The sequence below is a fragment of the Pleurodeles waltl genome, chromosome 8, assembly GCF_031143425.1.
Source record: "Pleurodeles waltl isolate 20211129_DDA chromosome 8, aPleWal1.hap1.20221129, whole genome shotgun sequence".
Taxonomy (NCBI): Eukaryota; Metazoa; Chordata; class Amphibia; order Caudata; family Salamandridae; genus Pleurodeles; species Pleurodeles waltl.
The window spans coordinates 49,426,979-49,571,157 of record NC_090447.1 but is presented as its reverse complement, the minus strand read 5'-3'; the positions used below and the strand labels follow the sequence as shown (position 1 = coordinate 49,571,157).

Here is a 144,179-nt window from a genome sequence, read left to right as displayed (position 1 = left end):
CATTTGATGTGCCTGCTTGGGACTCATCATTCACAATGAGCATGTTAAATAGAAACTCTTTTGTAGGGTTCTTCCCTATCACTAAACCTCTATCTAAGCAGAGACTCCTTAGGCTCTTGTAATTCAAATTGTCATAAGTAGTAGTGACCATTTTAAGAGTAGAATCTTCTACAGACATGATAGTAAAAGGTTTAGCAATAGTGAGAAGGAAGAATAAGTTTCAGAACTTTTTAAAGAACAGAGAAAAAAAACTTTTTCTAACTTTTTAGAACTTTTTAGAAGTTTTAGAATACTTTTCAGAACTTAGTAGAAAGTTTAAGAGGAGAAAAGCAAAACTTTTTGGTTAGGTGTACATACACTGAACTTGTTTTGTATATTATTCTCTTATGAAAAGTACACAATGACAATGTGGTAAGTAGTTACAAGTACTTATCCCACCGCTGCACAACCAATGTAGGAGGCTGGCCTGGCTTGTAGTGGGTACCAGAGGTACTTACACCTTGTGCCAGGTCCAGTTATCCCTTATTAGTGTAGAAGAAGTGTTTCTAGCAGCTTAGGCTGATAGAAGGTAGCTATGGCAAAGCAGCTTAGGCTGAACTAGGAGACATGTAAAGCTCCTACTATACCACTGGTGGCATATGCACAATATCATAAGAAAACACAATACACAGAAGTACTAAAAATAAAGGTACTTTATTTTTATGACAATATGCCAAAAGTATCTCAGTGAGTACCCTCAGTATGAGGATAAGATATATACACATCCTCGCACATTACAACACACACACCAATGCATGTCAAAACATCACAGTAACAACCCACAACCCCCCCGGAAGAATGCAAAGACCAAAGGAAATCAGTTCAAAAATTGTAATGTATCAAAATACAGTTACCAAATATATACAGATATATATACACATTCAAAAGTATATACATTACGAGAAGCAGTGCAGGTATGCACATATCAATGTCCGTGCACCACTGGTCCAAAAATGCATGGGCGAGGCCCACAATAGATACCTGTCCACTAACGGAGAGAACACTGCTGGGGCATCAGATCGAAATACAACAGGCACCTCAGGGGGAATGGAAGGGGGGGGGGGCACCTCAGCCGGATTACAGCACCACGCCAGATCCAAGACGGGGCTCCATGCCCCTTGATGTATCCTGGGGAGTGCAAAGCCACAGTCTCTCAAGTCTCTCCAGTGGGTGGGTTGCCCACTGTTCAATCCTGGGGAGTGCAAATCCAAAGTCTCTCAAGTCTCTACAGTGGGTGGGTTGCCCACTGTTCAATCCTGGGGAGTGCAAAGCCACAGTCTCTCAAGTCTCTACAGTGGGTGGGTTGCCCACTGTTCAATCCTGGGGAGTGCAAAGCCACAGTCTCTCAAGTCTCACAAGTGGGTGGGTTGCCCACTGAACAATCCTGGGGAGTACAAAGTCACAGTCTCTCAAGTGGATAACTGTCTCCACTGGTTCTGGAAGGGGAATGGTGCCCACACTGCATTAGGCTCCCCGTGACGGTTCCTGTTCCGTCACAGTCCCAGCTGTACATGTGATAACGATGCTTGATGTGGCGGTGTTCCCTTGTTCAGCGGTGCTTTGCCATGGCGGTCTCTGATCTGTTCAGTGGTTCTCTGCCCTGTGCAGCGGTGCTTTGCCCTGTTCAGCGGTCTTCACCATGGCGGTGATTCCCTTGTTCAGCGGTGCTTTGCCATGGCGGTCTCTGATCTGTTCAGAGGTTCTCTGCCCTGTGCACCTGTGCTTTGCCCTGTTCAGCGGTCTTCACCATGGCGGTGATTCCCTTGTTCAGCGGTGCTTTGCCCTGGCGGTCTCTGACCTGTGCATTGGTGTGTGGCAATACGGTCCCTCATTGCCCAGCGGGGCTGTGGCAGCCGGGGCCCTCCTGGGCACTGACTCCGGCGGTGGTCTCCTGACCAGTGACGATACTCCTGCCTTCCTGGGCAATGACTCCAGCGGTGGTCTCCTGACCAGTGACGATACTCCTGCCCTCCTGGGCAATGACTCCGGCGGTGGTCTCCTGACCAGTGACGATGGTGCTGGCGGTGGCGTCCCGGCCGCCGGGGAGGATGGCGCCCTTCTCCGCCGTGCTGCTCTCACCAGACTGTGCAGACTTCTTCTGGCCCTTCACCACCTTTGGAGGAGTCACAGCTGACTCTGCAATCCCCCTGGGACCCTTGTGAGCAGTTTTGCCGCTAGGAGTCTTCACCCTGTCCCGTCGGCCACTTTCCAACTTGAGATGCTTTACAGGGGGTGGACTGGCAGTGCTTTGGCTCCGTGTCACACTGCCTGCCCCGGTGGCCGGTGCACTCCACACACCTTGAACACGCACCACTGGTACTGGAGTCATTTTGGCTGAGGCGCTACTACGGGACTAATGAATTGGAGGGGTGGGGATGGGGGCAAAGAGGTCAACGTTGCTGAGGGAGAGTTTATGACGAGCACTGGGATGGGTAGCTGGAGGGGGTCTGGGAGTGGAGGAAGAGGAGGTGGTTGTAGGAGGTGTCACTTTAGGTGTTTTGGGTGCAGGTGCAGGTACTAGAGGCTGTCGTGAGGTGGATGGATGTTGGGTGTGTGGGTGCCCGCGTTTGTGTACTTTGGGAGGGGGCGTCACAGACACACTGGGAGAGGACACAGGGGACGTGTAAATGGAAGTGGGGGTGGTGACTGCAGGTGAGTGGGGTGTGGTGCTGGGTGTTTTGGTGCGAGTCCTAGTAGCTGTAGATGTAGTGCATGCAGGTGAGAGTGTAGACAACACTGGGAGGGAGGAGGGAGACGATGAGGAGGGGGACACAGTGGAGGCAGTGGATGTTGCTGTGTCTGTATGTGGGTGATGCTTGTGTGAGTGCCTGTGGGATGTGTGGTGCCTATGTTTGCCTGAGCTACTTTTGTGTGTTGAGGTGTGTGCATGCTTGTCTGATGGTGTGCTTGGGATGGGCTGGGGTACAGGGGATTGGGTCTGGGTGGAGGAAGTTGGAGGGGGAGGCTAGATACAGGGACAATGGCTGCCATCAGTGCTGAGGCCAGAGATTGCAGGGTTCGATGAAGGGCAGCCTGACCAGAATGAATGCCCTCCAGGAATGCATTACCGTGTTGCAACTCCCTTTCTATACCCTGGATGGCATTCACAATGGTAGACTGCCCAACAGTGAGTGACCTGAGGAGGTCAATGGCCTCCTCACTGAGGGCAGCAGGGGTAGGGGCTGAGGTGCCTGGGGCGAAGGTGATGCCCACCCTCCTGGGTGAGCGGGCACGGGGCAAAGGCTGAGGGGCTGCTGGGAGGGCGCTGCTGGTAGGGGAGGTGGCGGCTGTACCTGTAGAAGTGGGGGGCACAGATGGTGCCGCCACCACAAGGGAGCTCCCATCGGCGGATGAGTCAGTGTCACTGGTTGGTGATCCGCTGACCGACGTGAAGCTCCCCTCGCCCTCCGTCCCACTGGTGCATTCTGAGTCCGTGGTGTGGCCCTCCATGGCCATGTGGGATGCAGCTCCCTCGTGATCCGGTGCCACTGTACCTCCCCCTGATGATGCTGATGCACAAAAGAACAGGGAGAGCAGAGAAAGGGGGGGGACGACAGAAGAAAGACAGGTTGAGTGCATGGCTTACCGCTACCGTTGGCGGACAATACAGACACAGCAGCCCCCTGCACTACGCCGTGCTCCTGGCCTCTACAGATCCAATTCCTGGGATATGGCCTACATCGCTATGGTGGACATCTGCACACATGGATGCCACAGGGGCATGTATACCTGTACTTGTCACTCTACTGCGGTGGGGTGGAGTGCCACATGGCCTGCATTACGGAGGGGCCTAGCCTATGGAAGTCGCCCTGACCTAGGGAAACCCACAGCCCTCCTCCCACACCCAGACCCCTCAACTGCGCGCAAAGTCCCCAGAATGAGGGTGTACTCACCCCCTTGTGTCTGCTGTGATGCCCTCAAGCGCCCATCCAACTCAGGGTAGGCCACCGCCAGGATCCGGAACATCAGGGGGGTCATGGGGCAACGGGCACCCCTCCCACGTTGGGAGGCCATCCCCAGCTGAGCCTCCGCCGTCTTCTTGCTCCAGCGGCGAATGTCCTCCCATCTTTTCCGGCAGTGGGTGCCCCGTCTCTGGTGGACCCCCAGGGTCCGGATGTCCTTGGCGATGGCACGCCAAATGTCCTTCTTCTGGTGGGCGCTGACCTACATGACATGCACAGGGGAAGAAGAGAAGTCATTAGCAAGAGCACCGTCGAAGTGAGTGGCCCACATCCCTGCCCTTGCCATGTGGCACATGCATTCACAGTCCTTCATGTTCACTGCACTCGGCCCCCTTCCCTCTTACAACCAGCCCTCATCACCCAGGCATAGCCCATACAACGTGCTCCCTGTGTACTTACCTGTTGGTCTGGAGGACAGTAGAGTAGCGTGTACTGGGGGAGGACCCTGTCCACGAGCTTCTCCAACTCCTGAGCAGTGAAGGCAGGGGCCCTTTCCCCAGACGCAGCAGCCATTGTCTCTTCCAGACCGAGGTCACAGCAGCACTTGCAGTGTAGGTCCTCTCCTGTCGAAGATCAGGTATCAAGTGATTGAACAGAGAGAAACTGGCAGTCACGTCCGCGGCGGAGACGTCCGCGGCGGCGCGTATCATCACCGCCGGCGCACTTCGTCATTGGCTCCTGGGACCCATAGGGTCCAATGTTAACCAATGCAGCATTGCGCCGCGGTCTTCGACCGCCTACCGCGACGGTGTACAGCGCCAGCGCAGTTACCTAACATCCCATTGTCCCACTTTACAGGTCAGGCAGCCGCCATTTCAGGGGCCCACATGGCTTCATTTGCAACTGCGTCACACATACCTAGGCCTACACTCGACACACATACAGGAAGATTTTTGTCTTTGCTGTCGTGTTCTGTGTATCTGTGGGTACATACCTGGGATTTTGTTGACTCTGTGGTCGCTGTTGTCCTTCCTAGGCACCCTCAGCTTGGACATTTAAGAAGATGGCGGAATCCTCCGGTGTACCGACCGCTGGTGGACCTGTTGACAATGGAGGAGCGACATTTACTCATCACCTACAGGTTTGACCGTGCCACTATCCAGGAACTATGTACCCAGTTGGAGCCAGACCTGATGTCACCAATCCGCCATCCCACAGGAATCCCCCCTCAAGTGCAGGTGCTGTCAGTGCTCCATTTCCTTGCAAGTGGATCGTTTCAGACAACAGTGGCCATGGCATCAGGGATGTCCCAGCCTATGTTTTCCAACGTGTTGTCCAGAGTGTTGTCTGCCCTGCTGAAACACGTAAGGAGCTACATCGTTTTCCCTCAGGTGGAGGATTTGGCTACAGTTGAAAGTGACTTCTATGCCCTTGGACATATCTCCAACCTCATAGGTGGTATTGATGGAACCCATGTAGCTCTGGTCCCCCCCTACAGGAGTGAACAGGTGTATAGGAACCGGAAGAGTTATCATTCCATGAATGTACAGATGGTATGTTTGGCAGACCAGTACATCTTGCAGGTAAATGCTATGTTCCCTGGCTCTGTGCATGGCGCCTACATCCTGCGCAATAGCAGCATCCCTTATATGATGGGTAAACTCCAGAGGCACCGGGTGTGGCTACTGGGGGACTCTGGTTACCCCAACCTGTCATGGCTACTGACCCCAGTGAGGAATCCCAGGACCAGGTCAGAGGAACGCTACAATGAGGCCCATGGGCGGACTAGGAGGGTGATTGAACCCACCTTCGGCCTCCTGAAGGCCAGGTTCAGGTGTCTGCATATGACAGGTGGTTCCCTATTGTACTCACCGAAGAAGGTGTGCCAGATCATCATCGCCTACTCGATGCTTCACAATCTTGCTTTGCGACGCCAGGTGCCTTTTCTGCAGGAGGACGGTCCAGATGGCGGTGTTGTGGCAGCTCTGGAGCCTGTGGAGCCTGTGGACAGTGATGAGGATGACGCTGAGGAAAAAGACATAGACAACAGGGAGTCAGTCATACAGCAATATTTCCAGTGACACACAGGTGAGAACAGTTTTCTTTTTACCATTACGTTCACTTTCACACTTCTACCTCTATCCTGTCTGTCAGTTCATAGCAGTATTTGGTCACTGAGTTGTACCTTTCCATTACGGTTTCACAGGTGTGGTTAGCAACGCGTGTCATCTGCTTGCATCCTTCAAGGACTTGTGATGTGTGACATAGGTATGTTGGCTTTACAATTGGAAACGCATGTTGACACTGTCATTGATTATACATATTTACCAAATCACAGACTGACTCCAGATTGTTTTGTGGTTCCAGGGTGTTTATTTCAGTGCTCAAAAATGGAGGGGGGTAGTTATATCGTGATGGGGGACGGTGGAGGAATGTCCATGGCAGAGTCCAGTCCATCAGTCACACAGGTGCACTGCCCATATGGGCATAGGAAGTGGAGCTGGGGCAGTTCAAATCTGGACAGGGTAACAAAGTGAGACAGTGGGAGGACAATCAGGGTGGTCTCTTTTCCTGGCGGGGGTCTTGCCATCATGCTCTGTCCTGTTCCTGGATCTCAGGGACCACTTGCGGGGTGGTTTTCCGTCTGCAGGGGGTGGGGTGCTGGTGTGGTGGTCCTGTGGCGGGCGTCCTGTCCACTAGCGCCGGCGGAGGTGGTGGGCAGTTCATCGTCCATGCTAGTGTCAGGGGCCCCTTGGAGTGCCACGGTGTCCCTCATGGTTTTTTGTATGTCCTTCAGCACCCCTACGATGGTGCCCAGGGCGGAGCTGATGGTTCTGAGCTCCTCCCTGAACCTCAAATACTGCTCCTCCTGCAGGCGCTGGGTCTCCTGAAACTTGGCCAGGACCGTCGCCATCGTCTCCTGGGAGTGGTGGTATGCTCCCATGATGGAGGAGAGGGCCTCGTGGAGAGTGGGTTCCCTTGGCCTGTCCGCCCCCTGTCGCACAGCAGCCCTCCCAGTTCCCCTGTGTTCATGTGCCTCCGTCCCCTGGACCGTGTGCCCACCACCACTGCCCCCAGGTCCCTGTTGTTGTTGGGGTGGTGGGTTATCCTGGGTTCCCTGTAGTGGTGGACACACCGCTGATTGACGTGTCCTGGGTACGGAGGTATGGGCCTGCTGGGTGGGTGCTGTGCTGGTGTTACCAGAGGGTGGAAGGTCAGTGTTGGGCTGTGCCTGTGCAAGGGGAACCGACTGTCCCGAGGCCCACGATGGTCCGGGCTGGTCATCAGGATCCAGTAGGGCAGAGCTGCTGTCGTCACTGTGGGCCTCTTCTGTGGGTGAAGTGGAGTTGTCTGGACCCTCCGGTGTGGTGACGTTCCGTAGTGGTCCTGCAGGGGTATAAGAGCATGATTATTGCATGTGTGTGTGTGTAATGGTGTGCAATGGGTGGGTGTTTGTGTACCCCAGTGCAAGCATTCCTGTGTGTGGGTTTGTGTGATGATGGTTAGGGGGTTGTTATGGGTATGTGCAGTGAGCATGCTTTGGTGAGGTGTGACAATGCTTAGTTGTGTCATGCAGGGCTTGGTGTTGGGATGTGTGGTTTGTGTTATGAGTACATTAGTGAGGAGTTGGAGTGATAGGGGAGGGGGTGAGGGTGGGGGGGTGTGATGGCATGCAGGTAGGGTGGGGGATATGATAGTTGAGATTTAACTTACCAGTGTCCATTCCTCCACCGACTCCTCCGAGGCCCTCTGGATGCATGATGGTCAAGACTTGCTCCTCCCATGTTGTTAGCTGTACCGCGATGTTGTGTCTGGAGACCACAGATCGCTCCTTCCCCCGTAGGTCGTTCCACCTCTTCCTGATGTCCTCCCGATTTCTTGGATGCTGTCCCACAGAGTTGACCCGGTCCACGATTCTTTGCCATAGCTCCATCTTCCTGGCTATGGGTGTGTGCTGCCAAATAGCTGTGGCTTTACCCGCAGGATTTCCTCCACCATGACCCTGAGCTCCTCCTTGGAAAACCGGGGGTGTCTTTGGCGTGACATGAGGTGGTGTGGGTGATGTGTGGGGTGGTGTAAGTGTTGATGTGTGGGGTGATGTGTAGTGGTGTGTGGTGTTTTGTGCGTGTAATGTTGTATGGGTGATGGTGTTGTGTGCCTCTGTGTGGTGAGGTTCTCAGTTGCTGTGCTCTCTGTCTATCTGGCCTTCGTTCGTGAATTATGGTCATAGGGGTTTGTGGGTGATGTGGGTGAGTGTTTTATATTGTGTTTGGTGTGTGGGAGTGGTGTTTGTATGTGTATCAGGTGTGTGTATTTGGAATTGTCCAATGTGGCGGTGTTTTGGAGATGTGTTTGTATTTTGAGCGCGGCGGTGTGTACCGCCAATGGAATACCGCGGTTGAAAGACCGCCGCGTGGATTCGTGGGTCGTGAGAGCATGGGCGTGTTTCTGTTGGCGTGACGGTGGAGGTTTTGTTATCGCCAGTTTATCAATGACCTTTGGTGTGGCGATCTTGTGTGGGTGTCTGAATTTCGGCGGATTCCAAGATGTGGGTCATAATAGCTGTGGTGGGATTCCGCGGCCGCGGCGGTGTTTTGGCGGTCTTCTGCACAGCGGTAAGCGGCTTTTACCGCCAATGTTGTAATGAGGGCCTAAGTCCTGAATCCCTTGTCGTAAGTCTAATAATTCACGATCTGCGGACAGTGTTACAGTTCGACGATCAAAAACTCGCTCAAACTCGCGAACAAAATTTCTCCAGTTGTACAGCAGGGGACTATCTTTACGCACAAGAGGAATAGCCTAGGTAGCTGCATCTCCAGACAGATATGACAACAAGAAAGCTATTTTGGACTGGTCATCAGGAAAGTATGTGGTCTGCAGGTGAAGTGTAATTCCACTTGAACCAGGAAGGATTGCGCTTTCAAGGGGTTGCCTGAGAAGCGTTCTGGGGGAGCTAAAGGAATGGCTAAAGGAACATTGAGGGAAATGTTTGTCGGATTACCTCCAGAAGTCTGAGAAGAAGGACCTGGCAAAGACACACCTGTGGGATTTTGTTCCTTCTTCTCTACCTTATCCTGTAACTGACTCACTCTCTCAGCTAGGCTAGTTGCCAAATCTTTTGATGATACCACCTCTTCTTGGAGCTGAGTGATAGCCTTGACTAGCTCGTCCAGTGTGGCCATGTTGAGAACATACACAAACCAGGAGGATAATAATTAGTGGGCTCACTATTCTGTCAGAGTCACCAGATCCTCGGGGTCTGTGCACGTTCCCAACACTTCCACCACAAGACAGGTCCAATACTCTGATTAGAATTGTCACAGAGTCTAAGAGAGTCCAAGTGGGGAAAAGGGGATTAGGAAGGGAACAGCTGGGAAGGAGACCTGTAGGAAGCAAAAGGTTAAAACACACAATATCAAGATTATACCATATTAATCATTACTAGGTTATGACTCTAAGCATTGTCATATTGGAAACATGGATAACTTAAGCATGAACTTAAATAACTAGGCCTCAAGATGTCTGGATACCTGTGAGGGAATCAAGAAAGATTAGTACCATTTTCTAATGAACCACTCAATGAAATGTTACACATGGATTAGAAACATCAGAACCTTCTAGCATTACACTTTCAAATTCAAGAATAGTCTTTGCATGAGGACTAGGAAATAATCTGAAAGGTTTCTATAACATTATATGAATTGTACTAGAGGGACTTATTATGCACATACAATATAACATCTAGAATTCTAACAATTTTGTTTTCTTAAAATGAAGGAACATGAATTGCGCACATTGCAGATTTCCACAAAGGTTTATAAATGCCATGAAATGATTGTGCACAATGAATAACATGAGTTAGGCACGAGAAATGAATTGCGCATCTTGCGGATTCGAAGGTCACCAAGTAAATGCCATTAAGTGGTAACACACAATGAATATCATCAATTAGACACAAGAACAGGAATCGTGCGACTTGCCGATTCGAATGTCACCAGATGAATGTCAGGATATGGTAACGTACAATGAATAACATGAATTACACACGAGAAATGAATTGCGCGTCTTGCCGATTCAAATGCCACCATGTAACTGCCAAGAAATGGTAGCGCACAATGAACATCAAGGGTTAAATCACGAGAAACGAATTACGCGTCTTGCAGATTCGAATGCCACCATGAAACTGCCAAGAAATGGTAGCGCACAATGAATATCAAGGGTTAAATCACGAGAAACGAATTGTGCGTCTTGCCGATTCGAATGCCACCATGAAACTGCCAAGAAATGGTAGCGCACAATGAATATCAAGGGTTAAATCACGAGAAACGAATTGCGCGTCTTGCCGATTCAAATGCCACCATGAAACTGCCAAGAAATGGTAGCGCACAATGAATATCAAGGGTTAAATCCCGATAAACGAATTGCGCGTCTTGCCGATTCGAATGTTAACGTGTAAATGCCAGAAAAACCCAGAGCACATTCACACAAGGTAAAATCTTTCAATATGAAAATTAGGCCCAAGAACTCGGATGTCGTCGAAAACGGGATCGGGGGCCCAACCCGACCTCCGTCTTACCGCTCTTATCAAGGATCACCAATGTATATGAAGGGCAGAGGCCTGGAAGATCAAAGTAGGCCACCGGAACAGGAGCTCAGGAAGTTGCTGCTGCTCTGCACCGGGACCTCTGAATAGTGAGCACGTCGAGCTGGGCTGGCTCCCTTTCATAGATTCTTATCCCAGCCCACCAACCACACCCAGGCATGCTGCAGGGAAAGCTTCTAGAAGCCCCTGGAAAGGGACCACACCCTGACACAGTCTGAAAGCCTGCAGCAATACATTACATGTGAACAGTATTTATATGCATGCTGAACATAAGTCTTCAAGATGAAACTCTGCAATGGAAAAGGTTAAACAATATCATATCAGTACAATGCATAAATTATGTTAACTTGAAATTGTTAGGTTTTTGCATTCTAGTTGCCGGTAGAGCACGCACTGCCCTGATGTTGACAGGGTGGCATAATGCATGCTGCAGTCCTTAGGGACCCTCTTTAGTACCCATGCCCTATGTACCAGGGGTACCACTTACTAGGAACTTACAGGGGTTCTAAAACCCTGCCAATTGTATCACAATTGAGTAGGTTGCTTTTAGGGGGAAGAACACTGGCACTGGAGCCTGTTTAGCAGGCTTCAGTGCACTGTCAGAGTCGAAAACCAGCATCTAGCAGTACAAGTGTGGGCAAAAAGTGGGGGGACACCTGCATAGAAGTCCAGTTTCCTACAATTAATTTTTCTTTTGCTGTCAAACCCTTTCGGATTTCATTTGACACCCCCTTGAATGATTTGCATATATACCTCTTATGCCAGGTCATTGTTGGTGCATGTGCATGCCTTCCTCTCCCTCGCCCACAACCCTTGCAGCTGATGCAGCAAGAGTGGAGGCAGCTCCTTCTCCTACCTTGCCGCTAACGGCTGGAACAGCGTCACCATCCTCCTAAGAACACCACCCTCTCTCCAGGCATTCAGAAAGGGGCTTAAGACCTACCTCTTCGACTGACATTCAAAGCAGATGGACCCAAAGCCTGTTTGCCCTCAGGGGTGATTAGCACACTATACAAACCCTTGATTGATTGATGAGAAGACCACAGGCAGCTATACGGGCGGGTCCCAATGTAAGGCTGACTTCCGTATCAAAATGAAAACCATTAATAATGCCAGTTACATCGTACTAAGGGATACGAATACTGCTAGTACATTCAAAACCTTTTCAAGAGGTTAGCACCTTTTAGTATAGTTACTTGGGCTGTGATTGGGCTGCTCCAAATAACTATGGCTGACTAGGTATGGGCTACTTCTCAATTTGTTGAAGAATCAATACAAACAGTAAATCACCACATGACAGCGGCAGGGCTTTCAAGATACTGATGGGGAATATCACTTTATTGAGAATGCACACTGACTGACTCATCCACCTGGACATCTCTCTGTGAGTTAGTCACCTGCTAATGGGATCTGCCTGTAACCTACATGTCTCACATGCCTTAACTGTGCATGTTCTGTGAGCGATTGGACTAGTCTGCTTTGCTGGATCTGTTCTGCAGGGAGTGGAAGATGGCACTTGCTGCCTTCTGCATGAGAGAAAAACTTACTTTGCCACTGCCATACTGTATGTGTTATGTGAGGAAGCAAAGCTTACTGTGCTGCTGACGGTTTCGTACTTGTCTTCTGAAGGAGTGAACCTTGCACTGTTTCTGCCCAAGCTGTACCTGTTCTATGAGGAAGGGGTGTTTCCACTGCTGGTGCAGTATCATATGAAAAAACAGGAGATGCTGAATGCACTCTCATAACATGGCCAGGAAGAGGTTTTCGTAAGACCTGGGGTACAAAGTAGTTGTGGGGCTTTGAGTCTGGGTTTCTTGGCTTGACAAAAATGTGTGACTGTGGACAATGACTTTTTCTGCTGTGTCTCTTTTCTGTGATCTTCACATTTGAGAGCGACTTAAAATAATTCACTTCTATTTGCACACAGGACAAACCCTCTCTCTCTCTTCTATATAGTTTAATAGACCATAATAATGGCCATCTATAACTACAAAAAAGGCCATGTATAGGAGGAAGACAACAACTGATTTGTAAGATCACAATTTTATACGAATATTAATCTGCAAAATTGTTTTTCCACCTGCTCAAAGTATTACCAAAGCCTCCACAATTATTGCATATTAACACAAATTAAATCACACAGCCATTTTGTACATTGCACATTTAGCCTGACTGTACAAGTAAGCGTTGCCCCCTTTTAAAGTTGGCACAGCCCAGAGAGAACTGCAGATTTACTGAAGTCATCTCTCTGTCGTACCCTACTGTACCGTCCTCCCAAGGCCCTCTCGCATTATTTAACGAGAACAGCACCTTCTTGATAGTGTCTATCTCAAATGTTGATGAAAGCACAAGTTATTTCCTCTGGTTACTGCACTGTATTCAATTTAGCATCATGTGCCCCAACGATCCAACAAAATGATGCATTACAATTTGCATTTAGAATATTTTTGCTGCTATCTATATTTTTGCATACAAAATGTGTTAGCTGTTGATGAGCTTACTGAGTGTTTGTTGTCTTTCACACTTTCCTCATAGATCACTAATAAAATTGTCATCAGGGCAGAAGGAGGGAAGAATGTGTTTCCAATCCAGGATCTGAATTGCACAATATCTAATCAGGAAACCTGGTTTCAGTCCCAGCTTAACCAAATTCTGTGACCATGTGCAATTGGTTTACTTCACTGTGCCTCCTTCCTCATGATTACCAGATATGAGAGCACCTTGAAATAATTCAATTTAAGATGTGCACTATACAAGAAGCTTTCTTGCATATAATTTAATATACCATAATGTTGCTCCATTTGTAACAATAAAGGCATACATAGGAGAAGCTGGGCAATTGACTTGTCTCCTGAGTCATTAATAAACCCATCAGGGCAGAAGGGGTGTGGTTTGCTTATGTATTTAGTTTGTAATTATATGAAATAATCCAAAATACGCTTTCTGTTAATTTAGAAGTTCATTCCCTACCTTTAAATAGATTGGCAGTCAGCATCACTTAGCAGCCGGGGTGGAGGTTCAGGCTGAGCTAAAACCTGTTGTCTTGATCCTCCTCAGAGCTCCTTTTTAAGTCAGGATGCAACTCACGCGGGCTGTGGAGAATTATGGAACCCAGTTGTCACCATCTCACTAGTTAGTTGCGATCATGGCTGGGTAGCATGGGCATGGACTGTTTAAATGCATAGACTATGATTACAGTGACCTGCCTGGCGAAACATGCTGCATTTGCCATCAATTTTGTCACTAGTGTGTCAGACGTCTTCTTTAAGTGGTCTTGGGAAATGTTGCCCTGTCTGTCCCCACTTCTGAAGCTAGTAAATATGCCCCATGAATAAAGGACTGTTTCACAATATTTGAAGCAAGATACCTATGGCCCTGAGGAAGATGCTGACCACCAATGGGGAACTATCCGAGCACCGAAACATGTTGATAGAAAAGAAGAGCATGGTCTGCAGCTCAACCTTCCTACTTGTAATGTTGTGATAGGGAGAACCAGTACAAAATCTTTTTTAGCCTCGACCACTATATAATTTCAATATAGGTGCGACAGTTTAAAAAATTTCACCCAAACTAGGAAACCCATAAGTAGGAGACTGTAGAGCCAGTGAAGACCAGTACTTTCAGATGTTTCCCAAAGGTAGACGTGGAACCCACTGATGAAACATTCAGCAGATCTCATCATCTTAAATGAGCACATGAATGAATGGTAATTTCATAACAAGTTTGGTTGTTTCTTCCAGGACTTTTGTACTTTTTTTATGTTTATGTCTGTTTACGAAAAGTGTAAACAGTCCTTTATGGCATCTCACTCCCTCGCTTCTGTCTTAGCTACCTTTGTTATACCTTTCCTCTATGTGTGAGTGACTCATGAGATGTTCCTTCTTCTACTGCCACCAGCCCTGTACTCATTCATTGTGTTAGGGAAGGCTGCACAGCTGTTGGACGTGATGTATTTTTATTGTGTTGTGAAGCTCGGTATAAAACTTTCTACTACCGAAAAAATAAACAATTAGGACCCGATTTAGAGTTTGGCAGATGGGTTACTCCATCACAAGCGTGACGGATATCTTGTCCATCGTACTGCGATTCCATTATGTCCTACTGAAGTCTTGATAGGGCGGACGGGTATCTGTCTTATTTGTAATGGAGTAACCCATCCGCTGAACTCTAAATTAGGACCCTGGTTTTCTCAATGCTTGTTTTAATGCATGATGTGAGTGAATCCTTACAAAATATGCAAGCACAATTTCCTTTGGGTTTTACATGTGAAACAATCAGTTTTTGAAATGGACTAGACAACTTTGTAAAATTTGAAAACGTAGCTGAAAATATTTTCTATGCCATGCATAACACCTTCAGCCATTTCAGGTGTTTTAGCCAATAGCACTTTGCATGATGGGATTTCCAGCCTGCAGTGAAAGTGTTTGTGAAAAGCAAAACTACAAGCCCCACAACATACTGTTGTCTGAAAATCCAGGAATGGCTGATGATATCATATGTCATAGTGCCACTTTGGAGACTTGTGAAATGCAAAATAAAATGAAGCTCCTAGCCTGCCTTTCTTGTGAGCTGGCATTCATGGGTGAAACAGCCAAGTACATGAGAGGGCAAAGAGAGCCTTTTGAATGCAGATGCAACAGCCTGCTGCTAATGGGCCAATAGTAACACTGCTTGGAAATTCAGCACGGCAAATAGTATGTAATTTAGCAGAACAGTGCAGGCAGCTGCAGCTAGACATATCACAAAGAAACTGAGAAGGGAAAAGCAATGTGCCGGCACCCTCTGCCTGGGGGAGTTTGCATTTAAGCAGAGGGTGTGCCTCACCACAGTGATACGCCCTGCCTTAAACGGGTGCAGGAGTGACCACAGAAGGGCCATCACTGATGCCTCTGTGCCTCACCCAGTGCAGAGTCACTGGCATCAGTAACCAGGGAGCTTTAGGCTTAAGCCCTGCAGACCCTAGGGCTATACATCAATCAGCCTATCACCCTACAGCACCCACGTCAGCCTCCCCAGCTCACTGGGTTCATCACTGACTTAGGACAGGGTGGGATGAGGATGCTGGAGGCTGAAAGCTGAAGTGGTGCAGTGCATCAGGACAGACCCTGGGACTATACGTCAATCAGCCTATCACCCTATAGCACCCACGTCAGCCTCCCCCAGCTCACTGGGTTCATCACTGACTTAGGACAGGGTGGGATGAGGATGCTGGAGGCTGAAAGCTGAAGTGGCGCAGTGCATCAGCACAGACCCTAGGACTATATGTCAATCAGCCTATCACCCTATAGCACCCACGTCAGCCTCCCCAGCTCACTGGGGTCATCACTGACTTAGGACAGGGTGGGATGAGGATGCTGGATGTTGAAAGCTGAAGTGGCGCAGTGCATCAGCACAGACCCTGGGACTATACGTCAATCAGCCTATCACCCTATAGCACCCACGTCAGCCTCCCCAGCTCACTGGGGTCATCACTGACTTAGGACAGGGTGGGATGAGGATGCTGGAGGCTGAAAGCTGAAGTGGCGCAGTGCATCAGGACAGACCCTGTGACTATACATCAATCAGCCTATCACCCTATAGCACCCACGTCAGCCTCCCCCAGCTCACTGGGTTCATCACTGGCTTAGGAAAGGGTGGGATGAGGATGCTGGAGGCTGAAAGCTGAAGTGGCGCAGTGCATCAGCACAGACCCTGTGATCACAGGGCTAGACTGACGCATTGCACAGCTTCAGCTTTCAGTTTCCTGCTTAAGGGCCTGACTTAGATTTCGGTGGACGATTTACTCCATCACAACGGTGACAAATATCCCATCCGCTGACATATAAATTCCATTATTTCCTATGGGATTTATATTTCAGAGGACGGGATATCCAACACCGGCGTGATGGAGTAACCTGTCTGCCAAAATCTAAATCAGGCCCTTAGTCCGGAATCCAGATGCCGTATCACCAGCTGAAGAACGGAGGTGGGACGGGCAGGGGCAGGTGAGGGCAGGTAAAAATGATGCACCTAAGTTAAATATGTGCTTGCATGGTGGTGAGAGAGAGTATGTGTGAGTGAATGAGTTCCAAAGTGAGTGAGAGCGAGACAGCGAGTATAAGTACATGTGAGTGACAGTGTGTGAGGGAGAGTGCGTGCGTTTTGAGTGAGGCAATGTGAGACAGTGAAAGCATATGTGTGAGACAATGAGAGTGAGTGACAGTGAATGAGACAGTGTAAGCATGAAAGTGGGACACGGGGCGATAGTGAGTGAGACACAGTGGGTCTGATTCACAAAGGGCCCCCACTCTTGTGGCAGAGACCCTACAGCAGTGGTCTTCAAACTTCTTAATGCTGCGCCCCCCATTTGAAAAATAAAAATCATTGGGCCCCCCTTCAGACTTTTTCACAATTATTTTATAAAGATGGCAATGTTTAAATATGTCTAGGCTTCTTTTAACATTGCAGTTAAGAAATGTTACCTTTTTAAAAATGCAAGAACATGCTTCTGCTTAAAAACAAAGCTCTGTTATCTGTATAATGCTTCTTTTGGGCAGAGTCTGGTGGCCCCCTTGGATCACTTGAGGCCCCCTCTAGGGGGGCCCGCCCCCCAGTTTGAAGACCCCTGCCCTGCAGTCATGAGAAAGTCTCCACACTCAGGGCGGATTCCCTGCAATGAGAGTTCTCATTGCAGAGGTTCTGCCGCGAGTGTGGAGAATGCGCCCCAACTGCGGGACCTCCGCCATGACTCACTACAGAGATTCCACCCCAAGTGTGGAGCTTTCCCCATGACTGCGGGGCCTTCGCCATGACTTACTAGAGATATTCCACCCCAAGTGTGGAGCCTTCCCTACAACTGCGGGCCTCCACCATGAGTACAAAGGCCCTTTATGAAGCCAGCCCTGGGTGAGTTAAACAGTTTCAGAAACAGTGTGAAATCGTGTGGAAGCTAGTGAGTGAGAGTTTAAGCATATGAGTGAGACAGTGAGTGAGCCATTCTAAGACAATGAGACAGTGTATGCATGTGAATGAGCCAGTTTGAGATGGTGCATGATACAGTGTGAGCCTGTGAGTGAGCCAGTGAGAGTGTTTGAGTATGTGATAGTGTGTGTACATTGCTATGCCTGATGTTGGCCCTTGCATACTATAATTCTTGGCTTACAGGTACTCCCACTGCCACAAGCTTGCTCCAGTTTGTTGGAGGCAATTCTTGGCATAGGGGAATGGAACCAAGGGTAAAATACAGGTCCTGGCATTCCGGATGTAAATATTGGTATGTAGAGCACTCATGGTAAAATGCTGTCACTGGCATATTGGATGTTGTAATTAGCATGGAAAGGACAGCCATGTCACATGCAGGTACTGAGAATCATGACAAAAGTCTGGCCCTGGCATATTGAAGGTTATTTTTGATATGGGTCACTTGTGATATATGGAAGGCATCAATAGCAAAATTCAGACACTAGCATATGTGGAGGATAAAGTGGGCCATGGCAAAAGGGGGACACTCATACAAATGCTGGCTCTGCAAACTTGGCAAACTATTGCGATTTAGGGGACACCCTTAACACATGTTTTTAAAAAAAATGGCTTCAGGCTTTCTAAAAGTACCTGAATATTTCATGCATGCCGTTTTACAGGCTGTGTTTTTTCAGCAAATGTGTTGGAAATCTGGTCTCCAAATGCACTTTTTGAGAAAATGTTTTCAATATTATCTCCGTGGCAGAGCTCTCCTTCCTCCCACCCTCCAACCAGCCTTAAAAAAATCAGGCTTGGTGGAGTTTGTAGTAAGTATTATGCCCCTTTCTTTCATAGCTCACCAGCCACCACCGGTAAGAGGTGAGGCAGGTGACCATGGCACTTGCCACTCCTGGTTCTGTAGTACCAGGGACACAATCATGTAGGCAAGCAGGCTGGATGGAAGTAACACACCCACACACACACACACAACCAGCTGAGTGGGCAAGCAATGGTTGAATCATAAGACCTACCCAGTCTTCAACAAACCTATTGATCTAACACACTTTACAATGTACCACTTATCACACATTTTCATGACAGTATACTATTCAGGAATTTTATCAAAGGAGTGTGTCGCTAAAAGTCTTGAAAGTTAATTTATGAAAGTGGGCCACTTTTCTCTGTAATGACCTGGCATGTTTTTGATCCAGTCTGACTGCGTGTGGTGTACCCATGGCACTAACGCACAAATAGTGTATGACCCAGTCTAAAGGTGTGTTGTGTGTCCACGACAGTAAAGCACAGGCAGTGTTTATGTCCATCTGATCATGTGTGGTAGGCCCATGGCAGCGAGGCACAGTGTTTGTCCTAGTCTGGCAATGTGTGTTGGACCCATGACCATGAGGCATAGTTAGTGTTTGTTCCAGCGTGCCCATGTGTGGTGCCTGGCCTGTTGCTTTCCCAGTATAATTGTGTGTGGTGGGCTCATCTCAGTGAGGCCGAACAGATAATGATTGCCCAGTCTGCCACTGTTTGATATGCCCACAGTAGTAAGGCAGATATAGGGGGTCATTCTGACCTCGGCGGTAAAAGGCGCTTACCGCCGGTCAGAAGACCGCCATAACACCGCCGCGGCCGCGGAAAGCCGCCACGGTCATTCTGACCCACAACGGCCAAACCTCCAAAAATCCGACCTCCACTGCAGGCCGCCACATCAGCGGGCAGCGATAAACTGGAGATGACCAAACCTCCACCGTCACGCCAACAGAAAAACGCCCATGCCATTACGACCCACGAATCAATGCGGCGGGCTTTCCAACGCGGTATTCCATTGGCGGGACACACCGCCGCGGTCAAAATACACACACAGCACCAAAACACAGGCACATTGGACAATTACAAATACACACACCTGATACACATACACAACCCACTCCCACACAATCAATCAACTATCAAAACACCCCCCCACATCACCCACAAACCCCTACGACCACAATTACTGAGAGAAGGAGAGAGAGACACAGCAGACAATCCATAGCAATACACACTGAGGCACACTACACCATCACACACACCACATAGTAGCACAAAGCACCACACACCAACATACTCATCATCACATACACCACCCCACACCTCACCCACACCACCCCATGGCACCCCAAAGGCACCCACGCTTTTCGGACCAAGAACTCCGGGTCATGGTGGAGGAAATCCTAAGAGTGGAACCCCAGCTCTTCGGCTCACAGGTGCAGCACACCAGTATAGCTAGGAAGGCGGAGCTATGGCAGCGGATCGTGGACAGGGTCAACGCGGTGGGACAGCATCCCAGGAATAGGGAGGACATCCGCAAACGATGGAACGACCTACGGGGGAAGGTCCGATCAATGGTCTCCAGGCACAACATCGCGGTCCCCCACCCACCCCTCCCGAATTTACATCATGGGAGCAAGAGGTCTTCAACATCCTGCATCCTCAGGGCCTCGCAGGAGTAGCCGGAGGAATGGACTCTGGTAAGTCCAATCTCAACTACTAGATCCCCCCCACCCCACCAGCATGCCAACCCACACCCCCACCCTCACCCCCAACCCCCCAGCACACATCCTCCCTGACAATGTCTCACCAGCACAACCCACCCATCCCAACACCAACTCCTGCATGCCAACACAATCCATGGACACCCATCACCCAAGCATGACCACCGCACTTACCCCCCCCCCCACTAACTACCCTCACAACACCTCCCTCAAGGGAATGCCTGCACTGGGGGACGAGGGCACCCATAACACGCACGCTATTGCACACACAGAAACAATAACCAAACTCTCTTACCCCATGCAGGACCCGAACGCCAAAACACCAGCCAGGAGGGTCCAGAAATGTCCATCCCACCCCCGGAACAGGCCCACAGTGAGGACAGCAGCTCTGTCGACACTGAACCTGATGACCAGCCCGGACCATCGGGGACCTCTGGGCAGTCGGTTCCCCTCACCCAGACACAGGCCACACCAGACCCGACCCCCTCTGCCAACACCAGCACAGCTCCCACCCAGCGGGCCCATGCCTCTGTCTCTAGGACACGTCAATCAGCGGTGTGTCTGCGACTACAGGGCACCCAGGCTAACCCAACACCCCAACAACAACAGGGACCTGGGGGCAGTGGGAGCGGGCACACCGTCCAGGAGACAGAGGCCGGGGGAAACCGGGCAGCTCGGAGGGCTGCTGTGCGACAGGGGGGGGAGGAGAGGCCCAGGGAACCCACTCTCCAAGAGGCCCTCACCACCATCATGGGGGCCTACCACCACTCCCAAGAGACGATGGCGACGGTACTGGCCAGGCTCACGGAGATCCAGGCACAGCAGGAGGAACGCTACATGGGGTTCAGGGAGGAGCTGAGAATCATCGGGACTGCAATGGGGACCATCGTCCTGGCCCTCAACAGGATAGAAGACGCGTTGCGGGACCATGTGGCACCACACAGGGCGCCTGTCACTAGCCCGGACCAGGAACAGCCTACCACCTCCGCCGGCGCTAGTGGACAGGAGGCCCCAACACCACGGCAGGCCACCAGAACCCCACCTCCTGCTGAAGAACAACCCCCCCGTAAGAGGAGCCTGAGATCCAAAAAAAAGACAGAGTAGGATGTCAAGACCCCCGCCAGCAGGACATACCCCCTGAACTCTTCCCACTGTCCCACATTGCCACCCTGTCCAACCATGAACTGCCTCTGCTCCATCCTTCCACAGGCAAAAGGACAATGCACCTGTGAGACTGAGAACTGGACTCTGCCATGGACATTACTCCACCCCCACCCATCACCCTTAGAATCACATGTACCAATATCTAGCCCTGTAAATAAATCACATATTGCACACAAATCAGTTTGGAGTCATGCTGTATTATTAGCAAATGTATTACATATTACTGTTCAATATCTGTTCTGTCAATTAGTGATGACAACATACCAATGTCAATACGCTGTAGTTCATGGGCAAACCAAGCAGAAGTCAGGCACTGCGTCATACAGCACTGAGAAGGGAAGGGAAAATCAAAAATTACCCAAAAATATCTGGTGGGAACTACAGAAAGTACAGATGCAGGAGGCTAGAAGCAATTGTGAAATGGCGTGGGTGATTCTTACCTGGGTGTTACTGGAAATACTGTTGTATCACTCTGTCCCTATTGTCTGTGTCGTCCTCTGAGTCTTCCTCCTCTTCACTCTCCACAGGCTCCACGGCTTCTACAACACCACCATCTGGACCATCCTCCTGCAGGAAAGGCACCTGGCGTCGCAAAGCCAGGTTGTGAAGCATACAGCACGCCACGATGATATTGCACACCTTCTTTGGTGAGTACATTAGGGATCCACCTGTCATATGCAGGCACCTAAACCTGGCCTTCAGGAGGCCAAAGGTTAGCTCAATCACCCTCCTAGTACGCCCATGGGCCTCATTGTAGCGTTCCTCTGCCCTTGTCCGGGGATTCCTCACTGGGGTCAGTAGCCACGGCAGGTTGGGGTAACCAGAGTCACCTATTAGCCACACACGTTGTCTCTGTAGCTGCTCCATCACATAGGGGATGCTGCTATTTCGCATCACATACGCATCATGCACTGACCCTGGGAACTTGGCATTTACATGGGAGATGTACTGGTCAGCCAAACAGACCACCTGGACATTCATCGAATGATAATTTTTTCTGTTTCGGTACACCTGCTCATCGTCTTTTGGGGGTACCAAAGCCACATGGGTCCCATCAATGGCACCAATGATGTTGGGGATATGTCCAAGGGCATAGAAATCACCCTTCACTGTAGGCAAGTCACCCTCCTCTGGGAAAATGATGTAGCTCCGCATGAGTTTCATCAGGGCAGACAACACTCTGCTCAAAATCTTAGAAAACATAGGCTGAGACATTCCAGATGACATGGCCACTGTGGTCTGGAATGACCCACTGGCCAAAAAATGGAGGACTGACAAAACCTGCACCAGAGGGGGAATCCCTGTGGGTTGGCGGATGGGGGACATCAGGGCTGGCTCCAGCTGGGCACACAGTTCATGGATAGTGGCACGGTCAAGTCTGTATCGAAGTATTATATGGCGTTCTTCCATTGTCGACAGGTCCACCAGCGGTCGGTACACGCGAGGATTCCTCCTTCTCATCGCAAGTCCCAGCGGACGGTGCCTAGGAAGGACAACATGGAGCACAGAGTCAGCCAAACCACAGGTACGTACAGACAGCTTGCACAGTTAAAGAATGGCAATGGGTTGAAAGGCGTGTATGTGTGGCAATGCAAGGCCTACGCCTGTGTGTCGCAGTCAAAATTAAGCCATGTAGGCCCTTGAAATGGCGGCTGCCTGACCTGTGAAGTAGGACAATGGGATGTGAGGTCAATGCGCTGGCGGGGCACACCGTGGCGGTAGGCGGTCGAAGACCGCGGCGCAAAGCCGCATTGGTTAACATTGAAGCCTATGGGTTTCAGGAGCCAATTACGAAGTGCGCCGGCGGTCGCGGTACGCACCGCCGCGGTACGCACCGCCGCGGGCGTGACCGCCATTTTCTATCTGCTTAATCACTCGAGACCTGATCATCCACAGGAGAGGACCTATACTGCAAGTGCTGCTGTGACCTCGGTCTGGAAGATACAATGGCTGCTGCGACTGGGGAAAGGGCCCCTGCCTTCACGTCTGAAGAGTTGGAGAAGCTCGTGGATGGGGTCCTCCCCCAGTATGCACTACTCTACGGTCCTCCAGACCAACAAGTGAGTACACCGGGTGCACATGGAATGGGCTATGCCTGTGTGGATTGGGGTGGATGTAAGTTGGTGGGGTGGGGGCCGAATGAGGAGTGCAACGCACGACAGATGAGAGCATGTGCCATATGGCAAAGTTGGTGGGGGGGGCCAATCACATCTAACATGCAGGTCATTCATGATTTCCTCCTTTCCACCCTGTACATGTCAAATAGGTCAGCGCCCATCAGAAGATCGAGATTTGGCGTGCCATCGCCAAGGAAGTCCGGAACTTGGGGGTCCACAACAGACGGGGCACCCACTGCCGCAAGAGGTGGGAGGACATCTGCCGCGGAACAAGGAAGACTGCAGAAACACTGCTGGGGATGGCCTCCCAACCTAGGAGGGGTGCCAGTCGCACCATGACGCCCCTGATGTCCCGGATCCTGGCGGTGGCCTACCCTGAATTGGATGGGCGCTTTAAGACATCACAGCAGACACAAGGGGGTGAGTATCAGCACATTCTCCTATCTTTCTGCGCAGTGGAGGCGTCTGGGTGGGGGAGGAGGGCTGTGGGTGACATTAGGCCAGGGCGCTTTCTGTAGTGTAGTCCTCTCCCTTAGGCATGGCACTGTGCCCCCGGCCCCCACCTCGGTAGGGTGACAAGTACAGCCATTGAAGGTCCAGCATCTCCCATGTGCGCGTTTGACGTCTCTTGGCCTGTTGTCTTAGTCAGTAGTACTGAGTAGTGTACCCCGAATGCGCGGCTTAGTGCATTAGGCACCTGTGTCTGTCCTCTCCGCCAACGGTGTTGACATTGCATGCACTCAACCTGGTCTTCTTTTTTCTCCCCCCACCCTTTCTCTTCATCTTCTTGTGCATGTGTGCATTAGCATCATCAGGCGGAGGAGATTTGGCATCGGAGCACGAGGGAGCTGCAGGACACAAGGCCCCGGTGGGCCCAGGAACAGACACCGAGGGCACCAGTGATCCGGAGGGCGAGGGGAGCACCACGACGGGGACCGCTGGTGAGAGCAGCGAAAGCGACACGTCCTCGGATGGGAGCTCCCTAGGGGTGGCGGCAACATCCGTGCCCCCGCCTCTACAGGTACAGCCGCCACCCAGCGCACCAGCCCCGCCCTCCCAGCAGCCCCTCAGTCTTCGCTCCGTGCCGGTTCGCCCAGGAAGGCGCGCGTCTCCTTCGCCCCAGGCACCTCAGCCCCTGCCCCTGTTGCCCCTGCTGCCCTCAGTGCGGAGCTCATTGACCTGGTAAGGACGCTCATTGTTGGGCAGACGACCCTTTTGAATGCCATCCAGGGTGTGCAAAGGGAGGTGCAACAGAGCAATGCGTACCTGGAGGGCATTCATTCGGGTCAGGCTGCCCATCAACGAGCGTTCACTGCTCTGGCCTCAGCACTGACGGCAGCCATTGTCCCTGTTTCCAGCCTCCCTCTTCTTACTGCCTCCAGCCTTTCTCTGTCTCCTGTTCCTCAGCCTATCCCATCCACACCATCAGACCAGCCTGCACACACCTCAACACCCAAGAGCAGCTCATCCAAACACAAGCACCACAGATCCCACAAACACTCACCCAAGCAACACCCAGATGCAGACATGCCAACAGCTACTGCCACCCCTGTGTCCCCCTCCTCCTCGCCTCCCTCCTCCCTCCCTGTGACGTCTACACTCACACCTGCATGCACCCCAACATCAGCCAGTGCTTCCATCACCACCTCACCCTCCAGGACAGTCCACACTTGTGCAGTCACCACCCCCACTGCCATTTACACGTCCCCTGTGTCCTCTCCCACTGTGTCTGTCACCCCCTCTTCCAAGACACACAAACGCAGGCAGACACCCACCCAACAGCCATCCACCTCACGACAGCCTACAGCACCAGCACCTTCACCCAATGACAGCACACCTGACTCTCCTACAACCACCTCCTCTACATCCACTTCCATCTCCACTTCTCCTACCCTTTACCTTGGCCCTAAAAAACTTTTCCTGGCTAACCTTAACCTCTTTCCCCCCGATGAGCTCCCCCATCCATCTTCAAAGAGTCCCAAGAGCACCGCAGCCACCACCAGCCCAGCTTCGGGTGTCACTGTTGTGCCTGGGTTCTGGAGCCCACCCTTTGCCAGCAGTGACACATCGATCAGCAGCAAGGACACGTCCAGCCCCCCCCCTGGCAAGAGGACCCGCAAAAACAAGGGCCGCCGTGCGAGGACCGACAGGGCTGCCCCCAAGGAGCAATGTGCGGCCACTTCACCACCCACACCATCTAGGGGAGGCAAGGGCCCGAGAGCCCCATCAATGGAGCGGAAGGGCAGCAGGAGCACGGAGAAGGTGGACCCCACATGCCACATCCCAGCTGGGAAGGAGGACACTAAGGAGGCCAGGAGTCCGTCCCCGAAGGGTCCAGAAACGTCACGGTCCGAGGGCGACTGAGCAGGGAGTCCAGGCCAGGTCTGGCTCCCTTGACCTGCTGGATGAGCACCGCTGAACAGGGCCCGCGGTGCAGAAGAGCACCGCTGAACAGGGCCCGCCGTGGAGTAGAGCACCGCTGAACAGGGCCCGCCGTGGAGTAGAGCACCGCTGAACAGGGCCCGCGGTGCAGAAGAGCACCGCTGAACAGGGCCCGCCGTGGAGTAGAGCACCGCTGAACAGGGCCCGCCGTGGAGTAGAGCACCGCTGAACAGGGCCCGCCGTGGAGATAGGCACCGCTGAACAGGGCCCGCCGTGGAGTAGAGCACCGCTGAACAGGGCCCGCGGTGCAGAAGAGCACCGCTGAACAGGGCCCGCCGTGGAGATAGGCACCGCTGAACAGGGCCCGCCGTGGAGTAGAGCACCGCTGAACAGGGCCCGCGGTGCAGAAGAGCACCGCTGAACAGGGCCCGCCGTGGAGATAGGCACCGCTGAACAGGGCCCGCGGTGCAGAAGAGCACCGCTGAACAGGGCCCGCCGTGGAGAAGAGCACCGCTGAACAGGGCCCCGCCGTGGAGAAGAGCACCGCTGAACAGGGCCCCGCCATCTCAAGCACCGCTCCGCTGGGCCCTTCCTCTCAAGCACCGCTCCGCTGGGCCCTTCATCTCAAGCACCGCTCCGCTGGGCACCGCCGTCTCAAGCACCGCTCCGCTGGGCCCTTCCTCTCAAGCACCGCTACGCTGGGCACCGCCGTCTCAAGCACCGCTCCGCTGGGCCCTTCCTCTCAAGCACCGCTCCGCTGGGCCCTTCTTCTCAAGCACCGCTCCGCTGGGCCCTTCCTCTCAAGCACCGCTCCGCTGGGCACCGCCGTCTCAAGCACCGCTCCGCTGGGCACCGCCGTCTCAAGCACCGCTCCGCTGGGCCCTTCCTCTCAAGCACCGCTACGCTGGGCACCGCCGTCTCAAGCACCGCTCCGCTGGGCCCTTCCTCTCAAGCACCGCTCCGCTGGGCCCTTCCTCTCAAGCACCGCTCCGCTGGGCCCTTCCTCTCAAGCACCGCTCCGCTGGGCACCGCCGTCTCAAGCACCGCTCCGCTGGGCCCTTCCTCTCAAGCACCGCTCCGCTGGGCCCTTCCTCTCAAGCACCGCTCCGCTGGGCACCGCCATCTCAAGCACCGCTCCGCTGGGCACCGCCGTCTCAAGCACCGTTTATGGTTCACTGTGCCCACCATGCCTCCTCCTTGACCAGTGGAGACTGTCATCCACCTGATGGACTGTGGCTTTGCACTCCCCAGGATGGTCCAGTGGGCAGCCCACCCACTGTAGAGACATTGAGAGACTGTGGCTTTGCACTCCCCAGGATGGTCCAGTGGGCAGCCCACCCACTGTAGAGACATTGAGAGACTGTGGCTTTGCACTCCCCAGGATGGTCCAGTGGGCATGGTGGCTCCTCGTGGATCTGGCGTCGTGGACTCATGTGGCTGTGGTGCCCCCCCCTTCCCTTCCCCCTGAGGTGCCTGTAGTTTTTACATCTGATGCCCCTGCAGTGTTCTCTCCAAAGGACTCAGGTCTCCTGTGTGGGCTTTGCCCTTATTTCTCAAGACTTTGGCCCACGGACATGCTGAATTCGTAGGATGTGCAGGACTTGGTACTTCAGTTATACACTGATGTGTATGTCATTAGTTTTGTTGTGAATATCTTTCATGGTTGTACGATAATTTTCTGGAGCTTTTTGGTACATAAATATTTATTCCAAATATGATTATGTCCTAGCATTTTTCAGGGGTGTTTGGGTGGTGTCACTGTGACTTGGTGCTCTGCATTGGTGAGTACATAGTTGGGGGGGGGGGTCGCATATGTGTGTGCCCGTAACCTTTCGTCCTCCCCCTCCCGTGTGTCGTAGGTGCAGTACTCACCGTTGTCGTCTGTGCCGGACTTCGTACTCGTGGTAGATGAGAAGGTAGACGAGAGCAGGTAGGATGTTTAATTCAGGTTCCATGCTGTCCTCCTTCCTCCTGGAGTGCGTAGTGGTGAGCGTTTTCCCGTCCGTAGTCTGTTTCCGCCGTGTTTTTATCGGCGGTGCTCCCGCCCCGGAAAAGGTGGCGTATTGGTGAGTTGGAATAGTGTGGGCGGTACATTGTCTGCCGCCTGTCTGTTGGCGGTGACCGCCGCGCTGTTTGTTTGTACCGCCGTGGCGGTCGGAGTGTTAAGGTGGCTGTCTGTGTTGGCGGTTCCCGCCAGGCTCAGAATCCCATTTTTTTTACCGCCAGCCTGTTGGCGGATTGGCCGCCGCTTTAACACCGACCGCCAGGGTTAGAATCACCCCCATAGTGTTTGTCCCAGTGTGACGGTGTGGTGTGCCCACAGAGGTGATGCAAAGATGGTGTTTGCCCCAGTGTGAGTTTTCGTTGTGCCTGGCCTGTTTTTGCACCAGTCTGACTGTATGTGGTGGCCCAATGATAGTGAGTCACAGACAGTGTTTGTCCCAGTCTGACTGTGCGAACTATGACCACAGAAGTGAGACACAGATTGTGTGGCTGTATGTGGTGTGCCCACAGCAGTGAAGCACAGATAGTGTTTGTCCCAGTTTAACTGTGTGTGGTGGGCCCTCTACATTAAGGCACAGAGATTGTTGGCCCAGGCTTAATTGTGTATGGTGAGCCCAAAGCAGTGAGACACAGACAGTATTTCTCTTAGTCTGATGGTGTGTGGTGGACCCACAGCAGACAAGAACAGATTGTGTTTTCCCCAATCTGACGGTGTGGTGTGCCCACAGCAGTGAGTTGCAGACAGAGTTTGTCTCAGTCTGACCTTGTTGAATCGGACCTTGTTGGTGATGCACAAATAGTGCATGCCCCAGTTTGCCAGTGGGTGGTGGGCCCATGGCAGTGAGGCACAGACAGAGTTGATCCCAGTCTGAATTGTGTGGTGGTGGTGATCTCATGGCAGTGAGACACACGTAGGGTTTGTCCAGTCTGACAGTTTGTGGTGTGCTCACTTCAGTGAGGCACAGATAGTGTTTGTCCCACTCTGATGATGTGCTTTGCCCACACCAGTGAGGTGCAGAGTATTTGCCTTTCGTAGTCTGACCACGTGTGGTGGACACATGGCAGTGATGAACAGATAGTGTTTTCCCCAGCCTGACTGTGTGTTGTGGCCCACAGGAGAGAAACACAGATACTGTATGTCCTAATCTGACCATGTGTGGTGCCTGGCCTGTTGTTGTCCCAGTCTGTCCTGTGTGGTGGCCCAATGATAGGGAGACACAGATAGTGTTTGCCCGAGTCTGACTGTGGTGGTGCCTGGCATGTTTTTGTCCTGGTCTGAAGGTGTGTGGTGGAACACATCAATGAGACACAGATAGCGTTTGTCCCACTCTGATCATGTGTGGTGCCTGGCCTGTTGTTGTCCCAGTCTAACTCTGTGTGGTGTGCCCATAGTAGGGAGCCACAGGCAATGTTTGTCCAAGTCTGATCATGTGTGGTGCCTTGCCTGTTTTTGTCTCAGTCTACCCGCGTACGGGGAGCCCACAGCAGTGAAGCATGTTTAGTGTTTGTCTTAAGTGACCGCGCATGGTGTGGCCCAGGCAGTGATTCACAGATAGTCGTTAACACAGTCTGATGCACACATCGTGTTTGACCCACTCTCACATATGTGGTGCGCCCCAGGCAATGATGTAGAGGCAGTGTTTTTCCCTGTATGACCATGTGTGATGTGCCTCCTGCGCTGATTTGACTGTGTGTGGTGTGCTTCAGGCAGTTATGCACAGCTAGTGTTTGTCCTAGACTCACCATGTGTGGTATGCCCCAGGCAGCAATGCACATGTAGTGTTTGTCCCAGACTGACCATGTGTGGTGGGCCCCAGGCAGGGATGCACAGGTAGTGTTTGTCCCAGACTGACCATGTGTGGTGTTTGTCTTAAGGGACCGCGTATGGTGTGTCCCAGGCAGTGATTCACAGATAGTCGTTGACACAGTCTGATGCACACATCGTGTTTGACCCACTCTCACATATGTGGTGTGCCCCAGGCAATGATGCAGAGGCAGTGTTTTTCCCTGTATGACCATGTGTGATGTGCCTCCTGCGCTGATTTGACTGTGTGTGGTGTGCTTCAGGCAGTTATGCACAGCTAGTGTTTGTCCTAGACTCACCATGTGTGGTATGCCCCAGGCAGCAATGCACATGTAGTGTTTGTCCCAGACTGACCATGTGTGGTGGGCCCCAGGCAGGGATGCACAGGTAGTGTTTGTCCCAGACTGACCATGTGTGGTGAGTCTCAGGCAGTCATGCACTGGTCGCGTTTGTCCCTGTCTCAGCTTTTGCGCTGTGCCTCAGACAGTGATGCACAGGCAGTGTTTGGTCCAGTCTGATTGTTTGTGGTGTGCCCAATGCAGAGATGCCCAGTGTTTGGCCCAGCCTGACCATGTGTGGTGTGCCCAGGCAGTGATGCATAGGTGGTGTTTGTCCCAGTCTGAAAGGGTGTAGTGTGCCCCAGGCAGCGAGGCACAGGTAGTGTTTGTCCCGGTCTTAAGGTGCATGTTGTGCCCCAGGCACTGATATCAGGTAGTGTTTGTCCTAGACCAATTGTGTGCGGTGTGCTCCATGCAGATAAGCACAGTGTTTGGCCCAGTCTGACCATGTGTGGTGCGCCCCAGGCAGTGATTCTCAGGTAGTGTTTGTCTCAGTCTGATTGTGAGTGGTTTGGCCCGGGAAGCGATGCAGTGTCTGTCCCAATCTGACTATGAGTATTTTGTTCCAGGCAGAGTTGCACTTGTAGCATTTGTTTCAGTCTGGAAGTGTTTGGTGGGCCTTGGGGATTGATGCACAGTGTTTGTCTCAGTATGACTGTGTGTGGTGTGTTCTTGCAGGTAGTGATTCTCGAGAAGTGTTTGACCTAGTTTGATTACTTTGTTTGCCCCAGGCTCTGATGCTCTGTTAGTGTTTGTCCCAGTCTGAAGGTGTGTGTGGTGCCCCAGGCCAATAATGCACTGGTAGGATTTTTGTCCCAGTCTGTTCTTGTAATGTGATCGAGGCAGTGATGCACAGCTGGTGTTTGTCCCAGTCTGAAGGTGTGTAGTGGGCACTGGAGAGAGATGCACAGTGTGTCTGTTAGACATGAGATCCTTAAGGTGGTCATCCCCCAACTTTTTGCATGCCTCCCTCCACTTTTCTGACACTATTTTTGCTGGTTTTAGGACTCTGCGCACTTTACCACTGCTAACCATTGCTAAAGTGCATATGCTCTCTCCCTTAAACCATGGTAACATTGGTTCATAGCCAATTGGCATATTTGATCTACTTGTATGTCCCTAGTAAAGTGCACTACATGTGTCCAGGGCCTTTAGACTGAATGCTACTAGTGGGCTTGCAGCACTGGTTGTGCCACCCACATAAGTAGCCCCTTAACCATGACTCCGGCCTGACACTGCAAGGCCTGTGAGTGCAGTTTCACTGCCACTTTGACTTGGCATTTAAAAGTACTTGCCAAGCCCTAAACTCCCCTTTATCTACATATAAGTCACCCCTGAGAGTGCCTTACAGCCTGTCTTCAATCCACATCTGGGCTGGGCTGCTTGACTGCTTTCTTGTGCATTTCATCCAGACAACCACAAACACAGGATGCTCAGTCACACCTGCACTCATCTGCATACTGAGTGGGTCTTCCTGTGCTGGAAGGGTGGAAGGACCTGACACTTACATTTCAAAGGCTAGTGGCCTGCCTTCACACAATGGACTGCCAAACCCCCTACTGGGACCATGGCAGATAGATTTGTACTGAAAGGGTACCATGTGCACTTCAAAACCACTCTTTGAAGTCCCCCCCACTTCAAAGGCACTTTTGGGTATATAAACTGGATCCCTGTCCCCCACCAACTCGGACACTTCCTGGGACAGACACTCTGAACCAGATCCTACAATCTGCCAAGAGGAGCTGCCTGGCTGCCCAAAGAACTCACCTGGACTGCTTTGCTGTGAAGGACTGCTGCCTTGCTGTTGCCCTGCTGCCTTGCTGGCCTCTGGCTCTGCTGAGAAGTGCTCTCCCAGGGCTTGGATTGAACTTGCCTCCTGTTCCTGAAGTCTCCGGGTCAAAAAGACTTCTCCTCCTCAAGGAAACTTGTTGTGCGGCGAAAACCGATGCACAGACTGATGGAATTGATGCACAGCCTGCCCCGCGGTGAAAGAATCACTGCATCGCCGAACCGGAACAACGCAGCCCGGCTCTCTGAGTGGAGATCGATGCAGCGCCTGCATTGCGACTGGAACTTTGATGCACAGCCATAGCAGATTGATGCATCGCCGAGTCCGAATGATGCAGCCCGACTTCCTGTGTGAGGAATCGACGCAGCGCCTGCTGTGTGACAGGAACTTAGACACATCGCCACACCGGATCGACGCAGCACCTGTGACTTCGTCCTGCATGCCCAGGATTTGCATGCATCGTCCCTGGGCGTCAAAAGACCCCTCATCACAGTGAGGATCCAAGACTGTGTGCCGGAAATTGATGCAAAGCCCTTGGTGCGTGGGAAGAATCAACGCATTGCCTGTGTATGTCAAGGTATCTGACCCACCCCTTCCTTTTTCCACTCATCTCCTCCTCTGCTGTCTTTGTGCGTGCAATTTTGACACATACCAGGTACTTTGTGCACACAAGAGACATTTGTTGATTTCTAAAGACTTAAGACTCTTATCTTTGCAAAAGTGATATTTCAACTTGTGCTTATCAAATCTTGATCATTTTGACCTTAATTTCCTCAGATAAATATCTTATATTTTTTTTAACCTGTGTGGTGTTTTCACTGTGTTATTGCACGATTTATTGCACAAATACTTTACACATTGTCTTCTAAGGTAAGCCTGACTGCTCAGTGCCAAGCTACTAGAGGGTGGGCACAGGATAATTGGATTGGATTGTGTGTGATTTACCCTGACTAGGATTGTGGTCCCTACTTGGACAAGGGTGTATACCTCTGCCAACTAGAGACCCCATTTTCTAACAGTGTCCCAGTCTGGTTGTGTGTGGTGTGCCCCAAGCAGTTATTCCCCAGTCTGAAGGTGTATGGTGTGCCCCAGGCAGTGATGCACAGCTACTGTTTGTCCTAGACTGAAAGTGTGTGGTGTGCCCCATGCAGTGATACACAAGTGGTGTTTGTCCCAGTCTGGCGGTATGTGGTGTGCCCCAGTACAGTGATGTACAGGTGGTGTTTTTCCCAGTCTGCTGGTGTGTCATGGGCCCCAGTACAGTGATGCACAGGTGGTGTCTGTCCCAGTCTGAAGGTGTTTGTTGTGCCCCAGTACAATGGTACACAGGTGGTGTTTGTCCCAGTATGAAGGTGTGTGGTGTGCCCCATGCAGTGATGCCCAGGTGGTGTTTGTCTCAGTCTGAAGTTGTGTGTTGTACCCCAGTGCAGTGATACACAGGTGGTGTTTGTACCAATCTGAAGGTGTGTGCTATGCTCCATGCAGTGATGCACAGGTGGTGTTTGTCTCAGTCTGGTGTGTGGTGCACCCAGACAGTGATGCACAGCTGGTGTTTGTCAACGTCTGATGGTGTATGGTGTGCCCAGGCAGTGATTCTAATGCAGTGTTTGTCCCAGTCTGACAGTGTGTGGTGTGCCACAGGCAGTGATGCACAGGTGGTGTTTCTCCAAGTCTGAAGGTGTGTGTTGTGCCTAGGGCAGTGATGCACAGGTGGTGTTTGTCCCAGTCTGAAGGTGTGTGGTGTGCCCCAGGCAGTGATGCACAGGTGGTGTTTGTCCCAGTCTGGAGGTGTGTGGTGTGCCCAGGCAGTGGTGCACAGGTGGTATTTGTCCCAGTCCGAAGGTGTGTCTTGTGCCTAGGGCGGTTGTGCACAGGTGGTATTTGTCCCAGTCTGAAGGTGTGTGGTGTGCCTAGGGCGGTGGTGCACAGGTGGTATTTGTCCCAGTCTGGCAGTGTGTGGTGCGCCCCAGGCATTGATGCACAGGTGGTATTTGTCCCAGTCCGAAGGTGTGTGTTGTGCCTAGGGCAGTGATGCACAGGTGGTATTTGTCCCAGTCTGAAGGTGTGCCTTGTGCCTAAGGCGGTGGTGCAGAGGTGGTATTTGTCCCAGTCTGAAGGTGTGTGGTGTGCCCCAGTACAGCAATGCACAGGTGGTGTTTGCCCCAGTCTGGAGTTGTGTTGTGTGCCCCAGGCAGTGATGCACAGGTGGTATTTGTCCCAGTCTGGCGGTGTGTGGTGTGCCTAGGGCGGTGATGCACAGGTGGTATTTGTCCCAGTCTGGAGGTGTGTGGTGCGCCCCAGGCAGTGATGCACAGGTGGTGTTTGTCCCAGCTCTGATGCTTAGGTGGTGTTTGTCCCAGTCTGATGGTGTGCCATGGGCCCCAGTACAGCCATATACAGGTGGTGTGTGTCCAGTCTGAAGGTGTCTCTTGTGCCTAGGGCAGTGATGCACAGGTGGTTTGTCCCCGTCTGGAGGTGTGTGGTGCACCCCAGTACAGTAATGCACAGGTGGTACTTGTCCCAGTCTGACGGTGTGTGGTGCGCCCCAGGCAGTGATGCACAGGTGGTGTTTGCCCCAGTCTGACGGTGTGCGGTGTGCCCCAGTACAGTAATGCACAGGTGGTACTTGTCCCAGTCTGGAGGTGTGTGGTGTGCCCCAGGTAGTGATGCACAGGTGGTGTTTGCCCCAGTCTGACGGTGTGCGGTGTGCCCCAGTACAGTAATGCACAGGTGGTACTTGTCCCAGTCTGAAGGTGTGTGTGTGCCCCAGGCAGTGATGCACAGGTGGAGTTTGCCCCAGTCTGACGGTGTGCGGTGTGCCCCAGTACAGTAATGCACAGGTGGTACTTGCCCCAGTCTGGAGGTGTGTGGTGTGCCTAGGGCAGTGATGCACAGGTGGTGTTTGCCCCAGTCTGACGGTGTGTGGTGCGCCCCAGGCAGTGATGCACAGGTGGTGTTTGCCCCAGTCTGACGGTGTGCGGTGTGCCCCAGTACAGTAATGCACAGGTGGTACTAGTCCCAGTCTGGAGGTGTGTGGTGTGCCTAGGGCAGTGATGCACAGGTGGTGTTTGCCCCAGTCTGAAGGTGTGTGGTGTGCCCCAGTACAGTAATGCACAGGTGGTACTTGTCCCAGTCTGGAGGTGTGTGGTGCGCCCCAGGCAGTGATGCACAGGTGGTGTTTGTCCCAGCTCTGATGCTTAGGTGGTGTTTGTCCCAGTCTGATGGTGTGCCATGGGCCCCAGTACAGCCATATACAGGTGGTGTGTGTCCAGTCTGGGGGTGCGTCTTGTGCCCCAGGCAGTGATGCACAGACAGTGTTCACCCTCCTCTTTCACTACTTGCTGACAGGCCTCTCCAGCCTGGGGGTCTCCGGGGATCGCCCACACCTGCCCGTTAATGAGGCCTGGAAGCGCCTCCACGCTGATTAGCTGCGCTTTAGGAGCTCTTAGTGCGTGGCTCAGGTGTGGAGAAGGCCCCGAGGGCCCCAGCCCAGCAGCCACCGTTGCTAGGGTTCACCTGCGGGGAGCAGGCGCTGCGGAGCCCTGCCTGGAGCTGGTCGTGGGGCGTCCGGTGCAGCACGAGCGTGAGGGCCCCCGCTGACGGGATGCAGACCCTCACCAACATAGTGTCCAAGCGGGGCGGGCGGCTGGCGGAAGAGGAGATCAAGTCATGGAGCAAACCCATGGAGGTGCAGGTGACGCAGAGGTGAGGAGAGGTGGGGGCGTCCTAGGTGAGAAGGGGGGCGGATGGGGAGCACAAGAGAAGGTCTAGTGAGGAAAAGGGCGGAGGTGAGAGAGGAGACATGGAGGGTGGGCGGGGTGGGCAGGGTGGGTGAGGCAAGGTGAGGGAAAGTAAGGAGAGATAGCGGGAAAAAAGTGAATGCGTGCGGGGTAAGCGGGGGGAGAAAATGATGAACAGGTGAGAGGGAGCGAGTGGGAGAAGGAAAAGAAATGAGGGGTGATATAGATGGGAAAGTGGGTGGTTGGGCGATTGAAAACAGTGGAAGGGAGGATGAGAGGGACGATGGAAGACTTCAGAGCCGCCAGGCACACGTCAGTATTGGAATGATTGCATGGAGGTAGGGCAGGGGCGTAGGTTCAAGGAGGGGGTGTGGGTGTTACACCAATCTTAATAAATGTGTTTCTGATACGTAGTTGAGTGCAGCTGCTTATGGTGAGGTCTCTGTCGGGTTTCACCAGGACGTTTTCCACGCACTGCACACACAGAGAAATACGCGCACACAATCCCTGTTTTGAAAGTCCTCAAAATCTGAGTTATTTTGCAAAATATTGTCCTCTCTCTTAGTACCCTTTCCACTGCCCCTCGGGCCTCCCACTCGTGTCCTCGCGCGCGCCCTGAGCTAGGCTTCTAGGCTCTACGGTGGGCAGTGTGGTGGTTGTATGAACGCCTGACATCTCCAGGGACGGGGTGCGGATTAGAGCGGCGCTCCACAGCCACATGTTCGTGCCCCCAAATATACTGAGGAAGAGGGGACCATGCGTTGGGCCCCGACCAAAGAGCGCCTAGTCGGGGCATCCATAGGCCAGCGCTTCGAAGTGTGACTCACCCATAGTGTGGCAAGGGATCCGAGGGCTCGGGAACATTGGCCACCACACCCCGGTTTGGCAGGAAACAAGCTATTGACGTCCCCATTGCTTGTTTGTAAAGCAATCTTTAAAAAGAAAAGAAAAAAATAGAAATCGTGTAGGAAACGCAAAAAACATATCTTAAGGTACCTCGAAACTGAAGCTTAAAGTCGATATTTTCAGTCTTTATAAACAGCATGGCCTATTTTAAAATTTTAAAATTCCAAGATTGAAACCCAGTTCAGAACGAAAAAAAGTCTATTGCCAGAGATCTCCCTTCAGAGTTACACAGGGCCATATTTATACTTTTTGACGCAAAACTGCGCTAACGCAGTTTTGCGTCAAAAAAATGAGCCCCGGCTAACGCCATTCTGAAGCTCCATGCGGGCGCCGTATTTATTCAATGACGTTAGCCGGTGTTAGCCGCCGGCGCTGCCTGGTGTGCGTGAAAAAAAACGACGTACACCAGGCAGCGCCGGCGTAGGGGGATATGGAGCTTGGGCGTCAAAAAATGGGGCAAGTCAGGCTGAGGCAAATTTTTCGCCTCAACCCGATTTGCGCAATTTTTTTCGACTCCCAATCCTCATAGAAATGACTCCTGTCTTAGCAAAGACAGGAGTCATGCCCCCTTGCCCAATGGCCATGCCCAGGGGATTTCTGTCCCCTGGGCATGGTCATTGGGCATAGTGGCATGTAGGGGGGCACAAATCAGGCCCCCCTATGCCACAAAAAAAAAAAAAAAAGTACTTACCTGAACTTACCTTAATGTCCCTGGGATGGGTCCCTCCAGCCTTGGGTGTCCTCCTGGGGTGGGCAAGGGTGACAGGGGGTGTCCCTGGGGGCATGGGATGGCACCTCTGGGCTCCTTCCGAGCCCACAGGTCCCTTAACGCCTGCCTTGTCCAGGCGCTAAAAAACGGCGCAAAAGCGGCCGTACGTCATTTTTTTGACCCACCCACTCCCGGGCGTGAATTTTGCCCGGGAGTGTAAATACGGCGCACATGCCTCGGAGTCAATTTTTTAGACGGGAACGCCTGCCTTGCATATCATTAACGCAAAGTAGGTGTCCACGCTAAAAAATGACGCAAACTCCATGGACTTTGGCGCAAGACGCGTCTAACGCCAAAGTATAAATATGGAGTTCGTTTTGCGTTGGAATTGCGTAAAAAAAAACGACGCAATTCCGGCGCAAACAGAGTATAAATATGCCCCACAGTGTTTACAAGAACACAACTGCTGTCTGGGAAAGGCCAGAACTGAGAGGAAAATGGTTGCCTGTTACTTTCCACAAGTCTGTGAGCTGGAGCGCATGCTCAGACCATTGGGCCCTGCAGCATCTCCGGGAGCAGATGTACCCCCTCTTGGAGAAGAGACACCACCCCTCGTCTGTCTTTCTTGTCTCAGTCCCTACCTTCTGAGCATCCCCTCCCGTGTACAGAGCATTCACAAAGCAGAATAAAACTGCCTCTCGCCCCTCCAATGTCTGCTTGTTTCTGCCACCACTTTTATCATCAGTGCTTAATTTGAGCAGGTGGCTGCAGGTGGGGTCCACTAGCAGTTATTTTTGGGGCCCTGCACTTACTTTTCCGCATCAGGCTTTGACCTGGAGCAAAAGACAGAAAAAGGAGTAAGAGAAAGGTGGAAAAACCGAGGTGAAAGGGAGAAAGCGGGGGATAAAAAAGAACCCTAAAAAGTGGGATAAAGGGCCATGGGGTGTCTGGTGGAGGATGAAAGAGGACTGTGGTAGAAACAAGCCTATGCAGCCTTGGTATTGGGCGGGCTCTCATTCGGTGGTGTCGGTTTTAGACTTTTGAGCAAAACTTCGGGCCCCGGACACTTAGGGCCTGATTTAGAACTCAGCGGACGTGTTACTCTGTCACAGTGGTGACGGGTATCCCATCCGCCTAAATACAAATCCCATTATATTCTATGGGAATTAGTCACCCTTGTGACGGAGTAACCCGTCCACCAAGTTCCAGATCCGTCCCTTAGTCTTGAACTGCCCATGATTCCCATAACGGGGAAGGAAACCATTTCCATTTCTTGTATTACCAAGTGCTAACACTTGTAGGAAGCCGATATCGAATCATACAGGGATGGGGCTGACCAGGACTCAGAGTGATGTGGTAACACCGCAACCAGGAAATACCATATCAAGGATATAGGGCCACATGTACGTAGCTTTTTTTTTTGTCGCAAACGGCCCTTTGCGACAAGAAAAAAGCACTTTGGTATCTTCAGACCCTATTTTGCGATTCGGTAATCTATTTACCGAATCGCAAAATAGGTTTGCGAGTCGCAATTAGGAAGGGGCGTTCCCTTCCTAATTGCGAGTCTCAGTGCGATGTAGGATTGTTTTGTGACTGTGAATGTGGTCACAAAACAATCACAGTTAACACCAATTTCAAATTGGTGTTAACCCATTCGCAAATGGGAAGTGGTCCCCAGGGGACCCCTTCCCCTTTGCAAATAGTAGCGAAAATAAGTTTTTCAGAGCAGGCATTGGTCCCACGGACCACTGCCTGCTCTGAAAAAATGAAAAGAAAACTTCTCATTTTTGTTTTTGAAATTCATCCTATTTCCTTTAAAGAAAACAGGAAGCATTTAAAAAAAAAACTGCTTTATTTAAAAGCAGTCACAGACATGGTGGTCTGCGGTCCCCAGCAGGCCACGATTCCTGTGAGTGCAGCCATTCCCAATGGGACTCGCAAACAGTGTGAAGTACACTGGTACATGTGGTTTTGCGATTTGCAATTTGCGACTCGCAAATAAGTCGCAAATTGTGAGTCACAAAACTCTGGGTCGTACATCTGGCCCATAGTTACTTACTGAGAGCAGTATTATCACATCAAATACCGGTGCACTAGAAGCAAGCCTTTAAGAGCCTTAAACTTTTAAATTGACCCTTTTCCTGGTTTGGTAAGCGATAAAGCTTCCAAAAAACGTTCCTAAAGATTTGGCTGAGGTGAATCTTGGAGCTAAAGTAAAGAGATTAGCAGCATTATTCCACATGACCTGGGGGCGGCTATGAGGAATATGATCCTGCCAAGGTGTGGAAACAGCTACCAGTCACACTTAAGGTCATATTTCCTCTATGCTAAGTTTTACTAAGGTCTCTAAAACGTGTCTTTCTTCTTTGACATCATAGTGCACGTGGCCACCAGCTTACAGTCTAATGCCAGAATACCTTCTGAGATAACAGCACGCTTAAGAAATCACAGATGGATTGCCATAATCAGACACACTTTCTTCCCACACAGTGAAGGACCTGGAGGGACTTAGAACTGGTTTGGTTTCAAATGGGTTAGCCTTTTGGAAGAAGCCAAAAGTCTGTTAAGGGGTTCCTAAAAAGGAATATGCTGCTTAGCAGCCACAAACCTGCAAAGACCAGCAGTGACCTTGACATTCAGCTGTCTGGGTCCTAATACTCAAAGATCTCCAAGAAACTTCATCACACTGAGATGGTGATGATCAAAGAATTTAAGGAGCCAAGACCCTGCCTGTTAGAAGAACAAACATTGTCTCAAGATGGAACGTTGTATTAGTATATTGCAGCTTTGTAGAGCACACAGCCACCCGGGAGGGTATCCTGGCACTGAGCAGGTGTGAGCATAGCCAAGCCTATGGCCTAGTAGGACTACTCGAGACACCAGGTCTTCACTCTCTTGTGAAATTCAAGAAGTGAGGAGGAAGCTCTTATAAGTAGTGGTAGGTCTTTCCACACTTTAGGAGCAATGTAGGAGAAAGCTTGACCAATGGATCTGGCTTTTCGTATGTGTGGGATGTGTGCAAGTAGGAGTCTGTACGAGCCGAGGTGTCTGCAAGATTTGTAAAAGCAGAGGCGATTGCCGAGTTATGTTGGGCCAGTGTTACATATTGCCTTGAAAGTGTGGGTGGGGAGTTTGAATTATGGTGTGAAAGGAATGCATAGTGGAAGGATGAGAGTGCTTCTGGCTGCTGAGTTCTGCAGTCTTCTGGTGACTCTTTTTTTGTCGATCCTGTTATAGAGGGTGTTACTGGTATCTAGCTTGCTTGTGACCAGGGAATGCATTATGGTTTTCCGAGAGCTGGTTGGGAGCCATTTGAAAATCTTCCTCAGCGTCTTCAGGGTATAGAAGCATGAGGCAAGGATGGTGCTGGCTTGGATGGTCACCTACAGTCTACTGTCAATGACGGTCCCAAGGTTCTTGGCATGAGTGGTCGGGGTGGGTGTCAGTCCTAGCTCTGGTGGCCACCAGGTGAAGTCCACGGCAAAGTACTTTTCCCAAAGGTCATGATTTTGGTCTTGTAGGTGTTCAGTTTTAGACAGTTGGTCTTCATCTAGTGGTCGATTTCAGTCATGCAGGCATTGAACCTGATCAGGGTACTGGGCGTCTTGTCCATGAGGAAGAGAATGAGGTGGGTGCCATCAGCGCAGGAGAGGGCATTGATGTTTTAAGAACAGATGATTAACTGGCTTGAGCGATTATGTATGCATTGAAGAGTGTCAAGTTAAGGGAAGATCCTTGCAGAACTCTGCAGATTAGGTTGTGGGCATCCAAGGTGTACAGTGTCAGGCTGACGGACTGGGTCCTTCCAATGAGGAAGGCGAAGATTCATCAAAGTGCATGTCCTTGGATTCCGATGTCACGTAGTTGTTGGATGAAGAGGGGGTGGGATACCAGGTTAAATACTTCAGAGAGTTCCAGGAGGATGAGGACCACAGTGTCTTTGTCCAGAGTCATGCGAATATCATCCATGGTGGCTGTGAAGGCAGTTTCCATGCTGTGGTTGGGTCTCAAACCAGACTGAGTGGTGTTGAGGAGTTGGTGGTTGTTGATGTAGTCAGTCAGGTATTTGTTGATGATTTTCTCTAAGACCCTGGGCAGGAATGGTATCAGGGAAATCAGTCTGTAGTTGGCAAGCGTTGAAGGGTCTATGGAGGGTTTAATCAGCAGTGGGAGCACAGTTGTGTGTTTCCAAGTGCATGGGAAGGATACAGAAGAGATGAAGGCATTCCGAATCGGTGTGAGCATGGTGCTGATAGGTTGCAGTCTTCTGGAGTAGGCGTGGTGGAGTCAGGAGCTTGAGGGGGCCCCTGAATGGATGAACTTCATGGGGATGTAGTTTTTTTCTCATGTGATAAGGGGCTATGTGTTCAGCGTTGGTTCTTTGGATAAGATCAGGAGGCATTTGGCTAGGACTGTCGGGTGCAGTTGCAGGTTGAAGTTGCTGTAATTTGCAGTGATTTTGTTGCTGAATAATTAAGAGAGATTGTTACAGTGGTCCTAGGAGGGGGTGAGTGAGTTGGGGGTGGCTGCGGGTGAGGTGAAATCCTGTACAATGACAAATATTTCTTTGCTCCTGTTGATGCTGACATCAATGCAGTCAACCAGAGTGGCGTGTTTGAGAGCATGTATTATTTAATGGTAGTGCCTAAGGGCGGATTTGAATGTTCTCCTGTCTGTATTGTCCTGGCTCATTCTTCATTTGCGATCCAGTTGTTTGCAGTGGCGTTTTATCAGTCTGAGTTCCTCCATGTACCAAATGGCCTGGGGTCTATATCTTGTGTGTTGCAGTGCTTGAGGGGGGACAGGGAGTCTGCACCAAGGTAATTCAATTGTTCTTGATGGCTTTAGGGAGGTGATGGCTTTAGGGAGGCTATTGCTGTGTTCAGGTCAGTGGGTGCTCAGAGCCTTATTCCAGTCCTTGTCAATATTGCTGTCCCAGTTTCTGCTGGTCTGGCAGTGTGGTGTGTGTTCGTTGGAGTGGGGCAGGGATGCTGAACTTGATGAGGACCTTATCTGTAAATGAGACAGGTGTGGGCTCCGCGACTCTGATGTTGTTGAAGGTGGTGAAAATAGGGTCCAGGAGGTGTCCGGCGAAGTGTCTAGGTCCCTTTACTCATTGGGCGAGGCCCATGCTTTCAAGGTCTTCAATGGGTGATTTTGTGTTGGGGTCAGCGTGGTCTTCCAGATGGGAGCTGAGGTCGCCAAGAGGGATGTAATTGCTAGCATCAAAGGTGAGTGGTGTGATGATGTGCGTGATGGAGTCAGTGAAGTCGGTGAGTGGCCTGTAGATGAGATTGCCGCTCAGGGTGAAGTTGGCTGTGATGTGGACCTTGAATGACAGGTGTCGCTTGATGTTCCATGATAGAGTATGACGTGTCCATATGGTGAGAGGTATCATGTAGTACTTGTAGTTATAGGTACAGAATAGACCCCCGAAATTATTGGCACTGTTTATGTCCATTTGTAGAAACCTGGTGTTGGCCTTCTGGTTAGAAGAATTGCATGAGCCTTTGTGTTAGGAGAACTGTGAAATAAACCATTGTTTTGGTTAAGTCTAAAATAGTATTTATTAAAAAAGGCCTGTGAATCACAGGATAAAGTAACAAGGAGATCCAATGTCAACTGTGCTGAAGTCTGCTAAGCCATCAAGTCTCCTGTTCCCCTGTGTAATCAGGAATGCTCCCATCACAGACCAGTGGGGTTTAAAGAGGGCCTGGGGCAGCAGAACCACAGCCCCGCAATCAACAGCTCTCATCGTTTTTGGAAATTCCAATCGCAGCTCACTTCCTTACACTCTGGAGCCCCTTACTGTCCAACATTTTCATTATAGCAATTTCTGCTCAGGAGGTTTCGTCCCCATATTTATAATAATCATGATAATAATAATTCAGGATTTCTAAAGCTAGGCAAATCACCCGTGAGGGTCTCAAGGCGCTGAATTGTGGGCACGGGAAGATAAAGTGATTTGCCCAGAATCACAGGATATTGAGATGATGCTGAGACTCGAACCTGGTTCCCCGGATCCAAAGTCGACAGCTGAGGCCATTACCCCACATCCTCTTCTCAAGGAAATGAAAAAGGACCTTATATTAATATAACAAAACAGTCTCTCATTCAAAATTGGAATTGTGAGAAAATAGCTGACCTGGTCAGTGAGCTGAGCACTGGGCTCTGATTTACCCAAGGTTCCCTATAGTGAGGACTCCAGCTTACCTTACAGTGCATTTGATTGTAGAATGAAGATCTGGCCCAGTCTCAGCTGCTGCTCCCGGGCCAAGTTGTGGCATCTCTCCGCCAACACACTAAGAATGTGGAAGAAAATTAATTTCATCTGACAATCCCTTCCTTTTGCTCTCTTCTACAGCACAACACAATACATCAAAGTACAATACAATGCTTGTCACATGAAAAACTTCCCATTTTCCATCATCTTCCCTGCCTTTTTAATTATCTTCATCAAACCATGCTTTTGTAGCATTTTTTTGGGGTGCGGGAAGCAAATCGGGACGTTCCTTTGACGCTTAGTTTTTTATTGAGGTGATGCAAAGTTAGATAAAAACATAAGAAGAAAGACAACAGCAATAATCAATGCAACTTTTAGAACATCTGTAACCCATTTTCCAAATGCGCTCTGTAATTCGGACCACCACTTATCATCATCAACAGTATGTACGTTTTTGGCACTATGGCATGTATTGCTAACTTGCACATCAATTACCATAGATGTATCAGGAACAAAATTCAACCCTACTATGGCACAAGGAGCCTACTGTCTGAACCCAACCTGGAAACCCCACACTGGATAACATTAGAAAAACAGCTTCAACATGGGGTGCAGTACCCCAACACCTTCTACTCACAGATGAGTAATGACAAGGGTGTTCCAAATGCAATAATGAAGGACATGCACAATGTATGGGAAACAACACATAAAAGAATGGGAGATGTTTGGACAAAATATAGAGTTAAATATATTTTACGTGAACAAAATATTAAAATATAGTGTTAAGAATATCAAGGACAAAAATATTGTGAAGCAAAGTTTTACTATACTCGGTTCCAAATATATGTACCTTGACTATATATATATATATATGTATGTGTGTGTGTACCTTGACTATATGTGTGTGTGTGTGCATATATATATATATATAAATATATATATATATTTATCTTCAAGGTAGGGAGATGTGGAGTTAAGAATAGTAAATCTATACTTACCTATTTGCACTTACATTCTCAATATTTTGGTCCTTGATGCCTCAACCATACATCTCTGCTTGGTGAAATGGGGTCTTTACAAAAAGCTACTCCAAACTCCTGAACACATTTTGAAAAAGATACATGGCGAGAGAAATCACACAAGGAATAGACAGAGGATGAATGGAAGCAATTATTAGTCACATAAGAGGCCTCAGTAAAACCTGTCTAAAATAAAATTTTTTAAGATAGAGAAGAAATGGCACTGGACTCCGTATAAATTATACAAAGCCAAAAATGACTGCCACACCCACCTGCTGCAGGTGCACTTAGTTGACTGCAGATATTACTCATTTGCTGTGGGTGGGCACAGCATTGCAGCCATATTGGGCTGCCATATGGTCTACTTTACAGGATAAGAGCATTCTTGAAATCTCACCATTCACAGAAAGAGCGCTCCTACATGACACAGCTGAGATACTGGGCATGAACAATCAAAGTAAAAGACGGTTGGATACTGCACTTCCAGCAGCCAAGCTTTGTATCCCATGCAAATGGAAATCGACTGTGACCCCTACACACGCAGACTGGATGACATCCCTTGTAGAAATGGTTGCATAAGAGAGGCAAATTTATAAACTCAGTGAACATTCACAGATGCATGAAGACATCTAGGGGTCTGTCCTCAGGACCAGAAGACCTTAGGGAACATGTAGCACTGACATTCATCCAATCCCAACAGCTTGAGCCTATCTGTTTCAATTTACCCTAGCTTTTCTGTCTTATGACTTTCTGCCTAACTTCTTTTCTGGTATATTTAGCAACATGTAACTAAACTTGATTTAATACAGTTAATTTTTGTTGGCCATTATGAATCTTGCTATACATACTTTACAGGTGACTTCGTAATGAACATTGACACTATGACCACATTGCGATTTTGTTTGTGAATTGACACAGCAATAGTAGCCAAATCATAATTTGAAAATTGAGATTGAATGCCTGACTTATCTAGAGACATTGGGGGTCATTCTGACCGCCGGGGCCAGGGTTGGCGGGAGCACCGCCAACAGGCTGGCGGTGCCCCGCAGGGCATTCTGACCGCGGTGGTTTTGCAGCGGTCAGAAGTGGAAAACCGGCGGTCTCCCGCGGGTTTTCCGCTGCACAAATGAATCCTCCATGGCGGCGCAGCTCGCTGCGCCGCCATGGGGATTCCGACACCCCATACCGCCATCCTGTGGTGGTATGGGGTGTCGTGGGGCCCCTGGGGGCCCCTGCAGTGCCCATGCCAATGGCATGGGCACTGCAGGGGCCCCCGTAAGAGGGCCCCACTTTGTATTTCACTGTCTGCATTGCAGACAGTGAAATTCGCGACGGGTGCAACTGCACCCGTCGCACCTTCCCACTCCGCCGGCTCCATTCAGAGCCGGCGTCCTCGTGGGAAGGTTGTTTTCCACTGGGCTGGCGGGCGGCCTTTTGGCGGTCGCCCGCCAGCCCAGTGGAAAACCCAGAATCACCGCAGCGGTCTTACGACGACGGTGCGGTATTCTGGAGGGGGGAACTCTGGCGGGCGGCCTCCGCCGCCCGCCAGAGTTAGAATCACCCCCATTGTTTGCAAACTGAAAATCTATTATTTTTCTGGTGATTGGCATGCTTCAATAAAAAGTATTACATAGAGAATCCGCAGCATGTGGGTAATAAAAAAAAGATGCAAATTTGGCCTGGATACCTTTTTGTGGAACAAAGGTATGAAGGCTTAAGAGCAAACTGTTCCAAACATCACAAAAGGGTCTCAGCATTGGCTCGAAAAGTTGCAGTGCTTAAGGGGCTAAAGATGACTTGTCCTTGAGTGAGTAAGTGCAAAAAATTAGAACATTGCTTAACTTGTGTTGAAGAGATTCGAAAAGAGAACAAACCCCTTGCACAGGTGTGAGCAGTGAATGTGAGAAGCAAAGAGTGTGTGTGAGTATACATGAATGGGGAATGCTTAAAGGTTCTTACTATTGATGTGGTAATGTAGGCCACACTGCCAATCGTAAAGAGTGTCCTGCATTCAAATCAATTTGCAAGGTCTGTGGTATGCCAAATGCTGGTGGGGAAATGATTATAATATAGAATCAAGGAAGAATGTAATGATGTCATGTTCCGTGGTGTCTGACTCCGAAGAAGTCATCAAAGTATACCAATCTCCTGGATGTTGTAAGGTTGAATATTGGGATGTCTGAATGCTGATGGCACGCCCCAGTCTTGTATTGGATGAACCACCAAACTAATTCAGGTGAATAGAGTAGAGGAAGATGATAGTGTGTTTATCAATACATTTCCCAATGTTTAGGAAGGCATTGGGGTGCTATAAAGGTTATATGCACCATGTAGTATTGAAGAAAGACAGTGGGCCTGTAGTACATAAGAAAGGTTAGAGGAATGCCTATCAATGTAGGAGTTGGAAAACAGAGAGAATGTGATTTCTTGTGTGAGTTCAAGATTATTGAACTGGTAGAAGCAGCCACATGGGTGGCTCCTGTAGTAGTAGCCCATAAACCAAATGGAGAAATCCTCTCTGCATTGACCTCCGTGAGTTGAAAAGTTCTGTAGTTGAGGAAAGATTTCCTTTATCAAACATCTTAGAGATTGTATGCACATTGTGTGGGGATCATTTGTCCCAATAAGACATTACCATCAGACTATAATACACAAGGACTCTAAATATTTCATGCTGCTTATTCCTCTTTTTGTTGTCTACCATTTTACAAGAATGCGGTTTGGCCTATGGTGAACTGCATCTGTGTTCCAAGTAGTGATGACTGAATTTTTTAGCAGCATCTATGGAGCCCTGTTTTACCAGTGTGTTATTTTGATGTTTGGTGACACCATGTGTGAACATGATGAAAGAAAGAATGAGGAAAGTGCTGACAGTGTTGGAAGGAAAGGCGTTGATCTTAAAATGCAGAGAGTGTAGGTTTGGTAGGAAGGAGATTAAATTTCTGTAATCAGATATGAACGAGTGTAACCTAAGATTAATTTAGTTCAGACTATTGATAGGATGCTAAGACCAGAGAAAAGAGAGGAGGAGTTGACTTTTTTTTTGTTGAGATGGCAGTGTTTTATGCCAGATGCATAAAAGATTTCTCATTGAAACAGCATCCATTTGGAAAATCCTAAAAAGGACTAGGGTTTGTCAGGACTGATTTTCATGAAAAAGAGTTTTTAACAGCCACAGATTATCTTACAAATGCACTTACTCAACAGACGTTTGTCCTAGGAGTGAAATGTGGCATTACAGATACTAATGATAAAGGTTTGGGAGCTATATGGAGGCAAAAAGTTGGTGTGTGTGAAAATACTGTTGCTTTTTAATCTTCCTTGTCGAATGGACCAGAAAAGAGCTATTTGAAATGGAACAAGAGGTGCTGACTGTGTTTTTTGCTGCAAATAAATTTCTGACTTTTGTGTGGGCTTCAAAGTTTGATCTTTTTACAGATCACAAACCTTTGAGAGAGAACCATTAAGAAAGGCCAAGGTTCTCTTTCATCTCAAATCTGCTGTTGGGGTGAGGGGGTTGATGCTGCAAGATTATGTTTTTTAGTGAAGTAGACACCCTGTACCAACAACAAGGTGGTCGTCTCTATAGATTGGTGGATGATAAGATGGTGGAAGCGCCAGAATATGTATGGTTCAGTGATCAAGTCAAAGTTGTTTGTGATGACCGATGGGTGTGCAATTTGTGATTGTGTTAAATGAGATCATATGAGGTGGAGTTTTGAGAATGAAAAAACTTTAGGCCTCATTTACGAGACCCTAGTAGCACACTGCGCCACCAGATCGTCATTTTCCTTACGCTCCAGTGGTGCAGTGTGCCAGCCCATATTTACAAGGCACAACACAGAGTGAAAGGGGCGTTCCATGGCTGTTGCTTGGGGTGTTCCCATGCAGTACCCATGGAATTGGAAGGAATCTGATGCATTCCCAGACTTACAAGTCTGGGAATGCATCAGATTCCTATGCCACCTCAGGGGTGGCGTAAGAATGATGCAACGGGGAGAAATATCTTTATTTGCCCCTGTTTTCTCATCTTTCTATGCGTGCCATATTCTGGAGCATGCATAGAAAGAGGAAAACACCTCTTGTGATAGTTTTTGTGCGGGAAGGTGTATTTTCCTGCACAAAAACAACCATTCCCCGCAACGCAGCCATCCTTGCACCAAGGTGCAAGGGTGCCTGATTTGGCGCTAGGCAGCAATTTGTGCGCTAGTGCGGGGGAGAGGACAGAAATGCGACGCATCTTATAAATAAGATGCATTTCTGCCCTTTCCCAGTTGTGCAGGGGGCTGCCTCAAGGCGCTGGCTCCGCTGCCCTGCTCCACGGGCCTCATAAATGAGACCCTTTGTGTTTTGGTTAGTCAGAGGATAATTATTCATGCAGAATGGTTTGCAGTATGGTGGTTTTATTTAGTTTTCCCAAAGTATGTTAGGAAACATTTAATTTGGCACATTCTGGTCATCTGTAAGAAGAGGGAAATGCTTCACCTTGATAATTGGGGGTCAGGCATAGGCATACAAATGGAGAGTGATAAGAGCGTGCATTGAATGTCTCCAGAGTGATATGGTGAGAAAGGTAAGAACCCTGTCTATAGAGCATAGGGAAATTCATTTGAGTAAAAAAAAAAAAGGGAGGACACTGCCTCACACTCCAGCAAAAAGTTGGCCCCAATGCATCTTGGTAAATGCAGTCAGATTCATTTCACATTATCAAAAGTAATCAAAGTCTTTCACCTTAGTAGGTGCAGCAAGTGCTGTGTATCTCTGGACACGTGTTTCTGGGTTTCCCCCGTCATCAGCAGAGAGCAGCATATTTTGTGGGGTTGCTTGAAATGCCACCAAACGTCTTCTCAGGTTTATGTACCACTCTGGTGCGCAGGTGCCTCACCAAGGCTTGTCAGCCCGTTAGCTCAAGGGAGCCGTCATTCGACACAGTGCAAAAAAAAAAAAGCGAGCACACTGCCTCACACTCCAGCAAAAAGTTGGCCCCAATGCATCCTGGTAAATGCAGTCAGATTCATTTCACATTATCAAAAGTAATCAAAGTCTTTCACCTTAGTAGGTGCAGCAAGTGCTGTGTATCTCTGGACACGTGTTTCTGGGTTTCGCCCGTCATCAGCAGAGAGCAGCATATTTTGTGGGGTTGCTTGAAATGCCACCAAACGTCTTCTCAGGTTTATGTACCACTCTGGTGCGCAGGTGCCTCACCAAGGCTCGTCAGCCCGTTAGCTCAAGGGAGCCGTCATTCGACACAGTGCAAAAAAAAAAAAGGGAGCACACTGCCTCACACTCCAGCAAAAAGTTGGTCCCAATGCATCTTGGTAAATGCAGTCAGATTCATTTCACATTATCAAAAGTAATCAAAGTCTTTCACCTTAGTAGGTGCAGCACTCGCCGCACCAACTTATGGTGAAAAACTTTCAAAACTCTATTCAAATTCATGCTAATGACTGCATTTACCATGATGCCTCGGGGTCACAAATGCTGGAATGGAAGACAGGGTGCTCCCCATTTTGACTGTTGTAATTAAGGCTCCTCTGAGCTGACGAGCTCGGGTGAAGCACCTGTGCGCCTTCTTGAGTGGTACTTAAACCTGTGAATACTTTCAAGGCGGCATTTCAAGCAACCCCGCCAGCTACACGTTGCTCTTGGCTGATGACGGCCAAATAGCCAGAAACACGTGTCCGAAGATACGGCACTCGCCGCACCAACTTATGGTGAAAAACTTTCAAAACTCTTTTCAAATTCGTGCTAATGACTGCATTTACCATGATGCCTCGGGGTCACAAATGCTGGAATGGAAGACAGGGTGCTCCCCATTTTGACTGTTGTAATTAAGGCTCCCGTGAGCCTCTGAGCTGACGAGCTCGGGTGAAGCACCTGTGCGCCTTCTTGAGTGGTACTTAAACCTGTGAATACTTTCAAGGCGGCATTTCAAGCAACCCCGCCAGCTACACGTTGCTCTTCGCTGATGACGGCCAAATAGCCAGAAACACGTGTCCGAAGATACGGCACTCGCCGCACCAACTTATGGTGAAAAACTTTCAAAACTCTATTCAAATTCGTGCTAATGACTGCATTTACCATGATGCCTCGGGGTCACAAATGCTGGAATGGAAGACAGGGTGCTCCCCATTTTGACTGTTGTAATTAAGGCTCCCGTGAGCCTCTGAGCTGACGAGCTCGGGTGAAGCACCTGTGCGCCTTCTTGAGTGGTACTTAAACCTGTGAATACTTTCAAGGCGGCATTTCAAGCAACCCCGCCAGCTACACGTTGCTCTTCGCTGATGACGGCCAAATAGCCAGAAACACGTGTCCGAAGATACAGCACTCGCCGCACCAACTTATGGTGAAAAACTTTCAAAACTCTATTCAAATTCGTGCTAATGACTGCATTTACCATGATGCCTCGGGGGTCACAAATGCTGGCATGGAAGACAGGGTGCTCCCCATTTTGACTGTTGTAATTAAGGCTCCCGTGAGCCTCTGAGCTGACGAGCTCGGGTGAAGCACCTGTGCGCCTTCTTGAGTGGTACTTAAACCTGTGAATACTTTCAAGGCGGCATTTCAAGCAACCCCGCCAGCTACACGTTGCTCTTCGCTGATGACGGCCAAATAGCCAGAAACACGTGTCCGAAGATACGGCACTCGCCGCACCAACTTATGGTGAAAAACTTTCAAAACTCTATTCAAATTTGTGCTAATGACTGCATTTACCATGATGCCTCGGGGTCACAAATGCTGGAATGGAAGACAGGGTGCTCCCCATTTTGACTGTTGTAATTAAGGCTACCGTGAGCCTCTGAGCTGACGAGCTCGGGTGAAGCACCTGTGCGCCTTCTTGAGTGGTACTTAAACCTGTGAATACTTTCAAGGCGGCATTTCAAGCAACCCCGCCAGCTACACGTTGCTCTTCGCTGATGATGGCCAAATAGCCAGAAACACGTGTCCGAAGATACGGCACTCGCCGCACCAACTTATGGTGAAAAACTTTCAAAACTCTATTCAAATTCGTGCTAATGACTGCATTTACCATGATGCCTCGGGTCACAAATGCTGGAATGGAAGACAGGGTGCTCCCCATTTTGACTGTTGTAACTAAGGCTCCCGTGAGCCTCTGAGCTGACGAGCTCGGGTGAAGCACCTGTGCGCCTTCTTGAGTGGTACTTAAACCTGTGAATACTTTCAAGGCGGCATTTCAAGCAACCCCGCCAGCTACACGTTGCTCTTCGCTGATGACGGCCAAATAGCCAGAAACACGTGTCCGAAGATACGGCACTCGCCGCACCAACTTATCGTGAAAAACTTTCAAAACTCTATTAAAATTCGTGCTAATGACTGCATTTACCATGATGCCTCGGGTCACAAATGCTGGAATGGAAGACAGGGTGCTCCCCATTTTGACTGTTGTAATTAAGGCTCCCGTGAGCCTCTGAGCTGACGCGCTCGGGTGAAGCACCTGTGCGCCTTCTTGAGTGGTACTTAAACCTGTGAATACTTTCAAGGCGGCATTTCAAGCAACCCCGCCAGCTACACGTTGCTCTTCGCTGATGACGGCCAAATAGCCAGAAACACGTGTCCGAAGATACGGCACTCGCCGCACCAACTTATGGTGAAAAACTTTCAAAACTCTATTCAAATTCGTGCTAATGACTGCATTTACCATGATGCCTCGGGGTCACAAATGCTGGAATGGAAGACAGGGTGCTCCCCATTTTGACTGTTGTAAATTCATTTGAGTACATGAATAGAAACTGCTTTTGATATTTTGGGTCCCATTCAGGGTGTGAGAGTGCCTCAGTTTTGTTTTAATGGACATGTTCTCATACTGGCCGGACTTTGCAGTAGTGACTAAGGTTAACCCATGGACGGCAATAAAATTCTTCAAACAGGTCTTTCAGAGCAGAAGTAGACATGGAGCTACATTAACGCATAGTGGTGTCCAAGCAACTTCCAAGAAAAGAAGAACTGATTTGGAAGGAAAGCGGTTGTGTATAAAATGTTTTTGCTATATCAACTGCAAACTGATGGTATGGCTGAGAAGTTCAACTGGACATTAAAGGAGAAAATGCAGTTTACCAAGAGTGTGGGGAGGAGTTGGGAGAAGAAATAAAAAATCAAGGGTGGAGGTGTAGAGGTTTTTGCCTCATGCTACCAGTGGCAAAACCAATCCTTTTTGGAATATTTAGAAGAAGAAAGGAGTGTACTCTGATGTGTGCATCACATATTAGAGAGAGGATAGGGAAGATAAATGTGAGTGAATGGAAGGCAGATAGCATGAAGAAGGAACTAATTGAGAAAGGTGAACTATGAGTCTGTAAATGTGAATGATGTGGTGATAGTCAAAGTACCTGAACCTTATTCCAAATTTAAGAAGCCTTTGAAGGTGAAAAAAAAATATTTGCAGGAGCAATAAAATTCAAAGATGGTCACATATGGGATCTTAATCATCTGATTATTATCCGGAGAAATTACTCCAAAAATTGCACTACTGATTTCACCCATAAAGCCAAGGAATAAGACGTGTTATAAGTCTACTGATGGAGAAATTCCTTAATGAAGACGAGTGGGAGTCTGAAATTCCGTAAGGACATTCTGCTAGGTTGATTTGCTCTGGTTTTTAGCTGCCATTTTGGTTGAACAGTAATGCACGAATAATAGGTTTCTTTATTCTGTTTTAATTATTCCTGTATGACAAGAATTCTATCAAAGTAATAATTATAGTGTTGCATAGAAGCAAAAAGCATAGATACGAAACACATTTCTCACAGTATTGAATGACCAGAGTCTCCCTGGGTGTTTGATAACAGTTTAGTTAGTTGATGAGGACAACCTTCCTTACCCAAGATGGCCTGTCTTCTGAGGTGGAGTGCAGTAGAACAGTCCCTGCCAGCAGTCTACTCATGATAGTAGGAGCAAAAATATGTCTGCTGTCAAGATAGTCCAGCATGAATTACAACTCCCCCAGGAAGACCAAGCGGGAGCCAATCAAGCAGCGATCTACCTCCACATGGACTATCAATGGCTCACCACAGTGTTACAGCATAGCAGCAAAGAAGTTGATTGGAAACTCCCTGCTAGTGAAGGATGGGTAGTAAGAGGCCAGTCAGATGACCACTTACCATCCACCTCAGCTGAGATGCAGATGAGTCACCCTGAGGAGCTGGCAGCGGTGGAGGTCAGTGGAGGACACCAATAGTCTGTTGAGGGGTGAAGGATGATCAGAACACTCCTGAAGGAAGGTGAACCAGGGCACACCTGAAGCACGGCCAGAGCTAGAAGAGCTGGGATCCGATGGTGGGAAGGTGGCGTCAGGCATTGTAGTGTCCTGATGAGCACAAAGAAGTGCTCCTCTCTTCTTTAATTTTACCTAGGGGGGGGGGGGAGTCTTTGCCTTAAACCTGCAACCACTTCCCTGGTTTATGGTTTTTGTGGGATTCCATTGGTGCTTGTAGTTTGCCTATGTGCATCTGCAAGTATGTGGAGCTCCTGGTAAAATGAATACAAATTATGACAGGCACTGCAGGCTTAGCCGTTCTCTTCATGCGCTCTTGTGAGGCGTTGCCTCTTCCATAGCTGCAAAGTTTTCGGAGAGCTTATGTGTGACACTTTCATGGTTTCAGTGTAGGTATGAGTGCCACTCTAATGCCAAATGGGACACCTCTAGTTGCATTTCATCAAGAGTAAAACCAAGCAATTAAGTCCATGCAAAGAGATAAATATCAGAAATGACCCTCTTGTGAACAACAAGAAGTTCTATAAAGGCCTTGAAACTTCAGCAAAACTCCTGAAACTTCATTACAGAGTCAACTAGGGTTACATCTGGGCTGTATTTTATTCCCTTGCCAATAAACAAGCTGGGAAAAGCAGTGAAATGCGGGATTTTTTCTGTTCTGAAATCTAGGCATGAAACAGCAAGTACATGAATACATCATAATAAAATTATTTGAGACCCGTCAGAAATAATGTATATTTCAATGATTAAAGCAAACAGAGGGATAATTGCCATATTGCACAAGATTACTGAGAATTGTACACACATTCTTTTTCACCTGCAGCTTGAAGACCTTCCAGAATAGAACAACCTAAAACAAACGGCCTGTATTCTTTCTGATAGACTTCTGTGGCAATGACTCCTAGGATCGACACCCATGTTGTATCTCATCATTTCACAAGTCAGTGGCTTGGCAGCCAGGAGGAAGTATGCGACACAAACATCTTGCGTGCCTTGCATGATCAGGTGCACTGTAGCAGGGAAACACAATCATCTCTGTTGAGTGACTGGTGCGATGCTTGTAGTTATGATACTGGGACCATTAGGCAACATACTCTGTGTGGCAGGAAGCCACTTTGATGTGCCCAAGACTTCAAAGCCAAGTGGCTCATTCAGAGCACTGACTGAGCTGCACGCCGCAAGAGAGGACACGCCCTCCTCCTCCTTGTTACAATGTAGCACATTATGTTTGCATGGCAGCGAGCACCAGATAAGCATGGGCCCAGGCTGAGAGGGCGGTATCCCTAGTAACCAATCAACTATCGTCGATCTGGACACCTCCCACACATGACTGACTGCCTGGACTATCGTAGGAACAAGTGTGCTGTACAAACCCCACTCGGGTGCGTTGCGGACTCCGAGCACTTCAATTAATATGCATGATGTTGCCTTTTAGGGTAGTGATGCAGTCACCAGTACTAAAATGCGTTAGACTAACCTGTGATGCGTGGCACTTTGTGGTGCTGCCCCTCTCAAGATGTCTAAATAGATAGCTTATGATTTTGTGGAGAGGGAGGAGGAAAGTGGGTTGCTCTTGCTGATCATAAGTTCCTTGAAATTGGTTGGTCATGTTTCCCCATTGGCCACAATGAAGATGTATGTCCAGGTGGAGCACATTCATTCCTTCCCTGCTCGTGACCTCACCTTTACCTCCATGTCTGCATCCATCCCTCCCTCTGATTAGCCTCCCAAACAAAATCTGACAAGTTCTTAGTTTTCTAACCCACACAAAAATACGTATTATTTCCTGTAGCTTGATTTACAGACCTTGAAGGAAGATCACCCCACATGCTTTGAAGACGTTTTCATAACATATGAAATACCAGAATGATGGTCAGACATCATCCTAAACACTCAGCAGGCAATTCTCCCCCATTTTATTGAGTATTTATTTCCAACTGGTTAGTTTTAGTTGGACGCATCTCAGTTATTGCTTTATGAAGAATATCTGTAGTGGTAGCCAATGGTGTCCTTGTCTTTGGAGGCTACAGTACTAATTGGCTTTGGCCATCAGTCTGTCCATTACTTCATGGTCATTGACTCTCAACATTTGATTGACATTAACTCAATCAGCATTATCACGTTCAGAAACCTCCTGCATCTCCTCACTAAACTTCTGGGAAGACTCTTGGGCTTTGGGGAATTGTTTAGTGACACAAAGAAGATTAGATGGTGCCCAGGCTACTTGGTCACTTACCACGCCTTCATCCATGGGCTTGGGCACTGTCTCCGGGGGAGAAGTGCATATGAGTTGTCATTAGAGTCCTCACTTTTAGCGTCACTGATGAAGGAAGCCCTCCTATTAGTTTATGGTCTTTGTTCTAACTCTCTAGCCCTTGGTTTTGCTGTTGGTCTATTCTGGGTAATATTCAAACTATGCATCTGTCCACGCTGAGTTTATATCTCAGGGCAGCGATGTTTTGTGATCTTGCTAGAGGCTGAAAATAGGGTATTGCCATGTCAGCCTCTCTTCTTATTCGTGCACTCGCCTCACAGCTGCTTGTAGTGCTGTTATTCACTGCAACCGCTTGCACCCCACCTGTCTCCGCTGCTCTTGCTTGTATCCTTCTGCCTGCCCAGCATCTGCCACTGCATCATCCAGCGCTGGTGCACCTCCGCGGACTTCAAATCCATCAGGTGTAGGTTGGAAAGATTCAGGATTTCCAAGAGATCCTCCTCTTTGTCTTGCGTAACATGGTCAGTGACTTGGGTAAACAGATAGGGGACTATGATGCAGTCAGCGAAAAAGCCTCAATTCTATGCCTCATATGGCTAATTTCACATCTCAGTTTTCTTGGATGTCCCTGGGAACCCAGATCTGAGAGTTCAGCTGGCATTTCAGGGCTTTTTTGGCAGTTCTGGAAAGCCTGCCTTGCTCTGGCAAAGACATAGGGAGTCATTCCAACCCTGGCGGTCATCGACCGCCAGGGTGGATGACCACGGAAGCGCCGCCAACAGGCTGGCGGTGCTTCCCTGCCCATTCTGACCGCGGCGGTAAAGCCGCGGTCAGAAAAGGGGTTTCGGCGGTTTCCCGCCGGATTTTCCCTGTCTGGGCTGAATCTCCATGGCAGCGCTGCAAGCAGCGCCGCCATGGAGATTCCGACCCCCTTCCCGCCACCCTGTTTCTGGCGGTTTTTACCGCCAGGAACAGGATGGCGGGAACGGGTGTCGTGGGGCCCCTGGGGTCCCCTGCTCTGCCCATGCCACTGGCATGGGCAGTGCAGGGGCCCCCTAACAGGGCCCTAGCAGGATTTTCACTGTCTGCATAGCAGACAGTGAAAATCGCGACGGGTGCAACTGCACCCGTCGCACCCCTGCAACACCGCCGGCTCCATTCGGAGCCGGCTTCTATGTTGCAGGGCCTTTCCCGCTGGGCCGGCGGGCGCTCCTTTGGCGGGCGCCCGCCGGCCCAGCGGGAAAGCCAGAATGGTCTCCGCGGTCTTTTGACCGTGGAGCGGCCAAATGGCGGTGACCGCATGGCGGGCGGCTACCGCCGCCCGCCGCGGTCAGAATGACCGCCATAGTTTTAGGTCCTTTCAATTTCTTTCTCGGATTGTACATTCGGGGGCAAACAATCATGCTTACAATACAGGCACCCTTGTACCATGCGTTGAAGCCTGGCAGCATATTGTGCTCCAGTGTAGGGAAAAGAGAGGAAAGCGATGTATTATGATAAATAAGGCACATTCTTGCCCTTTCCCTGTCACGCAGAGCAGCAAGGTGACTTGCTGTGCTGCGTGATTTTTTTCATGAATAAAACCCTCCATATCGAGGAAACTTTTCTCTGCACAAATGTTTAGCTCTCTTTTCCTCAGAGTACTTGTGCCACTTCTTTCAGTTCTTGCACAAGCTGTTGTAGACCGACTGATTCCCATTTGAAACTCTTTTACCCATGATCTTTCTAAGGAATAAAGAGTCATATTGCCTGTAGTGTGATACAGCAGCTCATCCTAATGGAAAGAGGTTAGAAAGGAAGCACCAGGTCCAAGTAAACAGGAGATCTGACAGCCTCTCTGGCATCTCATTTACAGGAGCCAGCATGGGAAGTATTCATTCCTGCCTGCTGAGCCATGAAACTCACTGCCCATCTTGCAGCCAGGATATCTACAGTCACAGCCCTGTGTGGTTCACATAAGACCTGGGGAGGGCTGAATCAGCATCCTGAGGTCAGCACTCATTGTAAGAGGCTGGCCTGGCTTGTAGTGGGTACCATTGGTACTTAAACCTTATGCCAGGTCCAGTTATCCCTTATTAGTAGAGTGTAGTATTGTTCTAGCAGCTTAGGCTGATAGAGGTACCTATAGCAGAGCAGCCAAGGCTGAACTTGGAGACATGCAAAGCTCATGTAATACCACTTGTATCATATAGGTACTATATCATAAGAAAGACAATACTCATGGTTACTAAAAATAAAGGTACTTTATTTTAGTGACAATGAGCCAAAAATATCTCAGAGGATATACTCCCTTAGGAGGTAAGTAACATACACAGAATATACACAACTAACCAAATCAGGTAACTAAAATAATCAGAAAATAGTGCAAACACTGTAGAATACAATAGGATGCAATAAGCCTGGGCCAACACAAACCATATACTAAGAAAGTGGAATGCGAACCACGAATGGACCCCTAGGATAGTGAAGTGTGTAGATGGTCGCTGGGAGTGTAAGAAAACACTAAGGGTGTAAAGGAGACCCCACCCCAAAACCCTGGAAAGTAGGAGTAAAGTACTACTATTTCCCAAGAAACACACTAAAGTCGTGATAAAGGATTTTGCAAGGACCACAACAGATTGCAAAGCACTGAAGACGGATTCCTGGACCTGAAGACCTGCAAAGGAAGGGGACCAAGTCCAAGAGTCGCTAGTGTCCGGGGGTGCAGGAGCCCACTAAACCCCAGATGAAGGTGCAAAATGGCTGCCTCTGGTTGGAAGAAGCTGCAGGATTTGCAAGAACAAAAAGAGGTAGGAAGTTCTTCTTGATGCAGAAGATGTCCTACGGCGTGCTGGAGGGTGCAGAGTTGTTTCCTTGGCAAAATACCGCAAACAAGCCTTGCTAGCTGCATGAGTCGCGGTTGGAGATAAAGGATGCTGCCCGGGCCCAGAAAGGACCAGGATGTCGTCACTTGGGAGAGCAGACAGAGGGGGCCCTCAGCAACTTAGAGAGCCCACGGACAGGAAGGATGCACCTGCAGAAGTCTTTGAACACGGGTTCAAGAAGTCTGAACACAGCAGTCGTCTCAACACTGCAAAGAGAGGTCCCACGACACCGGAGATCAACTCAGGGAGCTGAGCATCGCAGGACGGAGTCCTGGGGCCTAGGCTCGGCTGTGCATGAAGGATTTCTTGGAAATGTGCACAGAAGCCCTTGTAGCTGCAGATCACACAGTGCACAGGATTACTGTCTGGGGAGGGGAGGCAAGGACTTACCTCTTCCAAATTCGGACAGTTGGACCACTGGACAGTCTGGGTCACTTGGGTCCACCACCTGTGTTCCAGGGGCCATGCTCACCAGGATGAGAGGGGACCCAGAGTACCGGTGAAGCTCAAGTTTGGTGCCTGCTGAAGCAGGGGGAAGATTCAGTCGACCCACAGGAGATTTCTTTGTGGCTTCCAGTCCAGAGCATGCACCACCAGGAAACAGTCGAGAAAGCTGGCAGGATTAGGCTCAACAATGTCGCTGGTAGTCTTCTGGCTACTTTGTTGCAGTATTGCAGGCATCCTGGAGCAGTCAGCAGTCGATCCTTGGCAGAAGTCGAAGAGAGAAGTGCAGAGGAACCCTGATGAATTCTTGCAAGTAGTAATCTGAGGAAAAGCCCACTGGAGAGACCCTAAATAGCCCTCAGAGGAGGATTGGCTACCTAGACAGGTATGAACCTATCAGGAGGGGTCTCTGACATCACCTGCTGGCACTGGCCACTCCAAGGCCTCCAGAGTGCCCCCACATCTCTGGAAACAAGATGGCAGAGGTCTGAGACACACTGGAGGAGCTCTATGCACCACCCCTGGGCTGGTGATAGACAGGGGAGTGGTCACTTCCCTTTCCTTTGTCCAGTTTCACGCGAGAGCAGGGACTGGGGGTTCCCTAAACTGGTGTAGACTGGCTTATGTAAGGAGGGCACCATCTTTGCCCTTCAAAGCATTTCCAGAGGCTGGGAGAGGCTACCTCTCCCCAGCCTTTAACACCTATTTCCAAAGGGAGAGGGTGTAACACCCTGCTCTCGGAGGAAATGCTTTGTTCTGCCTTCCTGGGACTGGGCTGCCCAGACCCGGGGGCAGAACCGTGTCTGTGAGGTGGCAGCTGTTGTAGCAGCAGAGAAAACCCCAGGGAGCTGGTTTGGCATACTGGGGGTCCATAGTGGAGTCCCCAGGATGCAATGGAATTGGCTCCCCTATACCAGATTGGGAATTGGGGGACAATTCCATGATCTTAGACATGTTACATGGCCATATTCTGAGTTACCATTGTGAAGCTACATATAGGTATTGACCTATATGTATTGCACGTGTGTAATGGTATCCCCGCACTCACAAAGTCTGGGGAAATTGCCCTGAACTATGTGGGGGCACCTTTGCTAGTGCAAGGGTGCCCTCACACTTAGTAACTTTGCACCTTACCTTCAGCAAGTGAAGGTTAGACATATAGGTGACTTATAAGTTACTTAAGTGCAGTGTAAAATGGCTGTGAAATAACATGGACGTTATTTCACTCAGGCTGCAGTGGCAGTCCAGTGTAAGAATTGTCTGAGCTCCCTATGGGTGGCAAAAGAAATGCTGCAACCCATAGGGATCTCCTGGAACCCCAATACCCTGGGTACCTAGGTACCATATACTAGGGACTTATAAGGGGGGCCCAGTATGCCAATTAGAATTGGTAAATGTAGTCACTAGCCTATTGTGACAAATTTAAAGGCAGAGAGACCAATGAGCACTGAGGTTCTGATTAGCAGAGCCTCAGTGACACAGTTATGCACTACACAGTCATACACATTAGGCCACAAACTATGGACACTGGGGTCCTGGCTAGCAGGATCCCAGTGAGACATTAAAAACACTCTGACATACATTCACAAACAGGCCAAAAGTGGGGGTAACAATGCTAGAAAGAGGCTACCTTCTCACACTCATCACATAGTCTGTACTAGCAGACTTAAACAGCCGTATAATCCATACTGAACATCCTGCTTGTTCATGGACTTCAATCACACCTTTACATCCTAACACATCCTACCCAACCAGGTCAATTCATTTTATCATTTGCTGTCCAGGGGCCCTATTACGCATAGGGCACACTTTCTCTGTTTGCGCTATCGTGCACCTTGAAACAGGTGTGCTGGGCACAAACAGAGAAAGTGCCCCCTATTACATTGAGTGTGCTACCCCCAGGGCAGCAGTGAACTCTCTCTGCCTAGTGGGCAGCACATTCAAGTGAAAAACTGAGTGGCTGCTTTAAAGTTGCTCCGTGCTTCTCTGTGTAAGCGGCAATCCCCCTTCAATTTTAAGGGGGATTAGAGATCCCCTGGCAGGCGGGTGCAGTGAGTGACTGCACCCACCTGCAAGGGGATGTCCGAGGGGTCCATAGGACCCCTTTTCCCCCTCCAGAGGGCTGCCATCAGGAGGAGCACTCCTTGCAGATTCTTTGCCTTTGTGCCCATGTCTATAATACGGCGCAGAGGCAAAGGGATTCCCTCATTTGCATGTGGCCACGCCCCCATGAGAATGAGGGAACACCCTCTGGTGGTAGCACCGGCGCTATATGTGCGCCAGTGCTATCGGTATTACACATGGGGCTGCACAAGAGTCTGCGGCCCCTTCTATAATACCACAGAGCCCCAGGGGCACACAAAGTGGGCACAAACACCCGTTGCGACCCCGGGGCACTTTATGCAATACGGCCCCATATGTCTTTATCCAGGACTTATGCTAATGAAAAAGACCCTTCTGTTAAACTTAGACACACAAAACTGCCTCTCATCAGTCTTACCTTTGGTGTACCTTCTTCTACAACTCCCCATCCCTTCTGCACCCCATACCTTCTGCACCCCATACCTTCTGCACCCCATGCCTTCTCCCCCTACCCTCTAATGTAGGTATCATTCCCTCTTTGCCTCACAGCATACCCCCATACAGCAGGGCCACTCGAATTATGTGATCCTGCGGCTGCTGCTTTTTCACACAATTGTGGATTTACCGCATTTGCCACATAATGCATCATCTGCTGCATAATCTGCACAATTCAACTAAAAATATTTCTACCTAAAACAGATCAAAAATTACAAAAAACGTGGGAGTGTGTGTTTACGCACAGTGGAAGACCCTTTGCAAAGGGTAACTGCTCATCTTTCAGTTGCTTATTTATGTATTTGACTGTTATACTGGTACTAATGAGGTACAATCTTTGCCCAAACAGTGTTAAAATGACCAAATAATGAAGTAATACTATCAAGAAATGTGCTTCATTATGGTGCGTAATTTACCCTTTCTTGCTGCATAATTTAGCCAACGCTGCCACATAATTCTTTGCTCCACTGCTGCATAATTCCAGTGGCCCTGCTCGTAGTGTTTTTTTCTTCTGTTACTGTCACTTGATGCTCCCGACAATTCTCTACTGAATTTTTGTGTCTCAAGATATTCTTCTTATATGACTTTGATCATATCCCACCTTCTTTTTCTACAGCAATCCAAAGAGATCCCGGATATTGGACCCGTCCGGAGATCAGTATTACTGGTGGCTGAATGTGATGGTGATTCCAGTGATGTACAACTGGATCATCATTATATGCAGGTAAACTGCAGGGTGAACTGTTCATGGGGGGCTTGTGGGTCTTACGTCACTTCTATATTGTACAGGTTTTATTGTTTGAGAATGTTTTATAGACAATTGTCCTAATAAACTTTGCTTTTGTTGATATATGCAGTTAAGGGCAGTATTGAAGGCAGGGGGAAGACATGACAGTTGTATTATGAAACCCTCACCCCTAGACCTGTGTGACATGGAGGGACCCCCTGTGACTGCAACACTTTGAGGGGCAGAGATCCATCCCTGGACACAGGTGACTCAAGGAGGTACAGAGAGGCAGCAACAATGCTTTTCAGTTTCCCATTTATAGACCAGTCATTGTCAACGCGAAGACAGATTTTGCATTAATGTCCACATGTCTGCACTCCTGATGGCACTGTGAAATGTACATATATTGATGCCTTCCCTTCTGCACCCTGCCTCCTCCCTTGTCTGGTCTCAGATCTGTGCCACGGACCCTGCTGTGCCCTTAGGACTCTAGGCTCATGGGTTACTCCTGGGGAAACCTCCCAGGTCTTCAACCTTCTATGAGGCTGGAACAGTGGAAGGGCTTTCATAGGGAGGGAAGGTGCAGTATGTGGGGGGAGAGCCTTTTGGGTAACCGGTGAATGCAGTGGGGTACTACAGGATGGCGGTGTGTACGTGATGCTGCAGGATGAAAGAATAGATGAGTGGCAGGAGGGGCATGAGTAATAGGAGTATTACTTGTGATGGGCGTCCAGGGTTGGCATTGGCCAAAGTGAGAGATGGGGCGTTGCCAGGTGTAAGTAGGGCACAGCAGGTGGCACAAGATCATGGAAGGTGAGGGACATGATGGGTGACTGGGGCACCCTGGGTGATGGGGCAAATAAGGTGATATAGGCAGCATGGACATGGCAGGTGGGGGACGGACAGAAGAAGGGTGAAGTGGGTGTCTGGAGGACGTGGGGTGGGAGCCTGGACAATGTGGCGGGTGGTGCAGTAAGGTGTTTGGAGGGCACAGTGTTGGGATGACATAGTCAGGGAGCAGCTGCATGGTGCAGTTGAGGCTCCAAAGAGTGCTGCTGGAGGCGGTATGGACCAGCAGCAGGCAAGAGGCTGTGGGTGAAGGTGGGGAGATATGGAGGCAAGTACTCTGGTGGGTGTCGGAAGTGCATGGAGAGTTTGGTGTGTGTAAGCGGGGGTGCACTGTGAGGTCATGGTAGGGCACAGTGAGGAGATGGCACAACAGATGCTGAATGTTCAAGGTGGCAGGCATACCAGTGCAGTGGAAGGGCACAGCAGCAGGTTGGAGGACATGACTCTGGGAGGAAAGGGAAGGCAGTGCGTGCAGTGGAAGCTGGTTGGAAGGAAGGAGAGCAGTGTGTCAAGTGAGTCGTAACGTGCTTGAATAGAACCCTCTACTTCTTGCATTGAGCAGCACTAAATGTGCAGATTTCACTGTGTGTCAGCATGCTGGCACACATTCCCAAGATCAGGAAAAGCACAGCAGGAGGAAGATCCTTCTCCTACCTTGCATTCCGGACCTGGAACAAGCCACCTCTAAAATTCAGACAGACCACATCACTGAAGCAGCTCAGGAAGGACGTCAAGACCCGGCTATTCGATTAAACAGCACGCCCCCAACAGCGGCTTGAGACCCTACGGGTGATTAGCCACTCTACAGAAGCACTGATTCATTGATTGACTGCACTGGAACAAAGAGAGGACAATTTTTTGGGCCTAGCCAGGAACACAATTCCATCTCTAGATTTGCTAATGGACCTGAAATCTGCCTGATTCCCAGAACTATTCATAGTTGATTTGTTATAGCTGAAGTGCAGCTTTCAGAAGAAAAAAAATTAAAGTCCTAAACCGTTATGGCCACTGTATTTATGCGTTTGATGTAGCATTTCCTAACATTTCGTTTCAGTGCCTCCTAGAATGTGTTTCTGTGTTTCCTCTCTAGGTAATCTTGACTGGTGCTTAGTTAAAAGATGCTTACCACTCTGAATTGCTTGACCTTTACAAACTGCTTCTGGCAATGACCTCTCTTGTGTCCGCAGGTCCTGCTTCAGGGAGATGCAGTATAAATATCTGGCCGTCTGGCTCACCCTGGACTACTTGTGTGACTTCCTCTACCTGATGGACACCGTGGCCTGGTTCCACACAGGTGGGTTGGTTCCAACTCATCCTAAGCCCAGTCATGTGAAAATAGTGCTTAGGGAGAGAGAGCTGTATCTGGAGGGTTCTCTACTGAAGCAGGTGGACCACTTAATCTCACTTGAGTCAAGGTGTCCTGGGGTATGTAGCTAGTTACAGTAAAAGTCTCAAGTTTCCCAGGTCCATGCATGAGTGGCTCATCCAGTCCAGATTTATTTTGCTTTGTATTCTGGGGCCTGTAGTCCTCATTATATAATGGGACAAACAGGAACAAATTGCTCAGAATGCAAAGCAAAATCCTAGACGGGTTGATATACTCATGCATGAACCAGGGAAACATGAGAAACGCAGAATTTAATATGATGGTTAGGGGTTAGTTGCTAATTTCTGATGCAGTAGAGTGTCATGGTTACACTTAAGACGTGCCACCTATATAATGGTGCCTACTGAAGGGCACACACCTTGTCGTTGGGCGACCAACCCCAGAAGTTTGTATAAATAGGTGGCACAAATGTGGATATATGCCAGAGCTCTCAGGCTCACAGAAGCAGCTCATCCAGTTCTTAGTGTGCTTTGCATTCTGGAACTTGTAGTCCTGATTTTATAATGGGATAAACAGGACTTTGGAAGTCACAGAGCTCTCCCTTCTGGTGCAGGGTTTGTACTCCTAGATGCAGCAGTGACAATATTCTATCATTTGTATGAGGCTATGCCCTTCAAAAATGAGGGGGTTCCCAAAACAATGTGCCGGGGACCCTGAGCTCCAGTATATTTAGGGTACAGGAGGAGCTGCAAGGCATACAGTGACTGTATCCGGCACAGGCTTATCACCTTTAACAGCAGCCACAGACCTTTCCTGCATAAATAGAGCCCCAATACCAAGGTAATAGATAAAAAAGTGTTCATAAGGACCAAGGGAGTAACCAGAACATTAAAATACTCCCCACTTTGAATCAAAGCTCTAATGGAAGACAGCAGGAAAGTCACCGTGACCCTGCCCAGAAGAGCTTGCTTGCCTCATTCATCCGAGCATTCTTTCATTCTTAAACCCACCTGCTGATATTCCGCATTTCACCTTTAGATTCTGTCATCCATTCAATATTTCATCCATCATTCAGTCTGTGCATCCATATCCAAACCTCCCAGTCCATCTTCAAACCCATCCATCCATCCATCCATCCATACTTTCGCTCAGCCAACCACCCTTTCACACATCCATCCACTCTTCACCACCACTCATGCATTCACTCATCCAGCCAGCCATTTACCCTTTCACTTATCCGTCTATCCATTCACCCCTTCATTCATCTATCCATCCATTCATTCCATCCATCCATCCACTCCCCATCTATCCACTCTTCCATTCATTTACCGTTTTACTTATCCATCCAATCTTACTCTTTCATCCATCCAGCCACTCTCATCACCCATCCACCCTTTCACTCATCCATCCACTCATCCATCCACCTACCTTTTCACTTCATCCATCTATCCTCCCTTTAACTCATTCATCTGTTCACTCACTCACCCACCTTTTCAAGAACCCACCCCATGTAAACTGAAGTGATGAGGGCGCCCCACCAGTTTCAGTCAAAGGCCTTGGGAGGGAAGGAAGGCTCCCTCTGCCTCCTGGAGCGCCTCGCTGCCGGCTTCATTAGCACGTTGAGGTGTTACTGTAATTAGAATAACAGCACTTAGCAGGTAATTAAGGCACCATTCCGACACATATTGAAAAGCTCCAATTACTTGCAGTGTTACCACATTACCCAGTGTATTCTGTACGCCTTCAGTAAGGGCGATGATCGCTCCCACCCCCGCCGCCGTGAAAGAAGAGGTAACATTCAAGCAAAATGGGGGCTGGTTCATGCCTGTGGCAGAATGCATTGATGTGAGGGTGATTGTAGCGCCTACAGGGTGGGAACACCCAGTAGCGCCTCTGCTACTGAGCTCTGCCCAGGGCTTAATTTGTAAAAACTTAAGTGCTGGGACCTTGGCAGGAGGCCACTGCAGCTTGCACCACAACCTAGCTCTGTTTTATAGTGGAATAAGCAAGACTACAAGTCCAAGAATTCGAAGAACCAGACCTGGGAAACTTGGCAGGGCTGGAGATATCAACTGTCCATCAGTGTCCAATCCATCTCATAGTTCAAATTGGGCCAGTGCTTAATTTGTAAATAAAAATGTGCCGGTGCCCAAAGCCCTCCTCTTAAACATGCAGCTGCTGCAATTCAATGTGGGAACACGGAATACTGAGGCAGCGTAATCCTGAAGCCACCTTGGGCCTCTTCAATCCATTTAAAGCCACTCTCTGCCCCTTCAGCTCACTCTCGCAGCTTTTTGCTTTCTCCCATTGTGACGCTTTTACATTTTTATCTTCCTCAGTCTTTCCCATATGTGTCTTTTGCTTGCAGTAAATGCTTGAGGCAGAAGAATAAGCACCGGCCCTCAAAAATAAGTGCTCGTGCTCAGCACCGGAAACAACAAGCACAAATTAAGCACTAAATTGGGCAGCCAATCAGATTGAGTTAAACTTTTCCTTTTAAGAGAGGATTCTGGGAAGGACACTATAATGCACTGCAAACCCCCACCTAGACTGTCCCTAGACTAAAGAGGAAGAAGATGTAGGGAATGGGCTTGTCCTCTGTGGGTAGCACTCGTCCTACCTCAAGCAGACTCCATCATCCCACAGAAGTAACTATGTGCACTCAGCTACAGGTGACCTCAATTCACAATACATTTACCATTTGTCTTTGATCTAATCTTTGTAAAGGATTACGGAAAGAATGTCGGCCTGTAATGTTTGCAAACTTTATGTTCACTTGAAGAAAACAACAAGGAAGGAGTCCTGGTTGGGCGCAAGCCTCTGGGCTTCTCCACCAGGGGACACACTGGAGTACCTGTTGAGGCTACAAGGGGGTCACCCAAAGGTTGACTCTGAGAAGTATGAAATGGCAGTCTGATGGTTGATAATCCCCAGACACCCCACAAACAGTGGTGCTGGAGCAGCTTTCAAAGGTGGGTTCTGCCACCAATGTTACATTACTGAACTCATAGGGATAGGGAAGAATCCAAGCACTGTACAAAGAACGAGTCTAGCCAATGAACCAGACTCGTTTAGCAGAGGAGTGGTCAGGGTATGTTGCTGGTGGAACATTGTGGAGCACAATGTTGCTAATTTATTGCTAACGGGTGGTGTGTGTGGCAGTGCTCCCTCATTTACAGAAGGCAAATTGTAATGGGCACTACGTTTGCACACATATACAGTTTTTCTCATATAACTATGTAGGGCACTAACAATTTTGTGAGGAAATTGGGTTTCAGCGACTATTTGTCATTTGTGATTCACCAAGTAAAATGTGTTGATTTGTTTTGATTTTATTAAAAACTCTGTTTCCATCACACTTCAGAATTACAAAAAAAGTTCTTCATTTTTTGCTTTCCTAAGTGCTGATAGCTGTTTAAATGTTGTTGTGTGTTAGGAGAAAATGACACATTTTCTTTCACACCAGCAACATTTTTAGATAGTTCACTTTACAACATCTTCTCACTTTACAGTCAGAAAAAAGTAAGCACCCCATGTTAAAAGAATAAGTAGAAGATTGTCAGAAGAAGTAGCCTGACATTTGACCTCTGTCTTTTAAAGCACAGCAAAATTCCCCTTCGAAACACCAGCATGGTTATCTTGGGGGTGCTGCTGCACCCCTGGTATCCCTACATCCAGCGCTGATGCCCACAAATGGCTGTACTAGAGAAAAACGCAGGAGGACTTTTAGGGACAAGGAAAATAAATTGTGTGGTCAGCAAATGTGCACAGAGTGTTTGGAACTTTTGTAGGACAGGAGGGCTGGATTCATACTCGTTTTTCGAATAACGCTTAAATTGCAACTTAGGTTAATTATATGTAAATGCATCTTATGTGAACATTTTGAACATATGGCACTTCTGGACATTCACTGAATAACCCGCACTATAAGAATAGCAAGGCACATTCTCTCCCAACCTAGAGTTATCAGACGACACTGATCCTGTCCTAATCTTTAATTCAGATGCCACAATGTACTCATGGACACTTTGAATGGGACTAACTGAGTTAAAGTACCATATTACACACAGGGTCGGAATAAAAAGGTGAATATTCAGAAATAGGCTGGTGCCTCCGGGTCACCTGTGGGCCGGTGTTTCAGGGCGTCTGTAAACCAGCCCACAGAGACTTAGGACCTCATTTAGATATTGGCAGATGGGTTACTTTGTCACAAAAACAGTGATGGATATCCCATCCACCGAAATCTAAATTCCATAGAATAAAATGGGACTTAGATTTCGGCCGACGGGATATCCGTCACCGTTGTGATGGAGTAACCCATCCACCAATATCTAAATCAGGTCCTTACTGTCTTCCCCAGTTCCTGCCAGGCCACACCACTGTAATGTGGTGCCAGTATTATGGATACTCCACCTGCCATGCTGTCAAATGAGGCTGGAGTGTTGCTCTGGCCCATAGGGCATTCTCACCTCGGCCCCCTGACTCATGTGGTTGGTCTAGCCCAGAAGCAGTGTCATCCCCCACCATGCTGGGCCATTACTTTCAGGCCATGGTGGGTGTAGGCAGAGGCCCTGCAGGGGGCCCATTCTCACTTAAGTCCCGTGAAGCAGCAGCAGCTGTGTGATTTTCTTAACCCCCGCCCCTGCCAGGCTATCACCCTTAGGCAATAATGGGCTGTGGGGGTTGGGCTGGGGAGGGGTGGTGAGTAAGAGAAGTGGCCTTGCTAAGGACTAGGTGTTGTCACCTCGGTTCCAGCGTCTTTTACACCTTGATGGAGGGATGGGGGAGTGTTTGCATAGGCCTCTCCATGAGTCCACCTTTCCCAGACGGAAAAAAATAGGATTTAGGGGGTCATTCTAACCCTGGCGGTAAAAACCGTCAGGGCGAATGACCGCGGTAGCACCGCCAACAGGCTGGCGGTGCACAGCTGGGCATTCTGACCGCGGCGGTCCTGCCGCGGTCAGAAGCGGGAAACCGGCGGTCTTGTGACCGCGATGCGGTCATTTGGCGGTAACCGCATGGCGGGCGGCGACCGCCGCCCGCCGCGGTTATAATCAGGCCCTTAGTGTTCTGCTGATGATGGAACTGGAAAAGTGGGTTTGAGTTTCGACATCAGCTCAAAACCCTGTGTTTGTGGGCAAATCACTTAAGGCCTCATTATGAGTTTGGCGGATGGGAAAGCCCGTCCGCCAAACTCCCAACAGGGTGGCTGCCGCCGTAGTGGCGATCACCCTACTGGACCTATTAGGAGTTTCCAGCTAGACTGGCAGGAGGAAACCTCGGTTTCTGCCCACTGGCTTAGTGGGAAACAGGCTACAGCACTGTCTCTGGCTACTAATCGAGCCAGCGGCAATGCTGTAGCCCGCAGGGTGCACCAGCACCCTCTCAGTGTTGTGACGGTGCTGGGCAGAGGGACCCCTGCACTGCCCATGTTAAGTGCATGGGCAGTGCAAGAGCACCCCCTGTGGCCCTCTGCACCTATTCTCCACCAGCCTTTTCATGCAGTGATACCGCCATGGAAAGGCTGGCGGGGAACTAGGTTGTAATACGCAGAGCATTTCTGCATGCAGCGCTGCCCTGGCGGATTACGATCTTGGCCGTCAGGATCACCAATCCTGGCAGGTCTGGTGGAACCCTGGCGGTCTAAAGACCGCCAGCATCCTAATGAGGCCCTTAATCTCCCTACCTAAAATAACAAGCATTTGCAATGCAATGGGTCTCGAATTCACTCAAGTTAAAGCTATTAGCTTTGTAAACTCCTAACAGGACTTTTCTTGCCACAGAAACTGAAAAGTAACAGTTTCACATAAGCGAGTAGAAGGCCACCATGAGCACAAAGCAAACACAAAAGGAAACAGAACATCACTCGCAGTCAAACCTATCAAAAGTGCATTTATCCATGTAACCGGCAAAAGTGCAATTATCCATGTAAAAGGGTCAATGTCATGCAAAGTGCTCTGCTACTGCCCAGCGAGATCATGCTACCTATGACATAAAGAGAAAAAATAGTGCAGAAACCATACTGAAAACACGGAGCCTTGTATGTTTTCAGTAGTTTACTGGTGCGCTCGAGGCCGGCTAAACACTGGAAAAGGCATTACGTAGGCATGCCTTTCACTAATTAAATCAAGCTAATTTTAAAAGGCAAGCCCACCAACCAAACTGATGGGCTTGACATGGGCGTGATTACAAGCCAGAGATTACGCAAAGACGGAGCGCTTTGCTCTCAACCACAAAAATAAATTTGATCCTGTGCAATGTAACTGATTTACATTTAAATTGTTTCACTGCCTTTCGGCCGAGGTCACACCGTATAAAAATACAAAAAAACAATGATTTGTGGATGTGGGCCCCTGTTTTTGGGAGTGCCCGGGCCGAATTGTGATCCGAATCCTTCCCTGATTCCACCATAGTATTTTTGTTGCCACACTCATCTAATAACTGTGCCACCACCCAACTCTCGACAGGGAGGCCCATCAGACCCCATGCTCAGGTGTATGTGCCGCCTCTTTTCCGTTCTTTGGAAACCAGCCAACTATTCTAGCCTCCTGTTCATATCAGAGTCCCAGGTAGGATTAACCTCCTCCTCTTCATGTCTCCAGGAAGCTCCACCAATCAGAATGAGCCACCTCACTAGACAACTCCAGTTGGCACCGAATCACCGCATGGCGACAGGACTCCACGTGCCTGTGTGCTCGCACCTCATTGGTCACCCTCACACCCTTGCACCAAGCTGACCAGAGCGGAGCAAGGGCACCACCAAGTGGTGGGATAACAAACAGCAGCATCTGGACATTTCTTTTCAGGCACTCCCAAAGACACTCTGCTCCTGAATAAATCACTCTTGTATTCTTCAAGCATTTTTACCAATAAAACTATGCCCCTTCCACAGATGCTACATAATTCATAACACGCTCTGATTCGTATGAGGACACGTGCATTCGATTTTCAGAGCAAGGCCATTAAAATGTCAATGTCTCCTTTGTTATTTGCGAAGGCAAACACCCAGTGATAAGTCAGGGCGGCAAGATGACACAGAAACATGTCATTTGGCATTTTCTCATTATTCAAGGCATTAGGGTAATGATGGCTTCAGACTGTGCATGCTTTATGTACGGAGGACAGGGCTGGAGGCGACTGCAGCCCAGGGCTTTTCTGCTTTCATGGCACGAGCTGTGGGATTTTCACAACATCACTTATTGCTGCTCGGCCAATTTAGAATGCCATTAATTCGAACTGCCCAGCTGCAACAATACAAATTGCCTGAAAAAAATGACACGACATTTGTATTGAATTAGCTACAAGTGTTTTCGGCTCGTGGCGCGAGAATGGATATGGTTGTCTGGATGGAAGGAGGTTCCGCGAACAAAAACAAAAGAGGCTGTTTTTGTCCTCATAACCTAGGCTCTACCTCGGGTAACCCCGCATGGATTTTAAAAAACGAACATGGCGTCTCTGGGGAGGGCTTGGGTTTACGCAATGAGCTCAGCTGGGGGCGGCCGTAGTGCTCGTCTCCCAGAGATCAAATTATCCCACGAGATTGTAGTTAAAGCAAAGCTTTCTTATCTGATACACTGTGCCCTGAGTCAGAAACCAAGGCACCTTGAGGAAAAGGTAGGGGGGGGGGACTCCTGCATCACACCATGCTACAGGGTCCCTTCCTTTCCTCCTATAAAATAAGAGAGAAGAGAAATGAAAATAGACAAAGCAACAATAAGTGCAAGATAAGTATGACTTGTATATAATTAAAAGCACAGTAAAAACATCCATCTTCCTACTATCAGAAGCACTAGAAGGCATGCTGCTATATACACCTTCTACAACTATATCTCCAAAGTATTGGACAACCAGATACGAATAAAGACCACATCTATGGTTAACCACAAACGTTTAAAAAACACATGGATTAATGACAACATCAAAAGAATGAAAACTCAACTCAACATGCTACAGAAACAAGTGGAGAAAATGAAGAGAAGAAAAATATACAATCATACTATGTCAGCATACCAGAACCTAAAGAGGAGCCAGAGGGCTTGCGGCAAGGCCCTGAGGCCAGTCCCCTCATGCAACCAACCCCACAGTGCACACGGCCTTTGCAATTGTGCATTGTGGTGGGGGGTCTACAAGGCCAGGCCTGTGGCCAACACCTCCTAAGGCAACCAACAGTTCACAGCCTTCATCCATGTGCTGCGGGGGATTGGCTGCAGGGCCTGGCCTGCAGTCAGGCCCTATGGCGAATCCTTGTATGCAGCCAACTCCGCGCTGCATACGGCTGAAGGTGAGTGCAGTGGGGGGGAACAAACCCTGGCCTGTGGCTTGGTACTGTAGCCAACCCCCGGAAAACCAACTAGCCCCACACTATGCAGGGCGTTTGATCACAGATGGTGGGGGGTTGGCCACATGGCGTGGCCAGTCCCCTGCATGCAGCCAACCCCAAGGTGTACAAGGCCTTTGGCTGTGTTGGGCAGGGGTTGGCCACAGGGCCTGGCCTAGGGACCCCCATCCTCCAGTGCCTTTTTAAAGAGGGGGGTCTGCACGGCCCCCTTTTCTGAACCTATTATAGCCCTGAGGACACATCTACCAGAGCCATATATATTTTTAAGGGGAGATGGTTGTGTGGCCACCCTGTCTGAGCCAGACTTTGTGTTTACTCCACTTGCAAACACAGGTTTCCCTGCCTGCACCACTGTGGGCAGGGAAACTGCTATGTCGGGGGGATGGACTTCTCAGGACATAGCTGGTGAGCTGGCTTCAGGAAATGGGGTCACCTTAGCCATTAATAGCTTAGGGAGTGGGGCCGCATGCCCCCTCTCACTTTAGTTTTGTGGCTCCAGGGGTGGGCCCCCCGGGGGCCTTTAGAGGCTCAGGTAGGGGGACTGCATGGCCCCACTCCCCCTAAGAAATATGCCGGCCCCTGAGAAAGGGGTGCCTGGGGCCAAAAGTGGTCTGAGGAGAGGGGGCTACATCCCCCATCCCCCTTCAAAATGCACAGGGCACCAGGGGATTGAGTTCCCAGGGCCAAAAACAGCCGGCGGGGGCACGTCCACCCCTCCCCAGGGAAAATGCCCCAGACCCCAGAGGAAGGGGGTACCTGGGGTCAAATACAGCTTGTGGGGGCGGGTGGTGTGCCACCTCCCTCTCATAAATGCACCTGCTCTGGGGGATGGGGTCTCCGCAGCTGAAATCCACCTAGGGAGGGGGACCACACACTCCCCCTCCTTTCAAAAGTAAATGTTCTCCCTGGGCCTTAGCCCACCCCAAGCTCTTTTTTTTTTTAAAAAGTTGTGCTGCAGATCTCAGATTCTCTGTGAATTCACTGCAAATTTTCTTTAAAAAGGTCTTTGGCCCCAGGTGGAGTGCCCTCCGGGACTCCACCACCAGGCGTAGGGGATCAGAGTATTCCTATACTGCCCTCTTGTGTCTTTTTTTTGTTATTGTTTTAGGACTCAGTACTGAGTCCTGAGTTTGACTCCTAAGATGACTGCCACCACTTCCTGGTTGAGGTGCTGGCAGCCAATCAGATCTCAGCTTGAGATCTGTTGCGGTCTGCGGAGGCTCCGTGTTTCTAAGTATACAACGTTTTTGAGCGTTAATTACTTGAAAGCTACTGAACGGATTTACACCAAATCACAAAAAAGCACTCTAGACCTAGATCTAGCTTTCTGCCAAATTTCTGTAAGTCCGTTCAGCGGTTTAGGCTGGAGCTTAGCTATGTCTAAATGTCCTATAGCAAAATGAGTGGGAAAAATGTGTTTTGGGACTCCCCTTTTTTCTCTGCCCCTACTTGACCGATCACCTTGAAACTTTCTATGCATAAACTGTCAAAAAGTAGCACTTTTTTGGAAAGTTGTGGTAGAGATTTGTGAAACTGCACCAAAGTTGTTAGCAACACAAAAAATGCATTTCCTATAGAAACACGATCCTAACTATAACTTCCCAGTGACTCATATCCCAGTCATACAGTTTTGTCATCAATAATTTTACTGCAAATGTTGCAGTGATGTTCTCAATGATGTCATAGAAGATGTCAAGAGTGATGTATTACGTGGGGTAATTAGCAGTGCATGGCAAAGACACAAGTTATAGTTTCTTGAGATAAGTATAACTGTAACTGCTGAATTTCTATGGTTTTGTGTGTGTAAATTCTGAGGTCCAGCTAAAAGAACTACCACAGGATAGACAGGAAAAATGATTTTCCTGTTAGAAAAACTGTCACCCACCAGGGTTACCCCTTGGTGGCATGCCTCGTCATTGGGTTTCTTCCCATCCCGCTACGGAGCGGGGTGTGCTACGACCTACTGGATACTTGGGAGCACTGATGTAGTCTTTTGAATGTGAATCACAGGAGGGAAAGGTGGGGTCTTGGGTGAGTTAAAAATTCCTGTCTTCTAGTAATTCCAATGATTTAATAGATCTCTTGGCAGTGGTATGGTTAAAAAGGGGGCTGCGGAAGTGGGGGATGTAATGTATCTGACATCCTGGTCCACATGTTCCAAGTCTACATAGACTTATCTTAACCCTAGGCTCCTCTTCAGGACAAAGGTGGACTCCCTGGTGCCACTCCTTGTTTGACTACCTCTAATGAAAGCATAAATATCCTGCAGCTCTGCGCTGCCTATATATCCAAAAACAAGGAGGGAGAAGGAGGTTGTGGGGCTGGGTCTGTCCTCCTTATAGCCTATTTTACATCACAAAAGAGGCCAGGCTAAAAGAACTTCCACAGGATGGACAGGAAAAATGGTTTTCCTGTTAGAAAACCCCTCACCCACCAGGGTTAAACACAAGAAAGAAACTCCCGAATGGTACACCCAGGCAGCACAAAAGGTCCTATGTGCATCTCATTCTTTTACATTCCATAGTGTCACAAAGAGCTAACACTCAACAATAAATATTAGCCACTCACATATACGTCACCATCACAGTAAGAAGGGAACGAGTAACCCTTCATTAAACACAAGAAAGAAACTCCTAAATAATTATCAAAACGATATGGAAATCCCCAGTTCTGCCACTGTAAGCCCATGAAACCCCAATGACCTCCATCCAATTACAGGCACCCACAAGGGATACCTACATTTAGGGTCCTCATGGACCCCCCTTCATTCCATGGGAGGCTGCCATCTTGGGGAAATTAGCAGGTCTAGTGCTGCATGCTTTAGCATGCCGAGATGCAAGAGCTGCTGCACATTTAAACTCGCCTCCCATGTGATCATTCAAGTTTCAGACTCCGGGGAGGTGAGCATTAGGTACAGAGCGGGAGTGTCGCTTTGAGGAAGTAAGTGCCTTTTGAACATTGTTTACATGGCCTACAGATACAGTAAGATGAATCGATTCTAAAACTTTGCCTAATCTTTAGAGTGTGACTACAAGCACACACCCCTCCCGGAGGAGCTATAATATGAGAATCTAAATACTACAGAGTAGGTTACACATGCACCACGTGTGAGCTGTTTTGTGTGTTTCACTTGTGTACATGTTTAAAAGTTTTAAATGTAGTATGTCTTGCACTTTTGATTGTGAGAGTACTTTAGTCTCTCAGCCCTGAGAGTCACGAGTGCCGTTCCCAGGAGTGGGGTGCTGTTTGCAAATAGGTGGCACCACACCCACAAACAACATATATAGCGGCCCATTATAAATGGGGGCTATGATAACTATGCCTCTCTTGTATTTGCACAGGTATCAATGACGGACACCATAAACGATTGGTACCATCTTATGACACCACATTAGTAAGGTGAATTGCACCATATCACAGAGCATGTATTATTTATGCTTTCATTTGAGGTAGTCAAACAAGGAGTGGCACCAGGGAACCCACCTCGGTCCTGAAGAGGAGCCTAGGGGTAGGGCTCCGAAACATGTAGACTAAGAAGTCAGGTCCTTCCGCAGCCCCTTTTTAATCATACCGCCTCCAAGAGATCTATGAAATCATTGGAATTACTAGGAGACAGGTATTTTTTATACACTCCAGACCCCACCACTCCTATCCCTCCTGTGATTCGCATTCCCCAGACTACATCAGTGCTCCCACGTTTCCCAAGGTCGTAGCACGCCCGCTCTGTGGCGGAACGGGAAGAAACCCAATGATGTAGCATGCCACCAAGGGGTAACCCAGGGGGGTGGGGGGTTTTCTAACAGGAAAATCCTTTTTCCTGTCCATCCTGTGGTAGTTCTTTTAGCTGGGCCTCTTTTTTAATGTTATATAGGCTATGAGGAGGACAGACCCAGCCCCAGAACCTCCTTCTCCCGCTTTGTTTTTGTATGTGTAAAATCTGAACCAAACTATAATGTTCTTGTAACATTTGTTTTTTTGTGAAATTCTAAGGTTTTTTGAAATTCTGTTTCCTAACTATAACGTCCCTGTAACCTTTGGTTTTTCAGTTCATTACTAGGGTTTTTTCACGTAAAGTAATATTTAATTACCATACGTTAATCCAACAGTCACCGTACATGGCCTCTGGCAGTGGGTGGTGGGGGGTTGGCCATAAGGCTTGGTCTGTGGCCAGGCCCTGCAGCCAACCCCCTACATGCAGCCAACGCCACGCCGTATGGCCTGGCCTGTGCCCAGGCCCTATGGCCAACACCCTAAAGGTTACTGTTAGAAATGGGGTATCTAGTTGGCAGTGGTTTCCACTCTGTCCTAGTAGGGACCCTCACTCTAGTCAGGGTAAGGGAGTCACACAGCATGGATAACTCCCGCTCACCCCCTTGATAGCTTGGCACGAGCAATCAGGCTTATCTCATAGGCAATGTGTAAAGTATTTGTACACAAACACACAGTAACACAGTGAAAACACCACAAAAGTACCCCACACCAGTTTAGAAAATAAGCCAATATTTATCTGAATAAAACAAGACCAAAGTGACAAAAATCCATCATACTTAAGTAAAGATATCACTTTTTAAAGGTTTCAATGAGTCTTAATCCATAGGAATCAATGGCTGTATTTTTTTTTAGCACAAAGTACCTGGGATGCTCCAAAAACAAAGATGATGCGGGTCGCATGGGAGGTGAGGTGCCGAAAAGCAAAGCGATGCGTCTGTTCTTTACTGCACAGGGGAGGTGATGCGTTGATTCTTTCCTCGCTGGGGAGGTGATGCGTCGGTTCCTTACTGGCAGGAGAGTTGATGAGTCAATTCTTTTCTCACAGGAAAGGTGATGCATGAAATGCCGGACATGCAGACTTGGATCTTTACTGCTGTGCAGGGTCGATGAAAATGTAACGTCCCGGGGACAATGCGTGGAAAATCCAGATGCGCTGTGTTGATGGAGCCGTGGGGAAACAGGCACTGCAGCAATTTTGTAGCTGCGAGTCAGACCCTGCGTCGATTCTCCAACCGCGGGACAGGTGCTGTCGATTTTTCTGCTGCGGTGCATCGGTGCATGGATTTTCTCCTTCCGGTCACCAGCTTACTCTTCCAAGGTGCCTGAAACTGGAGTTGGCACACTTGGCAAGTCAGGACTCTCAGCAGAAGAGTCCAGGCACTGGCAGATGAAGTCTTTGATGTCCCTGAGACTTCTAGCAGAAGGCAAGCTCAGTTCAAGCCATTGGAGAACCTTGGATAGTAGAATGTAGTAAGCAAAGTCCAGTCCTTTCACTCCCAGGACAGAAGCAGCAAGCAGCAGGTCAGCACAACAAAGCAACAGGGAGAGTGGCAGTTCCTCCTATGGCATCTAGCTCTTCTTCCTGGCAGAATATCCTCAGTCCGGGAGTGTTCTGACTTTGTGGGGTCAAGGGTCCAGTAATTATACTAAGTACCCCTGTACCTACCAGTTGGTCACAATATTGACCACTTTTACCAATGTTTATCTCCTCGTTCTAGTCCTTCTAGGCACCCATTTTGGCAGAGCAGCATGCATAATGCTGATTGGTCCTCCTTGGTAACTTCACATGCAGACACATGTAGGAGATGTGACCCTGCAGAGACGCGGACTAGTCTTTGTCGGGTAGCCATGTTGAGGGTTCCTTATTAGCAGAGCCCATTGGCTGCCCTGTACGTCGTGGTACGCTGACATAGGGGAGGTGTGTCCCCTCATAGACATCAACTGCTTCAAATACGGGCCAACAAATTCAACCGATTACTGCAAATGGCAGCAGAAGCTTGGAATGGGAGGTACTATAGTTATTAGCTGCAGCGCAGTTGCCTTGATGAAGTAAGTGTAACATGTAGGTGAACTGTGTTTTCGGAGATGATTGAAGGCCGTTCTGATCATCGATATGTGGGGTAGCTTTACATACTGCCATTTAATGCCCTTCTGTATTACATTTCTTTTCTTAGTGTGTGACTACAGGGGTGCGCTTTCTACTCCCCCAGAGAAGTAAGGTGGTTACCCAAAACGGATGAGCCCAATTTTTTTTGAGACCTGGGGAAGGACTATGATTAGTGATGTATATGATTGTTATTATTGGGAGGATATTTATGTGTGTGGCACTGAATGAGGAGTGAGGCAACAATCTAATTCACACAATTGGCATTACGAGATGCACAAGAGTGATATTTTTGTGCATGAATATTACTAAAACAACGAGGATGGGTGAAGTTTGTGTCTCGCCTTTCTGTGTTTTATCACTGTATAATGGGGAAGTTTCCAAGTCTGTTGGCCACTTAGTTTGACTTTTGGCACTATTGCTTTTAAGCATGTCAAGAACATGTCACTGACAGTTTCTATGTCTTTTTGTTTGTGTCCTCTCACATGGGGGGGGGGCTGTTTTTGTTTGACCCTCTCCAGGACTGCATATGTGCTTCATTTTTAACAATAGGCAAGTTAAGGTATCATTTATTGCATGCAGAATCACAGAGTACTATGCATGTTGCTTGTTTGACTACCAGTCGGGGATGCAACATTTAATTTCCTGTCCTGATGAAAGCCCAGGACCGGATAGGCCTTTGCAGGGGCTAAACCATTTGACAAATGATAATACATTTACCTAGATGAAGGTCATAGGACCATAAAGCACCTAGAGATCCCCCTTGTTCTTTATTTTTACCTATAATTACTGGCACTACAAATAAAGGGATACCTTAGTGACCAGTGAGGTATTTTTATTTTTAGACCACAGTAGGATCTATAAGAAATGCTCCCGCAAGTCAGTTGAGCCCACCTTGGCTTGTAGGAGCCAAGTTATACCCGATGATGAAGCATGTCACTATTAGAGTGGATGAGGGTCACTAAAAAAGAAATAATAATTTTCTTATGGTAAGGGAATCACATTGGTAAAAGTGGTCAATATTGTGACTAACTGGTAGGTACAGGGGTACTTCTTTGTTATAGTATTTGTAGTTGGGAGGATGTATTCCAAGTGTACCTTTGTGGGGACAGTGAATTTCCACCTCCCCAGAATAGTACCCCTGCCCTGTGGAGCGAGAGGACCGGCTGACTTTTTTCTGCATCCTTCCTACTCCCTGTTGAGAGGTCCAGTACTTATACCCATAAATGCATTTGAAGCATGAAAACGTCAAACAAAAGTATTTACAGTGCACAAGACCCTGCTTTTCCTGCCCTGGTCCCAGACACACTCCAGGGGGTTGAATACTGCTTTCTGTAAGGACAGGCACAGCCTTATTTAGGTGCAAGTGTCAACTCCTTCCACCATTCTTGCTCAGGAAGACCTATCAAGATATGCAGGGCACACCCCGCTCCCTTTGTGTGACTGTCTAGAGTGAATTCACAAACATCACAACTGTCATCCTGACCCAGACGTGTATTCCACAGACGGACAGAGGCACAGAATGTCCTCTTTCCAAAAGTGGCATTTTTTAACTTACAATCTAAAAACCAACTCCACCAAAAGATGTATTTTTAAATTGTGAGTTCAGAGACCTCAAACTCCACATCAGTATATGCTCCCAATGGGAAATTACACTTAAAAGATATTTCAAGGCAATCCTCATGTTACCCTATGGGAGAGATAGGCTTTGCAATAGTGAAAAACAAATTTAGCAGTATTTCACTATTGGGACATGTAAAACACACCGGTACATGTCCCACCTCTTAAAGACAGTGCACCCTGCCCATGGGGCTGCCTTGGGCTTACGTTAGGGGTACCTTACATGTAGAAAAAGGGAAAGTTTCATCCTGGCAAGTGGGTGTACTTGCCAGGTCGAAATGGCAATTTAAAACTGCCATACAGACACTGCAGTGGCAGGTCTAGTAGGGACCCTCCCTCTAGTAAGGGAGTCGCACTCTTAAGATAGCCCCTGCTTATCCCCTTGGTAGCTGGGCCCGAGCAGTCAGGCTTGTCTCAGAGGCAATGTGTAAAGTATTTCTACCCCCACACACAGTAACTACAGCGAAAACACTAAAAACGGACACCACACCAGTTAAGAAAAATAGCCAACATTTATCTAAGTAAAACAAGAACAAAACAACAAAAACCCAACATACACAAGCAAAGATCTCTATCTGCTCCCAATGGGAAACTACACTTAAAAGATATTTCAAGGCAATCCCCATGTTAACCTATGGGAGATATAGGTCTTGCAAAAGAGAAAAACGAATTTGTCAGTATTTCACTATCAAGAAATGTAAAACACACCAATGCATGTCCTACCTTTTAAATACACTGCACCCTACCCATGGGGCTGCCTTGGGTCTACTTTAGCGGTGACTTACATTTAGTAAAAGGGAACGTTTTGGCCTTGCAAGTGGGTATACTTGCCAGGTCGACATGACAGTTTAAAACTTCACACACAGACACTGCAGTGGCAGGTCTGAGACATGTTTAAGGGCTACTCATGTGGGTCGCACAATCTGTGCTGCAGACCCACTAGTAGCATTTGATTTACAGGCCATGGGCACACATGGTGCACTATACTTGGGACTTACTAGTAAATCAAATAGGCCAATCATGGATAACCAATCATAATCACTATTTACACAGGTAGCACTTGCACTTTAGCACTGATCAACAGTGGTAAAGAGCCCAGAGGACAAAAACCAGCAAAAACTACATCCAGCACACAGTCAAAAATATAGGAGGCAGAGGCAAAAAGACAGGGGAAACCACGCCAAGGATGCCAGTGTTAATAGGGCCATTTCCAACCGTAGCGAACCCGGGGTGGGGGTGGGGGGGGGGGGGAACATGCAGCCCCCCCCTCCCCTGGCGGATTCTGGCCCCAGGGACCCAACACACCCATCCCCAGGGCCCACCACCATTTTCTAGGGGAGAGGGTACGTGGTCCCCCTCCCATGGCCGTATTTGGCCCCAAGATCTCATCCTTGGGGCCCATTACTTAATTGATGAAGGAGGGAGGCATGCAGCCCCCTCCCCAGGCCAAATATGGCCCAGGGAACCACATCATAGGGGCCCAATTATATTGTAAATGGGGAGATGACATGAAGGCCCCCTCCACAGGCCGATTTCTGGCCCCAGCAACTCCATCTCCTGGGGCCTGGCCATATTAAGAAGAAGGAGGGGGCATGCAGCCCTGCTCTAGGAGCCAGAATTGTCCCAGGGACCTTATCCCCGTGCCCAGAAAGTAAAGGATGGGTGCCCTGGAACCCACCAATGGCACCCACTTGATCTTTGTTGGGGGCCACGGGGGGAGCTCCAATGCCCCTGTGGCCCCAGCCAGCTCCCCGCCTCCAGCAGGAGCTGGCATTGCTCCTACCCACAGGTAACGCCAACAACTGGTGCTCCCTGCGGATGGGAGCAATTTTTTGCTGTTTCCTTGCCCACTTCAATGCGTGCAGGTAAATAGATGAAAAGTTTGCTCCCAGCAGGCAGAAGCATGTTTCATGCTCCCACCCGCTGGGTGTGGGCCTTGCGTTTGCTCTCGTTTGGCAGGAGCTTTGAAATTACTCCCACCAAGCGAGAGCAAACACAGGTTTGCCTGCCTGCACTAGTTCAGGCAGGGAAACTGCTATGTCCTGGGGGAGGGCACCCCAGGGCTTAGCTGGAGCTGGGCCTGGGTGATGGGGTCCCCAGGGCCATTAATGGATGTAACCTACATGGTGACCCCCGTTGTTATTTGGTACATGAAGGGAACATTTAAAAAATGTTTTTGGGGAATTGACAGGGTGCTACTAACCCCAAGAGGGGGCGACAGGGAGCGGATTCTCAGAAGATTGGAATCTGAGTACATAATTTGATTAAACAGCAGACATCCGTGGGGATTAAACCAGGATGAGGAACTTTATGTGCATATAGGTTAACGCTTATAGAAGGTGAATAGTGTCACATCCAATTACATATTGGACTGCGTCATTTTGGATTTGTTTTGTGGTTCTGGGATTACTTTTGACTTGCATTTAATTGTTGGCCTGTACTCCCGAAATTATATACGGACAAGATCTTAATTTGATGCATTGAGTTTAAAAGATATCTTGTGGGTCAAATAACAGGTGGCCACTAGGCCGGAAAATGTTGAGTATGATGCTACTGGGTTAGATATGTCATAAAATGTATTTTGAAGTTGTATTTTGGAAATAGAATGTTGGAATTTAGAACATATTGGCTTCGATACCGTTGCTTTATACATGATCTTGGTTTATATAGAATTATATACTGGGTTTATATAGTATTTGTTTCATGTATCAATCTATCTTTTATGTTTAGTTAAGCAAATGGTGCATTTTCTATGGGAGAGGGGGCCTCTGTAATGATTTGGGCTAATGAAGAAGACCGCAATGGTTGAAATGCATAGCCGTCGCAAGTCGATACTTTGTTACTCTTGAAAGACTTTAAGAGCCTATAATTAAAAAGTGAAGTTGTTTGGAGTGCCGGTGTTTGACTATTTAGTTACTTTTCTAATATATATATATATATATATATATATATATATATATATATATATATATATATATATATATATATGTGTGTCTATCATACATATAGTCCCATTGTTTAGAAAAGGTCTATTTCTGGGGGTCAATAGGAGGTGACACAGAATCAAAAAAAGTCCAAAGGGGTTGATCCAATTTTATGCACAGACAAATTCTCGTAGATTATGCTCTCTGCCGCCATTGAAGAGGTCGGTGGCTAGACACCTATTTTTAAGCAAATGAATGAATCAGCTTTCCCATGTCTGTGGTACATCTTCCCTAACACCACTAGCCCCAGTGTTGCTAAAGTTTTAGCCAGCCTTGGGGGTGTTTCTCCCTTCTTCTGCTCTAAGAGTAACAGTCCAGTCTGACTGGTTTTTGCATCAGTGGCCTCTTCAGTGTTTTATACCTTGGTTCCTGTGGCACAAGACAAATGTCTGGGCATAACCTGTCACACTTAGGAATCGCAATAAGGAAAGCAAAACACAGAAGGCAGTCTGTGATGAACTAAGCAAGGCAGAGCATCTTTCATTGTCGGTTTCTCTAGTGGCAGACTTTGGCTCATCATCCGTCTTCCTCCCTTTATTTCTCCACTGCTTTCTGCTATAAACTCACACCCAATTTGTGAGTTCCTGGAGTAAATGGTACCCAATTTCTGACTCCATTGGCAGGAAAATTGTACTAGGTGAAGAGTACTTCACCAGGTGAGAAGCAGAGAGCGGAGGAATAGGCGAGGAGGGAAAGACAATGGCAAGGCGAAAAGGGAAAAACACTCATTCCTAAAGATTCACTTGCAGCCCTCACAGGACAGCACCTGCAGTATGTGCTGGACTTGTTCAAGCCCAGCAAGTGCTCCCCCTAAGTCACACCAACCTCTAGGCTGGGCTCAGGAAGAGGGGTGCCAGCCCATTGTTTTTCTTTTCTCAGTGTATTTTCAAATACTTTACCTGTTGCTTTGTTCTAGTAAACATCTTTTATGCTTGTCCATGTGTTTGTCCATGGGGTGTTAATCTTCTTTCATTAGCAGCAGGATGCTGTATCTGCAATTGAAATGCTTCCTTTGCCCTCTCTCCCAGTGGGCTGCTTAATGCTCTTGCATTCTTCATCACAATTTAGGGGCATATTTATGAAAAGTAAAGCATCTTGTCATGATGCACCACTTTTCTTGCGCCCCATTGCGCCCCCTAACGCCACCATGGGCGCGCCATATTTATTATACGACGCTCAATGGCTCACATGAGGGAACTAGCGTCAAAAATGTTGACGCCAGTTTGGCGCTTTGCAGGATTAACGCCAAAAATATTGATGCTAATCCTGCAAAGTGAAAGGAGGCCTGTTGAAAACAATGGGAGTGTCATTTTAACACCTGACTTAGGCAGGCGTTAAATATGAAGCTAGAAATGGTGCAGCGAAATCTCATGCATGAATTGCGCCACTTTGTAAATATGGCGTGGAGTTTTTGTCAACCTAACGCCACACCAGCATCAGAAAAATGATGTTAATGTGGTGCAAGGTGGCACAAGGGGCTTCTTAAATCTGGCCCTTAACCTATTAAACATACCTCTGTCACACTCTTCCCATGTTTCCCACTCTCTCACCCCCTCTATCTCTCACACATCCCCACTCTTTCTTACTTATCTCTTGCACTTCAATCCCTGCCTGTACTGCTTGGAGCCAGCATTAATATTTTTTCATCCCTAGATGAAAGCATGGTTTCTGTACCACCAATTCTAACAGTGGTACCACCGTTGCTGCTTGTACAGGAAATATGTCAGCTGCTGGTGTTGACAGCCTAGGCAGCACTTAGCATTTTGTTCCCCTAAAATTACCTGCTCTCATATGCCTCGCACTGTCCTCTCTTCTTGTAGCTACTCACTTAAACTCTTTTTCTTATCATTCATCCCCCACATTTTTTTTAAATGCGTGAGCCTTACACTTTCTCTTTGGAACCCTCCTCCTGTCTTTCTGTACCTCACATGCCATCCTCTCTCACACTTCGCACTTTTAATTTGCACACTTATTTCGGTCCATCCTCTGATGCCCTGCTTTCTTTATCCTTTTCACTTTCCTCTATCTCTCACACAGGCACACTGTTCTTCCCGACAGTCACTCCAGTGTTGTGTCTCAAACACCCCTTTCACACATCTTCCTTTCACATGTCCTCTAGTCCAGGCCAGCTTTAGGGCAGTGTGGCCAGTGCAGCTGACCTGGAGAAGGGATGGGGGGGGGGGCACAGACCCAGTGGCTTAACAAAACTGGAAGCCCCCCCACACACAGAACAGAGTGGGGGCCTCCGGACATACTCAGGCCAGGTGCTGTGCTGAGATGGCCCCTGGAGCTGCAGGCCTTTGTTACGTCCCTGCACTGACCTGGGGGGGGGGGGGGGGCGTGCTTTGTTTAGCAATAACTTATAATTTAAAAGCACCTGCTGTATAATTCCTTGTGCGTCCACCTTTCAGACAGCCTTAAAATGCCAAGATAACTCGTGTGAATAATGTCCCTGCTAGAGAGAGAGAGAGAGAGAGGTAGAGTTTTGTCCAGTAGCAGTTTTGCCTCACCATAAAGTAGCATAGAGGGTTAATGCACCTGCTGCAAAGAACAGATCTGTATTTTATGTGGATAGCTGAGTGGATTAGTCAAGTCAGCCCATACCAGTGCTTTAGAACAAATGAAATGTATGTGATTGAGGGGCTGTAGAGAGGTGAGGGACAATTTTGCACAGTCGTAGTGGGGGAATATGAGGAGTAGGTCATGGGGGTGGGCAAAAAAGCTTGTTGCACCAGGCGCCACCAGCGCTGAAGCCGGCCCTGCTCTAGTCTAACCTTTTCCTCACACCCTTCTCAAAAACCCTTTTTTCTATCCCATACATTTCTCCTACCACCTCATTTTCACTCTCACGCCCTCACCTCCCAATGAAATGCTCCTCTCAAACACACACACATTCCATTCCCTCTTCCAAATCCTCGTTTCCATTGCAAACACCACTTACGCGCCCTTCTCACACACTTCACCTCCCCGATGCTCCCTTCTCCTGCTCATGTTGTTGTCTTTCTCAGTTACTGTTTCGCATCAGTTGTTTTCGCTCTCTTACTCAGATGCAGACACTCCAGGGTGGCTGTGTTTTTTATGCTTTCCAGCACCAGCTTGAATCAGATTTTTTTTTTAAATTACACTAGTGAGAAAGTGTGTTACACAAGTTGGCATCAGCAACTTAAAGGCTCCGCGGAGGAGGCCTGAAAAGAAAATCCTTTGCAGCATTTTAGACTTAGCGCAGTGAGGGGCAGATTTATAAAAAGTGGTGCTGCTCTTAGCAGGCGTTAAAAAATGCTGATAAAAAATATGCAAAGAAATCTTTTAGATTTCTTTGCGCCATTTTTTCAGCCCATCCCTAGTTCCAGAATGCCCCCGTTGCATACCTTATGCCTGGCGCAGGCATAAAGTGGCGCAAGGGGTTACAAAGTATATGGCATTGTGTTTTTTGCCTTCCAACGCCACATTAGCATAAAACAAATGACGCTAATGTGGCGTCGGAATGGCGCTAGGCCACCATAAATCTGGGCCTAAATGTTTGTAGATGAAACATGGATATTTAATTAGGAAGTGGGTGAACATTTACCGCATGTGGCCATTTTCAAGAAGGGAGTTTGTGCTGATGTTCTTGTTTTGAATGTGTTGGGAAGCAGCCGGTACTTGGGAGGTGAGAGTTACTGTGAGCAGCCCGGCCACAGTCTAAGGACCCAGTCCCATCCTCGGTGCCGCTCAAGATGCTGAGGCAGCCAGAGGGGAGAGAAGGACACTCAAGGAAGCGGATTGTGGGACACATTGTGGCAATATTATGTCTCCACCAGGTGGCGCTGCTTCCCCACTCTTGGGACACAGATGTCTTCTTTGATAGACATTGTTCCTTTGTCACAACTAGAACTGGGGAGGCGGCGGTGTCTGTGAATTCATGTTGGGGGGAATGAAACATACCATGAAACCTCCAGCCCTTTATATGGGGAGGGGGCAGTTTGTCTCTGAATCATGCCTGGGCTCGAGGCCTTGGATAGGCAGTATCTCTGAGGTGGGGTGCAGAGCCGCCCGGGTGAGCTCCAGAGGGACAGACTGAGTGCAGGGAAAGGGGCGGAGGGCGCTCTCGCCCCTAGGGTGACACCGTTCAGGGTGTCCCAGGAGCGAGCAGTGAACCTTCACCTGCCTGACACCTTTACCTGCCTGATCCCTCTTGGTGCTGTGTAAGCACCAATAGGGGTGACCACAGGTGAAGGGGACACGTAAGTGTGGACAGCGCCCAGGACACCGGGTGCTGAGCTCTGCCCTAGTGCGGGTCTGTCCTGTCCAGATCCAGGGCTGCAGGAGTCTCGGCCCCTCCTCGCCCAAGCTCACCCCCTGGGAGTCTTTTGTTTCAGGGAGAAGGGCTGCGGTGCAGCGGTCTGTGTAGGGTCAGTGCCTGGAGCATCCCAGAGTGCAGTGAAGGTCTGTGCGGGAGCTGTCCGGGGTGCTGTACAGGTGCCTGTGCGGGAGCTGTCCGGGGTGCTGCGCAGGTGTCTGTGTGGGAGCTGTCTAGAGTGCTCTCCAGGTGTCTGTGCGGGAGCTGTCCGGGGTGCTGCGCAAGTGTCTGTGTGGGAGCTGTCTAGAGTGCTCTCCAGGTGTCTGTGCGGGAGCTGTCCGGGGTGCTGCGCAAGTGTCTGTGTGGGAGCTGTGCTGGGAGCTGTCCTGGGTGCTGTGCAGGTGTCTGTGCGCTGTGCGAGAGCTGTCCAGACTTCAGTGCAGATGTCAGTACCGGGAGCTGTCCAGTGTGCTGTGCAGGTGTCAGTGCGCTGTGCAGGAGCTGTCCAGAGTGCAGTGCAGGTCTCTGTGCGGTAGCTGTCCAGAGTTCAGTGCAGGTGTCAGTCCGGGGTGCCTTCCAGGTGTCTGTGTGGGAGCTGTCCGGGGTGCTGTGCAGGTGCCTGTGCTCTGTGCGAGAGCTGTCCAGAGTTCAGTGCTGGTGTCAATACCGGGAGCTGTCCAGGGTGCTGTGCAGGTGTCAGTGCACTGAGCAGGAGCTGTCCAGAGTGCAGTGCAGGTCTCTGTGCGGGAGCTGTCCAGAGTACAGTGCAGGACTCTGTGCGGGAGCTGTACAGGGTGCTGTGCAGGTGTCAGTGCACTGAGCAGGAGCTGTCCAGAGTGCAGTGCAGGACTCTGTGCGGGAGCTGTCCAGGGTGCTGTGCTGGTGTCGGTGCGCTGTGCAGGAGCTGTCCAGAGTGCAGTGCAGGTCTCTGTGCGGGAGCTGTCCTGGGTGCTGTGCGGGTGTCAGTGCGCTATGCAGGAGCTGTCCAGAGTGCAGTGCAGGTCTCTGTGCACTGTGAGGGACCTGTGTAGAGTGCTGTGCGGGTGACTGCACTGCGAGGGAGCTGTCCAGAGTGCTGTGCAGGAGCTGTGTGCAGGGTTCTCCAACCTTTTGTGTAATGAGAGCTACTTATGTTCAGTGAAAATGATTGCTAGCTACTATTATTACTAGTGTTGTAATGGTGGCCACATCACACAAGATTATATTACTACCATGTGCCAGGTGATCATGAGTGATCACCTAAGTGCATGAGGCTGGGTTGCCAGCAGTTATTTAAGAAAAGAGTTCATCAGTTGTTGTGCAGGTGTCTGTGCCGGGAGCTGTCCGGGACGCTGTGCAGGTGTATGTGCTGTGAGCTGTCTGGGGTGCTGTGCAGGTGTCCGTGCTGTGAGCTGTCTGGGTGCTGTGCAGGTGTCTGTGCCGGGAGCTGGCCGGGGTGCTATGCAGGTGTTTGTGCCGAGAGCTGTCTGGGGTGCTGTGCAGGTGTCTGTGCCGGGAGGTGTCCAGGGTGCTGTGCCGGTGTCTATGCGCTATGCTGGAGCTGTCAAGAGTGCTGTGCATGTGGCTGTGCCGGGAGCTGTCCGGGTGCTATGTACGGTTCTGCCCCTAGACCTGTGTGAAGGTGCACATGCTGGGAGCTGTCCGGAGAGCTGTGTAGACAGCTGTGCACTGTATTGTGCAGGTGGCTGTGCCGGGAGCTGTCCAGGGTGCTGTGTACGGATCTGCTCATGATCCTGCTTGGAGTGTGTTGTGCAGGTGTCTGTGCCGGGAGCTGTCTGGAGTGTTGTTCAGACACCCGTGCAGTGTGTCTGTACCGGGAGCTGTCCGGGTGCTGTGTACAGTTCTGCACCTGGACTTGGGTGTGAGTGAACGTGCTGGGAGCTGTCTGGAGAGCTGTGTAGACAGCCGAGCAGTGCTCTACACAGGCGCCTGTGCCGGGACCTCTGAAGGTTGCTTTCCCAAGTGCCTGCTGGGAGAGGAACTGTGCGGAGGGGAAGCCGAAGGAGCTGTCTGGGGTGCTGCAGAGGGGTCGAATGACGGGAGCTGTCCAGAGTGCTGTGTGGGGTCTGTGCTCGTAGGCTAGAGTGCTGTGTAAGGGTCTGTGCCGGGATCTGTCCAAGGAGGTGTGTAGAGGACTGGAGCTGTCAGGGTGATGTATGTCGTCAGTGACGGGAGCGGTCCAGGAGTCTGTGCCGAGAGATGTCAAGGGGTCTGTGCCGAGAGATGTCAAGGGGTCTGTGCCAGGAGCTGTCCGGGAGTCTGTACAGAGTGATGTCCAGGGGGTCTGTGCAGAGAGATGGCCATGGGGTCTGTGCAGAGAGATGGCCAGGGGGTTTGTGCAGGGAGATGTCCAGGAGGGTCTGTGCAGAGAGATGTCCAGGCGTCTGTGCAGAGAGATGACCAGGGGGTCTGTGCAGAGAGTTGTGCAGAGAGATGACCAGGGGGTCTGTGCATAGAGATGACCAGGGGGTCTGTGCAGAGAGTTGTGCAGAGAGATGACCAGGGGTCTGTGCAGAGAGATGGGCAGAGAGATGACCAGGGGTGTGTGTGCACAGAGATGACCAGGGGTGTCTGTGCACAGAGATGTCCAGGGGTCTGTGCAGAAAGCTGTCCTTGAGTCTGTGCTGAGAGATGTCCAGTGCTTGGTACCGAGAGCTGTCCATCATTCCGTGGTGGGTGGTTCAGTGCTGGGAGCTCTCCATGGTGCTGAGTTGGGTCTTTGCCCGGAGCTGTTCAAGGGTTTGTGCCGAATACTGCCCGTGATGCCGGGTTTGGGGCGTCAATGCTCCGGAGCTGTCCAGGGTGGAGTGTAGCGTCAGTGCTGGGAGCTGTCCGCGGTGCTGAACAGAGTCTGTTGTTGGAGCTGTCCTCGGTGCTGAATGGGGGGTGGGGTGGGTTGTTCTTAGAGCTGTCCTTGGTGCTGAATAGAATCTGTTCTTGGAGCTGTCTTTGGTGCTGAATAGGGTCTGTTCTTGGTGTTGCATGGGTGGGGGGGAGGAGTCTGTTCTTGGAGCTGTCCTTGGTGCTGAATAGGGTCTGTCTTTGGAGCTGTCCTTGGTGGTGAATAGGGTCTGTTCTTGCCGTTGTCTTTGGTGCTGAACAGAGTCTGTCCTGAAGGGGAGGGGATATATTCTTGGAGCTGTCCTTTGTGCTCAATAGGGTCTGTCCTTGGTGCTTAATAGGGTCTGTTCTAGGAGCTGTCTTTGGTATTGAATAGTGTCTGTTCTTGGAGCTGTGCTTGGTGCTGAATCAGGGTCTATTCTTGGAGGTGTTCTTGGTGCTGAAAGTGGGCGGGGGGATATGTTCTTGGAGCAGTCCTTGGTGCTGCATGGCTCTGTTCTTGGTGCTGAATGGGGGTGGAGGGTCTGTTCTTGGAGCCATCCTTGGTTCTGAATGGGGTCTGTTTTTGGTGCTGTTCTTGTACTGCCACACACTCATCACAATGTTTACCCCTTTCCAGGGTGTCCAACCTCACACCGGCACCGGCTTCCTGCATGTATTGCACCACTTTGTAAATATAGTGCAGCAAATTTCGCTTTGTTGGGCCACATTAGTGTCATAAATGACACTTATGTGGAGCAAGTAGGCACTAGACCCGATTACATCTGGGCCTAAGTTTCTTACCTTAGTTTTTCGTCCTATTTTTGGTTGTTGAAAGCCGGGCTCACAGCTGTGAAGCCCAATTTTCAATAATTCCTAAAGTTTGTGCAGATAGGATTTTGTGGGTTTTCCATGTATGCGCACTACTCTATTTCCGGGACATTGCACTCTTTTTAGTATTTAAAGAGCTTGATGACAGATGTGTCTTTCTCTGGCTCTCCATCTCCTCCAAAGGAATACATAAATCAAAAAGACTTTGAGGCGAAAGTTATGGGAGACATTAGTCTCAACTAAAAATACAAGCTCGGCCGAAGACAAATTAGAATTTTCTGACATCATTTCTACATCTGAAGATGATGTCACACCATCCTATGATCACAATCAATCAACCAATCAATCAGAGTTTATAAAGCACTGCAATTCGCACATGAGGGTCTCACAGCGCTGCAGTTGCTAGCTTCTTTGTGGTGCTCTGCTTACTTGAACAGCCAAGTCTTTCCTGAATTGCCAGAGCAATGCTGCATTCCTGAGGTGCAGGGGAAGGTTGTTTCAGGCTTTGGCCACCAGGTGAGAGAAGAAGTGTCCTCCACTGTTGGATCTGCGGATCCGAGCAGTGTCTGCGAGGAAGAGGGAAGTGGATCACAGGTGTCTGGTTGGTTGGTAGAAGGTCATTCATTTGTTGGACAAGCACATTAATAAAGAGCTCTTGCCTGAAATTCTTTCTAGAATATGCCTCAATATGGGGCTCCCTAATGAATAACTCCCTTCTACTCCTATTAAGCCTGTCTTGCATCAGTTCCTTATAGCTAATGCATCATCTTTATCCTTACGCCAACATATCTTAAACATAATTCTCTGTGAATGGAAAGATTGTGATCACATGTTTCATGTCTAAACTATAACCACTAGATGAAATGGAGAAGAAAATACGAGAGACTGTCCAGGTGGACTGTTTGGTGATGAGTCTAGTGGGAAGGCCATAAATTGGAGAAGAGAATATGCTAAAGGAGTTTACTGACAAGAGGGTTGACCCTGCTCTAAAGAAAGCGTATGCACGATCAAATCTTGTCACTAGAGCAGGAGTCTACGCAGACTGTACGAATCAAAGTAACAGATTTTATGAAATGGTTTAAAGCTGTTGAAGAAGCAGCTGAATGCACAGCGCTGATGGAAAACGTGGAAAGACAGTCTAAATTTCTCTCAGATATGTCCGTCCATCTGGTCAGAGCATCTGCTCTATCAGAGGGAGCTATCACAGTGGCAAGGAGAAACATATTTCTGAGAGATTGGCATACTGATTCAGCTTTAAACAAATACAGTCCTATGCCTACCATTTGGAGGAAACAAGTTGTTTGGACTCAAACTAGAAGAAAGACTTCATAAAATTTTCGAGGAAAAGAAACAATCCTCATCTTTTCTTCAATCTCAAACTTCTGTTTCATCAAGCCAGAATATGTTCAAGTCTTCTTTCAGACAACCCCCAAGGAGACAATCTAACTAAAATCCGAGAGTGTTCACAAAAAACAATGTCATCTATAGGGTCTCCATGAATTTCCTTACTGGTTTCTGGTGGCTTTCCCAAGGATTTAGCTCTTCAGGAGTTATGAATAATGCATGACTGCATATCCAAGCATGGGCTGTTGACAAATGTCCCTAAGTGTCATCTAACCCTGGGCAAGATTGGACATTTATAGGAGCTCGATTCAGATCAGACTTGGGCATGGTTTGCATTTGGTTGTGTTCTATTGAAATAGCAGAAAGGATAAGGAAGGTCCTGTTATCATTGAAGGCTACAACAAGAATTAGGCTAAACGTTTAAGGAGATATGGCTTCATGCATATTTCTGGTACAATGGGCCAGGCTATATCTAGCTCCATGCTGGTTCATTAACTCAAGTGCTTGAAGCCCTCATCAATGGAGTGTCAAAACAAATCTCTCAGCAGCTTCTTTGGAGGCTGAATCAGACCTGCCATATTGAATCTCACCGTGTGAGTAGAGGGTGGGCCTTGGAGGGGGTAGAGCCTTATGCCGAGAAGTACCTAAGTAGTAGTTTTGCCCCCAGCCTGCCACAAGCCCACTCCTGCAAACAAAAAAAGCTTGCTGAGGCGGCTGCCGATTTCCTGGGGTGTTTCACACCCATTAATGGATGTCAGCAGTTCAGAGCCTCCAAAAATGAGTGAAAACCACTGTTTGCGGTGGTTTTCAGCTTGTTTTCCATGCCACCATGTGATATTAGCTCCTCACCGGGTGACGGGAGCCATTATAGTGTGTCACATGGTGGCACCATGTGAGTTGGCAGGTCTGCTGAAGAAAGAATTGCTAGAGAAAAGATTCTCCAAAGCACCTTTGAGGTCATGTGTAGTAACTATGGATGTAACTCTGATTGGTTGGGGAGTAACTCCATTGCAACTATTGGTATGAGGGGAGTGGTCTATAATGGATCATTATCAGTCATTGACTGGAGAGAACTAATGGCCATCTGGAAGAGTAGATGTAGGAAGCTGGCCCTTAATGTCGTACTGTCGTACGTGAATACTGTGTAAAGGGTCCAGGGGTTCCCTGGTGAGTGGACAGGGCTTGCTATGCAATCCCAAAGTGCTCTATTTAGTGTTAAGGTGGTTGGGCAGCCTTAGGCCTAACACAGAGGAGTGCAACACATCTACAAATACACACAATACTTAGTAAATGAAACACATGACTCAAGAAAGAGATCCACACCAATGCACAAAAATAGCAGGTATCTTTATAAATGTTTAGGCATTGGAGAAAAATCGTTCAGGTAAGTTCTTTTTTAAATAGACATTCTTTTCACTTTAAAAATTGGACACAGTGCAATTTCCGAGTTCTGCAATGTTTTCTTATGGGAGAAAAAACAAGTTCTGCAAACAGGGAGAATACAGCAACTTACAGGACCAATTTCCAGGAGTTAAGATGAATAGTGGGAAAGGTCCAAGGCAGAACCCGCAGTACACACTCAGTGGCATGGGGACTGCCGGGTGCAAAACAGCATTGGGTGAACAATGCGTTCCTATGAGGATTGGTCACTGCGCAAAGAAGCTGCAGGCTTTAGCCAAGATGCCAGTTGGGCTGTACCAATAGCGGGGATCAGACCTCACAATGCTCAGGCACAGGTAGGCACCTTGGGTCCTCTTCACACAGCTCAGGGGCGACGGTAGCAGAGGTGTACTTAGGTGTTGGGTTTTTCTGACCAGAGCGGTTGAGGGGGGCTGTGTGCAGAGGCTGCAGGTGTTGTTAGGGAGTCCAGGAGGGGCGAAACCATGATGGACTCATACTCTGGAGGACTGGGGAACCATGTTGGCACCAGTGGTCCACTTCAACTCGGGTCGGAGACAGCGGGTGCAGTGGTGATTTCAGGTGTTGGGTTTTGGCAGTTCCAGAGGCTTCAGAGTCCCTTCTTTTGGAGTTTGCTGGAGAACAGGTCCGCTGTTCACAGGAGGTCTTCAGTCTTTATTGAAGGCAGGCAGTCCTCCTGGGTTTCTGGAGTCACAGCTGCAGGACGAGTTGACTTTGGTGCAGATTTCAACAAGGTATGCAGACAGGCCAGTGGGGTTGGTACCAGGTCAGCTGATTCTTTTCTCCTCTTCTGCTTTCCCAGCTCCTCTGTGTCCTTGGTCTTTTTAGGTCATCAGCATCTGCTTCTCTGGTCCCAGAGGCTCCTCTCATTACAAAATGTAGGGGTGTTGGGGATGTGTAGGGTGTGCTATGCACCATTGGGGTCACTACCCCCGTATATGCCCACTTCCTGCAGGAAGTTGGCATAACCCTGCCCCAGAATACCTATGTATGGCATATCAAAGATGGCTACCCCTGAAAAATTGTGTCCACCTCACAGTAGCCCACCGTGCCTGGAGGTGGCACACCTACCTGAATGGCTAATTTTCCCACATGTCCAGGTGCCAAATTGGCTCTGGATGGCGGGGGGGTTCTCTAGGGAGGGGAGACAGATTTGCATTTCAAAGGTGACAGACCTTTGAGGCTTGCTGCCATAGGAAGGCTAATCAGCAGGTCATCCTGTGGGAGGGGGTGTTACACCCTCTTCCCAGACAGGCTTTTGTGCTGGACCTCCTGAGAGCATAAGGCTATCACCCTAGGGGTCCATAATGGTGTCTCGGGTCACAGGCTGGTAGAAACCAGTCGTGAGCACACCAGAAGCTGGTGGGGTTTCAGGGGGCACCTCTAAGGTGCACTCTGGGATTATATATTGGTAAATCCAACACTAACATCAGTGTGGGTTCACCAATATGGGATCTTTGATACCAAACACCCCTATCTTCAGTGAAGCCATCATGTAGCTGGGGAACTCGTATTGACCAGTGTCCAACACATGCATTTAAAATGGCTTCCCTGGTCACTTATTATGTCTGAGGATTGACAAAGACATAGCAGGGACATATCTGCTCATGCAGATGTGCTCTCACATGTAATATAATGCACCCTGCCTTTAGGCTGTAATGCCTGCTAGAGGGGTGACTTACATATCTTGCATGCAGTGATAGGGGACATGGCACACAGACTGTGCGCCATATTGTGTTTTCACTTTTGTCTGCACCAGGATACGTAGCCTGCAATGGCAGCCTGTCATGTGCTTGGTGAGGGGCCCATTAGGGTGGCACAATTCTTGCTGCAGCCCTTAGGGACCTCCTTTAGTACCCCAGGCACTAGGTACCAGGGGTACCCTTTACTAGGGGCTTACAGAGGGTGCTAAAAGCTTTGCCAACTGGGAAAACAACTGTGCAGTTTTGGGAAAGAGCTCTGGCACTGGGTACCTGGTTAGAAGGAACCCAGTGAACTTTCAGTCAAAATCACATTACATACCTGGCAAAAGGTGGGGACATAACCATGTCAAAAAGAGGCACTTTCCTACAGTAGGATTTATTTCAGGACACAGATACGTCACCAACATGTTTTGTTCTGGACAGACAACCAGATCACCCTGGAATGGGTCAACAGACAAGGAGGATCACCATCGCCATCTTTAAATGCAATAGCAATGAGGATAACAAGCCGGTAAGAACAAAACCTGCTGTCCCTGATGTCAGAGTATATCAGAGGGAAGGAGAATGTACTGCCACACTCTCTGAGCTGGAAACTCTCAACATAAGAGGATCTATGCTTCACCAAAACTGTTTTTCATGAGCTATGTGACAGTTTAGGGAATCTAGGAATCGATCTATTTGCCTCCCGACACACCTCTCTTTTCAAGAGATTTTGTTCTCGTTCTCTCCAACATAGAGTGCTTTGGGAATTAATGCCCCATCTATTCCTTGGCTGCTTCTTCTGTATGCCTTTCCTCCTCTTCTTTTGATCACTTGCCTGCTTCTAAAAAATCAAAGGGAAGCAGTAGATGTGATTGTGGTGGTTTCCATACTGGCCTAAAGATTATGTCTCATTCTACTGCTATCCATGTTCCACCTTGAAAAATTCCTCTTGTTCCGCCTTCAGTTCCATCACTGGGGTCTCTTCCTCCTCAAACCATATCTCTGTTTGTTTGGAGGTTGAAAGGTTTGGGATGCTAAACATGGATATAGGACCCTCAGATGGTTTTCTTCAGGATGGGAATCTGGGATTCAGCCTATTAAACAGATTTTTCTTTATCTAGACCTTCTGGACAAGCCTTTTTTCCTCCAGGGCACTTACCTTTAGTTTTCAAAGTTTTGAACCTTTAAAAACTATTTAAATGAAATTCCTGACTATCAAAGTGGTGTTCTTAGTTACCATTACGTCAGCTAGGGGGATGGGTGAACTATGAGCTTGTATTGCGTAAACCTCTGTATACAAGAGTCCTAGAAGAGATGGAATTGATTTTAAACCTAATCCTCAATTCCTTCCTAAGAGAGGACAGCAGCTTGAGGGAGGTTCTTTACCTTTAGCCAAGACCTTTTGATTTTACTAAAATGTGTTAGTTGTAGCTAACACCACGTTTCCATATTAAATGGCTTATAACTTTGGCACCATTTGATCGATCTTCAAGAAATTTCCTAAAAAAAAAATCTTATTCACCACAGCGACTTCCTGGGAAATTTTGAGCTGATCTGTCAGGTGGGGACAAATGAAAAAGGGGGCCCCAAACTCATTTTCCCCATTCACTTTTCAATTTGGAAAATTAGACAGAACTACAGCCAAAACAGCTGAATGGACTTACACCAAATTTGGCAGAAAGCTAGATCTTTATTCAGACGTTTCCTTTTTGTGATTTAGTGTAAATTCATTAAGTTTTTGAGAAATTAAGGCTAAAAATGTGTAGATATTCAATGTTGCAGATAATCCAATGAGCCAACAGTTCTTAAGGTAAGATCTGATTGGCTGCCACCACATCAACAAAGCTACGGCAGCAGCCATTTTAGGACTCTGAAACTCAAGCTCCTGTCCTAAAAAAGTTTTATAAAACATATAAAGGGCAGGGTTAGGGTGCACCACCCCAGTGGCCCTTTTGGTCGGGGTCCCAGAGAGACCCACAATGGAGCACAAAACTTGTTTTTTTAATCGTGCTCACAGATCCATCAAACTGATAAAAATAAATGGCATATTTCCCACCTTTTCTGAAAAACAAAGCACTCCGGAAGTGAGCCAGGGCCTGGCTGTTGCTGAAGTTTAGTATTTTTGGGCAGGGAGCATGTGCCATCCCTCCCAGAGCCTCCACGAGTCCCCAGGAACGCCATCCCCAGTTGCTGTGTTTGATAATTGGGAGGGGGTGTGTGTGCGCCCCCTCCCTATGCCTCTATGAGGACCTGGGCACCCTTCTCCTGAGGCTGTTTTAAAATTTAGGGGAGGAGAGCAAGCAGCCTCCTCCCCAAGCCTCTGAGTGCTCAGGGACCCCACCCCCAGTGGCCAGGTTTTATAATTAGACAAGAGGGGTGTGCTGCCTCCATCAGACCCTGGCGACCCTATCCCGGAGGGGTCAGGTTTTTTTTTTTTACAGGGGAGAGGGGGAGTCGGGCCATAGATTAATGCTGACTGGGGCTGAGGGTGCCTTGAGGTTCCTCTCATGGTCTCCAATGTGTTGGCAAGGTGTTGGTGCCCCTGGTGGGAATTGGAGCACCCATTGGGTGTGCACCCACTGTGAAGTAACTCATGATGGGTGCTGGCTGGGTAGGTGGCAGGGGCCGCGGTGGCCTTGGGCCTTCCCCCGCAGCCCCCAATATTTTGGGTATATGTATGTCCCTTCGGTGGCCACTGCGGTACCTGCTTTTACCAAATAAAAAGATATGGCTTAACTGCCTCCCAAGGTGGTGTCTGGAGAGCCGGCCAGGGCTGCAGGGTCCGTGGGGCTCCCCCCTCATTAAGAAATGTTGCGGGTAGCCAGGGTGGGTAGCGGGGAACCCAAAAACATTTTTAAAAAACGTAAAAGACAAAAAGAAGGAATAAAAATGAGCGGCAGGAGCAAGTGTGCCTTTTGTCTGATGTATCCTACGACCGTCTTAGTGCGGTGGCAGCTGCCGGGTCGTTGGTGGCAGCAACTGTGGATGAGGTCATGGGGAATGGATTCATCCCAGAAAAACCTTTTTGTTGAATATTCTACTTTTTGACCAAATTATATAGTAAACAGTTAAATAATAGGATTAAGAAGTTGGCAGAGGACAGGAAATTGATGTCGACAGCCATCAAGGGGAAGATATGTTGGTACTCGTAGAGCATTTGGGCCAAGTTTTCAACCCAAAGCCATGAATCAGCCCTTCTGAAGCAGGGTACATGACCAGGGTGCCCTTACATCAGAATACACTGGGCACCGGTCCAGTGGGGCATGCCAACTGCAACCAGCTCCAAAGTACTGGCTGTGCTTCTTTGGAGGCTTCTGCCAGCGGGAGGGCAACTAAAGTTCTTGCTAGGGCTCTGCCAAATGTCAATCAAGGACAAATAGATTCTGCATGTTTTCCAGGAAGGTTACAGAATAATATTTCCATCCATTCCTCCAGACTATTTTGCTGGAGCGTGTGCAAACGCTGCTGCAGAGGAAGAGGATGGTTCAAGTCCCTTTTCATCAGAGGGGGAAAGGAACGTACTCCTGTTCTGGGTGAGAAAACCAACAGGAGACTTCAGATTGGTGCTGGATTTGAAGTCAGAAAATTCCTTCACTCCACACTTGAGATTCAAGATTTTAACTCTGCAAGAAATTCTTTCATTCATAACAAAATAGGCCAGTCTAGCAACAGTGCATATTCCAGATGCTTATCTTCATGCACTGGAAGATTTGGCTTGGCAAAGGTTTCTTTGTTTTTGTGTCTGACAGAAGCATTATCAGTTCCACGTACTCCCCTTTGGTATTTCTTCTTCTCTGAGAGTTTTCACCAGTGTGTTTATTCATTCCGAAGGAATTCAGTGGTTTCCTTACCTGAATGAACTGCCTGCTTTGTCCCTCTTCTCTTTCCAAGACACAACCAAATGTCAGATATACAAGCTGATCTTACATCACAGATTTCTGCTAAACAAAGCCAAATCTCATTTGACTCCTACACAAGAACTGCAGTCTATTGGAGCCCCTTTTAATACAGCGGTGGGGGGCGTGTTTCTACCTCAGCCAAGGGTTCAGAAGCTGAAGAGGGAGTTATCAAGCCTTCTGGCGAGTGAAGCACCATCAGCCAGAGAATGGGTCTCAGTCAAAGGTCTCATGTCCTTGACCATGATGATACCTCCCTGGACCGGTTACCCCTATATCCGTTGATCAATCAATTATTGGGACATTGGAGTCCAGACACCCAAGAATGCCAGCAGAAAGACCCCACAAATGCACAAGCCCTGAGTGGTTCTGTTAAAGGCAACTGCTTTCCAAGCCCTCCTTTCCAACAAGGATGCATAAACAAAAGGAAAAAATGCTTGTGGCAGTTTGTAGGTACGTGCATGCTTGGCGCGCCCCTAAAAATGCTGCATAGGTTTCATTTTTTTTTTTTTTTTTTAGAAATGCTGCACAGCTTCGGCGATGCTGGCAGCATAATTAAAATCATTGACAAAGCCAGTAGGTGCCCCTGGCGAGACCTATTGGCTTTGCCAATGCTTTTTATACCATTATATGACAGGAAAGTAGGTGTGGCCATGTTAGAGGGACTAGAAATAGATCGGTTACACTTGGTGACTACTCTGGTTCTGGTACCGCGTTACAGTCCTTACTCGTGGAGTAAAGAATGTAACGGGGGGATAATGAAGATTACCGGGAAGTAACCAGCCATGCACAAGCAGACCCTGCCCTGCTCCGGTGGTCCTTACTAGCACCTTCAAGTACTGTGTCCTTCAAGTGCACCGCACACCCTGTGTCACATGACAGGGGCACGTCATCCGCTCTCACTGAAACTACGTGTTACTCTCTATAGTGTCCTCTCCACCCAACCTTCTCACCTTCCAAATATGATTCAAATGCGTGCCTCAAGGCGCATTGCCACGCTTGGAGGCCAGACTTGTGGCGGTAATGCACTATATAATTAGCAATGGCAGACTCGTGTGTTACACATGAATCATTTCAAGTTGCACCAAGCAGCAGCAGTTAAAATTAAAATGTATTACTGGGAGAACCGCACTTTCCTAGAGCTAGTTGTAACACATATACTACCGGATTTTGCTATGCATTCTGGGACTTGTAGTCCTGTCGTGTCATTATAAACTCAGTACTACAAGTCGCAGAGTGCAAAGCAAGAAACCAGTTGTTATTTCTCCTTTCGACTTAAAAAAACATAAAAAAAACATAAAAACGTGTTTAGCATATGGGATATTCTTTGGTAAATCACACAGCAGAAAATATATTGCGGTTGTGCCCTGTGTTTGTATAAAACCTCACAATCTTTGGGAACATCAGGAAGCGACTAAAATTTTGGTTAAGTGTCCCCTTGGTATTGGGTGTAACCCGCTATCCTGGGCCCGGTGACACTGCACCTGCTGCTCCCATAGGTACCCAATGGACCCACCCATCCGAAATCCCTTTAGGAGAATCGTCAGCCTCTGCCTTAGTCATCTCCCTTTCGAGACACAATCCAGCCACATTTTTATGGCTTTCGTTTAATCGCGAACATAATGCATCGTTTCCTTCCTCGTGGTCCCAATTAACGCGCCAGTGCCTCGTGCGTTTCTTAAAACGCAGTTTAGATTCTCTCGGGAGCCCTTGTTGCATTTCCCGACATTATTAGGGAATAATTTCATTTCATTAAGGACTTTAATTCACTTTGCATGCGCCACGGGGAATCATTTATCATCACTTCCGCGGTGACACCGAACAGTTACTGCACGTGGCGGCACGGGGGACCCTTCCAGGCTTTTCCGGGTGACGTCCCGCGGGTTGGGTTACAGCTTGCAAAACAGGGTGTGTGTGTGCGTTTTTGTCTGAATATAAGTACAAATTCCGGGTGAAATCTGACAGACACCTCATCATAAGCAAAAGAAAGCACCTGTCCCCACCATGTATCAGAAAATACATTATGGTGTAACACCCCAAACACCCCCTTCAACCTCCGCCCCTGAAAGTAAGCTTAAGTACACTTATGGATGTCTTATGGCCCTGGTGTTCCTAGATGGTAAAAACAAAAGTAGGACTTAGCAGTGTTTACTTTTCACCTGAGCACAGCTGGACCAGCTGTGATCTAGATGCTCTTACTTGGAGACAATACAGGTGTAGCCCAAATACCTCCTCTTCCTTGAGTCCTGTCCCCTGGGCAGGGATGTCCATAAGACAAGATTACTTCTTACGCAGTCACATGATACTGGGCTGCACATGGGAGCTACCCTCTGAGCATCCGTGGTAACTCTACACACCTAGAAAAGCATCCGTAGAGCCATAATGACTACATATGTACTCAAGGGGTTACAGCAAGGCTCCCAGGTTACTCACTCCTGGCATCTGCCACTTCCCTCAACTGGGGTGCATTGCTGCTCTGGAGGAATTTGAGGGGAGACCTTGTGAGCGGACACTGTGCGGGCCGCGGGTCTGATGTGTGGGAGGGCAAATTTGCTGTTTCCTCCTTCAGGAATCCACAAAACAGAAATAGACCTCAAATACTTCTATGTCAGGATCTTATCTCAACATGTTGCCTGGCAAGACTACCAGGATAGAGGTGGCACCTTCTCAGCACTTGGATAGGAGTCTGCCCGACGCCAAGACCCTCCCCCGTGGTGGGCGGCATTCTTTGATGGCCCTGTGTGTCCGCCCATCTACTGTCCTCTTCCTGGATGTTAAGGCCCTGAGTTGCTGATGACCCCAGGGCTTCTCCATCTCTGAGTGGTTGAGGTGACCAGACTTTCAGTGGAACAACCAAGAGTCGTTCTGGCTGAGCCTAATGTCAACCCATCATGCTGTAGGTCTACGCCAGGTAGGGCTTTCACTAATCAATCAAACAGCGTTTGTAAAGTGTGACTGATCACCCGTGAGAGTATCCAGGCACTGAGTGCTATGCTGCTTCTGAGGGGCCACTAAGGCAACCTCTGGGGTTGTGAGGAATAACTGGCAATGAAGAGTATGCTTAGACCCAAAACTGAGTCAAACTATCTTCTGGTTAATTATTGGTTGTTCCTAACTAGAAAGATTTCTTTTCTTTTTGAGTGACCCTCACCCACTTAGTAGTGGTATGTTTCATCATCCGGTCCACCCCAACCCTAAAAGCCAGGGTGGGCTCAACCGACTAGGGAATCACCTATAAAGATCGTACCGGGGGTCTAACGTTTAAAAATACCTTACTAATCACAAATGTGTCCTTTTATCAGCTTCATCAGTAGGTATGGTTAAAAACAAAAATAAGTGGGGTACTCTAGGATTTGATGGTTCTATGACCCTCAAACTAATATGTCAACATGTTTCAGTCCCTTTGAAGGCCATTAAGGTCCCGGGCTTTCGTCAGGACGAATATTTCAGATTAAACCCCGGTCAGTGATAAGACACCTCCGTAGTCATATGTCATGCATAATGAATTAGGAATGCATGCAAGGTGTAAACCTTAACTCATCTGTAAATAAAATGAAGGACGGTTGTGGTCCCTTGAAAAAAACAGAAAGGAATAGCAAAAAATACACTGTGTCGTATTTAGGATAACCTCCTCAATTGTGAGAAGTAGTGTTATGTATCTTATTCAATGCGAGGCTGGAAGAGATAAAACGCTGTTTAGACAAGACAAACACTTGGGCATGTGGCAAGTGCCCCTCTTTCAACGATGATGAAGCATGCCACTACTAGAATGGGTGAGGGTCACTAAAAAAGAAAGGAAATATTTTTAGTAAGGAACAACCAATAATTAAGCATACAATAGCTCGATCCACTTTTGAGTCTGAGGATACTCTTCAGTGACAGTGATTGAAATGGGGAGTGTGTGATTCTCCAATTACCCCTGGGGTTGTCTCCCCCAGAAAATGTTTCCTACTGTCTGGAATGACGGGTCAGAGAGTTTCCTCAAATTCGCTTCACCCCTATGTTTGAATACGTTGTGAGGGACAAGCCTGCTAAGAGGCCTCACCTTTTTTCAGATTCTTCCTCAGGTCTAATTCAGAGGGGATATTGGTCCAGCAAACAGTGGCCAGGCAGACTTCAGGCAGGTCCACCCATCCACCTTACCAGTCGCACAAGACTGCTGTGTCCACACTGGCAGACACGTCCTGTCCACACATGTCTTCCCTTCGCTAGGGGCATCCTGCTGTTATCGTGGCCTTGGCCATTCAACTGGTTTTTCTCAAAGTGCTGTTATTGTTGACCATCGAGCTTTGAGGGCAGAAACATCAATGTCCCTTTCATAACCTTCCCAAAGAAACTAAGCTAAGCTGTGGTCGTGGGTGGAAGTCTACTTCACGCATGCACAGAGTGCGCCCACCCTCCTAACTGTGATATTCTGTTAGGTGATATGGCGCGGGCACGACATACCTGTCCATTCGAACGGTAGAGTGGTCTCAATGGTTGCAAAAGACAAATAGCGCTATGATGTGGCATAAAGGCGTTCCATGACTTCTGAAAATTCTTTGTCCCAGATGCACTCTTTTGGGATGTGATGCAAAATGGATCCCTCTATGACTGATATGAGGGAACACATTTTCTCTTGCCTAAGTTGCCTGGGGAAAGATTAGAGTTATACGCTCAGTGCCATTGAATGATGTCCCACATTTCTTACCAGCAATCTTTATTACTATTAGCCCTTAAGTCCTCGTACCAGTCACTACCTATGAGGTAAATACCTTCCTGACAGGAAGAAGAATGCAGGAGATGGGGAAACCAAGTCCCACTCAATAGCGTCTCAGCGCAGTAAAGGTCTTGGGTTACCCAGCATCCTCCTCTCCCACCCAAATTAAGTATAATGAAGACCAAAAGAATGGTGGGCTGTAATGACCTAAGGCCCATATTTATGGGTTTTGTGGAGCAGGGCAGTGCAGCAGGTCATCTTGCTGTGCTGCCCTGTGTTACAGGGAAAGGGCAGGAATATGCAATTTTTTATCTAATACGACGCATTCCTGCCCTTTCCCCCTGTGCTGGCGCCCCTTTGGCAGCTGAGCGCAAACGCAGGCACCCTCGCACCATAGTGCACGGGAGCCTGCGTTGCGTGCAGGATTGCTTTTGTACAGGAAGGGTCACCTTGCTGCACAAAAACAATTTTGAGAGACTTTTTCTTCTTTCTGCATGTGATACGGAATGCAGCACACACAGAAGGAGGGAAAAACGAGGAGAAATAAACATATTGGGGAGGTGTATCTTTTGGTGCATTATCCAAGTTTCCAAGTTCTTGTAAATCCGGAAATGCATAAAAATCAATGGATGTTGTGTGGGATTACCCATGCAATGGGAAACGTCCGGAACAACGACGCCAGAACCACGACAACATTGTTAACGCAAGTGGAACCACGCTTGTGTTAACAACAACTCCCTTTTTCTCTGCCTTAACCACGCAGGTGCTGAACAACGCACATGCGAGGTTAAGGCAGAGAAAAAGGGAGTCAGCACCGGGAAAGGACATGGTCAGGTAGGAGGGGCTGGGGGGTAGTTTTGGTTTTGGGGTGGGGGGTCAGGATAATTTTGTTTTTAGGGGCGGGGTGGGGGGGTTGGGGTAATTTTGTATTTAGGACGGGAGGGGGGTGGGTGTTTAGGGGCGGGGTGGGGTAATTTTGTATTTAGGGTGGGTGGGGGGTTGGGTTTTAAAGGGCAGGGTGGGGGTCGGGGTAATTTTGTATTTAGAGCGGGTAGGGGTGTTAGGTTTTTAGGGGTGGGAGGTCAGGGTAATTTTATTTTTAGGGATGGAGTGGGGTAATGTTTTTAGGGGCGGGGTGGGAGGGTTCGGGTAATTTTGTTTTTAGGGGTGGGGTAGTTTTATTTTTAGGGATGCAGGTCGGTTCTTTTCAGGGCAGGTGGGGGTTGGGGTAGGTTTTAGGACTCAGGGTGGGTGGGGAGTATAGGGGTAGTTTTTAGGGGCAGTTGGGGGGTTGGGGTAGTTTTATTTTGTGGGTGGGGGTCGGGGTAGTTGTATTTTTAGGGCGGGTGGGGGGATGGCATGCGAAAACCACGCATGCCATTCCACACATGCCTTTACAAGTCTAATGAAGAATAATGGTAAGTACTCTTGGACGATACCTCTGCATCCTTTGTCCTCGTTCCAAACATTACTTACGACCCTAGCTCAAAACCTAGTCTTCGTTGAGAATAAATACTTCAATACTAAGACAGTACAGCACCCAGTGATACAATAGAACTATTAACAAATAAATAAAGGAAAGATTCAAGAGCAGATTGAGCTCAAAACTAGCCCACCAAGTATTTTGTTCTCTTCTTCAATGTACTGTTACCTGTAATGTTGAACCAAGGTGTCCGATGAGGAAGATGTAGCTGCTCTGCATATTTCAGCCAAGGTAACCCCTTTGACTTCAGCCCAGCAGGCAGTCATCTCTCTAGTAGAGCTTCCATGAATGCCTTCAGGGAGAAGATGATCAGCCACTGAATTGGCTAAAACAATCATTGGTAGAATCCATCTGCTGATAGTCATTGATGAAGCCTTCTTCCCCTGAGACACTTGTCACTAGCAAATGTCCCTTGACATCTGAAGGTAAATAAAAATAACTCTTTTTGCATCCAGAAATTGAAAATGAATCTCCTGTGGGAAGATGGCCGGGGAATAAAATAATAAGGTTGCCTCTTGAGATCTGACACAAAGGTAGATAGGCTGGACCTGCAGAATGGTCGAAAATGGGGCTCTACGCATCAAAGTACCCAGTTCCCTATCCTTAATGATGTAATAGTACTTAAAATGTTTAATTCATAGTGCGGAATTTGATATCCACTTGCTCTATTGCCACAAAAAGATGTCCTTCAAAGCTGTAAGAACTAAAGGAAAGTCCTAGGGAGATGTGAAGGCTCTCACTGGAGGCCTGGCTATAGAAAGATATTTTAATTGGTGAGATGATAGAATCTCTTCTATTGCAACATTTCTACACGGTTCTCCTGGTGCTGTTATTGTTGAATATTCTTTCCAAAACTCTCCCAATGAAACTGAAGAGTCATAGATGGAGCACAATGTAAAGTGGCTAGGAGATTTAGAATGTGCCATTTCTGGAAACTAACCCACTGCTTAGAATGGTATTTTAAAATAGAGGGCTTCCTAGATTTTTGAACTGCATACCCTAGGTGAAATAGAAAGCTTTCCCTTTGTAACTCTTCCCTTTCAACCTCCAGACTGAATTTTGCAGATGTTTTTGGAGACCATGTGGCATTAGGTTGTTCTGCAATGTGGATGGAACCAGACGCTGCCAAGGAAGATCTAATGGCGGAGTCTAAAGGACTGGGAACCACAATTTCTTTGGCCAAAATGGCACTATTACAGTGATCTCTTGATTGTTGCACCAGATTTTCTTCAACAATCTGGAGACGCTGCCAAGGAAGATCTAATGGCGGAGTCTAAAGGACTGGGAACCACAATTTATTTGGCCAAAATGGCACTATTACAGTGATCTCTTGATTGTTGCACCAGATTTTCTTCAACAATCTGGAGATCAGTGTCGGTGAAGGGAAGGCAGCTACTGAGGCCATTCCCATGATAGGACATCTAATCCCATACCTCCTCCCTCCTGATATTTCAAGCAAACCATCAGAAGTTGTAGATTTTATCATTTTGCAAAAAGGTCTAGGAATGGTGTCACATATCTCCTACATACCATTTGGACCACTTCGGGAGACAAATACATCTCTTGAGTATACCAAAAGAACCTGCTGAGGTGATCCACGTCCTTGTTGTCTAGCCCAATGGTATATAAGGCCCTTAGGGATGAAATATGCTTTTTCTGCCCATGTAATCATCTCCAGTCAAATCCAGAGTCCTTGTAGGGGTTCCCCTGATGGTTTGCATATAAGGCCCTGCTGTCTGAATTCATTACTGCCTCCTTCCCCTGAATGGAGATGCTGAACGTATTCACTCCTCTGAAGATCATCATCAGGTCTCTTCAATTGGAGGAGTGAAGGCTTTCCTGTAGACACCATCTCTCTTGAGTAAAATGATCTCCTAATGCAGCTCCTCATCCAATGAAGTTGCATCTGTTGTTACTACGCTCGCATTCCTCTGATGAAGAGGTAGACATTTCTCTAGAACAGTGGATCCCAACCTTTTGACTCCTGAGGACCCCCACGGAATAACTCCTGGAAGCCGGGGGCCCCCAAGCAGTTTGTGCGTATTAAATTAAAAAAATTAAAACAGTAATTTGAAAAAAATACACAAACAAGTACACACCAAAAAAATACTCATGTTACTAAAGATATAATTATTTTATATTGTAAAAATATGCAAAAATAAAATCATTTTAATGGGAAGGTTGATGCTACATCTCGGTGACTAACTTTTCAATGTTTGGTTTTATTTCGGAAATTTGAATTCTCAGGTCTGATTCTACATTTCCAAGTGATTTTCGTATTATTTTAAAAGTTCATCAGATTTGAGAACGCTTTTTCCCATAAATATGTAGCGGGGATAGGATGTAAAAAACCTTAAGTGCCTCTCATCTATTCATAGTTCCCCTGCCACATTTATTTCATTAGTTTGATAACACCTCTAATACCAGTGTAAGGCGTCCAAGCACTTTACATCATACTCATAAGAGGCAATGAATCATGCGTGTGTAAATCAGTGTACAGAAAATGTTACTTAATGGAAAGGGGCCTACAAAGTGTAGGATTCACATGTCATTCTCACTGGTACGCATTTTCTAAGAGTGCTTGGTCTGGAGAAGCACAAATTCAGGTTAGCATTGACTTTAATATTAAGAATGTTTTTTCTGATGAAACCAACCTTATTTTAGCAGCATCTGGCTAATGAAAGACTTGGAAACATTACGTTCTAACTTGTACCGTGCAGTTTGTGTGCAGCTCTTTTATGGCAGTTCATAGCTCACTGTGCTAGATTATAAATGTAACATATGAACTGCACAGTAACAAAATAATCTCTGTGACAAAAGCAGTAACTATGCACATACAATACTGTTCTTTGATATGCATGATACAAGTTATTTGCAGCAGGCATGTTAACCATCTGCACTACCTTAGATGAGTCAAAACTGCCACTAGACAAAACTCCCTTCTCTCTCCAAGGAAATGCATTAACCACCAGAATTATCTTGACACTTTTATTTTTGCCTGAAAGCTGCTGCTATATATGCAGGAAACTTGGCAAAGCTTTTAAAACTGCTGCACAAATGATGTAACACGTTTCTGTCAAGAGATCCCAGCTGGAGATATGCATTCCTGCTGGCTCAGGCCTTGAGATGCCTGCGGAACCCCTGGGAATGTGTCACGGGCCCCTGGAGGTCCACAGATCACAGGTTGGGAACCACTTTTCTAGATTAGCACACTCCAAACATTGAAGGGTCTGCTTTCTTGGTCCACGGCAGAATTAGTTTCTCAAACATCTGGGACACTGAAGACCAGAACTTGAGTAGATGAACTGATGGATGAATGTGTTGGCGAGCCCACTGGATCCAAAAAATACAGGGTGAAATGTGACCCTGCAACCTTAACATCAACCTTGCTCGAACCTGAGACACTGGCAACCTGGGCAAGGCTGGTTGTCATATGGCCTAAATCCTGTGATCTAGTAAAACTGCCATGTCTAGGTCTGTCCTGAACCTTGCTCCTATGAATATTCTGTACTTGGAGGGATCCACATTGTATTCCTTCCGGTTGATTAGGAACCCATGATGTTCTAGACCCTTCTGTATTACCTGCAGGCCTTTCTTGGTCTATGTTTTGGAAGGTGCATGGAAAAAACACTCATCCAGGTATGGGTAAATGTTCCAAACCTGAATATGAAGCATTGCCACCAGTTTTACTTTCATTTTTGTGAAAACTTGTGGTGCTTTTTTGAGCCTGAACAGTATGACAAAGAGCTGGAAATGTTTGTCCTGCACACAGAACCTCAGGTATTTCTTATGTTTCTGGGTAATAGGTATATGAAAGTACGCCTCCATTAGGTCTAGTATTGCTATGAAGTAGACAATTTGTGTTAGAGGCATGATCCTTTGAGGAATTTCCTTCTTGACCAGTGACATTGCTACCCACTGGTTCAGGGACCTCAAATATATCACCATTCTGACCCCCCTTGAGACTGTGAGGACCATAGATATGATAGAGTAGGTTCCCATGCTCCTTCTTTGGGACTAGTCTCACTGCACCTGTGGTTTGTAACTCCTGGTTGGATTTTAGAATCTTTCTATCCTCTGAGGTCTTTGACCATGGTGTCACCTTGATGCCTCATTTCAGATGAACAGATATTAGGTTTATGAGATATATTTGTTTGACGACTTAAATAACCCATGAATCCGAGGTAGACTGCTTCCAGTTGTACAGAAAAAATTGACTTTGTCCTCTAATTGGCAGGGTTGACGGGAACAAGGTTGTTTTGATGCTGATGCTTTTTCTGTCTTCCCAAATTTCTTGTTTCACTTTTGGGCCTGATTTTATGGGTGATGTCCTATGGAAATGTATCCAAATATTGTTCTCACTGATGGAGACTGTCATTGCTTTTGTCTGACAGAGGAGGCATGTTTTTCTCCTTAAAAAACAGATGGGGTCTGACTTCTAGTTCAGAACCAGACAGGTTGATTCCATTAAATGACATATGAAGCACTGCTGACTTTTGTGATTGTGAGAAAGTAGCCTCTTTCGAGCCTTGCTACCCCCACTTTTGGCCTGTTTGTGAGTATATGTCAGGGTGTTTTCACTGTCTCACTGGGATCCTGCTAGCCAGGGCCCAGTGCTCATAGTGAAAACCCTATGTTGTCAGTATGTTTGTTATGTGTCACTGGGACCCTGCTAGCCAGGACCCCAGTGCTCATAAGTTTGTGGCCTATATGTATGTGTTCCCTGTGTGATGCCTAACTGTCTCACTGAGGCTCTGCTAACCAGAACCTCAGTGGTTATGCTCTCTCTGCTTTCCAAATTGTCACTAACAGGCTAGTGACCAATTTCACCAATTTACATTGGCATACTGGAACACCCTTATAATTCCCTAGTATATGGTACTGAGGTACCCAGGGTATTGGGGTTCCAGGAGATCCCTATGGGCTGCAGCATTTCTTTTGCCACCCATAGGGAGATCTGACAATTCTTACACAGGCCTGCCAGTGCAGCCTGAGTGAAATAATGTCCACGTTATTGCACAGCCATTTACCACTGCACTTAAGTAACTTATAAGTCACCTATATGTCTAACCTTCACCTGGTGAAGGTTGGGTGCAAAGTTACTTAGTGTGAGGGCACCCTGGCACTAGCTAAGGTGGCCCCACATCGTTCAGGGCAAATTCCCCGGACTTTGTGAGTGCGGGGACACCATTACACGCGTGCACTGTACATAGGTCTCTACCTATGTACAGCGTCACAATGGTAACTCCGAACATGGCCATGTAATATGTCTACGATCATGGAATTGTCACCCCAATGCCATTGTGGCATTGGGGGGACAATTCCATGATCCCCCGGGTCTCTAGCACAGAACCCGGGTACTGCCAAACTGCCTTTCCCGGGGTTTCACTGCAGCTGCTGCTGCTGCCAACCCCTCACACAGGTTTCTGCCCTCATGGGGTTCAGCCAGGCCTGGCCCAGGAAGGCAGAACAAAGGACTTCCTCAGAGAGAGGGTTTTACACCCTCTCCCTTTGGAAATAGGTGTCAGGCCTGGGGAGGAGTAGCCTCCCCCAGCTTCTGGAAATGCTTTGATGGGCACAGATGGTGCCCATCTCTGCATAAGCCAGTCTACACCAGTTCAGGGATCCCCCAGCCCTGCTCTGGTGTGAAACTGGACAAAGGAAAGGGGAGTGACCACTCCCCTAACCTGCACCTCCCATGGGAGGTGCCCAGAGCTCCTCCAGCGTGCCCCAGACCTCTGCCATCTTGGATTCAGAGGTGTGCTGGCACACTGGACTGCTCTGAGTGGCCAGGGCCAGCAGGTGACATCAGAGACTCCTTCTGATAGGCTCTTACCTTTCTTACTAGCCTATCCTCCTTCATAGGTAGCCAAACCTCCTCTTCTGGCTATTTAGGGTCTCTGCTTTGGGGAATTCTTCAGATACCGAATGCAAGAGCTCACCAGAGTTCCTCTGCACTTCTCTCTTCACCTTCTGCCAAAGGATCGACCGCTGACTGCTCAGGACACCTGCAAAACCGCAACAAAGTAGCAAAGACGACTACTGCAACCTTGTATCGCTGATCCTGCCGCCTTCTCGACTGCTTCCTGGTGGTGCATGCTCTGGGGGTAGCCTGCCTCCTTCTTGCACCAGGAGCTCTGAAGAAATCTCCAGTGGGTCGACGGAATCTTCCCCCTGCAACCGAAGGCAACAAAAGACTGCATCACCAGTCCTCTGGGTCCCCTCTCAGCATGACGAGCGTGGTCCTTGGAACTCAGCAACTCTGTCCAAGTGACTCCCACAGTCCAGTGACTCTTCAGTCCAAGTTTGGTGGAGGTAAGTCCTTGCCTCCCCACGCTAGACTGCATTGCTGGGTACCGTGTGATTTGCAGCTGCTCCGGCTCCTGTGCACTCTTCCAGAATTTCCTTCATGCACAACCAAGCCTGGGTCCCCGACACTGTAACCTGCAGTGCACAACCTTCTGAGTTGTCCTCCGGCGTCGTGGGACTCCCTTTTGTGTCTTCGGGTGGACTCCGGTTCACTCCTCTTCCAAGTGCCTGTTCCGGTACTTCTGCGGGTGCTGCCTGCTTCTGTGAGGGCTCCCTGACTTGCTGGGCGGCCCCTCTGTCTCCTCATCCAAGTGGCGACATCCTGGTGCCTCCTGGGCCACAGCAGCATCCAAAAACCCTAACCATGACCCTTGCAGCTAGCAAGGCTTGTTTGCGGTCTTTCTGCGTGGGAACACCTCTGTAAGCTTCTTCACGACGTGGGACATCCATCCTCCAAAGGGGAAGTTTCTATCCCTCTTCGTTCTTGCAGAATCCACAGCTTCTACCATCCAGCGCAGCTTCTTTGCACCCTCAGCTGTCATTTCCTGGGCATCTGCCCACTCTCGACATTGTCGCGACTCTTGGACTCGGTCCCCTTGTTTCACAGGTACTCAGGTCCAGAAATCCACTGTTGTTGCTTTGCTGGTGTTGGTCTTCCTTGCAGAAACCCCCTATCACGACTTCTGTGCTCTCTGGGGGTTATAGGTGCACTTTACTCCTACTTTTCAGGGTCTTGGGGTGGGCTGTTTTTCTAACCCTCACTGTTTTCTTACAGTCCCAGCGACCCTCTACAAGCTCACATAGGTTTGGGGTCCATTTGTGGTTCGCATTCCACTTTTGGAGTATATGGTTTGTGTTGCCTCTATACCTATGTGCTCCTATTGCAATCTACTGTAACTTTACATTGCTTGCATTACTTCCTTTAGCTATTACTGCATATTTTTGGTATTATGTACATATATCTTGTGTATATTTGGCATCCTCATACTGAGGGTACTCACTGAGATACTTTTGGCATATTGTCATAAAAATAAAGTACCTTTATTTTTAGTATATCTGTGTATTGTGTTTTCTTATGATATTGTGCATATGACACCAGTGGTATAGTAGGAGCTTTGCATGTCTCCTAGTTCAGCCTAATCTGCTCTGCTATATCTACCTTCTATCAGCCTAAGCTGCTAGAAACACCTCTTCTACACTAATAAGGGATAACTTGACCTGGTACAGAGTGTAAGTACCCCTCGCTACCCACTACAAGCCAGGCCAGCCTCCTACATTGGTTGTGCAGCGGTGGGATAAGTACTTGCAACTACTTACCACTTTGTCATTGTGTACTTTTCATAAGAGAATAATATACAAAACAAGTTCAGTGTATGTACACCTAACCAAAAAGGTTTGCTTTTCTTCTCTTACACTATTTGCTAAGTGCTGAAAAGTACTTCTAAACTTTCTAAAAGTTTCAAAAAGTTTGAAAAAGTTTTTTTCCTGTTCTTTAAAAAGTCCTGAAACTTTTTCTCTCTTTCATCTGTCTCTAAACCTTTTTCTATCATGTCTGGTGTAGGAACTCCTCTTAATTTGGTCAATACAACTTATGACCACCTTAACTTTAAGAGCCTAAGGAGTCTCTGCATTGATAGAGGTTTAGTAGTAGGAAAGAACCCTTCTAGAGAATTATTGTCTAACATTCTCATTGAGAATGATAAGGCCTTAGCTGGCAGTTCAATTGAGAAGTTAGGAGATAGCTCACACTCTGACTCAGGGGAGCCCCCAGTGGGAGTGTTGCAGGGTTCCCTTCCTAATCTGCCCCTTAGCAGACCTCATAGCAATGCTGGTAGTATAAGAAACTCCCATCATAGTAGGGAGGGTTTTATTCCTGAAGGCCAGGTCGTTAGGGTGCCAACTGTTAGGGACAGGTCTCCCTCTGCTCATTCAAATCTTTCTTCTGTGTCAAAACATTCCCAACCCACCCACCCTGATGACAAGATGTTAGAAAGGGAACTCAATAAGTTGATATTGGAGAGACCAGGCTGAAGCTTAAACAGCAACAGCTGGCTCTAGACAGGGAATCCCTAGACTTCGAAAAAGAGAGACAGAGGTTGGGGTTTGGACCCCATGGTGGCAGCAGCAGTATTCCTGATAGCAATCCTGTGAGAGATCATGATTCTAGGAATCTGCATAAGATAGTTCCCCCTTACAAGGAGGGGGGTGACATTAACAAGTGGTTTGCTGCACTTGAGAGGGCCTTATGGTACAGGGGGTCCCTCAAAAGCAGTGGGCTGCTATCCTATGGCTATCTTTCAGTGGAAAGGGTAGGGATAGGCTCCTTACTGTGAAGGAAAGTGATGCAAATAAGTTTACAGTTTTGAAGAATGCACTCTTGGATGGATTTGGCTTAACCACTGAACAATACAGGATTAAGTTCAGAGAAACAAGAAAAGAGTCCTCACAAGACTGGGTAGACTTTGTTGACTATTCAGTGAAGGCCTTGGAGGGGTGGTTACATGGCAGTAAAGTTTCTGACTATGAAAGCCTGTACAATCTAATCCTGAGAGAGCATATTCTGAATAACTGTGTGTCTGATTTGTTACACCAATATCTAGTGGACTCAGATCTGACCTCTCCCCAAGAATTGGGAAAGAAGGCAGACAAATGGGTCAGAACAAGAGTGAACAGAAAAGTTCATACAGGGGGTGACAAGGATGGCAAGAAGAAAGATGGTGAGAAATCTCAGGATAAGCATGGGGATAAGGGTAAAACCAAAGATCCTTCTTCAAATCCTAAACACTCTTCAGGGGGTGGGGATAAAACAAAGTCTTCCTCTTCTTCACAACATACACACATTAAAAAGCCTTGGTGCTTTGTGTGTAAAAATAAAGGCCATAGGCCAGGGGATAAGTCCTGTCCAGGTAAACCCCCTGAGCCTACCACCACTAATACATCAAGCTCTAGTGCCCCTAGCAGTAGTGGTAATAGTGGTGGGACTGCTGGCAACAGTCAAACTAAGGGTGTAGCTGGGTTCACTTATGGGTCCATCATAGAAACTAGGGTAGTCAGTCCCAAGACAGTTTCTGTCACACCTAGTGGCATTGGCCCTGCCACACTGGCTGCTTGTCCCCTTACAATGGATAAGTACAGGCAGACAGTTTCAATAAATGGTGTTGAGGCCCAGGCCTACAGGGACACAGGTGCCAGTATCACTTTGGTGACTGAAAACCTAGGGCCTCCTGAACAACACATCATTGGACAACAGTACAGGATTATTGATGTCCATAACTCCACTAAGTTTCTTCCCTTAGCTATAGTTCAGCTTAGTTGGGGTGGAGTTACTGGCTCTAAGCAGGTGGTAGTGTCATCTAGCTTACCTGTAGACTGTCTCTTAGGTAATGACCTAGAGACCTCAGGTTGGGCTGAGGTAGAGTTTTATACCCATGCAGCCATGCTGGGTATCCCTGAGGAATTGTTCCCTCTCATTTCTACTGAAATGAAAAAGCAAAGGAGAGAAAAGGCCTGAAAACTCAGGATCCCTCTCCAACAACAGGTAAAAAGGGTATCACAGTATCCCCTACCCACCCTACCATTCGGGATACCATTCCTGTGGTGGGAGAAACCTCTCCTAGGGTGGCACCTGTACCAAGGGAATCATAAGCTGGCATAGCTGTACTCCCTGAGGTGGAAGTACCTCTCTGTGGGATAACTAATATTGGTGAGAAAAAGAGCACCATTTTAGTTAACATGGAGCATCCCTCCAACCCTCCCAGAGAAACTTTAGTGCAGATACCCTCCACTGCCTCACAACACTTAGGACAGCATCCCTGCCCTAGAGTGGAGCTCATAGGACAGCATCCCTGCCCTGCTCCAACTCAAGAGAAACAGCCTCCCTGTTCTCTCTTCCAGCCATATGGACAATGTTTTTGCCCAGCTATGGCTTTACGAAGACAGCATCCCTGTCTGGCATTCTCATCACTAGAAATAGGTCCAGTGGACAATTCCCACTGCTCTAAACTAAAACTTACTGATAGAAACTCAGAAAATATATCTTCACATTGTTGGTTAGCTAAAAAACTTCAAACAGGGTGGTTTACATCCCCACAGGGAAGTAACCATATAGTGGATGATAAAGGGAGTAACCAGTCTATTGCAGAGCTACTCTCCACTTAGACAATAAAGTCTCAACTGACCAAGGTTAGCCTTGTTGTCCTTCGTTTGGGGGGGGGGGTTGTGTGAGAAAGTAGCCTCTTTCTAGCCTTGTTACCCCCACTTTTGGCCTGTTTGTGAGTATATGTCAGGGTGTTTTCACTGTCTCACTTGGATCCTGCTAGCCAGGGCCCAGTGCTCATAGTGAAAACCCTATGTTGTCGGTATGTTTGTAATATGTCACTGGGACCCTGCTAGCCAGGACCCCAGTGCTCATAAGTTTGTGGCCTATATGTATGTGTTCCCTGTGTGATGTCTAACTGTCTCACTGAGGCTCTGCTAACCAGAACCTCAGTGGTTATGCTCTCTCTGCTTTCCAAATTGTCACTAACAGGCTAGTGACCAATTTCACCAATTCACATTGGCATACTGGAACACCCTTATAATTCCCTAGTATATGGTACTGAGGTTCCCAGGGTATTGGGGTTCCAGGAGATCCCTATGGGCTGCAGCATTTCTTTTGCCACCCATAGGGAGATCTGACAATTCTTACACAGGCCTGCCAGTGCAGCCTGAGTGAAATAACGTCCACGTTATTTCACAGCCATTTACCACTGCACTTAAGTAACTTATAAGTCACCTATATGTCTAACCTTCACCTGGTGAAGGTTGGGTGCAAAGTTACTTAGTGTGAGGGTACCCTGGCACTAGCCAAGGTGCCCCCACATCGTTCAGGGCAAATTCCCCAGACTTTGTGAGTGCGGGGACACCATTACACGCGTGCACTGTACATAGGTCTCTACCTATGTACAGCGTCACAATGGTAACTCTGAACATGGCCATGTAATATGTCTACGATCATGGAATTGTCACCCCAATGCCATTCTGGCATTGGGGGGACAATTCCATGATCCCCGGGTCTCTAGCACAGAAACCGGGTACTGCCAAACTGCCTTTCCCGGGATTTTACTGCAGCTGCTGCTGCTGCCAACCCCTCAGACAGGTTTCTGCCCTCCTGGGGTCCAGCCAGGCCTGGCCCAGGAAGGCAGAACAAAGGACTTCCTCAGCGAGAGGGTGTTACAACCTCTCCCTTAGGAAATAGGTGTCAGGGTTGGGGAGGAGTAGCCTCCCCCAGCCTCTGGAAATGCTTTGATGGGCACAGATGGTGCCCATCTCTGCATAAGCCAGTCTACAACGGTTCAGGGATCCCCCAGCCCTGCTCTGGCGCAAAACTGGACAAAGGAAAGGGGAGTGACCACTCCCCTGACCTGCACCTCCCAGGGGAGGTGCCCAGAGCTCCTCCAGCGTGCCCCTGACCTCTGCCATCTTGGATTCAGAGGTGTGCTGGCACACTGGACTGCTCTGAGTGGCCAGGGCCAGCAGGTGACATCAGAGACTCCTTCTGATAGACTCTTACCTTTCTTACTAGCCTATCCTCCTTCCTAGGTGGCCAAACCTCCTTTTCTGGCTATTTAGGGTCTCTGCTTTGGGGAATTCTTCAGATACCGAATGCAAGAGCTCACCAGAGTTCCTCTGCACTTCTCTCTTCACCTTCTGCCAAAGGATCGACCGCTGACTGCTCAGGACACCTGCAAAACCGCAACAAAGTAGCAAAGACGACTACTGCAACCTTGTATCGCTGATCCTGCCGCCTTCTCGACTGTTTCCTGGTGGTGCATGCTCTGGGGGTAGCCTGCCTCCTTCTTGCACCAGGAGCTCTGAAGAAATCTCCTGTGGGTCGACGGAATCTTCCCCCTGCAACCGCAGGCAACAAAAGACTGCATCACCGGTCCTCTGGGTCACCTCTCAGCACGACGAGCGTGGTCCCTGGAACTCAGCAACTCTGTCCAAGTGACTCCCACAGTCCAGTGACTCTTCAGTCTAAGTTTGGTGGAGGTAAGTCCTTGCCTCCCCACGCTAGACTGCATTGCTGGGTACCACGTGATTTGCAGCTGCTCCGGCTCCTGTGCACTCTTCCAGAATTTCCTTCATGCACAACCAAGCCTGGGTCCCCGACACTCTAACCTGCAGTGCACAACCTTCTGAGTTGTCCTCCGGCGTCGTGGGACTCCCTTTTGTGTCTTCGGGTGGACTCCGGTTCACTCCTCTTCCAAGTGCCTGTTCCGGTACTTCTGCGGGTGCTGCCTGCTTCTGTGAGGGCTCCCTGACTTGCTGGACACCCCCTCTGTCTCCTCATCCAAGTGGCGACATCCTGGTCCCTCCTGGGCCACAGCAGCATCCAAAAACCTTAACCGCGACCCTTGCCGATAGCAAGGCTTGTTTGCAGTCTTTCTGCGTGGGAACACCTCTGCAAGCCTCTTCACGACGTGGGACATCGATCCTCCAATGGGGACGTTCCTAGCCCTCTTCGTTCTTGCAGAATCCACAGCTTCTACCATCCGGTGGCAGCTTCTTTGCACCCTCAGCTGGCATTTCCTGGGCATCTGCCCACTCTCGACATTGTCGCGACTCTTGGACTTGGTCCCCTTGTTTCACAGGTACTCAGGTCCGGAAATCCAGTGTTGTTGTTTGCTGGTGTTGGTCTTCCTTGCAGAAACCCCCTACCACGACTTCCGTGTTCTCTGGGTGTTATAGGTGCACTTTACACCTACTTTTCAGGGTCTTGGGGTGGGCTATTTTTCTAACCCTCACTGTTTTCTTACAGTCCCAGCGACCCTCTACAAGCTCACATAGGTTTGGGGTCCATTCGTGGTTCGCATTCCACTTTTGGAGTATATGGTTTGTGTTGCCTCTATACCTATGTGCTCCTATTGCAATCTACTGTAACTTTACATTGCTTGCATTACTTCCTTTTGCTATTACTGCATATTTTTGGTATTATGTACATATATCTTGTGTATATTTGGCATCCTCATACTGAGGGTACTCACTGAGATACTTTTGGCATACTGTCAGAAAAAGAATGTACCTTTATTTTTAGTAACTCTGTATATTGTGTTTTCTTATGATATTGTGCATATGATACAAGTGGTATAGTAGGAGCTTTGCATGTCTCCTAGTTCAGCCTAAGCTGCTCTGCTATAGCTACCTTCTATCAGCCTAAGCTGCTAGAAACACCTCTATTCTACTAATAAGGGATAACTGGACCTGGTACAGAGTGTAAGTACCCCTTGGTACCCACCACAAGCCAGGCCAGCCTCCTACAGTGATGTCTCTGTATGCCAGTCCTTGAGCATTAAGTTTCTTTGCTCTGAAATCAGGACTCTTTCTGTCAATTCCACAAACTTGACACCAAGAAGTTTATCTGCTTCGCCGTCCCTCGCAGGAAGGTTGAACACCTGCTCTCTCTTGTATAATTTTCAACAGAGCTTTGAAATCGGTTATAAGTGACTGTGACATATACACAATATATACTCCATCTCGTAAGACAAGATGAGACCCTGCATATGCATTCTTTAAGAATGAGTTCAGGCTTTTACCTGTTGAATTCTTAATAATTGCACCATCCAGCATATATGTTCTTCCTACAAGACTTACCACAACCTGCAGCCACACTGTCCGTAGCCTCTTCCCCATTTATTCCAATGGCTACTGCTTTGTCATGTACCTGGGAATGGAATTTTATTTTTTGAGAATCCTTTCATTATTTTTGAATCACATCATTTACATGCCAAGGAGGAGTCAACTGAAATTGACCTAATATAGTCTTAAAGATTCCAGGGGCTCTGTGCCAGTAAACCCTTATTTTCATGTACATGGCTTCAAGTCTTTACCCACATATGTTCCCTTTTGTTCCCCAGGCAATATTTCTTCAGACCTCTGTGAGCCTGAGCTTGAATCAATTCCAGGATTAATTACACCCTCCTGGCTAGTAATCTTTTTATGCTTCTTCTTCACTGCTGCTAATATTTCTTAATCGCTGCTCCTACACCTCCTCCTTGGTCTTAGATAAAGGGAAGAAGAAGTAGATGATGAAGAGAAAGATGACATCTCCTCATACTTCTTCTTTCTGGTGTGCTTTCCTATGGCCTCAGCTGGAAAACAACTTTTCAATTTGCAAAGTAGGCTGCACACTCCCCACAACACAGTGTACAAAGACCACCTTTCCATCAGTTTCTGCTTGTCTTAAATTAGCAGAAACTAAAACCTCATGCACGTTCATAACTTCAATCCAGTGCGCATGCGCACAACACAGACGCTCTACAGTAAAGATTCCCTAACAGCGCGTGCCACCAGGAAACTTACTGGTCCACCAAATAGGTAAGATGCAATCTGATTCCATCCTACTCCGTGCTGAAACTGAGCACTTTGTTTGTGTGCTGGAGGCGTGGCAGTCCTCAACGTACCAGCCACTTCTCTGCATCTTTGTCCCTGTCAAGAGGAAACAAATGGGAGGAAGCTGGGTAAGACAAGTCCATCATGGCACCCAAAGAGGAATGAGCGGGACTTGGTTTCAGCATTTCCTGTTTTCTTCTTCGTGTCATGGAGTTAATTATTTCCAGGGCAGCTTCTTGTTTCTTATTATTGGGGTCGTCTTGAAATATCAGCTCTCTTTTTGTATACATGGCAATATTTTAGAAGTGATAAGTGGGAAATTTAAAAAAAATAATCAGGAGGATGAATTTCCCCCTTTAACTTCCATTTAAGCAGGGGCAATTTCACTTGGGAGACAGCAAAAAAAAGCCATTTTTGGCTCCAATAATTGGGAGCCTCCCCCCTGAATCGGTTTCATAAACTAGCTATGTTAGAAAGAAGATCTAGGGGTAGGCAAATGAATATCCATCAGACCACCATTGTTTGATCACTTGACTCCCGCTTTCTCTCTTTCAATCCCCAGTCTTATTCTCCCCTGCAGAGCACCATAATGGTTTTGCTTCTGATTTCAAGGAACTGTTGAAAGAGTGTAGGGGTCAGTATTTAACAGGGAACTTAAGGCCTGATTTAGAACTTGGTGGACGGGTTACGCCATAACAATGGTGACGGATATCCCATCCGCTGAAATCTAAATTCCATTAAATCCAATGGGATTTATATTTTAGGCGGACGGGATATCCATCACCGTTGTGACACAGTAACCCGTCTGCTGATTTCTAAATCCAGCCCTAAGTGTTATCCCCACAGCACTGTTACGGGTCCCTAGTCTGCCCCAGTGGCTCAATGGGAGATATCAGGATTGTGCTCCTCCTGTCTCCCGTGGAGAGACAAGGACAACCTGTGATGCCTCCTAAACCCCATCTAGGATATGGCTGCAGCCCGCTTTCTAAACTCATACCACATTTCCCAGCTCTTGACCACAGTGAACGATACTGCGCCCCACTGGTATGGCACAGACAAAGCATCTTAGTTGCGCTGTTTACTGGAATGATTGCAGGAGAGTAGTGCAACCAGTATGTGTCATCTACAACTCTGCATTAGCACGTCCTTTAAATTGTGCCATACTGATTGCTCAGTAGTGTTCTGCATTGTGACTGCTGAGGAAGTCCTGGCATAGAGGTGCAGAAGGAAATAGTGGTTGCCACATGCAGTGATATAACAGATCTGCAGGTGAGCAGCCTTTAAGCCTTTTATACAGGTGGCTGACCGGGCATAAGCCTGATGATGGTAATGTTGATAGAGGAGTGGGTTTGTTCCCTTTGCGTGGTGTTACCTATGCCTGCTCTTCCTGGCCGGCCCTTGTTCTGGATGTTTAACTTTTTGCATTATGCTCCTAATTAACCAATACTGTTTTGTTGATTCTACACAGGTTTTTTAGAGCAAGGCATTCTGGTTCTGGATCAAAAAAAGATAGCGAAGCGCTACTTGAAGACTTCGAACTTCCGATGGGATATCCTGTCCTTGCTGCCCACAGATTTGCTTTACCTGAAGGTGGGGATCCACACGCCTGCTGTCAGGATCAATCGCTTCTTGCGCACACCAAGGTTGTTCGAAGCATTTGACCGTACAGAGACCAGAATAGCCTACCCCAACGCCTTCCGTATCTGCAAGCTCATGGTCTACATCTTTGTGGTCATTCATTGGAACAGCTGCCTTTACTTTGCTTTGTCCAATTATATTGGATTCGGGAAGGATGAATGGGTTTACCCTAATATCACTGACCCAGACTTTGGTCGTCTAGCTCGTCAGTACATCTACAGCTTCTACTTCTCCACTCTTATTCTCACCACAGTGGGGGACACACCCAAACCCTACCAGGAGGAAGAGTACCTCTTCATGGTGGCTGACTTTCTTATTGCAGTGCTGGGCTTTGCTACTATCATGGGCAGCATGAGTTCCGTCATCTCAAACATGAACAGCGCCGATGCTGCTTTCTACCCCAACCATGACTTGGTGAAACTGTATCTCCAGATGCACAAGGTGAACAAGAACCTGAAACACCGGGTCATCTCCTGGTATCAGCATCTGCAGATCAACAAGAAGATGACCAACGAGAATGACATCCTGCAGAACCTACCCGAGCGCCTGCGCGCGGAGGTGGCCGTCAGTGTGCACTTGCCCATCCTCAGCAAGGTGCAGATCTTCCAGAACTGTGAGAAAAGCTTGCTGGAGGAGCTGGTGATCAAGCTGAAGCCACAGGTCTACAGTCCAGGCGAATATGTCTGCAAGAAGGGAGATATTGGCAGAGAGATGTACATTATCAAGGAGGGCAAGCTGGCTGTCGTGGCCGATGATGGTGTGACCGAATATGCCGTCCTGGGAGAAGGCAACTACTTTGGGGAGATCAGCATATTGAACATCAAAGGTGTGTATGTTTTATATATGCATGCCATTGTTTGAAAGAACACTATATTGTTTATTTGATTACTCATTTTGAGCCTTTACTACCCATTTATGTGAACAAAGTGCTAAGTCCCCTAACTAATAAGCAGCAATACCCAGCCTTGCTACCTCTTCTTTGCTTCCTGAGTAGACTTGGATGAGCAATCAAGACCTATAACAAGTGAGATGGTGTAGCACAAATCTAGGGACACAACAAACATAGGTGGTCATTCTGACCCTGGCGGTCTTAGACCGCCAGGGCGGAGGACCGCGGGAGCACCGCCGACAGGCCGGCGGTGCGCCAATGGGGATTCCGACCGCGGCGGTAAAGCCGCGGTCGGACCGGCACCACTGGCGGGGTCCCGCCAGTGTACCGCCGCCCCATTGAATCCTCCGCGGCAGCGCAGCTTGCTGCACCGCCGCGGGGATTCCGACCCCCCCTACCGCCATCCAGATCCCGGCGGTCGGACCGCCGAGATCCGGATGGCGGTAGGGGGGGTCGCGGGGCCCCTGGGGGCCCCTGCAGTGCCCATGCCACTGGCATGGGCATTGCAGGGGCCCCCGTAAGAGGGCCCCTACATGTATTTCACTGTCTGCTGCGCAGACAGTGAAATACGCGACGGGTGCAACTGCACCCGTCGCACAGCTTCCACTCCGCCGGCTCGATTCCGAGCCGGCTTCATCGTGGAAGCCTCTTTCCCGCTGGGCTGGCTGGCGGTCGGAAGGCGACCGCCCGCCAGCCCAGCGGGAAAGTCAGAATTACCGCTGCGGTCTTTCGACTGCGGAACGGTAACCTGACGGCGGGACTTTGGCGGGCGGCCTCCGCCGCCCGCCAAGGTCAGAATGAGGGCCATAGTTATTACAACTGCAATAAAAAATGTCAATTCAAATTTGCGATGAACAACACTTTTAACAATATTTTTTAATCTATGGACTATATTACTGATTAAACAATAATAATAAAATAGATCTAAACAAAATACAATTTTAAGTAATTGGTTTATTAGTTAATGGGGGTGAGAGACACACTCAAATAACAACCACAGTCCTTGTCAGGGTGAACCACAGAAGTCACAAATAAAGCTGTGCGTAATTCTCTAGTAGCTTGGCACAAAACCAGTCAGTCATAACTTAGAGGCAATGTGTAAATTATTTATGCAGTACTCAATCAATAATAAAGTGAAAACATGACCAAAAAGATCCCAAACCATTTTACATAAATATAGTGAAATTACATAAATAAAATGCCACAGAAATGACAAAAATCCTATTAGTAGAACCCGAGTTCTGATTTTTTTAAAGTTTCAGTTAATAAATAGGAGAGTCAGTTAAGATTATATGGTCATGTTGTTACAGGTAAAAATCATAAGTGCAGGCTGACCTCGATGGAGCGCGGGTCGGATAAATGGACCAGGTCTGCCCTGGTGAAGACTTTAACGTTTCAGTGTCCAAGTCCATGGGACAAGCCTCAGCTGGAGGTTTGTGGTGGCGAGGGCCACAAAGAGGTTGATGACTGTACGAGGAGCAGCCATTACAAGAGCTTCACACTGGCGGGACATACAGTCAATAGCTGTTTGGCACAAAGAGCAGGGTGCCGTCTGGACTTCTGGTTTACTTTGGGAGATTGAAATGGCAATTTAAAACTGCTCTATAGCCTGCATTGGCAGGCCTGAGGCATGTTTTGCAGTGTTACCTTAGTGGTACACAATGAGTGCTGCAGTTTACTGGTAGCATTTACTTTACAGGCCCTGAGTATATGTAGTACCATTTACTAGGGACTTATAAGTCATTAAATGAAGCAATTATAGCTATGCCACTTTTACCACATTTAAGGGAGAGTTCACAAGCACTTTACCAGTGGTTAGCAGAGGTAAACTGCACATAATCATAATGCCAACAAAACATGTTGAACAAAAACAAAAAGACCTCATCATTCAGCTGTGAAAGAACAGCCCCCATGCCATGCTAAAATGCATCCATTTGAACTGTGAATTATTTGGAGAAGTCTGGTGCCTTGAGTACCGGTGCTGTTCACATGGCCTCCTTCAAGGTGTTGGATGCTTTTTGGCACACCTCTGTGCAGATCACCTTTTTGAGCTGCTTTGTAGAAGTTTGATATATCAAGGAGGCAACAGTGGTGCCATATCCCTTAACAAATCTCTTGTAATAACTGGTGAGGCCTAAGAAGGCTCTCACCTTTGTTTGGGTCTTGTGGTGTTCCCAAGCAAAGATGGATTGTATGTTCGGCTGGAGGGGCTGTACTTCCCCCACGGAATTGGTGGCCCCCGCAGTAAAAGGGATCCCTGCCTATCTTGAACTTACTGGCCTTGATAGACAGGCCTGCCCTTTGTAGAGTCTGAAGCTATGCCCAGAGGTGGTGCAGGTTTTTAGCTCAGCTAGAACTGAAGACAGCAATGTTGCCTAACCAGGATCCAATTGGCCAACCTCTGGAAAGTGGCTAGGGCATCCTTAAACCCACAGGGCAGCATGCTAAATTAGAAGCTGCACTCTGGGTTGGGGAATACAGACATTTCCTTGGCCTCCTCAGTTAAGGTAATCTGATGACAAATCCAATGTACTTAGGAACTTGGTAGGTCTCAGTTGGGTTATAAGTACATCAGCTCAGGGGATGGGGTGTGCAAAAGCCTTGGTGACTGATTGAGGCCCTCGGAAATGAACAGAGAACCTTAGTTTGTGGGGTGCATCTAGTAGGGCAGCCTTGGGTGCCAGAACCACTGGACTGTGCCACGGCCGGCATCTTGGACAATTCGTTCTTGATACTAGCTCTTACTTTATCAGACACCCTGTAGCTATTATTTTTGGCATGCTGCCCCCTGTGTCAATGTCATGGATACACCAAGTAGTGAGCCTGGGGACAAGTGAGAACAAGGAGCAGAATTGCTCCAACATCTGGTGGCATTCTCTCTTCTGGTGTGGAGTCAGAGAGGGGAAAACTTCACTCTCTCTCCTGAACCATTCTGCTTTTTAGAGGTGAGAAGGTCTGGGAGAGGCTTGTTTCCCTCCTCCTCAAATCCATCTCACACCAAAAGTATGGTAACTTTGGACCTCTCAAAGTGGGGTTTGAGGCCATTGACACGTAGGACTCTGAACAGGTTCCTCTGAGTCTAGAGATCAACCAGATAGGTGACCTTCCCCTTGCACTCCTTGACCTCCCAGAGCCCAGTCCACTGGTCCTGCACGGCCTGGGGTTCCACTAGCTTTCCCACCCACACTGTTTAACCAGGTTTAAACTCTAGCAGAATGGGCTACTGGTCATGCCAGAGTTTGATGACTTCCTTTCTGGCTTCCCGGTCCTCAGTGGCCTTTTCCCAAAAGCTCCTCATCTCAGTCCGGAGAGCCAATTTGTAGCTTGCTACATCTTGGGTAGGTTTCTTGGGCACTTGCTCCCAACCCTCCTTCACAAGGCATAGAGGCCCTCTCACACAGTGCCCAGACATACGTTTGGAGGGACTGAACCCTCCACCCTTCTTAGGAACGTCCCTGTATGTAAACAACAAGCATGGCAAAAATACGTCCCACTTTCCCCTCAAGGGCTCAGACAGACCCATGATCATGCCTTTGAGGGTTGTGTTCAATCCCTCAACAAGCCCATTGGTCTGGGGGTGATAGAGTGTTTAGAGTGTGAGAACTTGTAGATTACTCCTCACTCATTCCACATTGCCTACATGTATGATGATATGAAGCTGGTGCCCCAGTCACACCCAACTGACTTGGGGAAACCCACCCAGGTAAATATCCCCATTAGTGACCCTGGCCACCTAGGGTGCAGTCACTGTCCTCGGATGTATGGACTCTGTGCACCGGGTTACATGGTCCACCAAGACCAGGATAAACCTGTTGCCCAAGGCTTCCTTGAGATCTAGAGGCCCCAAAATCTTGATGTTCACCCTTTCAAAAGGGGTTGCCACAATATGGAAGGGGAGCAGGAGAGCCTTCAACTTTATCCCTGACTTAACAATGGCCTGTCAAGTACTGCAGGACCTACAGAATGCATCTGTAGTCACTATCATCCAGGGCAATAGAAGTGGGTGACAATCCATGCAAACGTTTTGGCCTGCCCCATATGTCATGCCAGGTGTGCATCATGAGCCTGCTCCAGTAGGAAGGCCTGGGGCACCACCAGTACCCAGGTTGCCTCAGGCTCAGGGACCTTAGGCGCACTGTACAAGACACCATTCTCTCAGAAGACGAGGTTATCAGCAGAGATGTTTTGATTTGGCTGGGCCTTGGTCTGTCGTGGTAGACTCTTGAAAGTGGAGCACCTCTTCTGCACCTGGCAGAACTCTCCCTCCTCTAGGCAGACATAAGCTAGTACAGGTAGGTCTCCCAGGGCAGCAATGTCCTCCCCTGTAGGTTCTAGGGCATTACCTTCAAGGCCAGCTTCCCTTAGAGCGGGGTAACATCTGAGGATTCCCATGCCCCCTGCCCCTCCATATTTTGGCAGGGTGCTGAGCTATTGTTCCAGGCTCCAGGTTCTCTCTCCTCGCAGGCTGCCATGGTCAGGCACACCCACTCAGGCAATCCTAACATCTCCAAGTGTGACCCGAACTCCACCTCTTTACAGATAGTGTGCTCCAAGTCACAGAGCAGTCAGGCTTAACTTAGGGGCTATGTGTAAAGTATTTGTGAAACAATTCAAACAGTAAAACAGTGAAAACACCAAATAAAACTATTCCATACCAGGTTAGAAAGTATAACTTAATTTAATAAATAAAAAAAGACCAAAATAACAAAAATCCAGTAAGTAGCACTTGAGTTAGAAAATGTAAAAGAATAAATTGTAAAATAGCGCCCTGAAGCTAGAAGCGCCAACCAGGGATATCTTGTTGCGGCTGACCAGGAGAAAATCAAAAGTTGAGGCTGACTGTGGTGGAGAGCAGCCCAGCTACAGGGAGCCAGTTTGGCCCGCTGAACCAAATTATCTTAAATCCTGGTTCCGAAGCATTACATGGGGCCGAAACACAGATGCATTGATCAGCTGATGTGATGCATTGGTTTTGAGATGCAGCTAAGCTGAGTCATCAAGGATCAGGTCAACGGGGCTTACGATACGAAGGCCAGTGCCTGGAATGCATTGCACAGCTGAGGCAATGCGTCAGCTGGATAAGCACTGAAGGTCTGAAGCAGAGCTGTAGTGCTCCTCGAGTCTACCTTCGATGAGGGATGTGAGGAGCTGGTGTGGGGGAAGGCTTTATGCATTGGTGGCTCTAAAGGCGATGTGCCAGTCCACAGATGCGGTGATGGAGGTCTGTTGCATCAGTTCCGACCCATGCAGTAGTGGTGTTGTGCCAGTTGTATTCCAAGCAACAGTGCCAATAAGTTGGTCCTGCTCCCACAGCAGAGGGTTTGTCCTTTTCACCAGATCAAACACCTCAAGCCCACTTCCAAGGGTCCAGGACTGGGGTGGCACCGCTTGGCATGACAGAATCACAGAGGACAGAGTCCAGGGGTAGGAACAGGCTAGTTGAAAGTCTTTTATGTCCATGAGACTTCAGATCAGGGTGCCAGCCAGCCTTTAAAGTTACTCTGGGTTCAAGTGATGCCAGTCCAGTCCCTATCACCTAGGCAAGAGAGATCAGCAAGCAGCAGGGTAGTGCAGCAAGACAGGAGTCCAGCAAAGCGGCAGTCCAGTAGTGTGGCACTCCTTCAGCAGCACAGCAGTTCTTTTTCCTGGTAGAGTCTTTATAGGTCCTGAAGTGTACTGAGTTGGTGGTGTCAGAGGTCCAGTACTTATACCCAGTTAGGCATTTCAAGTGGGAGGGACTTCAAAGACAGGCAATTACAGTGCACAGAGGTATTGCCCTTCCCGCCCTGTCTCCAGACTGCCTACAGGGGGTTATGCAGCCCTTTGTTAAGGGACAGGACACAGCCTATTAATGTGTAAGTAAGGATGTGCCCAGCTCCACCCTCCCATTCTCCAAGGATGGCCCATCAAGTCACACCTAAGCTCCCATTGTTGTGGCTGTCTATAGGGAACACACAAAGCCCAGCTGTCACCCACCCTAGATAAGTGATCAGAAACTGCAGGCACCAAATGGCCAAAGTCAGAAAATATAAAAGTGATATTTTCAGAACTGCAATTTAAAATCAGACTTTACCATAAGTTGTGGTTTTAAATAAATTGTGATTCCAGAGACACCAAACTCGAAAAGTATAAGATTTACACTTATAAGATGTAATAAGGTAATCCCAATGTTACCTTATGGAAGAGAGAGTCTTTAGTGCAGTGAAAAACAACTTTGGGAGTTTTTCACTACCAGGAAATGTAAAACTTAAAAGTACATGTCCTACCTTTTAAATACATTGCACACTGTCCTCTGGATTGTCCAGGGCCTAGTTAAGGGGTGACTTACATGTATCAAAAGTGAAAGTTTGGACCTGGTAAAAGGGTTATTTTGCCAGGTTGACATAGCAATGTTAAACAGCACACACAGGCTTTGCAATGGCAGGCCAGGGAATGGTTAAAGGGCTACTTAAATGGGTACACAATCAGTGCTGCAGGCCCACGAGTAGCATTTAATTTACAGGTACCACTTTACTAGGGCCTGGTAAGTAAATTAAAAGTGTCACTTGGGGATGAGCTAGTGTTACCATGTTTAGGGGAGTGAGCACAAGCACATTAGCCCTGGTTAGCATTGGTAAGATGGACAGAGTTCTAATACCAGCAGAAATTAGGTCAGGCAAAATGGAGGAGGTAGGGAAAACGTTGGAGGGAAGACCACTCTAAGGCTCTCAGGTCTTACACCTGCTCTGAGAGCACCAGATGACACAGTTGGCATTCTGACTCCTCTGTCTCTCAGAGCCTTCACCCTCTTCTCACTGATGATGAGCCACTGCCTGTGTCGTTTTGTATTGTCAGGTATGTGAGCCTTAGGCACCATCTCTGCCACCCAAGGACACTAGGGTGACCTCTGCACTCCCCCTAACACTAACTGGGACAACCTCCTCCACAAGCACTACACTAGCCATCCCCAGGGTCTGCATACCAGTGGGGGTCACCCTCTTGTGCTTGCAGATAGACCCACCTTAAAGTGCACACACGGTAAGACTCATGCCACTTGGATTGAACGTGGCCTGAGGGCATCTTACCATAAAAAACACCTTTCTGATGTTCAGGAAGGGAATGGGAATCCTTACCCTGAGAACTCTTTTGGAGGGGCTTTTGAGAACTGTTTAGGTTTTTCCTTGTCTTCTCTTCTTTCTTCTGATGGAGACCGTTTCCACCCTTTTGTTCACCCCAAAGTAGCTTCTTTGACACTCTGGTGCTAAACCAGAGGCCAGCCTCCTTTGCAAGCTCCTGGGAACAGTGAGCTTGGTATCCATCAGGTGCTGGCTCAACTCTGTAAAGCAATTACTGAGCATGTGCCCTCCTTTCTTTAGTGCCCCCCAGGAACTGTGTTACCTCCCTCATGCCAGTTACCCCAATCATTGACTGTGAGACTACATGCTGGCCTACCTCCTCATCTGAGATAGCTAGCTTTGATGCTGTTCCCTTAGCACGTCTGTTTTTCCTGACACAGAATCTCAGGCATCATGGACCAACAAGCAATGTCACAACTTCAGCTGTAGGCATTCCTAGGCCACTGCTGACTCTTAGGCAGTTAGACTAGTGTTCTGCGAAAGTGGGCGGCGAGTCATTGCATTCTTTCCCTTGCATAAAAACAAAGGGACTAAAACTGAACTGTAGGTATTTTATGCGTACTACAAGCCCCTGAGATGAGTAAATGTATAATTTCCTGAGCAAGTTTTAGCAAGGTAGACCAGCCTATGTGTCCCTCCTAAATTTGGCAATCAATGTGTTCTCTGTTGTAACTTAATTCCTGTCAAGCCATTAGATATATGTAGATTCAAGTTATGCTGAGGTAGAGGTGCCTACATATTTTTTGTTAACTCTCTTTTTAATTCAATAACCTGTTTGTTTACTAATACAGACAATAATATATTGGAGGTGGTATTAAATGCTTTATTGCTGATATAATATTGATCCAGTTTCTGTACTGGATGTGATTCATAGTGTATGCATTTTGTATTTCATATTGTACTGCACATATATTACAGATGTTTTTCAGCTGAAATCTGAAATATAGATACATATATATTACTTGACGACTGCCTTGTTAGGACATCTGCCAGAGAGGTGACCACTTCCAACTTAGCATTAGGTCTCTGGGCCTAGTGCAATCTTGGGCTCAGCGTAAACCTCAAGTTTAGAAATGTTTGGGCCATTGATGCCATTGTGGTTACAGATATCTTTTGGGTCTTTCCTTCCCCAAGAGAAAATGCTCTACTCCAGGCAGACAGTCTATCTCTTCTTGGGGTGCAGCTTTTTGATGTTTTGAAGAGTTTCTGGGATTAGAGACATCCTGCATAAGAGTGTTCGTCTTGCCCAAGCTGTGAATGTGCCCCCTCTTTCTCCTTGTGTCATAGGATTGCAAACTGCTGGTGGACGAGGGTCAATTTCCCAGACTTCTACCTGGGGTGCTCCTTGCATCATCTATCTTAGCAGAGGTTGTCTTAATAACATTGTTAGAGATATTGCCCTTAAGAGCTTTTTGGCCAGGTGAAACACATTTTCAGCACCAAGTGACCCTTTAGGAGTGACAACACTGGATACATGCGGTTGATAATCCCTACTTCACTCCCATTCCTCCGCATTTTGGAGATGGTCTTCTTGGCCTTGGAGCCCTTCTTTTGTGTTGTAAGAACCATTGTAGTCATGGCAAACACTGACAATACTGTGGCCCTACTCAGCTGGCTTGCAGTAGTGGGCCACTCTCAGGACCGGTTTCTCCTGGTGTCCCATGTGGGAGATTTAAAACTCAGTGGGCCATCTGAGCCAGTGTCTGTCTTCTCCTGTTGAGCAGGACTTGAACAAGCCAACCTTTCATGCTGTGTCCTAGGGAGTGCACATGCCATCTGAGCTAATGCCCCTGTGTAATATGATGCTTCTGTCACTCCCAACCTTAGTGCAGAAAACCTCTGTACTCTTTGTTACATCGCAGACATGTGGATGACGAGCTCTTGCCTATTCTTCCTAGTTATTCCCTGGTGTAGTACACGCAGTGCAGGAATTTAAATTATATTAATCTAAGTTGTGCAGCTACTGCTATTTTCATAAACTCCTCTTGTCATTCTTCATCTTCCAGTGTGTGCAAGTTCTTCTCCAAGCCATGAATGAGTTGCAAAATGTGTTAGAAGTATGAATTGTGAATGTTTTGTATATTTGGGCTGTGTTCTTGGTGGGAATGGGGGACTGTGATGATGTTTGCTTTGAGGGACTGAATTCTGGAAGGTCTTCAACCACCCTGAGGTATAAATTAAGGCCATGCCTGAGCTGGAGTTAGCAGTAGAATTGAGATTTTAGTAGGCCAAATCGCTCCTGCAATGCAGTAAAAGGTTAAATAATCTCTTCAATACTCACATTATCTAGTGTCAACACATCCAGTGTATCCCACCCTGTGGGGAAGTGCCTACCCAAAATCGAGGCTGTTCTGTTAGTGTTTTTTTGCACCAACCACTTTCAAAACAAGCATTTCTTCAACGGGTGAAAAATGTCCTAGTGGCTGGGAGGGGAAAGAGAGTGCCCCCCCTTATAGAAAGTGCAGTTGATATGTACACCCCCAAATGCCTGGTGTTGGCTAATGAAGGTAAGCTCAGGTTCGATATTGAATAATCCTACATTGACCACCATCAAATATGTTGCCCAGTAGTTTATAATACAGTCTGCCATGCGTAGTTTACTGTCACAAGGTGACTGTTAGAAACTTGGTTTCTGGTTAGCAAAGATTTGCATCCGGTTGATGCAGGGACCACAATCCTTGTCAGAGTTAGTCACAAACACACCCTAAGTTAGCCTGTGCTCACCCTCTGGTAGCTTGGCACAGAGCAGTCAGGCTTAACTTAAAAGGCAATGTGTAAAGTATTTGTGGAAAACTTCAAACAGTAAACCAGTGAAAACATCAAACAAAAATAATGTGCACCAGTGTAGAAAAATAAAGCTTAATCTAATGAACAAAACAAGACCAAGACAACAAAAATCAAATAAGTAGAATGGGAATTATGAATTTTTAAAGATTAAAATGCACTATTGTGCGTAAAAGCATAAGGGGCCAACTGCGGATAACTGGTCATGATAGACTGGGTTAAATCCAAAGTTTCACGCAAATCACGATCGAGCGCGGGTCGGATACAGTCCTAGGTAAGTCCCCCTGAGGTTTTACCTTCTCAAGAATTAGGCCAAGAGTCAAGCAAGGAGAGCGTTGCTGGAGTTGGTATGTGGGGGCGAAGAGTCTGCTGGGCATAGCAGATGGGAGGGGAGGAGCCGCACAGGCATGAGCCATGATACTTGCTTTGCGGAGAGATAAACTTCCAGAGACTTGGCTGATTCTTCGGGTGAGTGTTGTGGTTCTGGTGCGAACGGTTGCAAAGAGCCCGAAAGCTTTATTTCAGGAGACAAAAAAAACTTCCCAGGGCCTGAGTGGCGCCACTTGGGGGTTAGGAGCTTGTTACAGACAGGTCCAGCAGTTGTGAGAAGCTCCCTGAGGCTCAGATCACAAGGCTAGCAGACTAGCCCTTGGAGTCACTCTGGGGTCCTGGGTTCAAGATGAAGTGCAGGTCCAGTTCTCCTTTCCCAGGCTAGAGTGCAGCAGGCTGCAGGTCAGCACAGCAGGTCAGCAGTTCCTTGTAAAACAGTAGCCCAGCAGAGCAGCAGCACTTGTAGCACCACAGCAGTCCTTCATCCTGGCAGAGTATCCACAGGTCCAGAAGTGTTCTGAGTTGGTGATGTCAGAGATCCAGTACTTATACCCATAGTGCGTTTGAAGTGGGGGAGACTTCAAAGAAAGGTATTTGAAGTGTACAGAGGTTCTCCATTCCTGCCCTGTCTCCAGACTCACTACAGGGGGTATGCAACCCTTTGTGTGAGGGCAGGACACTTCCTATTCAGATGTAAGTGTGAGGCTTTGGCCAACTCCTTCCTCCAATCCTGCCCAGGATGGCCCATCAGGGCCTATCAAGTCACACCTAAGCTCCCATTGTGTGTGGCTGTCTACAGGGAATACCAGCCAAGATGTGTATTGGAGACAGGCAGAAACCACTAAATGGCAAAAGTAAGAAAATACTAATTTTTTTAAACTGGTATTTTCAGAACTGTAAGTTAAAATCTGGCTTCACTATAAATTGTGACTTTAAATTGTGATTCCAGAGACACCAAACTTGGGGGTCCAATCTATTCCCAGCTGGAAATTACACCTATAAAATGTAGTAAGGCAATCACAATGTAATCCTATGGGAGAGATAGGCCTTCCAGTAGTGAAAAACGAATTTAAGTGTTTTGCAATACTGGGACATGTAAAACATAAAAGTATATGTCCATTTATTTTAAATACACTACACCCTGCCTTTGGGCTGCCCAAGGCCTACCTTCGGGTGTCTTATATAGATTAAAAAGGAAGGTCTGGGGCTGGCAAGTGGGTTAACCAGCCAGGTCGACGTGGCAGTTTAAACCTGCACCCCCAGGCTCTGCAATGGCAGGCCTGAGCCATGTTTAAAGGGCTACTGAGGTTGGTAGCACAATCAGTGCTGCAGGCCCACCAGTAGCCTTTAATTTACAGGTCCTGGGCCCAGGTAACACACTATACTAAGTAAATTAAATATGTAAATTGTGGACAAGCCAATGTCACTATGTTTTAAGCAGAGATCACATGCACGTTAGCACCAGAATCCTAAAACCCACAAAAACAAATTCAGCAAAACAGGAGGTCAAAACGCCAAAGCTTTGGGGATGACCCTGCAGGAAGGGCAAAATCCAATAGTGACTTACAGCATTTTGCCATACGTTCCCTCTGGGTTTTATTGCACCATTGTCAGTAAGCTGTGTGAAGAACTGCATGGGCATGTTAAATGGGATATTTTAGACAACAACGTGTTCTCTACAGGGCTAGCCTCTTAATTAGTGCACTCTATCCATTAACGACGTGGGCAGTTGAATCCAATGGTGGATGATCTTTTTAATCCTTTCCATTTGTGGAATTATGTTTTTTTCCCACAGCCATTGTTGCTCTACGGAAATGTAAATATCTAAGTATTTAATCCGCTTTGTGACTCTGGTAAGTAAGTAAGTAACTGTTACATGTGTGGCTTAAAAGCCATCACGTAATTTTCAATTGGCGCTTTAAAAACATTTCAATAATGTTTGCTAAATGTCTCATTACACTGAAACAAGATGCTGGGACCCCTACAGATGTTGTAGAATCAGGACAAGTAAGACACATGTATGTTCCTATAGAAACCTTCATGCTGGGGGGGCAACATGGACCAGGGGTCTCCAGCCTTTTCTGTAATAAGAACTACTTATGTTGAATGAAAGTCGTTGTGAGCTACGGAGATTATTAGTGTTGTAATAGTGATGTTACATTAGTAGACATCAAGTGCAAGATTAGCAGCAGTGATCACCTCAGTGGATCAGGCAGGATTTCCATCAGTAATGTAAAAAGGATTTGTCAATTTGGAACACTTTTGTGTAGGAAATTAGGCAACTAGTTGAGGGGGTTGAAACCCTAATGAAGCAACAACACCAATTACTCTCAGTGTGAAGTCATAATCACCCCCAAAATAATCTGTGCTTAACCCTCTGGTAGCTTGGCACCAAAGCAGTCAGGATTAACTTAGAAGCAATGTGTAAAGTATTTATGTAGAACTTCAAACAGTAATAAAGCGAAAATGCCACACAAGAAAAATCCTACACCAATTTAGAAACATAGAGTAAAATTAATACATTATTTGAGACCAAAATATAAACATCTGAATAGTAGAACCGGAGCTATCCAATTTTAAAGATTTGATTGAAAATAGTGCCTAGAAGCACGTGCCGCCAACTGTGGTTATCTGGTCGCACCATACTGACACAAAGTTACAAGTTCAGGCCGACCGTGATGGAGTGTGGGCTGGATACAGGGACCAAGTTAGGCCTGCTGACGCTTAAATCTGGGTTGCCAAGCATTGTGAGGTCCTGCGTGGACGATGCATCACACAGTGGCGGTTCAGGGGATTGTGATGCGAGGTCCTGCTTTGAGGATGCATTGCGCAGCAGCGATTCTGGGCCGCTGCAGGGCTACAATAAGAGGTCCTGCGTTGAGGCTGCATCGTGCAGTGGTGGTTCTGAAGAGCTGCACGGTCCTGTGTCAGGGATGTGTCACAAAGCGGTGGTTCCGATGTTGGTGCGAGGAGATGAATTCTGCTGCATCGGTTCTGTCCACAGCACCGCAGACTCATAGTAGACAGTGTCCTGGTGCTGGGTTCAAGATGGTTGGAGCCTTCTCCATCCCTGAGACTCTGATCAAAAGGCCAGTCAACTAGCCCCTGGAGTCACTGGTGGTCCTGGGTTCAAGATGCAGGTCCAGTCCTTTTCACTCAGACAGCAGGGCAACAGAATAGCATTCCTTCCTGAAGAGCCATACAGCAGTCGTTCTGAGCCTTCTACAGGTTGAGGTATACTGAAGAGCCTGGTCTGAGTGTCCATCATTTATACCTGAAGCCTACTTTTAAGTAGGAGAAGTTTCTAGATGCTTCCACTGCCAAAGGTGCTTGGAATTTTCTACCTTCCTGTCCTGGCTGCAAATTTTCTAACGTCACAAAACACTAGTGTCAACCGCTTTGTGAGTGTCCTCAGACAGAGACTTTGCGATGTGCAGGTGTGGTAGGGGACAGCTCCTCCCCCTCATCAAGTCAGAGATGGCCCATCCTGCTAACACCTTGTCCCCCTTTGTTTTACTGTCTAGGAGCAATCCACATGGACCAATTGCCAGGTACATCTGAGTCATGTAACTTAAGATAAGGCAGAAGGCACCAAGCGATTAGGACAAGAAAATCACATCTTTCTAAAAGTGGCATTTGCAGAATTGTGAATTCAAATCTGACTTTGCTATTAAAGAGGATTTTGTATTACCATTCTTTAGAAACCAAAATGAACTGCTCCCAATTGAAAGTTACTGCTTATTAGATGCAATAAGGCATCCTAATGTCATCCTATTGGACAGGTAGGCCTCACAGTGGTGAAAAACGAATTTAGGAGTTTTTCACCACCAGAACATACAATTTACAAGTGCATGTCCACCTTTTTAAATTCACTGCACCATGTCCTCCGGGCCTAAACTAAGGATGACTTGTAGTTATTAAAAAGGGAGATTTGGGTCATGTCAAATAAAGGAGATTTGCCAGGTTGAAATGGCAGTTTACTGCTGTACACACAGACTGCAATGACAGCCCTGAGACATGTTTAAAGGGCTACTTAAGGGTGTGGTACAATATGTGCTGCAGGCCCACTAGTAGGATTTAATTGTGGGTACGTGTAGTACCGCTTTACTAGAGACTTACAAGTAAATTAAAAAGGCCAATTTTGTGTAAGCCAATTTTACCATATTAAAAGGAGAGAGCACAAGCAATTTACTACTGCGTAGCAGTGGTAAAGTGCGCAGAGTCCTAACAGCCAACAAAAATGGGTTCAGAAAACAGGAGGAGTGAAGGCTAAAAGTCTGGGAATGACCCTGCAGAGACAGCCATGTCCAACGCTCTGCAAGGGTAATACATAACAACCATAGCAAAAAAGCCGCCCGGCACCAGAGTTATAATATTATTAATAAGTTACATATTTCGCAAATTCAACCATTTTACTCCAAATGTCATCTTATGAGTTCTTTAAAAATTACAAGTCCACCTCAAATACAGCCTTTTTAATTTTGGCATACATAAATTAATTCAACTAAGCAAATATTTCTAGGGCCATCTTTATGGCCGTAGTTGTGTCGTGCTTGCACCATGCAATGCGGTGCATGTATGACGCAACTCTTAAGGCAGGTTTATGAAACCAGAAGGTGGCCTTTCTTGGCTTCATAAAAGTGAAGTACCGCAACTCAGCACAAATTGCTGTGCCCTGAGAAGGGAATCCATGGGCACTGCATGGGTGTTGCCACGCAACTCCCTTGGATTTTGACACATTGCCAGGTTTACTAGAACTGGTAAACCTGGGAATGCGCCAAAATGCTGCACCTCCCAGGGAGAACCGTAACAAGGAGAAATATCTTTAGTTCTCGTTACTTTGCAGCACATATAGAAAGAGGAATAAGCTTCAGGGGACTGTTTTTGTGCAGGAAGATGGACCTTCATGTACAAAAACAATCCTCCTTACACCGGAGGCACCCTTGCAACATGGTGCCAGGGTGCCTGCGTTGGCGCTAGGCTGCCGATTGTAGCCAGCGCAGGGAGAAAGGCAGGAATGCACTGTATTCTTTTAAATATGGTGCATTCATGCCCTTTCCTTGTCACCCGGCACAGCAAGGTGACTTGCTGCACCGCGTCACTTGGCCATGGGTATGACCCCTAATTTAGTACGTTGGGCTGCAGACAGGAGAACTAATCAGAGGTATCTGGAGAGCTAGCAGTAGCTCACGTGTACTTGTTGGAAGAGCCTGACAGGGACTCAGTTATAGGAAGTGGGCATTGACAAGTGTTGCAGTGTGTGCCTGCAGGAGGTGTGGGTGGATGCTTGCATAGGTTCAGGCTCTTCTCAGCTTCACACTTCCAGCTAAAGCAAACTGGCCCTGGTCACTGCAGGACATGAAAAGGGCACAAGGGCCTAGTCTTCAAGACTGTCTCAGGGCTGTACTCATCCATAGGGAATTAGCCTCTCAGCCCGCTCTAAATGTATAGACGAGGAGGGGAAATAGATCTCATGAGTGGAACTTACAGTTCCAACCACTAGTCTTAGAAAATTTGGGGAGGAAAGTCAGCGCTTTGTAAGTAATATGTCTTGCAAAGTACGAATGAATGAGTTAGCTGAGTTTTAGCAGAGCTTTGGTTCAACTGTTAAACTGTATTATATTAGAGCGTGTGTAAGTGTATGTTTGTGTACGTGCATGTGTGTGTGTGTGGGGGTGTATGTTTGTGTGTGTGTGTGTGTTTGTGTACGTGCATGTGGGTATGCATCTGTGTATGTTTGTGTGTGTGTATGTTTGTGTGTGTATGTTTGTGTGTGTGTGTGTCTTTGTGTGAATGTGTTTGTGTGTGTATGTTTGTGTGTGTGTGTGTGTCTTTGTGTGTGTGTGTTTGTATACGTGCATGTGGGTATGCATCTGTGTATGTTTGTGTGTGTGTGTATGTTTGTGTGTGTGTGTCTTTGTGTGCATGTGTTTGTGTGTGTATGTTTGTGTGCATGTGTTTGTGTGTGTATGTTTGTGTGTGTGTGTCTTTGTGTGCGTGTGTGTATGTTTGTGTGTGTGTGTTTGCGTACATACATGTGTGTGTGTTTGCGTGTGTGTATGTTTGTGTGTGTATGGGTGTATGCTTGTGTGTGTGTGTTTGTGTGGGTGTATGTTTGTGTGCGTGTGTGTGTGTGTGTGCTTGTGTACGTGCATGTGGGTATGCATCTGTGTATGTTTGTGTGTGTGTGTATGTTTGTGTGTGTGTGTGTATGTTTGTGTGTGTGTCTTTGTGTGCATCTGTTTGTGTGTGCATGTTTGTGTGTGTGTGTCATTGTGTGCGTGTGTGTATGTGTATGTTTGTGTGTATGTGTGTATGTTTGTGTGTGTATGGGTGTATGTTTGTGTGTGTGTATGTTTGTATGTGTGTGTGTGTGTGTGTATCTTTCATTTTATTACTTTGCTGTGGTTTTACTTAGGTAATTTTATGCTGTGCTTCTTTTTTTCCTTTGTTATTTTCGGAGTTTGTTTTCTGCTGTGTTTGCTTTTTCCTGTGTGCTTTTTGCCGAGTTTGACTGTAGCTGTATCAACATTGTAATGTCATGCTGCCACCAGTGCTTGCCTCATGGGTCATCTTCTGTCTCTGCAGGAAACATGTCTGGCAACCGGCGGACGGCCAACATCAAAAGCATCGGCTACTCGGACCTCTTCTGCCTGTCCAAGGAGGACCTGAAGACCGTGCTGGTGGAGTACCCCGACGCCAAGGCCATCCTGGAGGAGAAGGGCCGCGAGATCCTGCTGAAGATGAAGAAGCTGGATGAGAATGCGGCGGCTGCCCAGGCGGCCAAGCAGCTGGAGCTGGAGGCCAAGGTGTCCCGGCTGGAGGTCACCCTCGAGGGCCTGAGGACCAAGCTGGCCCGCCTGCTGGCCGAGCTGGAGTCCAGTGCCCGCAAGATGGCCTACCGCATCGAGCACTTGGAGTGGGAGACCAACCTGTGGCCTGACCCCGGGGACCCCTGGGAGTCCGACGACCCCGGGGACCAACCTGTAGCCTGACCCAGGGGACCCTTGGCCGTCTGACCCCGGGGACCAAACTATGGCCTGATCCTGGGGACCCTTGGGAGTCCGATGACCCTGGGACCAACCTGAGGCCTGACCCCAGCAACCCCGGGAGTCTGACGACCCTGGTGCCCCAAGGGACCAACCTGTGACCTCACCCTGGGGACCCCTGGGAGTCTGAAGACCCTGGGGACCAACCTGAGGCCTGACCCTGGGGACCAGCCTGTGGTCTGACCCTGGGGACCCTTGGCCGTCTGACCCTGGGGACCAAACTATGGCCTGATCCTGGGGACACCTGGGAGTCCGACGACCCCAGGGACCAACCTGTGGCCTGACCCAGGGGACCCTTGGCCGTCTGACCCCGGGGACCAAACTGTGGCCAGATCCTGGGGACCCTTGGGAGTCCGATGACCCTGGGACCAACCTGAGGCCTGACCCCAGCAACCCCGGGAGTCTGACGACCCTGGTGCCCCAAGGGACCAACCTGTGACCTCACCCTGGGGACCCCTGGGAGTCTGAAGACCCTGGGGACCAACCTGAGGCCTGACCCTGGGGACCAGCCTGTGGCCTGACCCTGGGGACCAACCTTAGACCTGACCCTGGGACCCCTGGAAGTCCAACCCTGGTGACCCCAAGGACCAACCTGTGTTCTGACCCTGGGACCTCTGGCAGTCCGATGACCCCGGTGAACCTTGGGAGGGAGGCTCACGCACCTTGAACTGACCTCCATACGTAATCCCACGCAGGAGCGCGAGGTTGGTTGGAACATGAGCCCCCGCCCCTCTGCCCCCGCTTCATTCCCTTGTTAATGCAGTAATCGCTTCGCCTGCAGCTGGCACGGATTGTCAATGTTGTGAATGAACATCAGATTATCCCCAGAGCGGCCCCGGTTTGGAAACATGTGGCGACCTCCAGTCACACAGGGTGAAGTGCCCTGGCAAGGGGAGGGCAAGCAAGGATGGGCAGAGCTGTGCTCTGTGTAGTGCATGCAGCCCGCACAATAAATGTTTATTTTCCACTGGGTGGCACGGGCTCGGACACAGCACTAATAAAATAACGTGAAGTTTTCCTTCCATATTCCCATCTGGAGGATCTGCGCCCTAAAAGCACTCCTCGGGGTCTCTGCTCTTCACCCTGGGTAGAGAGGAGGGTAACTGTCCGATTTCTGGAAATAGAGAACGGACTGCACACCTAGGGCACCGCTGGTATGGATTGAAGTGTACTGGCAGAGCTGTGTGGGATCCCAATGCCACAACAGAGGATCATGTTGCGTGTGGTGTGAGCCAAGAGGTGCATTATCGGCGCTATGTGTGTCGAGCGCAGATGAAGTTCCAAGGAAATATTGAGGTGTGTGGGGCCTGGGCCAGCAGGTTTTACTGGGGACAGGCTTGAGGTGCACACATAGCGCTGTAAAGCAATTCAGTGCTTGACCAGAGGTTTGCACCGGACATCACCACTGACGAGGACTGGCAGGCTCGTTTAGTAACCTAGTGACAGGGGGTGATAGGTCAGAGTTTAAAGTGCGCAATTAAAGTGCAGTGTACGCAGTGTCTGCATGCCTCTGTTCTGACCCAGCAGCATTATTACGTTAGAACTGGGTGCTTCTACGGATGTCTGGTGAGCTCACACCTCGAAGAGCGTCAGGGGTGTGCTGTGGTAGAGCTCAGAGTGTTTCAGGCGCCTGGACATGGCCCTTGTCGCGGTAGAGGTGGTTGGATTGAGCTGCCTGTGGTCTCAGTTTTGCAATAGCTGCTGGTGTTGAATGTCAGACTGTTAACTGCAGAACCTGATAGTGCCACGAGTCCATCTAATGGCACACTGAGCGCTATACAGATGTCAGTAACTTAAGTTACAAGCCATTTCTCGGTATTGAAAAGCCAGCTCGGCTGTCCTGTCCCTGACTGAGGTGCTTTGTCAGAGCTGCATGCATCGTCTTGCTATTCAGGTGGCATAGAGGGTACTGAGGTCTGAGGGCACTGGAATGTATGGGATCTGAGTGTAGAGAAAGTAGTAGGGGGTGCCCGTGAGTCCTGAAGTGGTTTGTGATGGAGGTCAGGCCAAAGGGGTGTTGATGCAGGACATACCCGAGGTGGTTTGTGATGGAGGTCAGACATGGGGTGGTTTGTTGGTGATGCAGGCCATACCTGAAGTGGTTTGATGCAGGTCAGACATGAGGTGGTTTGTTTGTGATGCAGATCTTACCTTGTGTGGTTTGTGATGCAGGCCAGACCTGAGGTGGTATGTGATACACGACAGGCTTGGGGAGGTTTGATGGAGGTTGGACCTGAGGGGGTTTTATGATGCAGGTGCTGCCTGAGGTGGTTTGATGCAGGTCAGACCTGAGCTGGTTTGTTTGTGATGCAAATGAGGCCTGAGGTGGTTTGTGATGCAGACCAGACCTGAGGTGGTTTGATGCAGGTCAGACCTAAGGTGGTTTGCTGCAGGTCAGACATGAGGTAGTTTGTGATGCAGGCCAGACCTGAGGTGGTTTGTGATGCAGGTGAGGCCTACGGTGGGTTAGTGCAGGTCAGGCCTGAGGTAGTTTGTGATGCAGGTCAGACCTGAGGTGGTTTGTGATGCAGGCCAGACCTGAGGTGGTTTGTGATGCAGGCCAGACCTGAGGTGGTTTGTGATGCAGGCCAGACCTGAGGTGGTTGGTGATGAAGGCCAGACCTGAGGTGGTTGATGATGCAGGCCAGACTTGAGCTGGTTGATGATGCAGGTCAGCCCTGCTGTGGTTTGTTTGTGACGCAGGTCAGACCTGAGCTGGTTGATGACGCAGGTCAGACCTGAGGTGGTTGATGATGCAGGCCAGACCTGAGGTGGTTTATGATGCAGGCCAGACCTGAGGTGGATTGTGATGCAGGTCAGACTTTGGCTGGTTGATGATGCAGGTCAGACTTGAGCTGGTTGATGATGCAGGCCAGACCTGAGGTGGTTTGATGCAGGTCAGACCTAAGGTGGTTTGCTGCAGGTCAGACATGAGGTAGTTTGTGATGCAGGCCAGACCTGAGGTGGTTTGTGATGTAGGTGAGGCCTACGGTGGGTTAGTGCAGGTCAGGCCTGAGGTAGTTTGTGATGCAGGCCAGACCTGAGGTGGTTTGTGATGCAGGCCAGACCTGAGGTGGTTTGTGATGCAGGCCAGACCTGAGGTGGTTTGTGATGCAGGCCAGACCTGAGGTGGTTGGTGATGAAGGCCAGACCTGAGGTGGTTGATGATGCAGGTCAGCCCTGCTGTGGTTTGTTTGTGACGCAGGTCAGACCTGAGCTGGTTGATGACGCAGGTCAGACCTGAGGTGGTTGATGATGCAGGTCAGACCTGAGGTGGTTGATGATGCAGGCCAGACCTGAGGTGGATTGTGATGCAGGTCAGACTTTGGCTGGTTGATGATGCAGGTCAGACTTGAGCTGGTTGATGATGCAGGCCAGACCTAAGGTGGTTTGTTTGTGACGCAGGTCAGACCTGAGGTGGTTAGATGGAGGAGTGGAATCAGCAGAGCACTGGCCGATCTCTGGTTCCCTCTGCGCAGACTCGGGCTGCCCTGCTGCCCCCATAGTTAGATCTCTGTCATAGGGTAGAGACAGCGGTGATACCCGACATAAGTTAATCCCAAAAACCGCTATGCGGACGTTTGTTCTGCCTACAATGCATATTTCATAGTTACTTTACTATTTTTTAGTTTTCTTCAGATTTTGGTCATTTTGCAATTTTTCCAACTATTTTTGAAGTTTCTTGCATACTTCCTATCTCTGCCTGAAAGGAGAGAGAGAGATAAAGAGAGAGTAAGAGAGAGGGTGCGCAGAAGGATGTGAAATGGAGGGGGCCTGAGCGGGGCCACCTGGGCGGTGGCGCAGTCCTGGCTATCAGCATGGGCTGGCCAGTAGCCACGCTGCAGCCACTGATGGGAGCTCTGGTTCATTCTAGTCGCAGCCCTGCTCCATAGGAGGCTGGGGTGGGCAGTGAGTACCGAGCAGTGAGTTTTCACAGAGAACCCACCCCGCCTTACTCTGTCACCCAC

At 48.4% G+C, this 144,179-nt stretch overlaps 1 protein-coding gene across 1 annotated transcript; it reads left to right on the top strand.

Annotated features, from left to right (window-relative positions):
- Positions 1-35,163: 35,163 nt before the first annotated feature.
- On the top strand, positions 35,164-143,533 carry CNGA4 (cyclic nucleotide gated channel subunit alpha 4). The gene is made up of 5 exons (XM_069203673.1): positions 35,164-35,327; positions 62,168-62,275; positions 64,315-64,421; positions 121,875-122,870; positions 139,751-143,533. Exons 1-5 carry the CDS (start codon positions 35,227-35,229, stop codon positions 140,155-140,157), a joined length of 1,719 nt encoding a protein of 572 aa, XP_069059774.1. The 5' UTR covers positions 35,164-35,226; the 3' UTR covers positions 140,158-143,533.
- The last annotated feature ends 646 nt before the right edge of the window (positions 143,534-144,179 follow it).

Excerpts from the sequence above, each read along its gene's own strand:
- CNGA4 (XM_069203673.1), top strand. The coding sequence starts at position 35,227 with ATGCAGACCCTCACCAACATAGTGTCCAAGCGGGGCGGGCGGCTGGCG. Across the intron at positions 64,422-121,874 it reads CGTGGCCTGGTTCCACACAG|GTTTTTTAGAGCAAGGCATT; the intron begins GTGGGTTGGTTC and ends GATTCTACACAG. Across the intron at positions 122,871-139,750 it reads CAGCATATTGAACATCAAAG|GAAACATGTCTGGCAACCGG; the intron begins GTGTGTATGTTT and ends CTGTCTCTGCAG.